Source organism: Bombina bombina, chromosome 1 (genome assembly GCF_027579735.1).
Source record: "Bombina bombina isolate aBomBom1 chromosome 1, aBomBom1.pri, whole genome shotgun sequence".
Lineage (NCBI taxonomy): Eukaryota > Metazoa > Chordata > Amphibia > Anura > Bombinatoridae > Bombina > Bombina bombina.
In genome coordinates, this window is record NC_069499.1 from 13,365,266 (window position 1) to 13,509,444 (window position 144,179).

The 144,179-nt window shown below is 42.8% G+C and overlaps 1 protein-coding gene across 1 annotated transcript; it reads left to right on the plus strand.

Annotated features, from left to right (window-relative positions):
* The first annotated feature begins 12,136 nt into the window (after positions 1 to 12,136).
* DLST (dihydrolipoamide S-succinyltransferase) lies at positions 12,137 to 66,779 on the plus strand. The gene is made up of 15 exons (XM_053697198.1): positions 12,137 to 12,262; positions 16,192 to 16,219; positions 16,289 to 16,334; positions 19,241 to 19,296; positions 19,379 to 19,453; positions 19,876 to 19,931; positions 20,032 to 20,143; positions 20,272 to 20,424; positions 20,647 to 20,723; positions 21,110 to 21,207; positions 50,455 to 50,585; positions 54,593 to 54,666; positions 55,419 to 55,502; positions 55,932 to 56,099; positions 66,241 to 66,779. The coding sequence occupies exons 1-15, from the start codon at positions 12,206 to 12,208 to the stop codon at positions 66,373 to 66,375; spliced, it is 1,350 nt and encodes a 449-aa protein (XP_053553173.1). The 5' UTR covers positions 12,137 to 12,205; the 3' UTR covers positions 66,376 to 66,779.
* Positions 66,780 to 144,179: the final 77,400 nt, after the last annotated feature.

Genomic DNA, 144,179 nt, shown 5'->3' on the forward strand with positions numbered 1-144,179 from the left:
GAGATAGAGATATATATATATATATATAGATAGAGATAGATATATATATATATATATATAGAGAGAGATAGAGATAGAGATAGATATATATATATATATATATATATATATATATATATATATATATATATATATATATAGAGAGAGAGATATATATATATATATATATATATATATATATATATATATATATATATATATATATATATATAGAGAGAGAGAGAGAGAGAGAGAGAGAGAGAGAGAGAGAGAGATAGAGATAGAGATAGAGAGATAGAGATATATATATATATATATATATATATATATATATATATATATATATATATAGAGAGAGAGAGAGATAGAGAGAGATAGAGATAGAGAGATATATATATATATATATAGAGATATATATATATATATATATATATATATAGAGAGAGAGAGAGAGAGAGATAGAGAGAGAGATATATAGAGAGAGAGAGAGATAGAGAGAGAGAGAGATATATAGAGAGAGAGATATATATATATATATATATATATATATATATATATATATATATATATATATATATATAGAGAGAGAGAGAGATAGCAAGAGGGATAGAGAGAGCGAGATGGCCAGAGCCATAGAGAGATAGCCATAGCCATAGAGAGCAAGAGAGATTGAAAGAGAGAGAGCTAGCGAGAGCGAGAGAGATCGAGAGCGAGCAATAGTAAGAGAGGCAGAGCAAGAGAGCAAGAGTGAGAGATAAAAAAGAGAGAGAGAGCAAGAGAGAGAGAGCAAGAGAGCGAGAGAAAGAGAGCGAGGGAGAGAGAGAGAGGGAGAGAGAGAGAGTGCGAGAGCAAGCGCGATAGTGAGAGCGATAGTGAGAGCGATAGTAGATCACATATAAAATTAGCTATTATATAATCAAATACATTATTTTTTAATATATATTTTTTTTTTTATATAAGTTTTTGTACTCTTTTAGAACATATATTTTTAAATACAGGTGGCCCTCGTTTTACAACGTTTCAATTTACACCGTTTCCGAATAACAAACTTTTTTTCAAGTCATGTGTTTGCAGAAAAATGCAAATGAAGTCTGTGTTGTGTTATTATTTTATTAGGTTTATAATGCTGTTTAGCAAATGTTTTTGTTAATTTAACTTAGTTTAATTATAAATTATGTCTTGTTTGATTATTTTATTAGGTTTATAATGCAGTTTAGCATTTAAAGTCTTAATTTCAAAGCTTTAAAAACAATGTATTAGGTGTTACTTATGACACTTTTGAGAGGGGCCTGGAACCTATCTCCATCACTTCCCATTGACTTACATTATAAACTGGGTTTCATTTTACAACGGTTTCGATTTACTACCATTCATTCTGGAACCTAACCCTGGCGTAAAGTGAGTTCTATCTGTATATTATAAATTCACTACTGTGACCTAGCTATTTCAAATTTACTTTAAAACCCATTTGCCTATTATCATTTGCTCAATTTTTATGGTATTTTTACTTTTACAATACTATATTCTTCAACTTCCAATTATTGATTTATATATTTATCTAAAAATTATTTTAAAAAAAAATTTGTGTGCCTATGATAAGATGCATATTGTTGTGCATCTATATGTAAGATCTAGCTCACAGTAGTGACCTTCTTCTATAAAGCAATAAAGATATCAAATTTGAATAATTTTTAAATGTTAGGAGTCATTTATAGTCGAATTTAATAATTTAAAAAGTTCAAATGACACATAATGTGAGACTGTGATAAGAGGCATTTTCTTTTGCGTATAATTTATGTTAGCTTACGTAGATAGCTGAACGTACATAGCAGATTAAATTAGGTGCTAATTAATTGAATAAAGTATATTTTTACATTGATCATTCTTAGTTTTAACTGTTATCTACCTGTTTTTTTAAAAAAATATTTGTCTAGGGAGCAGAGATTACCTACTTTGAGCTATATCTTTAAAATGTACTGCAAACACATATGCCTATTAGCATTGAATAATTTTTGTTGTGTTATTGATGCTTTTAAAATACTATATTCTACAATAGCCGATTATTGATTTATACAATCTTATCAAATGCATCAACAAACTAAATTTTGAGACTATGATAAGAGACATATGCTTGTGCCTCAATTTTTATGCGATAGCTCACAGTAGTGAACTTCTGCTCAAAACAAAGAAAGTATACTAACAATCTAAAAATTTAAAATTGAAGACTCATAAATAAAAAATACTTTTTTGAAATCAACCATATCAGCAACTGTGAGTAGATTATAAGATGAAAATGAGTGTGCAGCACATTTTGAATAAATAGCACACAGCTGCTCAATTATACTCCTTATAAAATTAAACTTATAATAAATATATAAAGTATATATTTAGATAATTAGTTATCAGTTCATTTTGTTTAAAAATTTAATAAACATCTCATTTTATGTGTCTCAGATAGATCTTTATAATTTGAGTCAAACACATGTCTCTTATCATTGGCTCACATTAGTGGTTCATGATTTAAAAATAATACAGTCTTCTATTTGATAATCTTCGTTTATAAAATTGATTTCAAGGTTCTAATAAGACAAAATATGAGCCTATTATAAGGGGCATATGGGTGCGCATCAGATTTTGAAGAGAGAGCTCACAATAGTGAACGTATGCCCCACAGCAATAAAGTATTCTAACTGTATAAAATTTTATAAACAAAGAGTCATTACAAGTAGAATACCCATTTTTTAATTCAACAATAACCTTACTTTTGAGCATATGATAAGCAGCATGTGTGTATAACACATTTATAAAAGCTATTGCAAAATATTTTAATTAGAATAATAATGAAAATAGAGGAGTAATAAATTAGCTAAAAAAAATAATTGAAAATAATTTTTTAAAATACATATATAGCAGTCAATAAACTCAAAATAAAATCACATACAATTGATAAGAGTGATGTGTGTGCATCACTCTTGTCATGAGCTAGCTCACACTAGTGTACTTCATCTCTCTAGAGAAAATAGATGGCGAGTAAAATTATAATACACCTAAATAAAATGCAAAGTTTTCAAAATTCATAAACATTGTCTACCAATTATTATATACTAGCATTTAAAAGTGTAAATTAATGATATTATATGCAAAAGATTATCAACTATAGTGGTCCATCTGAAAAAAGTTATTAGAAATGTAATAATGTATTATCATTTTCAATAATTGATTATAAGTTCTTGATTAAAAAAAATAAATAAAAGATTTATATTTGTTTGCAGACACAAACCCACGTAAGGTGTGAATAGTGACAAGCAAAAAAGCGAAGTGCTGACTTTGTTTTACAAACAATTGTAGCCAAAGTAAATTAATTATATCAATTAGTAATAGACAACAATTGCTAGACTAATAGAAATAGATAGGAATACATATTTTAAACAACGCTTACTCAATAAATTAGATTCATATACTCAAAACTTGTTTATAAATAATTATAATCACAAACGTTGGTTAAAAATAGATATGTGATTATTATTAAATTAATTTCTACATGACTGAAGAAAAAAAAATAAAAAAAATAATTCAGAATATAAAGTTGGCAAAAAATACTAAAAATAAAAAGTTTATCAGTACTTATTTTTGTGGTATTATACAGTTGAAATCTGTTGGTCAGTTCAAAAGCGCTATTTCAATTATATTACCATTTCAAACAGTTTGCGGCGCAGCATTGATACTTACTTGCAGGTCCTGTGAAATACACTGAGGTTGTGAATGTGGGCTTTATATGCACATGCTTAGAGCGTGTGCGCGCATCGCTTAGAAATACAGCTCAAGTGGTTATACGCATGCGCATATAAAAGACGCATGCGCAGAGATTTAAAATGACGTTATGAAAAGGGGGCTGGACGCCACGGGGTACGCCACATTATTAGTTTAGGGAAATGTCAATCAATGTTAAGAAAGCGGAACAAAATGGCGGGCGGAGGGAGAAATCGAGAGTTTGGGAGTTATATAGGTATATAAATAGGTATTATATGACGTTTGCAGTAAATTCATGAATTAAAGTTATGCTATTTTTTTATGATGAAACGGTTGTGAATGTCGAGTATCGGTGAGTTTACATGCACTTGAACCTATTAGCTGGCTCCAAATGGTACTTAAGGACCATTGGAGCAAGTGACTGCAGCTACGATTACGGCCTGTGGAGCCGAAACGCGTCAGCAAGCAGTCCTTGGGGTGGAACAAACCCCTTACACTTGTCCTAGAAAGTATTGTCCATTTATGAACTTTTAAGTTTTCTTCAAATAAATCTTTCTTAACACGCCAGATCGACTGCCGGTGCATCCTTTATCCCTTTTTGCATATAGAGTGGTATCCAAGTTATCAATAGTTTAATTAAGTTGTTTGGTGTAGTCTAGGTACTTCTGTGTTGTAAATTAACAATGGTCTTATTAATGTCAATTAAGATCAAGTCCCTTTCCTCTTTTTTGTACTTTAATAACTGTTTCATTAATATTATGGAGCAGTTAGTTAAACTCTCATTCTATTCCTCCATACATTTCAGATTATTAAATGCAAATTAAGGAAATTTTTTCATACGAAACCCCTTGGGACCTTATTTTCAAAAGTATAAAGTTCCAAAAATTCTATATCCCACCATAAATTGGTTTCTTTAACCCCTTAATGACCACAGCACTTTTCCATTTTCTGTCCGTTTGGGACCAAGGCTATTTTTACATTTCTGCTGTGTTTGTGTTTAGCTGTAATTTTCCTCTTACTCATTTACTGTACCCACACATATTATATACCGTTTTTCTCGCCATTAAATGGACTTTCTAAAGATACCATTATTTTCATCATATCTTATAATTTACTATAAAAAAATTTATAAAATATGAGGAAAAAATTGAAAAAAACACACTTTTTCTAACTATGACCCCCAAAATCTGTTACACATCTACAACTACCAAAAAACACCCATGCTAAATAGTTTCTAAATTTTGTCCTGAGTTTAGAAATACCCAATGTTTACATCTTCTTTGCTTTTTTTGTAACTTATAGGGCCATAAATACACTTTGCTATTTCCAAACCATTATTTTTCAAAATTAGCGCTAGTTACATTAGAACACTAATATCTTTCAGGAATCTCTGAATATCCATTGACATGTATATATATTTTTTTAGTAGACATCCCAAAGTATTCATCTAGGCCCATTTTGGTATATTTCATGCCACTATTTCACCGCCAAATGCGATTAAATACAAAAAATCGTTCACTTTTTTACTAATTTTTTCACAAACTTTTAGTTTCTCACTGAAATTATTTACAGACAGCTTGTGCAATTATGGTTTAAATGGTTGTAAATTCTTCTCTGGGATCCCCTTTGTTCAGAAATAGCAGACATATATGGCTTTGGCGTTGCTTTTTAGTAATTAGAAGGCTGCTAAATGCCACTGCGCACTACACGTGTATTATGCCCAGCAGTGAAGGGGTTAATTATGGAGCATGTAGGGAGCTTTTAGGGATAATTTTAGCTTTAGTGTAGTGTAGTAGACAACCCCAAGTATTGATCTAGGCCAATTTTGGTATATTTCATGCCACCATTTCACCGCCAAATGCGATCAAATTAAAAAAAACGTTAAATTTTTCACAATTTTAGGTTTCTCACTGAAATAATTTACAAACAGCTTGCGCAATTATGGCACAAATGGTTGTAAATGCTTCTCTGGGATCCCCTTTGTTCAGAAATAGCAGACATATATGGCTTTGGCGTTGCTTTTTGGTAATTAGAAGGCCGCCAAATGCCGCTGCATTTCACACGTGTATTATGGCTAGCAGTGAAGGGGTTAATTATGTAGCTTGTAGGGAGCTTGCAGGGTTAATTTTAGCTTTAGTGTAGAGCTCAGCCTCCCACCTGAAACATGAGACGCCCTGATCCCTCCCAAACAGCTCTCTTCCCTCCCCCACCCCACAATTGTCCCCGCCATCTTAAGTACTGGCAGAAACTCTGCCAGTACTAAAATAAAAGCTATATTTGGGCTTTTTGTGTGTGTTTTTTTTTTATAGCATATTTACATATGCTGCTGTGTAGGATCCCCCCTTAGCTCCCAGCCTCACTGATCCCCCACCAAACAGCTCTCTAACCCTCCCCCTCTGCCTTAATGGGCGCCATCTTGGGTACTGGCTGTCTGCCAGTACCCAGTTTAGTAAAAAAATGTGCCTTTTTTTTTTTTTTAAATGACCTTTTCTGTAGTGTAGCTTCCCCCCCCCCCCCCCAAGATCAACCCCCCACCCCTTCCAGGTCCCTTAGCTGTTTATTTACAGCTTTAAAAACTTTTTTTTTTTTAACTTTTCCCAGTTTATTTTTCTGTAGTGCAGCGGTTCCCTCCCGCCCCGTGCACGCGCCTGCCCGCCGCCCCGTGCACGCGCATGCTCCCATGCGCGCTCCCGCCCGCCCCGCCCCCGCCCCCCTCCACTCCATTCGGCACATCGATGGCCGCCTTGCCACCTCCCAGACTTGCTCCCACCCACCAACGATACCGGCCACCGATGTCCGGTGCAGAGAGGGCCACAGAGTGGCTCTCTCTGCATCGGATGGCCAAGGGGGGTTATTGCAGGATGCCTCGATATCGAGGCATCACTGCAATAACCGGAAAGCAGCTGGAAGCGTGCAGGATCGCTTCCAGCTGCTTTCCAGACCAAGGACGTACGCCACACGTCCTCGGTCATTAACTGTATTTTTTTTGAGGACGTGTGGCGTACGTCATTGGTCATTAAGGGGTTAAACCTGAGTTGTTCCAAGTTAGAAAAAAACATTAGTGATATCATCCTCCTTATTTGAATATAAATATATGATGTATTCACCTTTGCACATACCAACGGCTCTTCCTATTGGTCTTTATATTCTTGGCATTATTAATTTCTTGTGGCCTTGATATGATCTTTTTTAACAATTGATTGGCTGTTGGTCTATATAAAGGTATTGTTGCACTTTGAGTTCTCAGCCTCTGATGAAGTGCATGTGCGCATGCGCGAAACGTGTCAGGTGTCATCCTGGTTATCTACCTTGTACCTGGCAACGTTGCTGAATAAACACTAGCCTACCAAGTTTTGAGCCTCTTGTCTCTGCTTTTTCCTCCTTGGGATACAGTGTATTGCATTTAGCGGATGGGATACCGCTCTTGGCAGACTGAGGACTCGGCCCTTGCCCGCTTATTAAAGGTGCTCTTTGACTCGGCTTCCGTAGTGACCTCATCATCATCACCAGTAGTGCCGTCGCTCTGACGTCAGAGCGTTTTGGATACCACGTGCAGACGGTTGTGCCAGTAGCCTGTGGCCATTACCTGCCGACGGGACCGGGGGTTTGTTCGCCTAACGGGACACGCCGGTGGATGTTGACCGCAGCAGCTGTGTATACAGACCGTTTTGGTTTGGAGGTCCACGACTGGATACATCTCTTTATCAGGAACCAGCACCTTTTCCTTAAGCGGTGATAAGCTAAGTACTCACTTATTTATCCTATATTACCTTTTGGGTGACTCTTTGGACTGAGTTTCTTTATTTGGAAGATAAGTTGAACAGTACCATTACTTTACTGATGCTATCCAGCCCCACATCTACATCAAAAGGACTTTCCTTTTATACCTAGGAGGGCATAACTACATGAAGTATACAGACTAACTCACTCCGGGAGTCTCCATTATTGTTTTGGCACAAGCTGTGCTTCTGGAACGCTTAGCTTTTCTAAATTGTTGTCATCTATTTTATACTGTTACTATCCAGATCTGTGTGTTACTAATATATATACACACAAACACACACACACACATATATATATATAATGCAGCATGTGATTGGTTTAGGTTTGCGGGCAGCATGTGCTTGGTAAGGTTAGGGAGCAGCATGTGATTGGTTGAGGTTAGTGAGCAGCATGTGATTGGTTTAGGCTAGCAAGCAGTGTGTGTTTGGTAAGGTTAGCGAGCAGCATGTGATTGGTAAGGTTAGGGAGCAGCATGTGATTGGTTGAGGTTAGTGAGCAGCATGTGATTGGTTTAGGCTAGCAAGCAGTGTGTGTTTGGTAAGGTTAGCGATCAGCATGTGATTGGTTGAGGTTAGCGAGCAGCATGTGATTGGTTGATGTTAGCAAGCAGCATGTGATTGGTTTAGGTTAGCAAGCAGCATGTGCTTAGTTTAGGTTAGCAAGCAGCATGTGATTGTTTTAGGTTAGCGAGCAGCATGTGTTTGGTAAGGTTAGCGAGCAGTATGTGATTGGTTGAGATTAGGGAACAACATATGATTGGTTGAGGTTAGCGATCATGTGTTAGGTTGAGGTTAGTGAGGAGCATGTGATAGGTTAAGGTTAGCGATCATGTGTTAGGTTGAGGTTAGTGAGGAGTATATGATTGGCTGAGGTTAGCAAGCAGCATATGATTGATAAGGTTAGCGAGCAGCATATGGTTGGTAAGGTTAGAGAGCAGCATGTGGTTGGTAAGGTTAGCGAGCAGCATGTGATTGGTAAGGTTAGCGAGCAGCATGTGATTGTTAAGGTTAGCGAGCAGCATGTGATTGTTAAGGTTAGCGAGCAGTATGTGATTGGTTGAGGTAAGGGAACAACATGTGATTGGCTGAGGTTAGCGAGCAGCATGTGATTGGTGGAGGTTAGCAAGCAGCATGTGATTGGTTGAGGTTAGCGAGCAGCATGTGATTGGTGGAGGTTAGCAAACAGCATGTGATTGGTGGAGGTTAGCAAGCAGCATGTGATTGGTAAGGTTAGCGAGCAGCATGTGATTGTTAAGGTTAGCGAGCAGCATGTGATTGTTAAGGTTAGCGAGCAGTATGTGATTGGTTGAGGTAAGGGAACAACATGTGATTGGCTGAGGTTAGCGAGCAGCATGTGATTGGTGGAGGTTAGCAAGCAGCATGTGATTGGTTGAGGTTAGCGAGCAGCATGTGATTGGTGGAGGTTAGCAAACAGCATGTGATTGGTGGAGGTTAGCAAGCAGCATGTGATTGGTAAGGTTAGCGAGCAGCATGTGATTGTTAAGGTTAGCGAGCAGTATGTGATTGGTTGAGGTAAGGGAACAACATGTGATTGGCTGAGGTTAGCGAGCAGCATGTGATTGGTGGAGGTTAGCAAGCAGCATGTGATTGGTTGAGGTTAGCGAGCAGCATGTGATTGGTTGAGGTTAGCGAGCAGCATGTGTTTGGTAAGGTTAACGAGCAGCATGTGGTTGGTAAGGTTAGCGAGCAGCATATGATTGGTAAGGTTAGCAAGCAGCATGTAATTGGTAAGGTTAGCGAGCAGTATGTGATTGTTTGAGATAAGGGAACAACATGTGATTGGCTGAGGTTAGCGAACAGCATGTGATTGGTTGAGGTTAGCGAGCAGTGTGTGATTGGTTGAGGTTAGCGAGCAGCATGTGTTTGGTAAGGTTAGCGAGCAGCATGTGATTGGTGGAGGTTACCGAGCAGCATGTGATTGGTTGAGGTTAGCGAGCAGTATGTGATTGGTTTAGGTTAGGGAACAACATGTGATTGGCTGAGGTTAGCGAGCAGCATGTGATTGGTTGAGATTAGGGAACAACGTGATTGGCTGAGGTTAGCGAGCAGTATGTGATTGGTTGAGGTTAGTGAGCAGCATGTGATAGGTTGAGGTTAGCGAGCAGTATGTTATTGGTTGAGATTAACGAGCAGTATGTGATTGGCTGAGGTTAGCGAGCAGTATGTTATTGGTTGAGGTTAGCGAGCAGTATGTTATTGGTTGAGGTTAGTGAGCAGTATGTGATTGGTTGAGGTTAGTGAGCAGCATGTGATAGGCTGAGGTTAGCGAGCAGCATGTTATTGGTTGAGATTAACGAGCAGTATGTGATTGGCTGAGGTTAGCGAGTAGCATGTGATTGGTGGAGGTTAGCGAGCAGTATGAGGTTAGCGAGCAGCATGTGATTGGCTGAGTTTAGCAAGCAGCATGTGATTGGCTGAGGTTAGCAAGCAGCATGTGATAGGCTGAGGTTAGCGAGCAGCATGTGATAGGCTGAGGTTAGCGAGCAGCATGTGATAGGCTGAGGTTAGCGAGCAGCATGTAATTGGCTGAGGTTAGCGAGCAGCATGTGATAGGCTGAAGTTAGCGAGCAGCATGTGATAGGCTGAGGTTAGCGAGCAGCATGTGATAGGCTGAGTTTAGCAAGCAGCATGTGATTGGCTGAGGTTAGCAAGCAGCATGTGATAGGCTGAGGTTAGCGAGCAGCATGTGATAGGCTGAGGTTAGCGAGCAGCATGTGATAGGTTGAGGTTAGCGAGCAGCATGTAATTGGCTGAGGTTAGCGAGCAGCATGTGATAGGCTGAGGTTAGCGAGCAGCATGTGATAGGCTGAGGTTAGCGAGCAGCATGTGATAGGCTGAGGTTAGCGAGCAGCATGTGATAGGCTGAGTTTAGCGAGCAGCATGTGATTGGCTGAGGTTAGCGAGCAGCATGTGATAGGCTGAGGTTAGCGAGCAGCATGTGATAGGCTGAGGTTAGCGAGCAGCATGTGATAGGTTGAGGTTAGCGAGCAGTATGTTATTGGTTGAGGTTAGCGAGCAGTATGTTATTGGTTGAGGTTAGTGAGCAGTATGTGATTGGTTGAGGTTAGTGAGCAGCATGTGATAGGCTGAGGTTAGCGAGCAGCATGTTATTGGTTGAGATTAACGAGCAGTATGTGATTGGCTGAGGTTAGCGAGTAGCATGTGATTGGTGGAGGTTAGCGAGCAGTATGAGGTTAGCGAGCAGCATGTGATTGGCTGAGTTTAGCAAGCAGCATGTGATTGGCTGAGGTTAGCAAGCAGCATGTGATAGGCTGAGGTTAGCGAGCAGCATGTGATAGGCTGAGGTTAGCGAGCAGCATGTGATAGGCTGAGGTTAGCGAGCAGCATGTAATTGGCTGAGGTTAGCGAGCAGCATGTGATAGGCTGAAGTTAGCGAGCAGCATGTGATAGGCTGAGGTTAGCGAGCAGCATGTGATAGGCTGAGTTTAGCAAGCAGCATGTGATTGGCTGAGGTTAGCAAGCAGCATGTGATAGGCTGAGGTTAGCGAGCAGCATGTGATAGGCTGAGGTTAGCGAGCAGCATGTGATAGGTTGAGGTTAGCGAGCAGCATGTAATTGGCTGAGGTTAGCGAGCAGCATGTGATAGGCTGAGGTTAGCGAGCAGCATGTGATAGGCTGAGGTTAGCGAGCAGCATGTGATAGGCTGAGGTTAGCGAGCAGCATGTGATAGGCTGAGTTTAGCGAGCAGCATGTGATTGGCTGAGGTTAGCGAGCAGCATGTGATAGGCTGAGGTTAGCGAGCAGCATGTGATAGGCTGAGGTTAGCGAGCAGCATGTGATAGGTTGAGGTTAGCGAGCAGCATGTGATAGGTTGAGGTTAGCGAGCAGCATGTAATTGGCTGAGGTTAGCGAGCAGCATGTGATAGGCTGAGGTTAGCGAGCAGCATGTGATAGGCTGAGGTTAGCGAGCAGCATGTGATAGGCTGAGGTTAGCGAGCAGCATGTGATAGGCTGAGGTTAGTGAGCAGCATGTGATAGGCTGAGGTTATCGAGCAGCATGTGATAGGCTGAGGTTAGCAAGCAGCATGTGATAGGCTGAGGTTAGTGAGCAGCATGTGATTGGCTGAGTTTAGCGAGCAGCATGTGATAGGCTGAGGTTAGCGAGCAGCATGTGATAGGCTGAGGTTAGCGAGCAGCATGCGATAGGCTGAGGTTATCGAGCAGCATGCGATAGGCTGAGGTTATCGAGCAGCATGTGATAGGCTGAGGTTAGCGAGCAGCATGCGATAGGCTGAGGTTAGCGAGCAGCATGCGATAGGCTGAGGTTATCGAGCAGCATGTGATAGGCTGAGGTTAGCGAGCAGCATGTGATAGGCTGAGGTTAGCAAGCAGCATGTGATAGGCTGAGGTTAGCGAGCAGCATGTGATTGGCTGAGGTTAGCGAGCAGCATGTGATAGGCTGAGGTTAGCAAGCAGCATGTGATAGGCTGAGGTTAGTGAGCAGCATGTGATAGGCTGAGGTTAGCAAGCAGCATGTGATAGGATAAAGGGGGATTTCCCTGTGTCACTAGTGCTGCAGGTTGTGCTCCCCCCTTTACATAGTGGTACATCCCGCTCCCCCCTTGCCAGTGGTACACACCCACCGGAAGTGACGCGCGTTCTGGAGGTCATTGCGCGGCCTGGTTTCCGGTGTGTCCTTGAGCTGTCCTGCAATGTTATCCCGCTGCCTAGTCCGGGTCCTGCGCCGACCTCTGAGCGCTGTACAACGGGTGAGGGGCAGCCTGATGGGCAGGGAGGGAAGAAAGAGCTGGTGTGTAGCGGAGAGTGTACTCAGTGCCTATCATATGCCACATACCCAGTAGGATTTGTGCTGTCAGCACTAATGTGTAACTGCTGGGAGAGAGCGACAGGGTGATTAGTGACTGAGAGAGGGACAGGGTGATTAGTGACTGAGAGAGGGACAGGGTGATTAGTGACTGAGAGAGGGACAGGGTGATTAGTGACAGAGAGAGGGACAGGGTGATTAGTGACAGAGAGAGGGACAGGGTGATTAGTGACTGAGAGAGGGACAGGGTGATTAGTGACTGAGAGAGGGACAGGGTGATTAGTGACAGAGAGAGGGACAGGGTGATTAGTGACAGAGAGAGGGACAGGGTGATTAGTGACAGAGAGAGGGACAGGGTGATTAGTGACTGAGAGAGGGACAGGGTGACTAGTGACTGAGAGAGGGACAGGGTGACTAGTGACTGAGAGAGGGACAGGGTGATTAGTGACAGAGAGAGGGACAGGGTGATTAGTGACTGAGAGAGGGACAGGGTGATTAGTGACAGAGAGAGGGACAGGGTGATTAGTGACTGAGAGAGGGACAGGGTGATTAGTGACTGAGAGAGCGACAGGGTGATTAGTGACTGAGAGAGGGACAGGGTGATTAGTGACTGAGAGAGGGACAGGGTGACTAGTGACTGAGAGAGGGACAGGAGTGACTAGTGACTGAGAGAGGGACAGGGTGATTAGTGACTGAGAGAGGGACAGGGTGATTAGTGACAGAGAGAGGGACAGGGTGATTAGTGACAGAGAGAGGGACAGGGTGATTAGTGACAGAGAGAGGGACAGGGTGATTAGTGACTGAGAGAGGGACAGGGCGACTAGTGACAGAGAGAGGGACAGGGTGATTAGTGACAGAGAGAGGGACAGGGTGATTAGTGACAGAGAGAGGGACAGGGTGATTAGTGACAGAGAGAGGGACAGGGTGATTAGTGACTGAGAGAGGGACAGGGCGACTAGTGACAGAGAGAGGGACAGGAGTGACTAGTGACTGAGAGAGGGACAGGGTGATTAGTGACAGAGAGAGGGACAGTGTGACTAGTGACTGAGAGAGGGACAGGGTGACTAGTGACTGAGAGAGGGACAGGAGTGACTAGTGACTGAGAGAGGGACAGGGTGACTAGTGACTGAGAGAGGGACAGGGTGACTAGTGACTGAGAGAGGGACAGTGTGACTAGTGACTGAGAGAGGGACAGTGTGACTAGTGACTGAGAGAGGGACAGGAGTGACTAGTGACTGAGAGAGGGACAGGAGTGACTAGTGACTGAGAGAGGGACAGGGTGACTAGTGACTGAGAGAGGGACAGGGTGATTAGTGACTGAGAGAGGGACAGGAGTGACTAGTGACTGAGAGAGGGACAGGAGTGACTAGTGACTGAGAGAGGGACAGGAGTGACTAGTGACTGAGAGAGGGACAGGAGTGACTAGTGACTGAGAGAGGGACAGGAGTGACTAGTGACTGAGAGAGGGACAGGAGTGACTAGTGACTGAGAGAGGGACAGGAGTGACTAGTGACTGAGAGAGGGACAGGGTGACTAGTGACTGAGAGAGGGACAGGGTGATTAGTGACTGAGAGAGGGACAGGAGTGACTAGTGACTGAGAGAGGGACAGGGTGACTAGTGACTGAGAGAGGGACAGGAGTGACTAGTGACTGAGAGAGGGACAGGGTGACTAGTGACTGAGAGAGGGACAGGGTGATTAGTGACTGAGAGAGGGACAGGAGTGACTAGTGACTGAGAGAGGGACAGGGTGACTAGTGACTGAGAGAGGGACAGGAGTGACTAGTGACTGAGAGAGGGACAGGAGTGACTAGTGACTGAGAGAGGGACAGGGTGACTAGTGACTGAGAGAGGGACAGGGTGATTAGTGACTGAGAGAGGGACAGGAGTGACTAGTGACTGAGAGAGGGACAGGGTGACTAGTGACTGAGAGAGGGACAGGGTGATTAGTGACTGAGAGAGGGACAGGAGTGACTAGTGACTGAGAGAGGGACAGGAGTGACTAGTGACAGAGAGAGGGACAGGAGTGACTAGTGACTGAGAGAGGGACAGGGTGATTAGTGACAGAGAGAGGGACAGGGTGATTAGTGACTGAGAGAGGGACAGGAGTGACTAGTGACTGAGAGAGGGACAGGAGTGACTAGTGACTGAGAGAGGGACAGGAGTGACTAGTGACTGAGAGAGGGACAGGGTGATTAGTGACTGAGAGAGGGACAGGGTGATTAGTGACTGAGAGAGGGACAGGGTGATTAGTGACTGAGAGAGGGACAGGAGTGACTAGTGACTGAGAGAGGGACAGGAGTGACTAGTGACTGAGAGAGGGACAGGGTGATTAGTGACTGAGAGAGGGACAGGGTGATTAGTGACTGAGAGAGGGACAGGGCGACTAGCGACTGAGAGAGGGACAGGGCGACTAGTGACTGAGAGAGGGACAGTGTGACTAGTGACTGAGAGAGGGACAGGGCGACTAGTGACTGAGAGAGGGACAGGGCGACTAGTGACTGAGAGAGGGACAGGGTGATTAGTGACTGAGAGAGGGACAGGGTGATTAGTGACTGAGAGAGGGACAGGAGTGACTAGTGACTGAGAGAGGGACAGGGCGACTAGTGACTGAGAGAGGGACAGGGTGACTAGTGACTGAGAGAGGGACAGGGTGATTAGTGACAGAGAGAGGGACAGGGTGATTAGTGACTGAGAGAGGGACAGGGTGATTAGTGACTGAGAGAGGGACAGGGCGACTAGTGACTGAGAGAGGGACAGGAGTGATTAGTGACAGAGAGAGGGACAGGAGTGACTAGTGACTGAGAGAGGGACAGGGCGACTAGTGACTGAGAGAGGGACAGGGCGACTAGTGACTGAGAGAGGGACAGGGTGACTAGTGACTGAGAGAGGGACAGGGTGACTAGTGACTGAGAGAGGGACAGGGTGATTAGTGACAGAGAGAGGGACAGGAGTGACTAGTGACTGAGAGAGGGACACGGCGACTAGTGACTGAGAGAGGGACAGGGTGACTAGTGACTGAGAGAGGGACAGTGTGACTAGTGACAGAGAGAGGGACAGGAGTGACTAGTGACTGAGAGGGACAGGGTGATTAGTGACTGAGAGAGGGACAGGGTGACTAGTGACTGAGAGAGGGACAGTGTGACTAGTGACAGAGAGAGGGACAGGAGTGACTAGTGACTGAGAGAGGGACAGGGTGATTAGTGACTGAGAGAGGGACAGGGTGATTAGTGACTGAGAGAGGGACAGGGTGACTAGTGACAGAGAGGGACAGGAGTGACTAGCGACTGAGAGAGGGACAGGAGTGACTAGCGACTGAGAGAGGGACAGGGCGACTAGCGACTGAGAGAGGGACAGGAGTGACTAGTGACTGAGAGAGGGACAGGAGTGACTAGTGACTGAGAGAGGGACAGGGTGACTAGTGACTGAGAGAGGGACAGGAGTGACTAGTGACTGAGAGAGGGACAGGGCGACTAGTGACTGAGAGAGGGACAGGGCGACTAGCGACTGAGAGAGGGACAGGGCGACTAGCGAGCAGGTGACTGAGAGATGAGAGAGGGGAGTCTTAACAAGAAGGGAGATAAATGGGAAGGGGACACGGGGGAAACAGGAAATATTAGTGGAGAGAAACTGAAGTGGCTTTCATCAAGTGATGAGTCAGTACAGAGGTGAGTTAGGATGAGGGGGTAGTGGGAGATATTGGGTAAAGTTGGGTAGGGAACTAAGTGGGAAACAGGGAGAGAGTGACATTAATTTAATTACTCCCGCAGTCCCATAGTGTAGGGGAGACAGTGAGGCTGGGGAGTGTATTGCTGGTATAAAGTCATTGTATCTTAGCTTTTTGCTGTATAACTGACTCTCTGTTTCTCTTGCAGGGGGAGTTTCAGCGGCGCCCTCTAGTGGGTGAGTAATTTTTGCTGTGTTTGTCTTTGGTGTTAAATAACTAGGAGACATTTATTGTTTGTATTACAGGAATATCTGGGTGCCCTGTGAGTATGGGAAAAGACACAAATCGCTGGTGAGTAACTGCAGGGGTGTGATGTGCAGGGCAGTGAGTATTTGTGTAGCAGTGATGTGCAGGGGTGGTGCTAGTGAGGCAATGAAGTGCAGGGGTGTGATGTGCAGGGGTGGTGCTAGTGAGGCCATGAAGTGCAGGGGTGTGATGTGCAGGGCAGTGAGTATTTGTGTAGCAGTGATGTGCAGGGGTGGTGCTAGTGAGGCCATGAAGTGCAGGGGTGTGATGTGCAGGGCAGTGAGTATTTGTGTAGCAGTGATGTGCAGGGGTGGTGCTAGTGAGGCAATGAAGTGCAGGGGTGTGATGTGCAGGGGTGGTGCTAGTGAGGCCATGAAGTGCAGGGGTGTGATGTGCAGGGGTGGTGCTAGTGAGGCCATGAAGTGCAGGGGTGTGATGTGCAGGGCAGTGAGTATTTGTGTAGCAGTGATGTGCAGGGGTGGTGCTAGTGAGGCCATGAAGTGCAGGGGTGTGATGTGCAGGGCAGTGAGTATTTGTGTAGCAGTGATGTGCAGGGCAGTGAGTATTTGTGTAGCAGTGATGTGCAGGGCAGTGAGTATTTGTGTAGCAGTGATGTGCAGGGCAGTGAGTATTTGTGTAGCAGTGATGTGCAGGGCAGTGAGTATTTGTGTAGCAGTGATGTGCAGGGCAGTGAGTATTTGTGTAGCAGTGATGTGCAGGGGTGGTGCTTGTGAGGCCATGAAGTGCAGGGGTGTGATGTGCAGGGCAGTGAGTATTTGTGTAGCAGTGATGTGCAGGGCAGTGAGTATTTGTGTAGCAGTGATGTGCAGGGGTGGTGCTAGTGAGGCCATGAAGTGCAGGGGTGTGATGTGCAGGGCAGTGAGTATTTGTGTAGCAGTGATGTGCAGGGGTGGTGCTAGTGAGGCAATGAAGTGCAGGGGTGTGATGTGCAGGGGTGGTGCTAGTGAGGCCATGAAGTGCAGGGGTGTGATGTGCAGGGGTGGTGCTAGTGAGGCCATGAAGAGCATGGGGGGTGGGGGGGGGGAATGTTTTTGTAGTAATGATGTGTGTGGGTGGTGAGGCCGTGAAGTGCAGGGGGGGGGGGGTAATGTTTTGGTAGTGAGGCCAGGGAATGTAGGCTGTAGGCATGCAATAACAGGGAGGAGGTTGACTGTCTATTGACATAAGTATAACGTCTATAAAAACCCCATAGATGGAATTAATACAGTCTTATGTCAGCTGGCGCTATAGATTATTGGGTAATATAACCCAACAGCAATAATATATGATGGGGGTGCTCACTATCCAGGTAATAACTAAGGTAGCATAAGGAGAGAAAATAGGATCGTTCCAGAGCACTGAAATAAAGCTATAATGGAAGCACACGACAGAAGAGGCTGACGAGTTTAATAAATATAATTAAGAGAGAGAAGGAACTACCAGTGCAGCTGTGTATAAAACTTAGATTAAAATATTGAATAGGGAAGGAGCCAGCATACCCAGGTAACAAGCATTAATAAGTAATATTATCTGATTTGAAAAGATATATTATACTCAGTATTATATAATTGCACAGAAACTGTGTATGAGCTCCGTAAGGGGTGCAACTGGAGGAAAACCCTCCTATTCATCAAATACTGAGAAAATACAATAGGGGTCAATGGTAATAAAACAGACACATAGGTGATAACAGCAGATAAACTCAGGCAGGTGTGCACCAAAAAAGGCTCACGGATTGCACGGAAAAGACTAAAAAAACATGACTAATAGGGACTAAAGAATATATATTCACAGTATATGTGGCATATACCTCTTATATGTTTTGTTCAGATCACCTAACCTTATATCACCTTAGTATCAAATGAAAATTGAAAATATTCATTATCCATGTTAGGAATAATATCCTGTTAAATGTTCACACAATAAGACTGTATAAGCCATACATAATTTCCAGTAGAATGGTTAGATGATGCGTGTATATATATATATATATACACACAATCAGGGCTATGGTTAGAAATGTATCCATTATAAACCATAGTATGCCCCAATCCCTTGCAATATTGGGAAGTGGAAAGGATTTTGCCCTCTTTCTTAAAGGATACTAAGCATCTTCTGGTTATGCTTAAAAGAATAAACTGGGAAGCAGGTTTTTCCTGGATGACGATTGATGTTGTAAGTTTATATTCAAGCATACCATTGGATAAAGGTATGGTGGCTATTGCATTTTTCCTTGATACTTATACAGGCTATACCAGTACACATAAAAGTATTATCCTAAGAGTCTTGTACTTCTACTTCTCCTTTGGTGGCAATTTCTATCTCCAGAAGAGAGGAACAGCGATGGGGGCAACGTTTGCCCCAGCCTTTGCAAATTTATACATGGGGTGGTGGGAGCTATCCCATGTATATGGAGAGAATTGCCGCCATATGGGAAGAGTTGTGATGTACAAGAGGTACATAGATGATCTCCTTTTTATTTGAGTGCTCGGGAACTATCTTATTTTCTCTCCTTATGTTGCCCGAGTGAGTATTGAGGCTGTAAGGTAGTTGTGAAGAGTGTATGGGTGCAGGGCTGGGGGATACGAGCAGTAAGGGCAGGAAGTGTGGGCAGTGAGGCTGAGGGACAGGGTGAACTTAAATGCAAAGGTGAGGTGCTTGTGTGGTATGCATCGAAGGCAGGAACAGTGGGGTAGGTTGGTGTGTGGCCTGAGTGGCTGGTAGGTGCGAGGTAGGTTGGTATATGGCCTTGGAGGTGTGGGGTAAGTGGCCTGAGTGGCTGGGAGGTGTTTGTGTAGATTGAGGTACAGGGTAGGTTGTCATGTGGCCTGAGTGGCTGAGAGGTGCGGGGTAGCTTAGCGTGTTGCCTGATGATGTGTACATGGAGCAGGTTAATGTAAAATATTATTTTGTCATGTAGCTTTAATCTCTCTTTATGATTTCTTTATAAGCACATCTGCTTCTGTCCTGAGTAACGTCCGATTCTACAGAACCTCTGCAGTGTGCAGTACGTATGTCTGGGGCTGTGCGGGGGGGGGGGTGCGCACACAGTGAGTCTTAGTCCTCTTATCTATTGCCTGTTCTTTCAGGGCAAGATGTGGTGACCGTCAATACCCCGGCATTTGCAGAATCTGTCACAGAAGGTGATGTCAGGTGGGAGAAAGGTGAGCAGTGGTTTTGGTTTTAGGAAGACATAAACTTTTTTTTTATTGTACTCTGTTTGAATCATGAAAGAAGAAATTTGATGTTTTACTTAAACTTGTTAAAGTGATATGAAGAGTTTGTATTAAGCACTATAAGGTGACAGACTATGGTTATTCCGTCCTTATACTTGTGCGGAACACTCTGTAGGTACTTACTGAGCTGCAGTCTCAGGGAACCGCTCCGCCTTCCGTTCGGGAAAGACTGGTTAGACCGGCTAACACTCAGCAATTAATACTCTGTGCTAACATTTGCAGCACAGATGTTCTGTTGAGCCTCTTGTTCCTCTTTGCACACATAGAGCTGCTTGTGGTATCCCAGGAGCTGCTGCACCACCGGCACATACGGCGCTCTCGCTATAACATTTTCATTTTGTGTCTTGTAGCTGTCGGCGACACAGTGTCTGAAGATCAAGTCGTATGTGAGATTGAGACTGATAAGGTCGGTTTGATGTCATTGTGGTCAGTGGTGTCTGTTTCTTGCAGCTTGCTCTGGCTTCTTGGAGTATTTGAATTTTTATATTTTGTGCTCTTCTCTTCAGACCTCAGTGCAGGTCCCGGCTCCCTCTGCTGGGGTAATAGAGGCGCTTCTGGTTCCTGATGGGGGGAAGGTGGAGGGCGGCACACCACTGTTTGTTCTTCGGAAGTCAGGAGGTAAGGTGCTGAGGAGGGCTGGTGGCAGATGGTTAATTCGCATGTTGGACTTGAAACCATCAGCTGAAGGGAGGGGGATGTTGTTGGGATAAATGGATCTTAATTTGCTGTGTTTCATGTTTCCTCAGCTGTTCCCACAAAGGCTAAACCTACTGAAACCACTCCACCCCCTGCGGTGAAGCCCCCAGCTGCTCCCACATCTGACCAGGTTGCTGGACCCATTCCCACCACACTACCACCAGTGCCCCCAGTATCTGCTCAGCCATTGGAAACCAAACCTGGTGAGCGCTGGGAAAGCTTTTGGGGGGGCATTTGCTTTTTGTCAAAGATAAATAGCAGAAGCACCTAAGTCACTGAATAGTCTGATACATTTTGTGTATGAGGTACAAATAGTTATGGCAGTATGGGGTAGTAATACTGTGCATATAATTGTCATTGGTGATGTTTGGTACAGTAATACCATTAGTTGGCACAGTCTAATTTGTTTCTTTTTCTTATCGCAGTGTCTGCATTGAAGCCATCACCCGCTGCCCCAGTTTCTGAGAGCCCAAGTGCTGCTGGCTCCCGATCAGAGCAAAGAGTCAGTGTTACCCTTCCGACACCCCATGTCAATATCTGCTTCTATCTGGCTTTGCTCTTGTAACCATTGTCAATCCTCTGTTTAAAAACTGTGATGTTACCCCTTTATGAACTCCCCCCCCCCCCATTTTTGTCAGAAGTAGTTTCAGGTGGCTGGGAGCATGCAGCCTCACCTTAGGGAAGGTTCTGGTAACTGCAGGCCAGTAAGTATATGAGGATTCACCAGTGACAGAATATGATGTGATTGAGTTAATATTTTCTGTTTAAAGAGAGGCTTGCCCTTCCCTGCTGTCTATCTTGTTCTGCCCTATGTCTCCTAAGTTTGGTTGTTTTAATATTCTGTCTTTGTTCCCCTCAAAAAATGTCTGACCCCTTCCCATCCCCTAGGTGAAGATTAATCGAATGCGGCAGAGAATTGCACAGCGTCTGAAGGAAGCCCAGAACACCTGCGCAATGCTTACAACATTCAATGAAGTTGACATGAGGTTAGCATGTAGAGTTCACAATATGGCTGTAAATAGGACAAATGGTGCATGTGCACTTACCATATGGGGAGGACGGAGAGGGTGTGCACTTACTGTAATGGGAGGACGGTGAGGGTGCACTTATTGTAGGGGGTAGAACGGAAGCGAGTGTGTGCACTTATTGTAGGGAGGGAGAACGGTGGGTGCTGTGCACTTATTCTAGTGGGGAAAATGGAGGGGTGTGTACACTTACTGGAGGGGGGTTCACTTACTGGAGAAGGGAGGGGGGTGTTCACTTACTGTAGGGGGAGGACGAAGGGGGGAGCATAGGGTTTGTTGGTGCGTGTATGGGGAGAATCTGGGTGACTGGGTGCGTATGGAATGGGTGGAGATGCAGGTCTGTATGAGAACGGGGAACTACCCTTGTTTGGAGATCTTAGAGTAGTGTTAAATAACCACCTTGAAGCGACTGGTCTCCCCTCACAGGATTAAACAACTGTTTTGGGCTCAACAGCAAAATAGGAGCTTAAAGGGACATAAAACACTAAATACATTTTATAAGTATAGTAATTCCCCACCTCCCTCTCGTCATGGGTACTGCCATGTTGTAATCTAGCTGTTGCCAACTTAGATGCACGTGTGTAGCTCCTCCCTCTAGTCATGGGTACCGCCATTTTTTAATCTAGTTGTCTCTACTCACCAGTGCTGACCTGTATGCACGTGTGTAGCTCCTCCCTCTCGTCATGGGTACTGCCATGTTGTAATCTAGCTGTCGTCAACTTAGATGCACGTGTGCAGCTCCTCCCTCTACTCATGGGTACCGCCATTTTGTAATCTAGCGGTCTCTACTCACCAGTGCTGACCTGTATGCATGTGTGTAGCTCCTCCTTCTAGTCATGGGTACCGTCATGTTGTAATCTAGCTGTCGCTGACCTGTATGCACGTGTGTAGCTCCTCCCTCTAGTCATGGGTACCGCCGTGTTGTAATCTAGCTGTCGCTGACCTGTATGCACGTGTGTATCTCCTCCCTCTAGTCATGGGTACCGCTGTGTTCTAATCTAGCTGTCGCTGACCTGTATGCACGTGTGTAGCTCCTCCCTCTAGTCATGGGTACCGCCGTGTTGTAATCTAGCAGTTGCTGACCTGTATGCACGTGTGTAGCGCCTCCCTCTAGTCATGGGTACCGCCGTGTTGTAATCTAGTGGTCGCCGACCTGTATGCACGTGTGTAGCTCCTCCCTCTAGTCATGGGTACCGCCGTGTTGTAATCTAGCTGTCGCTGACCTGTATGCACGTGTGTAGCTCCTTCCTCTAGTCATGGGTACCGCCGTGTTGTAATCTAGCAGTTGCTGACCTGTATGCACGTGTGTAGCTCCTTCCTCTAGTCATGGGTACCGCCGTGTTGTAATCTAGCAGTTGCTGACCTGTATGCACGTGTGTAGCGCCTCCCTCTAGTCATGGGTACCGCCGTGTTGTAATCTAGCTGTCGCTGACCTGTATGCAAGTGTGTAGCTCCTCCCTCTAGTCATGGGTACCGCCCTGTTCTAATCTAGCTGTCGCTGACCTGTATGCACGGGTGTAACTCCTCCCTCTAGTCATTGGTACCGCCCTGTTCTAATCTAGCTGTCGCTGACCTGTATGCACGTGTGTAACTCCTCCCTCTAGTCATGGGTACCGCCCTGTTCTAATCTAGCTGTCGCTGACCTGTATGCACGTGTGTAACTCCTCCCTCTAGTCATGGGTACCGCCCTGTTCTAATCTAGCTGTCGCTGACCTGTATGCACGTGTGTAGCGCCTCCCTCTAGTCATGGGTACCGCCCTGTTCTAATCTAGCTGTCGCTGACCTGTATGCACGTGTGTAACTCCTCCCTCTAGTCATGGGTACCGCCGTGTTCTAATCTAGCTGTCACTGACCTGTATGCACGTGTGTAACTCCTCCCTCTAGTCATGGGTACCGCCGTGTTCTAATCTAGCTGTCACTGACCTGTATGCACGTGTGTAACTCCTCCCTCTAGTCATAAGTACCGCCGTGTTCTAATCTAGCTGTCACTGACCTGTATGCACGTGTGTAACTCCTCCCTCTAGTCATAAGTACCGCCGTGTTCTAATCTAGCTGTCACTGACCTGTATGCACATGTGTAACTCCTCCCTCTAGTCATGGGTACCGCCGTGTTCTAATCTAGCTGTCACTGACCTGTATGCACGTGTGTAACTCCTCCCTCTAGTCATGGGTACCGCCCTGTTCTAATCTAGCTGTCGCTGACCTGTATGCACGTGTGTAACTCCTCCCTCTAGTCATGGGTACCGCCCTGTTCTAATCTAGCTGTCACTGACCTGTATGCACGTGTGTAACTCCTCCCTCTAGTCATGGGTACCGCCGTGTTGTAATCTAGCTGTCGCTGACCTGTATGCACGTGTGTAACTCCTCCCTCTAGTCATGGGTACCGCCGTGTTGTAATCTAGCTGTCGCTGACCTGTATGCACGTGTGTAACTCCTCCCTCTAGTCATGGGTACCGCCGTGTTGTAATCTAGCTGTCGCTGACCTGTATGCACGTGTGTAACTCCTCCCTCTAGTCATAAGTACCGCCCTGTTCTAATCTAGCTGTCACTGACCTGTATGCACGTGTGTAACTCCTCCTTCTAGTCATGGGTACCGCCCTGTTCTAATCTAGCTGTCACTGACCTGTATGCACGTGTGTAACTCCTCCCTCTAGTCATAAATACCGCCGTGTTCTAATCTAGCTGTCACTGACCTGTATGCACGTGTGTAACTCCTCCTTCTAGTCATGGGTACCGCCCTGTTCTAATCTAGCTGTCGCTGACCTGTATGCACGTGTGTAACTCCTCCCTCTAGTCATGGGTACCGCCCTGTTCTAATCTAGCTGTCACTGACCTGTATGCACGTGTGTAACTCCTCCCTCTAGTCATAAATACCGCCGTGTTCTAATCTAGCTGTCACTGACCTGTATGCACGTGTGTAACTCCTCCCTCTAGTCATAAATACCGCCCTGTTCTAATCTAGCTGTCACTGACCTGTATGCACGTGTGTAACTCCTCCCTCTAGTCATAAGTACCGCCGTGTTGTAATCTAGCTGTCACTGACCTGTATGCACATGTGTAGCTCCTCCCTCTAGTCATAAGTACCGCCGTGTTCTAATCTAGCTGTCACTGACCTGTATGCACGTGTGTAACTCCTCCCTCTAGTCATAAGTACCGCCGTGTTCTAATCTAGCTGTCACTGACCTGTATGCACATGTGTAACTCCTCCCTCTAGTCATAAGTACCGCCGTGTTGTAATCTAGCTGTCACTGACCTGTATGCACATGTGTAGCTCCTCCCTCTAGTCATAAGTACCGCCGTGTTCTAATCTAGCTGTCACTGACCTGTATGCACGTGTGTAACTCCTCCCTCTAGTCATGGGTACCACCGTGTTGTAATCTAGCTGTCACTGACCTGTATGCACGTGTGTAGCGCCTCCCTCTAGTCATGGGTACCGCCCTGTTCTAATCTAGCTGTCGCTGACCTGTATGCACGTGTGTAGCTCCTCCCTCTAGTCATGGGTACCGCCCTGTTCTAATCTAGCTGTCGCTGACCTGTATGCACGTGTGTAGCTCCTCCCTCTAGTCATGGGTACCGCCCTGTTCTAATCTAGCTGTCACTGACCTGTATGCACATGTGTAGCTCCTCCCTCTAGTCATAAGTACCGCCGTGTTCTAATCTAGCTGTTGCTGACCTGTATGCACGTGTGTAACTCCTCCCTCTAGTCATGGGTACCGCCGTGTTCTAATCTAGCTGTCGCTGACCTGTATGCACGTGTGTAACTCCTCCCTCTAGTCATGGGTACCGCCCTGTTCTAATCTAGCTGTCGCTGACCTGTATGCACGTGTATAACTCCTCCCTCTAGTCATGGGTACCGCCGTGTTCTAATCTAGCTGTCGCTGACCTGTATGCACGTGTGTAACTCCTCCCTCTAGTCATGGGTACCGCCCTGTTCTAATCTAGCTGTCGCTGACCTGTATGCACGTGTGTAACTCCTCCCTCTAGTCATGGGTACCGCCCTGTTCTAATCTAGCTGTCACTGACCTGTATGCACATGTGTAGCTCCTCCCTCTAGTCATAAGTACCGCCCTGTTCTAATCTAGCTGTCACTGACCTGTATGCACGTGTGTAACTCCTCCTTCTAGTCATGGGTACCGCCCTGTTCTAATCTAGCTGTCGCTGACCTGTATGCACGTGTGTAACTCCTCCCTCTAGTCATGGGTACCGCCCTGTTCTAATCTAGCTGTCACTGACCTGTATGCACATGTGTAGCTCCTCCCTCTAGTCATAAGTACCGCCCTGTTCTAATCTAGCTGTCGCTGACCTGTATTCACGTGTGTAACTCCTCCCTCTAGTCATAAGTACCGCCCTGTTCTAATCTAGCTGTCACTGACCTGTATGCGCATGTATAGCTCCTCCCTCTAGTCATGGGTACCGCCCTGTTCTAATCTAGCTGTCACTGACCTGTATGCACGTGTGTAACTCCTCCTTCTAGTCATAAGTACCGCCGTGTTCTAATCTAGCTGTCGCTGACCTGTATGCACATGTGTAGCTCCTCCCTCTAGTCATGGGTACCGCCCTGTTCTAATCTAGCTGTCACTGACCTGTATGCACGTGTGTAACTCCTCCCTCTAGTCATAAGTACCGCCGTGTTGTTTCTCTGACCTCCAGTAAAACCCTAGATTTCAAAATGGCAGCACCCATTATGAGAGTTATGTGCATGAATTGTATTTAGTTTTTAATACCCAGTTAGAAGAGAAGCACAAGTGTAACCACTGTAGTAATCCGCGTACCTCTGCTCGCTAGTGTGTGATCTTATTGCAGTGAAATACCGCATGCTCCTCAGGCATAAAGAGAACCTACCACAGCCGCTGCAGGATTATGATCTCAGCTACTTTTTAATAAGTTTTTTTTTATGCTTCAAGTTGGAAATTTGATCTCAGTATAGAAGATCATTTTTATTATTTTGCTAACGTTTCCTATCATTGTGGAGGATTCTGGGCTGTGACCCTATAGTACTACAACATGTAGTGACATAAACTGACAGGACATACTAGATACATAATAATGTAGTTAAAGGAACAAGGGGAAATGTTCTTATTTGTGTTAGGTTTTCATTACTGCGAATGGTAACGGATTAGTTTGTTTCTAAAAACGACATAATACATCTCATAACTGAAGTTATGCATTAACACCTTCAATACCACCATCGAGTTGGTGTTTAAAGTGAATGTAAATTTGGATGCTAAAGTGCCCGGTCTTTAAAAATTCTATTAAAAACAGGGGCACTATAATTCATCAAAATTTACATTTCACTCCTGTTGTGAAAAAAAAACAACTTACCTTTTTTAAACTTGACAGCCGCCCCAGCCTCCTCCACCCGTTGCAAAGCCTCTTCCTGGGTCTAACATGAGGAATCCGGCTTCCTCCAATCACGGCATTGAATCAGACACTGATTCCCTTGGGGGGGAAAGCTGTGATTGGAGATTGACCTCTCCATCATTTCTGACATCAGAAATGGCTTGCAACGACCGGAGGAAGCTGGAGCTGCTGTCAAGTTTAAAAGGTAAGTTTTTTTTTTTTTTTTTTTTTTTCTCTCACAACAGGAGTGAAATGTAATTTGATGAATTAAAGTGCCCCTGTTTTTAATCAAACTTTTTAAAACCGGGCTTTTTAGCATCAAAATTGACATTCACTTTAAACTCTCTACCATTTCTATACACAGAAGTTGTTATATCCCCAATGTGTTGTACAGAATGCAGTTCTGGAGCAGTGTGCACACACATTTGGCTTCACTCGTTCCATAGGTGTCGGCTACAGCTGTGCTATATACATAGAGCTGTGCATGTATTACAATAGAGGTCTTTCACATGGGAGCGAAGTGTGTGCACAGGTGCAATATAAAGCTAAGCACACCAAACGGGCAATGCTGATAAGGGAGGGCAGATCAAGGTGCAGCATTCAGAAGTAAGCATTTCTCACTAGCTGCATGAGTCATAATCATTAACTGCCGTTAGTTATTGGTAGAGTTTGCGGAAGCATAAACCTAAAACTAAGTACTCTCACTTAAAGGGACACTGAACCCAAATTTCTTTCATGTAATTGGCAAGAGTCCATGAGCTAGTGACGTATGGGATATACAATCCTACCAGGAGGGGCAAAGTTTCCCAAACCTCAAAATGCCTATAAATACACCCCTCACCACACCCACAATTCAGTTTTACAAACTTTGCCTCCTATGGAGGTGGTGAAGTAAGTTTGTGCTAAGATTACTACGTTGATAATGCGCTTCTCAGCTTTTTGAAGCCCGGTTCCTCTCAGAGTACAGCGAATGTCAGAGGGATGTGAAGGGAGTATCACCTATTGAATGCAATGGTTTTCCTCACGGGAGATCTATTTCATAGGTTCTCTGTTATCGGTCATAGAGATTCATCTCCTACCTCCCTTATTCAGATCGACGATATACTCTCCTATACCATTACCTCTACTAATAACTGTTTTAGTACTGGTTTGGCTATCTGCTATATGTGGATGGGTGTCTTTGGGTAAGTAGGTTTTTATTATTTAAGACACCTCAGCTATGGTTTGGCACTTTATGCATTTATATAAAGTTCTAAATATATGTATTGTACTTATATTTGCCATGAGTCAGGTTCATGTATTTCCTTTTGCAGATTGTCAGTTTCATATTTGGGGAAAGTACATTTTAAGAATTTTTTTTTCTTACCTGGGGTTTTGTCTTTTTTCAATTGACTACATTTTCAAATTGCGGGCTGGATTAGGCTCGTGGGTGCGCCAAATGCTACACTTTATTGCGTCATTCTTGGCGCGAGAATTTTTTGGCGCGAAAGGCACGTCCGTTGACGCAAGTTCGTCATTTCCGGCGTCATAGTTGACGCCGATTTCTTCACACAGGGTGCGTCAGTGACGCGTGTGTGTCATTTCTGGACATGGTTGGCGGCAAAAAAATTCAGTTATGTTGTGCGTCATACTTGGCGCCAAATTTTTTTCATTATTTTTATTTATTTTGCTATTTGTCTCTTGCCTTTTTCTTTGTCAGAGGGCTATGCTATTTGCATTTTTTCTTATTCCTGAAACTGTCATATAAGGAAATTGATCATTTTGCTTTATATGTTTTTTTTTCTTTTCTTTTGTCTCAATCTGATCCTGTCTCAGAAGTATCTGTTGAAACTTTGCTGCCTGACATCGGTTCTACCAAAGCTAAGTGCATTTGTTGTAAAAATGTGGAGATTATATCTCCAAATGTCATTTGTCAAACTTTTACAGACAGATGTGTCCATCAGTAATAGTACATTGCCAGTTGCAGTTCCTTCAACTTCTAATGTACATGATATACCTTTGAATTTTAAAGAATTTGTTACTGATTCTATTCAGTAGGCTTTGTCTGCATTTCCGCCTTCTAATAAACGTAAACGGTCTTTTAAAACTTCTTATAAAGTTGATGAAATTTCAAATGACTGACAACATAATGAATTATCCTCCTCTGATGAGGATCTATCTGATTCAGAAGATCCTTCCCCAGATATTGACACTGACAAAGGTACTTATTTAAAATGGAGTATATTCGTTCTTTGTTAAAAGAAGTGTTAATTACTTTTAATATCAAGAGCACTAACTTCCTCAATATCCAAACTAGTAAATGTTTAAATTCTGTTTTTAAACCTCCTTTGGTTACTCCAGAGGTTTTCCCTATTCCTGATGCTATTTCTGGTATGATTTCTAAGGAATGGAATAAGCCGGGTACTCCTTTTAATCCTCCAAGGTTTACAAAATTGTATCCTTTTACCAGCTATTTCAGTAGAGTTTTGGGAAAAGATCCCCAAAGTGGATGGGGCTATTTCTACTCTTGCTAAACGTACTACTATTCCTATGGAAGATAGTACTTCTTTTAAAGATCCTTTAGATAGGAAACTTGAATCTTATCTAAGGAAAGCCTATTTATATTCAGGTCATCTTCTTAGGCCTGCGATTTCTTTGGCTGATGTTGCAGCTGCATCAACTTTTTGGTTGGAGAATTTAGCGCAACAAGAATTGGATTCTGACTTATTGTGGTATTCTGAGCTTTGTATTTCAGTAAACAAGCATTTGCACATTTGTTATAAAGGTTAGCCCTAAAATTAGGGCTTGTTGCTCTTTTTTGTAGTAATCAGAAAACAACTTCTATGTAGCCTGATTAAACAATATGAGACATTTAATATATGATGAATTTATATATTAACTACTGACTTAGGTGTTAATAAACATAAGGATTTATTAATATAATACATATCTTATGTTAGATATATATATATATATATATATATATATATAAACGGAGGCCACAGATGAAAAAGAAATACTGACACGCTCAGAATCAGAAATGGTAGAAACAAATTGATCCTTTTTACTTCACGCAATCACACACAGCCTAAAATATTTACAAGTTCAGACATTCCACAGACACACAATGTTTGTTTATATTGGATGTTGCTGGTAATAGGATTTGCCCAATAATTCAGTATGGTGACAAAAAACAAGCAGGTATGAAGTTTAAAGGCTTTAGCTTTGTTCGTGTACGTTACCACCTTGAGGACCGTGGTTATTCTGTTACCGCATTGGAAGATCCGTGTCTGGGACAGGCAGCGTGTGTGAATGCGGCTTACTTCCGGGTAGCGGTAAAAAAGTAGATCCGGCCGTTGAATGATCCAGACTCGGTAATGACAAAGTAGCGATAATATCATAAGAGATTCAATATGAAGCAAAAGTAAATATAGTAAATTACTTTGCACAGGATACAAGCAATAGGAGACCTGAAATAAGGAATGCTACAACAGAGTAGGTATGACTTCAATAATCAGGCAGTAAATGAGTGTTACAGGTAGTCCTTAAATAGGGTGGAGACCAAATAGGAGGGGTTAGAGTTAAAGGTATACCACACTTATCTAGCATTGTTTGCTTACTGCAATATGCTAATCATTTTATTTGTGATGCTATTTTTTATATTATCAAAATTGATGTTAGATCCATCTCTTTAGCTATTTTAGCTAGAAGAGCTTTGTGGCTTAAATCTTGGAATGCTGATATGACATCTAAGTCTAGAATTCTATCTCTTTCTTTCCAAGGTAATAATTTATTTGGTTTTCTATTATTTCAACTGTTACTGGGGGGAAGGGAGTTTTTTTTTTGCCTCAGGATAAAAAAACCTAAGGGTAAATCTAGGGCTTCTAATCGTTTTCTTTCCTTTCGTCAAAATAAGGAACAAAAACCTAATCCTTCCCCCAAAGAATCTGTTTCCAATTGGAAGCCTTCCTCAAATTGGAATAAATCCAAGCCTTTTAAGAAACCAGTCAGCCCCTAAGTCCGCATGAAGGTGCGGCCCTCATTCCAGCACAGCTAGTAGGGGGCAGATTAAAGTGAAGATAAAGTTGCCAGGTTGTCGATCTGCAATAACTTTCTTTGTCCCAAAACAATATGACTTTAATTCATCATTTTTTTTAAATATAAGTGTAAACAAATTTATACCCGTTATTAATCAATTTATGAAGGTCCGCAAATTCAACCCGTTATAACTTTTTTTTTTTCTGTGTTGATCACGTTTTCAGAGGATCCAATTGAAAATCTGGCCGTTAGGCGGCCGTCACTATAACGTCATCACCAGCTTGTTGGCCTGCGCATGCGCTATTCTTTTTTACCTTATTGAGAAATCCATGCTCGCTCCCGTTTCTCGCATGCGTTTTAGTTTACTTTACGAATACCCCTAATATGCCATCAGCTACCGGACGGCTCAGATACTGACAAGTGCAGTAGAGAGCCGATTTGCGCATGCGCATTTTAACTGAGACTCGTGAATGCGCTTTTGAGATACGTATAGAGCGGGTGGGACCGCTCTATACGTCACAGCACAGAAAACCAGGAAAGAAAAGGTTGGGTGGAGTTAGCATCAAAACTATAGGGTAATATATATATATAGGGTAATATATATAGGGTAATATATATATATATATAAGTCTGAAATTTTAACTTTTTTATTGAAATAAACTTAGCGATTAGCTAATTGTAATATTAATTGTAATATTAAGTTATGCATTGATGTGTTCACAATGAAGAAACTTTACCTTCACTTTAAGGTTTTTTAAGGATGTTTGGATAAATTCTGTCCAAAATCAATGGATTCAGAGCATTGTCTCTCAGGGGTACTGAATAGGATTCAGAGTAAGACCTCCTGTGAGAAGATATTTTCTCTCACGCATCCCAGTAAATCCAGTAAAGGCTCAGGCTTTTCTGAAGTGTGTTTCAGACCTGGAGGTTTCAGGGGTAATCATGCCAGTTCCTCTTCAGGAACAAGGTCTGGAGTTTTATTCAAATCTATTCATTGTCACAAAGAGAGAAAATTTATTCAGACCAGTCCTGGATCTGAAAATTTGGAATCGTTATGTAAGAGTACCAACTTTCAAGATGGTGACTATAAGGACTATTCTGCCTTTTGTTCAGCAAAGACGACATATGTCTACAATAGACTTGCAGGATGCATATCTTCATATTCAGATTCATCCAGATCACTATCAGTTCCTGAGATTCTCTTTTCTAGACAAGCATTACCAATTTGTTGCTCTTCCATTTGGCCTAGCAACAGCTCCAAGAATCTTTTCAAAGGTTCTCTGTGCCCTACTCTCTGTAATCAGAGAACAGGGTATTGCAGTGTTTCCTTATTTGGACGATATCTTGGTACTAGCTCAGTCTTTGCGTTCTGCAGAATCTTATACGAATCAACTAGTGTTGTTTCTTCAAAAACATGGTTGGAGGATCAATTTACTAAAAAGTTTGATTTCTCAGACAAGGGTTTCTTCAGGATGGTTTGGATAAGGGTTTGTCTGCAAGTTCCTTGAAGGGACAAATCTCTGCTCTTTCTGTTTTATTTTGCAGAAAGATTGCTAATCTTCCTGATATTCACTGTTTTGTACAGGCTTTAGTTCGTATTAAACCTGTCATTAAATAAATTTCTCCTCTTTGGAGACTTAATTTGATTTTGAAGACTTTACAGGCTCCTCCGTTTGAACCCATGCATTCTTTGGACATTAAACTACTTTCTTGGAAAGTGTTGTTTCTTTTGGCCATCTCTTCTGCTAGAAGATTTTCTGAGTTATCTCTCTTGTGAATCTCCTTTTCTGATTTTTCATCAGGATAAGGCGGTTTTGTGGACTTCATTTAAATTTTTACCTAAGGTTGTGAATTCTAACATTAGTAGAGAAATTGTTGTCCCTTCCTTGTGTCCTAATCCTAAGAATTCTTTGGAAAGATCCTTACGTTCTTTGGATGTTGTAAGAGCTTTGAAATATTATGTTAAATCTACTAAAGATTTCAGGAAGACTTCTAGTCTATTTGTTATATTTTCTGGTCCTAGGAAAGGTCAGAAGGCCTTTGCTATTTCATTGGCTTCTTGGTTAAAGCTTTTGATTCATCAAGCTTATTTGGAGTCGGGTCAGGCCCCGCCTCAGAGAATTACAGCTCATTCTATTAGATCAGTCTCCACTTTGTGGGCTTTTAAGAATGAAGCTTCAGTTGATCAGATTTGCAAAGCGGCAACTTGGTCCTCTTTGCATACATTTACTAAATGCTACCATTTTGATGTATTTGCTTCTTCAGAAGCAGTTTTTGGTAGAAAATTTCTTCAGGCAGCTGTTTCAGTTTGATTCTTCTGCTGATGTTTTAAGTTTTTCTTTTCATTATGAGAATAACTTATATTTTGGGTTGTGGATTACTTTTTCAGCGGAAAATGGCTGTTATTTATTTTTATCCCTCCCTCTCTAGTGACTCTTGCATGGAGTTCCACATCTTTGGTATTTCTAAACCATACGTCACTAACTCATGTACTCTTGCCAATTACATGAAAGGAAACATAATTTATGTAAGAACTTACCTGATAAATTCATTTCTTTCATATTGGCAAGAGTCCATGAGGCCCACCCTTTTTATGGTAATTATTAGGGATGCACCGAATTTTCGGCCGCAGAAAGTTTCGGCCGAAAATTGCATTTTTGGCTATTTTGGTTTTCGTTTTTTTTTGCCTGTTAGTTTCGGTAAAATTATTGTGTAGCATATTTCAAATTTGATGCTAGCCTAGAGCTGCTGTTTAAGTTTATTACTTCACTTACTGTTCTGCATATAATGAGTTTTTATTTGGATAATTGGTAAAAAAAAACTGTTAAATATGATTGTTACATAGAACTAAATGAAGAATAATACAGTATATTGATATTTATAATTGTTTTAAGTAGGGATGCACCAAAATTTTGGACGCAAAAACATTTTGGTCGAAAATGGCATTATTTTTTGCCTGGTTTTTTTTTTCTTGGCAAAATTATTGTGTAGCATATTATTGTTTTTAAGATATTTTTGTCCAATTTTAGTGTATTACTTTCAATAAAAGTGTGGGCTTTTTTTATTGGCTCTAATTATGCAAAAAAACCCTAAAAAAAACTAATTTGAAAAAATACATTTTCGGTATCGGTTTCGGTTTTCGGCCAAGTGCCTCCCGGAGATTCGGTTTCGGTCCAGAATTTCCATTTCGGTGCATCACTAGTAATTATGATTTTTTTGTATAAAGCACAATTATTTCCAAATTTCTTTGATGCTTTTTACTTCTTTCTTTATCACCCCACTTCTTGGCTATGCGTTAAACTGATTTGTGGGTGTGGTGAGGGGTGTATTTATAGGCATTTTGAGGTTTGGGAAACTTTGCCTCTTCTGGTAGGATTGTATCTCCCATACGTCACTAGCTCATGGACTCTTGCCAATATGAAAGAAATAAATTTATCAGGTAAGTTCTTAGATAAATTATGTTTTTATTGTTTCGTGATTCAGATAGAGCCGCAATTTTAAGCAACTTTCTAATTTACTCCTATTATCAAATTTCTTCATTCTCTTGGTATCCTTATTTGAAAAGCAAGAATGCAAGTTTAGATGCCGGCCCATTTTTGGTGAACAACCTGGGTTGTTCTTGCTGATTGGTGGATTAATTTAAACGACCAATAAACAAGTGCGGTCCAGGGTCGGAACCAAAAAATTGCTTAGATGCCTTCTTTTTCAAATAAAGATAGCAAGAGAATGAAGACAAATTAATAGGAGTAAATTAGAAAGTTGCTTAAAATTGCTGCTCTGTCTGAATCACAAACAAAATAATTTGGGTTCAGTGTCCCTTTAACTATATGTGAAATCTTAAACTGGTTTATGGCACTAAATCCCTGTGGTTTTGGCTTTGGATACAAAGCATACTTAGAAGTGATGGTCCCATATTACCCAGCGACTAATGGGCAAGCACAAGGTTTCTTACATATGAGTTAATGTATATAGGAATCTTAAGTTGTAAAGGTATATTCATATAGAATCTTAAGTTGTAAAGGTATCTTCATATAGAAACAGATGTGAGCTTAAGATATTGCTTACTGACCAGATGTGCATTTATAATGAGCATAGTGTGTGCTGTGCCCGGCTCTTCGGTGTAAGTGATGGTTAGTGGTATACAGGGAAACCACAGATAGCATGGGAGGGAGATGGCGCAGAGTGTGTGCTGTGCACGGCTCTTCGGTGTAAGTGATGGTTAGTGGTATACAGGGAAACCACAGATAGCATGGGAGGGAGATGGCGCAGAGTGTGTGCTGTGCACGGCTCTTCGGTGTAAGTGATGGTTAGTGGTATACAGGGAAACCACAGATAGCATGGGAGGGAGATGGCGCAGAGTGTGTGTTGTGCCTGGCTCTTCGGTGTAAGTGATGGTTAGTGGTATACAGGGAAACCACAGATAGCATGGGAGAGATGGCGCAGAGTGTGTGTTGTGCCTGGCTCTTCGGTGTAAGTGATGGTTAGTGGTATACAGGGAAACCAGAGATAGCATGGGAGGGAGATGGCGCAGAGTGTGTGTTGTGCCCGGCTCTTCGGTGTAAGTGATGGTTAGTGGTATACAGGGAAACCACAGATAGCATGGGAGAGATGGCGCAGAGTGTGTGCTGTGCACGGCTCTTCGGTGTAAGTGATGGTTAGTGGTATACAGGGAAACCACAGATAGCATGGGAGGGAGATGGCGCAGAGTGTGTGCTGTGCCCGGCTCTTCGGTGTAAGTGATGGTTAGTGGTATACAGGGAAACCACAGATAGCATGGGAGGGAGATGGCGCAGAGTGTGTGTTGTGCCCGGCTCTTCGGTGTAAGTGATGGTTAGTGATATACAGGGAAACCACAGATAGCATGGGAGGGAGATGGCGCAGAGTGTGTGTTGTGCCCGGCTCTTCGGTGTAAGTGATGGTTAGTGGTATACAGGGAAACCACAGATAGCATGGGAAGGAGATGGCGCAGAGTGTGTGTTGTGCCCGGCTCTTCGGTGTAAGTGATGGTTAGTGATATACAGGGAAACCACAGATAGCATGGGAGGGAGATGGCGCAGAGTGTGTGTTGTGCCCGGCTCTTCGGTGTAAGTGATGGTTAGTGGTATACAGGGAAACCACAGATAGCATGGGAGGGAGATGGCGCAGAGTGTGTGCTGTGCCCGGCTCTTCGGTGTAAGTGATGGTTAGTGGTATACAGGGAAACCACAGATAGCATGGGAAGGAGATGGCGCAGAGTGTGTGTTGTGCCCGGCTCTTCGGTGTAAGTGATGGTTAGTGGTATACAGGGAAACCACAGATAGCATGGGAGGGAGATGGCGCAGAGTGTGTGTTGTGCCCGGCTCTTCGGTGTAAGTGATGGTTAGTGGTATACAGGGAAACCACAGATAGCATGGGAGGGAGATGGCGCAGAGTGTGTGTTGTGCCCGGCTCTTCGGTGTAAGTGATGGTTAGTGGTATACAGGGAAACAACAGATAGCATGGGAGAGATGGTGCAGAGTGTGTGTTGTGCCTGGCTCTTCGGTGTAAGTGATGGTTAGTGGTATACAGGGAAACCAGAGATAGCATGGGAGGGAGATGGCGCAGAGTGTGTGTTGTGCACGGCTCTTCGGTGTAAGTGATGGTTAGTGGTATACAGGGAAACCACAGATAGCATGGGAGGGAGATGGCGCAGAGTGTGTGTTGTGCCCGGCTCTTCGGTGTAAGTGATGGTTAGTGGTATACAGGGAAACCACAGATAGCATGGGAGGGAGATGGCGCAGAGTGTGTGCTGTGCCTGGCTCTTCGGTGTAAGTGATGGTTAGTGGTATACAGGGAAACCAGAGATAGCATGGGAGGGAGATGGCGCAGAGTGTGTGCTGTGCACGGCTCTTCGGTGTAAGTGATGGTTAGTGGTATACAGGGAAACCACAGATAGCATGGGAGGGAGATGGCGCAGAGTGTGTGTTGTGCCCGGCTCTTCGGTGTAAGTGATGGTTAGTGGTATACAGGGAAACCACAGATAGCATGGGAGGGAGATGGCGCAGAGTGTGTGTTGTGCCCGGCTCTTCGGTGTAAGTGATGGTTAGTGGTATACAGGGAAACCAGAGATAGCATGGGAAGGAGATGGCGCAGAGTGTGTGTTGTGCCCGGCTCTTCGGTGTAAGTGATGGTTAGTGGTATACAGGGAAACCACAGATAGCATGGGAGGGAGATGGCGCAGAGTGTGTGCTGTGCCCGGCTCTTCGGTGTAAGTGATGGTTAGTGGTATACAGGGAAACCACAGATAGCATGGGAGAGATGGCGCAGAGTGTGTGCTGTGCACGGCTCTTCGGTGTAAGTGATGGTTAGTGGTATACAGGGAAACCACAGATAGCATGGGAGGGAGATGGCGCAGAGTGTGTGTTGTGCCCGGCTCTTCAGTGTAAGTAATGGTTAGTGGTATACAGGGAAACCACAAATAGCATGGGAGAGATGGCGCAGAGTGTGTGTTGTGCACGGCTCTTCGGTGTAAGTGATGGTTAGTGGTATACAGGGAAACCACAGATAGCATGGGAGAGATGGCGCAGAGTGTGTGTTGTGCCCGGCTCTTCGGTGTAAGTGATGGTTAGTGGTATACAGGGAAACCACAGATAGCATGGGAGGGAGATGGCGCAGAGTGTGTGCTGTGCCCGGCTCTTCGGTGTAAGTAATGGTTAGTGGTATACAGGGAAACCACAGATAGCATGGGAGGGAGATGGCGCAGAGTGTGTGTTGTGCCTGGCTCTTCGGTGTAAGTGATGGTTAGTGGTATACAGGGAAACCACAGATAGCATGGGAGGGAGATGGCGCAGAGTGTGTGTTGTGCACGGCTCTTCGGTGTAAGTGATGGTTAGTGGTATACAGGGAAACCACAGATAGCATGGGAGGGAGATGGCGCAGAGTGTGTGCTGTGCCTGGCTCTTCGGTGTAAGTGATGGTTAGTGGTATACAGGGAAACCACAGATAGCATGGGAGGGAGATGGCGCAGAGTGTGTGTTGTGCCCGGCTCTTCGGTGTAAGTGATGGTTAGTGATATACAGGGAAACCACAGATAGCATGGGAGAGATGGCGCAGAGTGTGTGTTGTGCCTGGCTCTTCGGTGTAAGTGATGGTTAGTGGTATACAGGGAAACCACAGATAGCATGGGAGCGATGGCGCAGAGTGTGTGTTGTGCCCGGCTCTTCGGTGTAAGTGATGGTTAGTGGTATACAGGGAAACCACAGATAGCATGGGAGGGAGATGGCGCAGAGTGTGTGTTGTGCACGGCTCTTCGGTGTAAGTGATGGTTAGTGGTATACAGGGAAACCACAGATAGCATGGGAGGGAGATGGCGCAGAGTGTGTGCTGTGCACGGCTCTTCGGTGTAAGTGATGGTTAGTGGTATACAGGGAAACCACAGATAGCATGGGAGGGAGATGGCGCAGAGTGTGTGTTGTGCACGGCTCTTCGGTGTAAGTGATGGTTAGTGGTATACAGGGAAACCACAGATAGCATGGGAGGGAGATGGCGCAGAGTGTGTGCTGTGCACGGCTCTTCGGTGTAAGTGATGGTTAGTGGTATACAGGGAAACCACAGATAGCATGGGAGGGAGATGGCGCAGAGTGTGTGTTGTGCACGGCTCTTCGGTGTAAGTGATGGTTAGTGGTATACAGGGAAACCACAGATAGCATGGGAGGGAGATGGCGCAGAGTGTGTGTTGTGCCCGGCTCTTCGGTGTAAGTGATGGTTAGTGATATACAGGGAAACCACAGATAGCATGGGAGGGAGATGGCGCAGAGTGTGTGTTGTGCACGGCTCTTCGGTGTAAGTGATGGTTAGTGGTATACAGGGAAACAACAGATAGCATGGGAGAGATGGCGCAGAGTGTGTGCTGTGCACGGCTCTTCGGTGTAAGTGATGGTTAGTGGTATACAGGGAAACCACAGATAGCATGGGAGGGAGATGGCGCAGAGTGTGTGTTGTGCCCGGCTCTTCGGTGTAAGTGATGGTTAGTGATATACAGGGAAACCACAGATAGCATGGGAGGGAGATGGCGCAGAGTGTGTGCTGTGCACGGCTCTTCGGTGTAAGTGATGGTTAGTGATATACAGGGAAACCACAGATAGCATGGGAGGGAGATGGCGCAGAGTGTGTGTTGTGCACGGCTCTTCTGTGTAAGTGATGGTTAGTGGTATACAGGGAAACCACAGATAGCATGGGAGGGAGATGGCGCAGAGTGTGTGTTGTGCCCGGCTCTTCGGTGTAAGTGATGGTTAGTGATATACAGGGAAACCACAGATAGCATGGGAGGGAGATGGCGCAGAGTGTGTGTTGTGCACGGCTCTTCTGTGTAAGTGATGGTTAGTGGTATACAGGGAAACCACAGATAGCATGGGAGGGAGATGGCGCAGAGTGTGTGCTGTGCCTGGCTCTTCGGTGTAAGTGATGGTTAGTGGTATACAGGGAAACCAGAGATAGCATGGGAGGGAGATGGCGCAGAGTGTGTGTTGTGCACGGCACTTCGGTGTAAGTGATGGTTAGTGGTATACAGGGAAACCACAGATAGCATGGGAGGGAGATGGCGCAGAGTGTGTGTTGTGCACGGCTCTTCGGTGTAAGTGATGGTTAGTGGTATACAGGGAAACCACAGATAGCATGGGAGGGAGATGGCGCAGAGTGTGTGCTGTGCCTGGCTCTTCGGTGTAAGTGATGGTTAGTGGTATACAGGGAAACCACAGATAGCATGGGAGGGAGATGGCGCAGAGTGTGTGTTGTGCACGGCACTTCGGTGTAAGTGATGGTTAGTGGTATACAGGGAAACCACAGATAGCATGGGAGGGAGATGGCGCAGAGTGTGTGTTGTGCACGGCTCTTCGGTGTAAGTGATGGTTAGTGGTATACAGGGAAACCACAGATAGCATGGGAGGGAGATGGCGCAGAGTGTGTGCTGTGCCCGGCTCTTTGGTGTAAGTAATGGTTAGTGGTATACAGGGAAACAACAGATAGCATGGGAGAGATGGCGCAGAGTGTGTGCTGTGCACGGCTCTTCGGTGTAAGTGATGGTTAGTGGTATACAGGGAAACCACAGATAGCATGGGAGGGAGATGGCGCAGAGTGTGTGTTGTGCACGGCTCTTCGGTGTAAGTGATGGTTAGTGGTATACAGGGAAACCAGAGATAGCATGGGAGGGAGATGGCGCAGAGTGTGTGTTGTGCACGGCTCTTCGGTGTAAGTGATGGTTAGTGGTATACAGGGAAACCAGAGATAGCATGGGAAGGAGATGGCGCAGAGTGTGTGTTGTGCCCGGCTCTTCGGTGTAAGTGATGGTTAGTGGTATACAGGGAAACCACAGATAGCATGGGAGGGAGATGGCGCAGAGTGTGTGTTGTGCCCGGCTCTTCGGTGTAAGTGATGGTTAGTGGTATACAGGGAAACCACAGATAGCATGGGAGGGAGATGGCGCAGAGTGTGTGTTGTGCACGGCTCTTCGGTGTAAGTGATGGTTAGTGGTATACAGGGAAACCACAGATAGCATGGGAGGGAGATGGCGCAGAGTGTGTGTTGTGCCCGGCTCTTCGGTGTAAGTGATGGTTAGTGGTATACAGGGAAACCAGAGATAGCATGGGAGGGAGATGGCGCAGAGTGTGTGTTGTGCACGGCTCTTCGGTGTAAGTGATGGTTAGTGGTATACAGGGAAACCACAGATAGCATGGGAGGGAGATGGCGCAGAGTGTGTGTTGTGCCCGGCTCTTCGGTGTAAGTGATGGTTAGTGGTATACAGGGAAACCACAGATAGCATGGGAGGGAGATGGCGCAGAGTGTGTGTTGTGCCTGGCTCTTCGGTGTAAGTGATGGTTAGTGGTATACAGGGAAACCACAGATAGCATGGGAGAGATGGCGCAGAGTGTGTGCTGTGCACGGCTCTTCGGTGTAAGTGATGGTTAGTGGTATACAGGGAAACCAGAGATAGCATGGGAGGGAGATGGCGCAGAGTGTGTGTTGTGCCTGGCTCTTCGGTGTAAGTGATGGTTAGTGGTATACAGGGAAACCACAGATAGCATGGGAGGGAGATGGCGCAGAGTGTGTGTTGTGCACGGCTCTTCGGTGTAAGTAATGGTTAGTGGTATACAGGGAAACCACAGATAGCATGGGAGAGATGGCGCAGAGTGTGTGTTGTGCCCGGCTCTTCGGTGTAAGTGATGGTTAGTGATATACAGGGAAACCACAGATAGCATGGGAGGGAGATGGCGCAGAGTGTGTGTTGTGCACGGCTCTTCGGTGTAAGTGATGGTTAGTGGTATACAGGGAAACCACAGATAGCATGGGAGGGAGATGGCGCAGAGTGTGTGTTGTGCACGGCTCTTCGGTGTAAGTGATGGTTAGTGGTATACAGGGAAACCACAGATAGCATGGGAGGGAGATGGCGCAGAGTGTGTGTTGTGCACGGCTCTTCGGTGTAAGTGATGGTTAGTGGTATACAGGGAAACCACAGATAGCATGGGAGAGATGGCGCAGAGTGTGTGTTGTGCCCGGCTCTTCGGTGTAAGTGATGGTTAGTGATATACAGGGAAACCACAGATAGCATGGGAGGGAGATGGCGCAGAGTGTGTGCTGTGCCCGGCTCTTCGGTGTAAGTGATGGTTAGTGGTATACAGGGAAACCACAGATAGCATGGGAGAGATGGCGCAGAGTGTGTGCTGTGCACGGCTCTTCGGTGTAAGTGATGGTTAGTGGTATACAGGGAAACCACAGATAGCATGGGAGGGAGATGGCGCAGAGTGTGTGTTGTGCACGGCTCTTCGGTGTAAGTGATGGTTAGTGGTATACAGGGAAACCACAGATAGCATGGGAGGGAGATGGCGCAGAGTGTGTGCTGTGCCTGGCTCTTCGGTGTAAGTGATGGTTAGTGGTATACAGGGAAACCACAGATAGCATGGGAGAGATGGCGCAGAGTGTGTGTTGTGCCCGGCTCTTCGGTGTAAGTGATGGTTAGTGGTATACAGGGAAACCACAGATAGCATGGGAGGGAGATGGCGCAGAGTGTGTGCTGTGCACGGGTCTTCGGTGTAAGTGATGGTTAGTGGTATACAGGGAAACCACAGATAGCATGGGAGGGAGATGGCGCAGAGTGTGTGCTGTGCCTGGCTCTTCGGTGTAAGTGATGGTTAGTGGTATACAGGGAAACCACAGATAGCATGGGAGGGAGATGGCGCAGAGTGTGTGCTGTGCCCGGCTCTTCGGTGTAAGTGATGGTTAGTGGTATACAGGGAAACCACAGATAGCATGGGAGGGAGATGGCGCAGAGTGTGTGTTGTGCCCGGCTCTTCAGTGTAAGTAATGGTTAGTGGTATACAGGGAAACCACAAATAGCATGGGAGAGATGGCGCAGAGTGTGTGTTGTGCACGGCTCTTCGGTGTAAGTGATGGTTAGTGGTATACAGGGAAACCACAGATAGCATGGGAGGGAGATGGCGCAGAGTGTGTGTTGTGCACGGGTCTTCGGTGTAAGTGATGGTTAGTGATATACAGGGAAACCACAGATAGCATGGGAAGGAGATGGCGCAGAGTGTGTGCTGTGCACGGCTCTTCGGTGTAAGTGATGGTTAGTGATATACAGGGAAACCACAGATAGCATGGGAGGGAGATGGCGCAGAGTGTGTGCTGTGCCTGGCTCTTCGGTGTAAGTGATGGTTAGTGATATACAGGGAAACCACAGATAGCATGGGAGAGATGGCGCAGAGTGTGTGTTGTGCCTGGCTCTTCGGTGTAAGTGATGGTTAGTGGTATACAGGGAAACCACAGATAGCATGGGAGGGAGATGGCGCAGAGTGTGTGCTGTGCCCGGCTCTTCGGTGTAAGTGATGGTTAGTGGTATACAGGGAAACCACAGATAGCATGGGAGAGATGGCGCAGAGTGTGTGTTGTGCCTGGCTCTTCGGTGTAAGTGATGGTTAGTGGTATACAGGGAAACCACAGATAGCATGGGAGCGATGGCGCAGAGTGTGTGCTGTGCCCGGCTCTTCGGTGTAAGTGATGGTTAGTGGTATACAGGGAAACCACAGATAGCATGGGAGGGAGATGGCGCAGAGTGTGTGTTGTGCCCGGCTCTTCGGTGTAAGTGATGGTTAGTGATATACAGGGAAACCACAGATAGCATGGGAGGGAGATGGCGCAGAGTGTGTGTTGTGCACGGCACTTCGGTGTAAGTGATGGTTAGTGGTATACAGGGAAACCACAGATAGCATGGGAGGGAGATGGCGCAGAGTGTGTGCTGTGCCTGGCTCTTCGGTGTAAGTGATGGTTAGTGGTATACAGGGAAACCAGAGATAGCATGGGAGGGAGATGGCGCAGAGTGTGTGTTGTGCCCGGCTCTTCGGTGTAAGTGATGGTTAGTGGTATACAGGGAAACCACAGCATGGGAGGGAGATGGCGCAGAGTGTGTGTTGTGCACGGCTCTTCGGTGTAAGTGATGGTTAGTGGTATACAGGGAAACCAGAGATAGCATGGGAGGGAGATGGCGCAGAGTGTGTGTTGTGCCCGGCTCTTCGGTGTAAGTGATGGTTAGTGGTATACAGGGAAACCAGAGATAGCATGGGAGGGAGATGGCGCAGAGTGTGTGTTGTGCACGGCTCTTCGGTGTAAGTGATGGTTAGTGGTATACAGGGAAACCACAGATAGCATGGGAGGGAGATGGCGCAGAGTGTGTGTTGTGCACGGGCTCTTCGGTGTAAGTGATGGTTAGTGGTATACAGGGAAACCACAGATAGCATGGGAGGGAGATGGCGCAGAGTGTGTGTTGTGCACGGCTCTTCGGTGTAAGTGATGGTTAGTGGTATACAGGGAAACCACAGATAGCATGGGAGGGAGATGGCGCAGAGTGTGTGTTGTGCACGGCACTTCGGTGTAAGTGATGGTTAGTGGTATACAGGGAAACCAGAGATAGCATGGGAAGGAGATGGCGCAGAGTGTGTGTTGTGCCTGGCTCTTCGGTGTAAGTGATGGTTAGTGATATACAGGGAAACCACAGATAGCATGGAGAGATGGCGCAGAGTGTGTGTTGTGCCCGGCTCTTCGGTGTAAGTGATGGTTAGTGGTATACAGGGAAACCACAGATAGCATGGGAGAGATGGCGCAGAGTGTGTGCTGTGCACGGCTCTTCGGTGTAAGTGATGGTTAGTGGTATACAGGGAAACCACAGATAGCATGGGAGTGGAGATGGCGCAGAGTGTGTGTTGTGCACGGCTCTTCGGTGTAAGTGATGGTTAGTGGTATACAGGGAAACAACAGATAGCATGGGAGAGATGGCGCAGAGTGTGTGCTGTGCACGGGTCTTCGGTGTAAGTGATGGTTAGTGGTATACAGGGAAACCACAGATAGCATGGGAGGGAGATGGCGCAGAGTGTGTGTTGTGCACGGCTCTTCGGTGTAAGTGATGGTTAGTGGTATACAGGGAAACCACAGATAGCATGGGAGGGAGATGGCGCAGAGTGTGTGTTGTGCCCGGCTCTTCGGTGTAAGTGATGGTTAGTGGTATACAGGGAAACCACAGATAGCATGGGAGGGAGATGGCGCAGAGTGTGTGTTGTGCCCGGCTCTTCGGTGTAAGTGATGGTTAGTGGTATACAGGGAAACCACAGATAGCATGGGAGGGAGATGGCGCAGAGTGTGTGTTGTGCCCGGCTCTTCGGTGTAAGTGATGGTTAGTGGTATACAGGGAAACCACAGATAGCATGGGAGAGATGGCGCAGAGTGTGTGTTGTGCACGGCTCTTCGGTGTAAGTGATGGTTAGTGGTATACAGGGAAACCACAGATAGCATGGGAGGGAGATGGCGCAGAGTGTGTGTTGTGCCCGGCTCTTCGGTGTAAGTGATGGTTAGTGGTATACAGGGAAACCACAGATAGCATGGGAGAGATGGCGCAGAGTGTGTGCTGTGCCCGGCTCTTCGGTGTAAGTGATGGTTAGTGGTATACAGGGAAACCAGAGATAGCATGGGAAGGAGATGGCGCAGAGTGTGTGTTGTGCCTGGCTCTTCGGTGTAAGTGATGGTTAGTGATATACAGGGAAACCACAGATAGCATGGGAGAGATGGCGCAGAGTGTGTGTTGTGCCCGGCTCTTCGGTGTAAGTGATGGTTAGTGGTATACAGGGAAACCACAGATAGCATGGGAGGGAGATGGCGCAGAGTGTGTGTTGTGCCCGGCTCTTCGGTGTAAGTGATGGTTAGTGGTATACAGGGAAACCACAGATAGCATGGGAGGGAGATGGCGCAGAGTGTGTGTTGTGCACGGCTCTTCGGTGTAAGTGATGGTTAGTGGTATACAGGGAAACCACAGATAGCATGGGAGGGAGATGGCGCAGAGTGTGTGTTGTGCCCGGCTCTTCGGTGTAAGTGATGGTTAGTGGTATACAGGGAAACCACAGATAGCATGGGAGGAGATGGCGCAGAGTGTGTGTTGTGCACGGCTCTTCGGTGTAAGTGATGGTTAGTGGTATACAGGGAAACCACAGATAGCATGGGAGGGAGATGGCGCAGAGTGTGTGTTGTGCACGGCTCTTCGGTGTAAGTGATGGTTAGTGGTATACAGGGAAACCACAGATAGCATGGGAGGGAGATGGCGCAGAGTGTGTGTTGTGCCCGGCTCTTCGGTGTAAGTGATGGTTAGTGGTATACAGGGAAACCACAGATAGCATGGGAGAGATGGCGCAGAGTGTGTGCTGTGCCCGGCTCTTCGGTGTAAGCGATGGTTAGTGGTATACAGGGAAACCACAGATAGCATGGGAGGGAGATGGCGCAGAGTGTGTGCTGTGCCCGGCTCTTCGGTGTAAGTGATGGTTAGTGGTATACAGGGAAACCACAGATAGCATGGGAGGGAGATGGCGCAGAGTGTGTGTTGTGCCCGGCTCTTCGGTGTAAGTGATGGTTAGTGGTATACAGGGAAACCACAGATAGCATGGGAGGGAGATGGCGCAGAGTGTGTGCTGTGCCTGGCTCTTCGGTGTAAGTGATGGTTAGTGGTATACAGGGAAACCACAGATAGCATGGGAGGGAGATGGCGCAGAGTGTGTGCTGTGCACGGCTCTTCGGTGTAAGTGATGGTTAGTGGTATACAGGGAAACCACAGATAGCATGGGAGGGAGATGGCGCAGAGTGTGTGCTGTGCACGGCTCTTCGGTGTAAGTGATGGTTAGTGGTTATACAGGGAAACAACAGATAGCATGGGAGAGATGGCGCAGAGTGTGTGCTGTGCACGGGTCTTCGGTGTAAGTGATGGTTAGTGGTATACAGGGAAACCACAGATAGCATGGGAGAGATGGCGCAGAGTGTGTGTTGTGCACGGCTCTTCGGTGTAAGTGATGGTTAGTGGTATACAGGGAAACCACAGATAGCATGGGAGGGAGATGGCGCAGAGTGTGTGTTGTGCCCGGCTCTTCGGTGTAAGTGATGGTTAGTGGTATACAGGGAAACCACAGATAGCATGGGAGAGATGGCGCAGAGTGTGTGTTGTGCACGGCTCTTCGGTGTAAGTGATGGTTAGTGGTATACAGGGAAACCAGAGATAGCATGGGAGGGAGATGGCGCAGAGTGTGTGCTGTGCCTGGCTCTTCGGTGTAAGTGATGGTTAGTGGTATACAGGGAAACCACAGATAGCATGGGAAGGAGATGGCGCAGAGTGTGTGTTGTGCCCGGCTCTTCGGTGTAAGTGATGGTTAGTGGTATACAGGGAAACCACAGATAGCATGGGAGGGAGATGGCGCAGAGTGTGTGTTGTGTCCGGCTCTTCGGTGTAAGTGATGGTTAGTGGTATACAGGGAAACCACAGATAGCATGGGAGAGATGGCGCAGAGTGTGTGTTGTGCCCGGCTCTTCGGTGTAAGTGATGGTTAGTGGTATACAGGGAAACCAGAGATAGCATGGGAGGGAGATGGCGCAGAGTGTGTGTTGTGCCCGGCTCTTCGGTGTAAGTGATGGTTAGTGGTATACAGGGAAACCACAGATAGCATGGGAGAGATGGCGCAGAGTGTGTGTTGTGCCCGGCTCTTCGGTGTAAGTGATGGTTAGTGGTATACAGGGAAACCACAGATAGCATGGGAGGGAGATGGCGCAGAGTGTGTGTTGTGCACGGCTCTTCGGTGTAAGTGATGGTTAGTGGTATACAGGGAAACCACAGATAGCATGGGAGGGAGATGGCGCAGAGTGTGTGTTGTGCCCGGCTCTTCGGTGTAAGTGATGGTTAGTGGTATACAGGGAAACCACAGATAGCATGGGAGAGATGGCGCAGAGTGTGTGTTGTGCACGGCTCTTCGGTGTAAGTGATGGTTAGTGGTATACAGGGAAACCACAGATAGCATGGGAGGGAGATGGCGCAGAGTGTGTGTTGTGCACGGCTCTTCGGTGTAAGTGATGGTTAGTGGTATACAGGGAAACCACAGATAGCATGGGAGGGAGATGGCGCAGAGTGTGTGTTGTGCCCGGCTCTTCGGTGTAAGTGATGGTTAGTGGTATACAGGGAAACCACAGATAGCATGGGAGGGAGATGGCGCAGAGTGTGTGTTGTGCACGGCTCTTCGGTGTAAGTGATGGTTAGTGGTATACAGGGAAACCACAGATAGCATGGGAGGGAGATGGCGCAGAGTGTGTGCTGTGCACGGCTCTTCGGTGTAAGTGATGGTTAGTGGTATACAGGGAAACCACAGATAGCATGGGAGGGAGATGGCGCAGAGTGTGTGTTGTGCCCGGCTCTTCGGTGTAAGTGATGGTTAGTGGTATACAGGGAAACCACAGATAGCATGGGAGGGAGATGGCGCAGAGTGTGTGTTGTGCACGGCTCTTCGGTGTAAGTGATGGTTAGTGATATACAGGGAAACCACAGATAGCATGGGAGAGATGGCGCAGAGTGTGTGTTGTGCACGGCTCTTCGGTGTAAGTGATGGTTAGTGGTATACAGGGAAACAACAGATAGCATGGGAGAGATGGCGCAGAGTGTGTGCTGTGCCCGGCTCTTCGGTGTAAGTGATGGTTAGTGGTATACAGGGAAACCACAGATAGCATGGGAGGGAGATGGCGCAGAGTGTGTGTTGTGCCCGGCTCTTCGGTGTAAGTGATGGTTAGTGGTATACAGGGAAACCACAGATAGCATGGGAGGGAGATGGCGCAGAGTGTGTGCTGTGCCTGGCTCTTCGGTGTAAGTGATGGTTAGTGGTATACAGGGAAACCACAGATAGCATGGGAGGGAGATGGCGCAGAGTGTGTGCTGTGCACGGCTCTTCGGTGTAAGTGATGGTTAGTGGTATACAGGGAAACCACAGATAGCATGGGAGGGAGATGGCGCAGAGTGTGTGCTGTGCACGGCTCTTCGGTGTAAGTGATGGTTAGTGGTATACAGGGAAACAACAGATAGCATGGGAGAGATGGCGCAGAGTGTGTGCTGTGCACGGGTCTTCGGTGTAAGTGATGGTTAGTGGTATACAGGGAAACCACAGATAGCATGGGAGAGATGGCGCAGAGTGTGTGTTGTGCACGGCTCTTCGGTGTAAGTGATGGTTAGTGGTATACAGGGAAACCACAGATAGCATGGGAGAGATGGCGCAGAGTGTGTGTTGTGCCTGGCTCTTCGGTGTAAGTGATGGTTAGTGGTATACAGGGAAACCACAGATAGCATGGGAGGGAGATGGCGCAGAGTGTGTGTTGTGCCCGGCTCTTCGGTGTAAGTGATGGTTAGTGGTATACAGGGAAACCACAGATAGCATGGGAGAGATGGCGCAGAGTGTGTGTTGTGCACGGCTCTTCGGTGTAAGTGATGGTTAGTGGTATACAGGGAAACCAGAGATAGCATGGGAGGGAGATGGCGCAGAGTGTGTGCTGTGCCTGGCTCTTCGGTGTAAGTGATGGTTAGTGGTATACAGGGAAACCACAGATAGCATGGGAAGGAGATGGCGCAGAGTGTGTGCTGTGCACGGCTCTTCGGTGTAAGTGATGGTTAGTGGTATACAGGGAAACCAGAGATAGCATGGGAGGGAGATGGCGCAGAGTGTGTGTTGTGCACGGCTCTTCGGTGTAAGTGATGGTTAGTGGTATACAGGGAAACCACAGATAGCATGGGAGGGAGATGGCGCAGAGTGTGTGCTGTGCCCGGCTCTTCGGTGTAAGTGATGGTTAGTGGTATACAGGGAAACCACAGATAGCATGGTAGAGATGGCGCAGAGTGTGTGCTGTGCACGGCTCTTCGGTGTAAGTGATGGTTAGTGGTATACAGGGAAACCACAGATAGCATGGGAAGGAGATGGCGCAGAGTGTGTGCTGTGCACGGCTCTTCGGTGTAAGTGATGGTTAGTGGTATACAGGGAAACCACAGATAGCATGGGAGGGAGATGGCGCAGAGTGTGTGCTGTGCCTGGCTCTTCGGTGTAAGTGATGGTTAGTGGTATACAGGGAAACCACAGATAGCATGGGAGGGAGATGGCGCAGAGTGTGTGTTGTGCACGGCTCTTCGGTGTAAGTGATGGTTAGTGGTATACAGGGAAACCAGAGATAGCATGGGAGAGATGGCGCAGAGTGTGTGTTGTGCACGGCTCTTCGGTGTAAGTGATGGTTAGTGGTATACAGGGAAACCAGAGATAGCATGGGAGGGAGATGGCGCAGAGTGTGTGCTGTGCCTGGCTCTTCGGTGTAAGTGATGGTTAGTGGTATACAGGGAAACCAGAGATAGCATGGGAGGGAGATGGCGCAGAGTGTGTGCTGTGCACGGCTCTTCGGTGTAAGTGAAGTTTTTTTTTTTTTTAAATTTTATTGAAATTCAAAGAAATACAATGTTGAGATGCATAGATTATTTTATTAGAGGCTGGCATTTGTGAACATTAGTGGGACTGGGGAAGTTGTAGACACACAATTTTTTTGCCCCTTGAGCCAGTGCTGCAATTTCAACAAATAGTTTTCCCGGCTGCTTTTGCTTGTTTGTACTTTGCTTCTCCCCTGCCCAATTTTGCTATGAATTTTGTGGGCATGCCGTGGGGCTTGCAAAGTTGCGCTGCTAGCCTAAACCTGCCTGCCTATCTGTGCCCACTGCTCAGTGACATGTGGAGCAGTGGAGTCACTCGCTGCTGTGCTGTCTCTCTAAACGGGAACTGGCAAATCATGAGGGGATGTCTGGCACCTGACCGCATGACTGTTTGACACCGTCTTTAAAGTGAAGGAGCCACGTATGATGCCCACCAGACCATTACGGTTACGGTACACTAAGTGCACACTGAACAGGTAGGAGGACGGGCGGGGGTTTGGGGGTGGGCAGAGTGCAGAGGTGATTGGCCATAAGAAGCGGTAGGCACGCGGCCCGTGGCTGTGCACTGACAGATTTGGAACAGAGTCAGAGAGCAGAATTTTCATAGTTTGCGCCTAAACCTTTTCTTTTGTGATTTATTTTTAGAGTGCTCTGTTTATCTTTCATTTGATGCTCTGCTGAGCCAGGGAGCAGCTCTAGGCATGCGCTTTATAATTAATGCAGTGCAGTTTACATATTTTGTATGTGTGTGTCTGAGTTTTTGTGTGTGTGTGTGTGTCTCAGTGTTTTTGTGTGTGTGTCTGAGTGTGTTTCCGAGTGTTTGTGTGTGCATCTGAGTATGTTTTTAAGTGTGTCTGAGTGTTTGTATGTGTGCGTGCCTGTGTTTTTGTGTGTGCCTGCTTTCTGGGGGGGGGGGTGACACCATAACTTACCGCACCGGGTGACACCAACCCTAGTGACGCCACTGGGCATTACAAGGTGAAGGGCAGGGAGCAGAGAGGGCATGTACTGTGACAAGAGACAGCAGAATGCATGTGTGTGGCAGGAGAGTTCAGAGCATGTTCACACGTACAGATTTATAAACTGTCATCTTGTAGTAACATCCAGGATTTGCGCTCTGTGCATAAAGACGCCTTCCTGAAGAAGCACGCACTGAAGCTTGGGTTCATGTCTGCGTTTGTGAAAGCTGCAGCCTTCGCTCTGCAAGATCAACCAGTTGTCAACGCTGGTGAGAAGTGTTCATATGCATGTATGGTTCTAGGCATGCATGTCTGCGTGCAATATGTACAGTTGTACACATGCGCTCCCACATACTGTACATGCACACCTACACTCCGTACGCGTGCCCACATCATATATATGTATAGTTCTACACATGCGCTCCCACATACTGTACATGCACACCTACACTCCATACGCGTGCCCACATCATATATATGTATAGTTCTACACATGCGCTCCCACATTCTGTACATGCACACCTACACTCTGTACGCCTGCCCACATCATATATATGTATAGTTCTACACATGCGCTCCCACATACTGTACGTGCACACCTACACTCCATACGCGTGCCCACATCATATATATGTATAGTTCTACACATGCGCTCCCACGTACTGTACGTGCACACCTACACTCCGTACGCGTGCCCACATCATATATATGTATAGTTCTACACATGCGCTCTCACGTACTGTACGTGCACACCTACACTCCATACGCGTGCCCACATCATATATATGTATAGTTCTACACATGCGCTCCCACATACTGTACGTGCACACCTACACTCCATACGCGTGCCCACATCATATATATGTATAGTTCTACACATGCGCTCTCACGTACTGTACGTGCACACCTAGACTCCGTTCGCGTTCCCACATCATATATATGTATAGTTCTACACATGCGCTCCCACGTACTGTACATGCACACCTACACTCCGTACGCGTGCCCACATCATATATATGTATAGTTCTACACATGCGCTCCCACATACTGTACATGCACACCTACACTCCATACGCGTGCCCACATCATATATATGTATAGTTCTACACATGCGCTCCCACATTCTGTACATGCACACCTACACTCTGTACGCCTGCCCACATCATATATATGTATAGTTCTACACATGCGCTCCCACATACTGTACGTGCACACCTACACTCCATACGCGTGCCCACATCATATATATGTATAGTTCTACACATGCGCTCCCACGTACTGTACGTGCACACCTACACTCCGTACGCGTGCCCACATCATATATATGTATAGTTCTACACATGCGCTCCCACGTACTGTACATGCACACCTACACTCCATACGCGTGCCCACATCATATATATGTATAGTTCTACACATGCGCTCCCACATACTGTACGTGCACACCTACACTCCATACGCGTGCCCACATCATATATATGTATAGTTCTACACATGCGCTCCCACGTACTGTACATGCACACCTAGACTCCGTACGCGTGCCCACATCATATATATGTATAGTTCTACACATGCGCTCCCACATACTGTACATGCACACCTACACTCCGTACGCGTGCCCACATTATATATATATATATATATATATATATATATGTATAGTTCTACACATGCACTCCCACATACTGTACATGCACACCTACACTCCGTACGCGTGCCCACATTATATATATATATATATATATATATATATATATGTATAGTTCTACACATGCGCTCCCACATACTGTACATGCACACCTACACTCCGTACGCGTGCCCACGTCATATATATGTATAGTTCTACACATGCGCTCCCACATACTGTACATGCACACCTACACTCCGTACGCGTGCCCACATCATATATGTATAGTTTTACACATGCGCTCCCACATACTGTACATGCACACCTACACTCCGTACGCGTGCCCACATCATATATGTATAGTTTTACACATGCGCTCCCACATACTGTACATGCACACCTACACTCCGTACGCGTGCCCACGTCATATATATGTATAGTTTTACACATGCGCTCCCACATACTGTACGTGCACACCTACACTCCATACGCCTGCCCACATCATATATATATATATAGTTCTACACATGCGCTCCCACATACTGTACGTGCACACCTACACTCCGTACGCCTGCCCACATCATATATATGTATAGTTCTACACATGCGCTCCCACATACTGTACGTGCACACCTACACTCCATACGCCTGCCCACATCATATATATATATAGTTCTACACATGCGCTCCCACATACTGTACGTGCACACCTACACTCCGTACGCCTGCCCACATTATATATGTACAGGGAGTGCAGAATTATTAGGCAAGTTGTATTTTTGAGGATTAATTTTATTATTGAACAACAACCATGTTCTCAATGAACCCAAAAAACTCATTAATATCAAAGCTGAATAGTTTTGGAAGTAGTTTTTAGTTTGTTTTTAGTTATAGCTATTTTAGGGGGATATCTGTGTGTGCAGGTGACTATTACTGTGCATAATTATTAGGCAACTTAACAAAAAACAAATATATACCCATTTCAATTATTTATTTTTACCAGTGAAACCAATATAACATCTCAACATTCACAAATATACATTTCTGACATTCAAAAACAAAACAAAAACAAATCAGTGACCAATATAGCCACCTTTCTTTGCAAGGACACTCAAAAGCCTGCCATCCATGGATTCTGTCAGTGTTTTAATCTGTTCACCATCAACATTGCGTGCAGCAGCAACCACAGCCTCCCAGACACTGTTCAGAGAGGTGTACTGTTTTCCCTCCTTGTAAATCTCACATTTGATGATGGACCACAGGTTCTCAATGGGGTTCAGATCAGGTGAACAAGGAGGCCATGTCATTAGATTTTCTTCTTTTATACCCTTTCTTGCCAGCCACGCTGTGGAGTATTTGGACGCGTGTGATGGAGCATTGCCCTGCATGAAAATCATGTTTTTCTTGAAAGATGCAGACTTCTTCCTGTACCACTGCTTGAAGAAGGTGTCTTCCAAAAACTGGCAGTAGGACTGGGAGTTGAGCTTGACTCCATCCTCAACCCGAAAAGGCCCCACAAGCTCATCTTTGATGATACCAGCCCAAACCAGTACTCCACCTCCACCTTGCTGGCGTCTGAGTCGGACTGGAGCTCTCTGCCCTTTACCAATCCAGCCACGGGCCCATCCATCTGGCCCATCAAGACTCACTCTCATTTCATCAGTCCATAAAACCTTAGAAAAATCAGTCTTGAGATATTTCTTGGCCCAGTCTTGACGTTTCAGCTTGTGTGTCTTGTTCAGTGGTGGTCGTCTTTCAGCCTTTCTTACCTTGGCCATGTCTCTGAGTATTGCACACCTTGTGCTTTTGGGCACTCCAGTGATGTTGCAGCTCTGAAATATGGCCAAACTGGTGGCAAGTGGCATCTTGGCAGCTGCACGCTTGACTTTTCTCAGTTCATGGGCAGTTATTTTGCGCCTTGGTTTTTCCACACGCTTCTTGCGACCCTGTTGACTATTTTGAATGAAACGCTTGATTGTTCGATGATCACGCTTCAGAAGCTTTGCAATTTTAAGAGTGCTGCATCCCTCTGCAAGATATCTCACTATTTTTGACTTTTCTGAGCCTGTCAAGTCCTTCTTTTGACCCATTTTGCCAAAGGAAAGGAAGTTGCCTAATAATTATGCACACCTGATATAGGGTGTTGATGTCATTAGACCACACCCCTTCTCATTACAGAGATGCACATCACCTAATATGCTAAATTGGTAGTAAGCTTTCAAGCCTATACAGCTTGGAGTAAGACAACATGCATAAAGAGGATGATGTGGTCAAAATACGCATTTGCCTAATAATTCTGCACTCCCTGTATAGTTCTACACATGCGCTCCCACATACTGTACGTGCACACCTACACTCCATACGCGTGCCCACATACTGAACCTGGGGTCTTATGGGTGCGCATTCGCATACCATGCGCAGGATCCTCTGCATACACACCTATTCTATACAAGAATGTCCTCAGCTAATATGTATAGTTCTACATGTGGCCTGCCACATATTTGTACACACACACTGCACATGCCCACATATAATATGTATGATTGTACATGTGCACTGCCACATACTGTACACACTACACATGCACTACATTGTGCACGTACTATACTGCACTCTTCACCTAACAGGATGTCACTTATTGTTTTGTAGTTATTGATGATACAACCAAGGAGATTGTTTACCGGGACTATATTGATATCAGCGTGGCTGTGTCAACCCCCAGGGTGAGTATCTGTGCTCTTGTCCTTAAAGGGACACTGTAACCAAAAAATTTCTTTCGTGATTCAGATTGAGCATGAAATTTTAAGCAACTTTCTAATTTACTTCTATTATAAAATTTTCTTCATTCTCTTGGTATCTTTATTTGAAATGCAAGAATGTAAGTTTAGATGCCGGCCCATTTTTGGTGAACAACCTGGGTTGTCCTTGCTGATTGGTGGATACATTCATCCACCAATAAAAAAGTGCTGTCCAGAGTACTGAACCCAAAAAAGCTTAGATGCCTTCTTTTTCAAATAAAGATAGCAAGATAACAAAGTAAAATTGATAATAGGAGTAAATTAGAAAGTTGCTTAAAATTGCATGCTCTTTCTGAATTACAAAAGAAAAAATTTGGGCTCAGTGTCCCTTTAAGGCCTCTAAAGCCACAACTAAAGTTACATGACTCAGATAAAGCAGCAATTCTTCTAATTTCAAACCGTGCACATTCTTTATATATGCACGGAGGCTCCAGCCCCTACTGAGCATGTGCAAATGTGCACAGTATATATACCTATATGCATTCTTTCATTGGCTGATGGCTGTCACATGATACAGGGGGACGCAAAACTGGATTATCTTTGCTAAAAAATATTCTGCTCATTTCAAATTGTATTGTCTTTTTATTTTGTGTTTGTCAGTTATTCATATCTTCTGTATTTAGTTTGTGTCCTGGTTCTTGTTTGGTTAAAGATTGATTTATCTCACCGCCTCCCAGGGTCTCGTGGTCCCAGTGCTGAGAAATGTTGAGAAGATGAACTTTGCAGATATTGAGAGGACAATCAGTGAGCTGGGGGAGAAGGTAAATTCTAACGCAAAAACCTCAACACAAACTAGCACACACGTGCTTATATTTGTTATAATATATAGATCTCTATGTCCTAGCTCTCACCGCTCCTTAGCTCAATATGCCCAGGTGCTTACACCCATATCCACAGGACTTCCAAATGATCAGTTTATTAAATGTTTCCAATAAAAAGGTTATACATATATACAGGGCTTGAAATTTCCAGTGGTCCCGGATGACATTGCAGCAGACGAATTAGAAATTTGACTTTTTCTATCTTCAACACTGAGTGGACCAGTAACTTTTTTTTCACTTTGGCTAGAACCTTTTAACCTCTGACTAGTGATATTTTTCCACCCCTGCATATATACATACACATATGCGCACACGTGTGCACTGAATACCACTCATTCACAATATTTACTCATTTTTATACTTTTCCAGGCCCGTAAAAATGAACTGGCCATAGAAGATATGGATGGAGGAACATTCACTATTAGTAACGGAGGGGTGTTTGGCTCCTTATTTGGCACACCTATCATTAACCCGCCTCAGTCTGCCATCCTGGGCATGCATGGCATATTTGAGCGTCCAGTTGCTGTTGCTGGCAAGGTAATGTATGTGTGTGTGTATCCCATGAGTTTCTCTGAGGTGACTTGCTTTGCTTTTGATAGCTGACTGAAACCCTCCTGAAATTGTTTCAAATCTATATTCTGCATTGAACTGGCACAGGATTGTGGTTTAGCCAGTCCAGTTGTGTCCTTTGGGTACACTGTAGTATTCCTGTGGTGTTTAGATGCTCCTATCATGTCACAATCACTGGGTGAAAGAGATACTGTGCGGAGGTGATGTGTGATGGTTATGTCTGATTGGGAGGGAAATCTACACAATGTAACCCACAAGAGACACGGCCCCAGGTACTGAGATTCTGCTATTGGACATAAGATTTTAAATATACACTTCTATTAGCTGCGGTGCCTGTAACAGAATCGTAAAGGCGCAGAATAACGATGCACTCCAAGGCGTGCACAAAATGTAAACACATGCTTTTATTAGAATCAGTAAAAACAATATACATGCGCGCGTTTATTAGAATCGGTAAAAACAATAAACATGCGTGCGTTTTATTAGAATCAGTAAAAACAATATACATGCGTGCGTTTTATTAGCATCAGTAAAAACAATATACATGCGTGCGTTTTATTAGAATCCGTAAAAACAATATACATGCGTGCGTTTTATTAGAATCAGTAAAAACAATATACATGCGTGCGTTTATTAGCATCAGTAAAAGCAATATACATGCGTGCGTTTTATTAGAATCAGTAAAAACAATATACATGCGTGCGTTTATTAGCATCAGTAAAAGCAATATACATGCGTGCGTTTTATTAGAATCCGTAAAAACAATATACATGCGTGCGTTTTATTAGAATCAGTAAAAACAATATACATGCGTGCGTTTTATTAGAATCGGTAAAAACAATATACATGCGTGCGTTTTATTAGAATCAGTAAAAACAATATACATGCGTGCGTTTTATTAGAATCCGTAAAAACAATATACATGCGTGCGTTTTATTAGAATCCGTAAAAACAATATACATGCGTGCGTTTATTAGCATCAGTAAAAGCAATATACATGCGTGCGTTTTATTAGAATCCGTAAAAACAATATACATGCGTGCGTTTTATTAGAATCAGTAAAAACAATATACATGCGTGCGTTTTATTAGAATCGGTAAAAACAATATACATGCGTGCGTTTTATTAGAATCAGTAAAAACAATATACATGCGTGCGTTTATTAGAATCAGTAAAAACAATATACATGCGTGCGTTTATTAGAATCAGTAAAAACAATATACATGCGTGCGTTTATTAGAATCCGTAAAAACAATATACATGCGTGCGTTTATTAGAATCGGTAAAAACAATATACATGCGTGCGTTTATTAGAATCGGTAAAAACAATATACATGCGTGCGTTTATTAGAATCGGTAAAAACAATATACATGCGTGCGTTTATTAGAATCAGTAAAAACAATATACATGCGTGCGTTTATTAGAATCGGTAAAAACAATATACATGCGTGCGTTTATTAGAATCGGTAAAAACAATATACATGCGTGCGTTTATTAGATCAGTTAAAACAATATACATGCGTGCGTTTATTAGAATCGGTAAAAACAATATACATGCGTGCGTTTATTAGAATCGGTAAAAACAATATACATGCGTGCGTTTATTAGAATCAGTAAAAACAATATACATGCGTGCGTTTATTAGAATCGGTAAAAACAATATACATGCGTGCGTTTATTAGAATCGGTAAAAACAATATACATGCGTGCGTTTATTAGCATCAGTAAAAACAATATACATGCGTGCGTTTATTAGAATCGGTAAAAATAATATACATGCGTGCGTTTATTAGCATCAGTAAAAACAATATACATGCGTGCGTTTATTAGATCAGTTAAAAACAATATACATGCGTGCGTTTATTAGAATCGGTAAAAACAATATACATGCGTGCGTTTATTAGAATCGGTAAAAATAATATACATGCGTGCGTTTATTAGAATCGGTAAAAACAATATACATGCGTGCGTTTATTAGAATCAGTAAAAACAATATACATGCGTGCGTTTATTAGAATCAGTAAAAACAATATACATGCGTGCGTTTATTAGAATCAGTAAAAACAATATACATGCGTGCGTTTATTAGAATCGGTAAAAACAATATACATGCGTGCGTTTATTAGATCAGTTAAAAACAATATACATGCGTGCGTTTATTAGATCAGTTAAAAACAATATACATGCGTGCGTTTATTAGAATCAGTAAAAACAATATACATGCGTGCGTTTATTAGAATCAGTAAAAACAATATACATGCGTGCGTTTATTAGAATCGGTAAAAACAATATACATGCGTGCGTTTATTAGCATCAGTAAAAGCAATATACATGCGTGCGTTTATTAGAATCGGTAAAAACAATATACATGCGTGCGTTTATTAGAATCAGTAAAAACAATATACATGCGTGCGTTTATTAGATCAGTTAAAAACAATATACATGCGTGCGTTTATTAGAATCGGTAAAAACAATATACATGCGTGCGTTTATTAGAATCAGTAAAAACAATATACATGCGTGCGTTTATTAGAATCAGTAAAAACAATATACATGCGTGCGTTTATTAGAATCAGTAAAAACAATATACATGCGTGCGTTTATTAGAATCGGTAAAAACAATATACATGCGTGCGTTTATTAGATCAGTTAAAAACAATATACATGCGTGCGTTTATTAGCATCAGTAAAAGCAATATACATGCGTGCGTTTATTAGAATCGGTAAAAACAATATACATGCGTGCGTTTATTAGAATCGGTAAAAACAATATACATGCGTGCGTTTATTAGAATCAGTAAAAGCAATATACATGCGTGCGTTTATTAGAATCGGTAAAAACAATATACATGCGTGCGTTTATTAGAATCGGTAAAAACAATATACATGCGTGCGTTTATTAGAATCGGTAAAAACAATATACATGCGTGCGTTTATTAGAATCAGTAAAAACAATATACATGCGTGCGTTTATTAGAATCAGTAAAAGCAATATACATGCGTGCGTTTATTAGATCAGTTAAAATCAATATACATGCGTGCGTTTATTAGAATCAGTAAAAACAATATACATGCGTGCGTTTATTAGAATCAGTAAAAGCAATATACATGCGTGCGTTTATTAGAATCGGTAAAAACAATATACATGCGTGCGTTTATTAGAATCGGTAAAAACAATATACATGCGTGCGTTTATTAGAATCAGTAAAAACAATATACATGCGTGCGTTTATTAGATCAGTTAAAAACAATATACATGCGTGCGTTTATTAGAATCGGTAAAAACAATATACATGCGTGCGTTTATTAGAATCAGTAAAAACAATATACATGCGTGCGTTTATTAGAATCGGTAAAAACAATATACATGCGTGCGTTTATTAGCATCGGTAAAAACAATATACATGCGTGCGTTTATTAGAATCGGTAAAAACAATATACATGCGTGCGTTTATTAGAATCGGTAAAAACAATATACATGCGTGCGTTTATTAGCATCGGTAAAAACAATATACATGCGTGCGTTTATTAGATCAGTTAAAAACAATATACATGAGTGCGTTTATTAGATCAGTTAAAAACAATATACATGCGTGCGTTTATTAGATCAGTTAAAAACAATATACATGTGTGCGTTTATTAGATCAGTTAAAAACAATATACATGCGTGCGTTTATTAGAATCGGTAAAAACAATATACATGCGTGTGTTTATTAGATCAGTTAAAAACAATATACATGCGTGCGTTTATTAGAATCGGTAAAAACAATATACATGCGTGCGTTTATTAGAATCAGTAAAAACAATATACATGCGTGCGTTTATTAGAATCGGTAAAAACAATATACATGTGTGCGTTTATTAGATCAGTTAAAAACAATATACATGCGTGCGTTTATTAGATCAGTTAAAAACAATATACATGCGTGCGTTTATTAGATCAGTTAAAAACAATATACATGCGTGCGTTTATTAGAATCGGTAAAAACAATATACATGCGTGCGTTTATTAGAATCGGTAAAAACAATATACATGTGTGCGTTTATTAGAATCGGTAAAAACAATATACATGTGTGCGTTTATTAGAATCGGTAAAAACAATATACATGCGTGCGTTTATTAGAATCGGTAAAAACAATATACATGCGTGCGTTTATTAGAATCGGTAAAAACAATATACATGTGTGCGTTTATTAGAATCGGTAAAAACAATATACATGCGTGCGTTTATTAGAATCGGTAAAAACAATATACATGCGTGCGTTTATTAGAATCGGTAAAAACAATATACATGTGTGCGTTTATTAGAATCGGTAAAAACAATATACATGCGTGCGTTTATTAGAATCGGTAAAAACAATATACAGTGGATATAAAAAGTCTACACACCCCTGTTAAAATGTCAGGTTTCTGTGATGTAAAAAAAATGAGACAAAGATAAATCATTTCAGAACTTTTCCCACCTTTAATGTGACATAAACTGTACAACTCAATAGAAAAACAAACAAACTTCTAGGTGGAGGGAAGTAAAAATAAAAAACTAAAATAATAAAACAATGTGGTTGCATAACTGGGGATGTAGCTGTGTTTAGAATTAAACAATCACATACAAAATCATGTTAAATAGGAGTCAGTACACACCTCTCATTTAAAGTGCCTCTGATTAACCCCAAATAAAGTTCAGCTGTTCTAGTCGGTCTTTCCTGACATTTTGTTAGTCGCATCCTACAGCAAAAGCCACGGTCCGCAGAGAGCTTCTAAAGCATCAGAGGGATCTCATTGTTAAAAGGTATCAGTCAGGAGAAGGGTACAAGAGAATTTCCAAGGCATTAGATATACCATGAAACACATTGAAGACCGTCATCATCAAATGGAGAACATATGGCACAACAATGACATTACCAAGAACTGGATGTCCCTCCAAAATTGATAAAAAGTTGAGAAGAAAACTGGTCTGGGAGGCTGCCAAGAGGCCTACAGCACCATTAAAGGAGCTGCAGGAATATCTGGCAAGTACTGGCTGTGTGGTGCGTGTGACAACAATCGCCCGTATTCTTCATATGTCTGGGCTATGACGGAAGCCTTTTCTTACAAAAAAAACATCCAAGCCCGGCTCAATTTTGCAAAAACACATCTGAAGTTTCCCAAAAGCATCTGAAGTTTCCCAAAAGCATCTGAAGTTTCCCAAAAGCATCTGAAGTTTCCCAAAAGCATCTGAAGTTTCCCAAAAGCATCTGAAGTTTCCCAAAAGCATCTGAAGTTTCCCAAAAGCATCTGAAGTTTCCCAAAAGCAAGTTGCAAAAGGTGTTCTGGTCAGATGAAACCAAAGTTGAACTTTTTGGCCATTATTCCAAAAGATATGTTTGGTGCAAAAACAACACTGCATATCACCAAAAGAACGCCCACAGTGAAGCATGGCGGTGTCAGCATCATGCTTTGGGGCTGATTTTCTTCAGCTGGAACTGGGACCTTAGTTAAAGGGACAGTAAACCTAAAAAATAATGTTATATAATTCTGCACATAGTGACATTATTTTACTGCTATAGTTATAAAACCCTTTTTTCCCTTTTAATATTTAAAAAACATGCCGCTTTTACAGACCCGCTCTCTGCTGAGCGGGTCTGTTTTTTTTAGTCAGCGCATCGGGCCAGCTGTATAGTCACAGCCCGGCCCGACCGCGCCATAAGATTAAGTGCAGCTCGCTCCTGTGACTATACAGCTGGCCCGATGCGCTGACTAAAAAAAACAGACCCGCTCAGCAGAGAGCGGGTCTGTAAAAGCGGCATGTTTTTTAAATATTAAAAGGGAAAAAAGGGTTTTATAACTATAGCAGTAAAATAATGTTACTATGTGCAGAATTATATAACATTATTTTTTAGGTTTACTGTCCCTTTAAGCTAGAGGGAATAATGAACAGTTCCAAATACCAGACAATATTGGCACAAAACCTTCAGGCTTCTGCTAGAAAGCTGAACATGAAGAGGAACTTCATATTTCCGCATGACAACGACCCAAAGCAAACATCCAAATCAACAAAGCAATGGCTTCACCAGAAGAAGATTAAAGTTTTGGGATGGCCCAGCCAGAGCCCAGACCTGAATCCAATTCAAAATCTGTGGGGTGATCTGAAGAGGGCTGTGCACAGGAGATGCCCTCACATTTTGACAGGTTTAGAGTGTTTTTGCAAAGAAGAGTGGGCAAATCTTGCCAAGTCAAAATGTGCCATGCTGAAAAACTCATACCCAAAAAGACTGAGTGCTGTAAAAAAATCAAAAGGTGCTTCAACAAAGTATTAGTTTAAGGGTGTGCACACTTATGCAACCGTATTATTTTATTTTTTTATTTTTATTTCCCTTTACCTAAAAGATTTCAGTTTGTTTTTCTATTGAGTTGTACAGTTTATAGGTCACATTAAAGGTCACATTAAAGGTCACATTAAAGGTCACATTAAAGGTCACATTAAAGGTCACATTAAAGGTCACATTAAAGGTCACATTAAAGGCCACATTAAAGGTCACATTAAAGGCCACATTAAAGGTCACATTAAAGGTCACATTAAAGGTCACATTAAAGGTCACATTAAAGGTCACATTAAAGGTCACATTAAAGGCCACATTAAAGGTCACATTAAAGGCCACATTAAAGGGGGAAAAAGTTCTGAAATTATTTATCTTTGTCTCATTTTTTTACATCACAGAATCCTGACATTTTAATAGGGGTGTGTAGACTTTTTATATCCACTGTACATGCGTGTGTTTATTAGAATCGGTATAAGCAGTACACATGCGTGTGTTTATTAGATCAGTATAAGCAGTACACATGCGTGTGTTTATTAGAATCGGTATAAGCAGTGTACATGCGTGTGTTTATTAGAATCGGTATAAGCAGTGTACATGCGTGTGTTTATTAGTATCAGTATAAGCAGTACACATGCGTGTGTTTATTAGATCAGTATAAGCAGTACACATGCGTGTGTTTATTAGTATCAGTATAAGCAGTGTACATGCGTGTGTTTATTAGATCATTATAAGCAGTACACATGCGTGTGTTTATTAGATCATTATAAGCAGTACACATGCGTGTGTTTATTAGATCAGTATAAGCAGTACACATGCGTGTGTTTATTAGAATTGGTATAAGCAGTGTACATGCGTGTGTTTATTAGTATCAGTATAAGCAGTACACATGCGTGTGTTTATTAGATCAGTATAAGCAGTACACATGCGTGTGTTTATTAGATCAGTATAAGCAGTACACATGCGTGTGTTTATTAGATCAGTATAAGCAGTACACATGCGTGTGTTTATTAGATCAGTATAAGCAGTACACATGCGTGTGTTTATTAGATCAGTATAAGCAGTACACATGCGTGTGTTTATTAGAATCGGTATAAGCAGTGTACATGCGTGTGTTTATTAGTATCAGTATAAGCAGTACACATGCGTGTGTTTATTAGATCAGTATAAGCAGTACACATGCGTGTGTTTATTAGAATCGGTATAAGCAGTGTACATGCGTGTGTTTATTAGTATCAGTATAAGCAGTACACATGCGTGTGTTTATTAGATCAGTATAAGCAGTACACATGCGTGTGTTTATTAGATCAGTATAAGCAGTACACATGCGTGTGTTTATTAGAATTGGTATAAGCAGTACACATGCGTGTGTTTATTAGATCAGTATAAGCAGTACACATGCGTGTGTTTATTAGATCAGTATAAGCAGTACACATGCGTGTGTTTATTAGATCAGTATAAGCAGTACACATGCGTGTGTTTATTAGATCAGTATAAGCAGTACACATGCGTGTGTTTATTAGATCAGTATAAGCAGTACACATGCGTGTGTTTATTAGATCATTGTTTATTAGATCAGTATAAGCAGTACACATGCGTGTGTTTATTAGTATCAGTATAAGCAGTACACATGCGTGTGTTTATTAGATCATTATAAGCAGTACACATGCGTGTGTTTATTAGATCATTGTTTATTAGATCAGTATAAGCAGTACACATGCGTGTGTTTATTAGTATCAGTATAAGCAGTACACATGCGTGTGTTTATTAGATCAGTATAAGCAGTACACATGCGTGTGTTTATTAGTATCAGTATAAGCAGTACACATGCGTGTGTTTATTAGATCAGTATAAGCAGTACACATGCGTGTGTTTATTAGTATCAGTATAAGCAGTACACATGCGTGTGTTTATTAGTATCAGTATAAGCAGTACACATGCGTGTGTTTATTAGTATCAGTATAAGCAGTACACATGCGTGTGTTTATTAGATCATTATAAGCAGTACACATGCGTGTGTTTATTAGATCAGTATAAGCAGTACACATGCGTGTGTTTATTAGATCATTATAAGCAGTACACATGCGTGTGTTTATTAGATCAGTATAAGCAGTACACATGCGTGTGTTTATTAGATCAGTATAAGCAGTACACATGCGTGTGTTTATTAGATCATTATAAGCAGTACACATGCGTGTGTTTATTAGATCAGTATAAGCAGTACACATGCGTGTGTTTATTAGATCATTATAAGCAGTACACATGCGTTTGTTTATTAGATCAGTATAAGCAGTACACATGCGTGTGTTTATTAGTATCAGTATAAGCAGTACACATGCGTGTGTTTATTAGATCATTGTAAGCAGTACACATGCGTGTGTTTATTAGATCATTATAAGCAGTACACATGCGTGTGTTTATTAGATCATTATAAGCAGTACACATGCGTGTGTTTATTAGATCAGTATAAGCAGTACACATGCGTGTGTTTATTAGATCAGTATAAGCAGTACACATGCGTGTGTTTATTAGATCAGTATAAGCAGTACACATGCGTGTGTTTATTAGATCATTGTAAGCAGTACACATGCGTGTGTTTATTAGATCATTGTAAGCAGTACACATGCGTGTGTTTATTAGATCATTGTAAGCAGTACACATGCGTGTGTTTATTAGAATCATTGTAAGCAGTACACATGCGTGTGTTTATTAGATCATTGTAAGCAGTACACATGCGTGTGTTTATTAGATCATTGTAAGCAGTACACATGCGTGTGTTTATTAGATCATTGTAAGCAGTACACATGCGTGTGTTTATTAGATCATTGTAAGCAGTACACATGCGTGTGTTTATTAGATCATTGTTTATTAGATCAGTATAAGCAGTACACATGCGTGTGTTTATTAGATCAGTATAAGCAGTACACATGCGTGTGTTTATTAGATCATTATAAGCAGTACACATGCGTGTGTTTATTAGATCAGTATAAGCAGTACACATGCGTGTGTTTATTAGATCAGTATAAGCAGTACACATGCGTGTGTTTATTAGTATCAGTATAAGCAGTACACATGCGTGTGTTTATTAGATCAGTATAAGCAGTACACATGCGTGTGTTTATTAGATCATTATAAGCAGTACACATGCGTGTGTTTATTAGATCAGTATAAGCAGTACACATGCGTGTGTTTATTAGAATCATTATAAGCAGTACACATGCGTGTGTTTATTAGAATCATTATAAGCAGTACACATGCGTGTGTTTATTAGATCATTGTAAGCAGTACACATGCGTGTGTTTATTAGATCATTGTTTATTAGATCAGTATAAGCAGTACACATGCGTGTGTTTATTAGATCAGTATAAGCAGTACACATGCGTGTGTTTATTAGATCATTATAAGCAGTGCACATGCGTGTTTTTACATTTTTTGCACACTTTGGAGTGCATTGTTATTCTGCTCCTGTTTGCCATTGGGGAACTTTGATGTTGCTCACATTTCATATATTAAGAGAGATGTCTGGCTGAGTGCTGCTGTCTTGTGTCACTATGGATCCTGTGTAACTTTTGTGTGTTCAGATGCCATCTCTATTTTGTGTGCGTGCCATGCTTGTCTGTTTTGTAAATTTTCATTAAATTATGTTGCATAGGAAAACCAGAAATGCTGTAGGCGAGACTGGATATGGTACTTTCACCTTGTGAGCTAATATAGACGTGGGGTTGCTGAACCACCAACAAATAAACATATTCATGGTCAATAGCTTTAGATTAATTTGCTTCTTCCCTCTCACGGGCTTTGTTTCTGCAGGTGGAGGTCCGTCCCATGATGTATGTGGCTCTCACGTATGATCACCGCTTAATCGATGGTAGAGAAGCTGTTCTTTTCCTGCGCAAGATAAAGTCTGTGGTGGAGGATCCACGTGTCCTATTACTGGATCTCTAAAGGACAAGTCCCATGATGTTTTTTCTTCATTATAATCCCTTTTTAATCAGCTTCTGGATTACGTTTTGGAGGCTTCTCATGACTCGGGGACTTGGTTGTCCTTGCAGGGGCAAAGCATGACTCTGTGGTGCTGAGGGAGGGGAGCCCTGCAGTGGACCCGGACTCTCTATTCTGATAACCTGTCTCTTTGCAAGGGCCACAAAAGAAATACTCTGCTCCTTTCAGCACAGCCTGTGCCCATGGGTTATAGACGTCATTACTAGCACCTTGATATTTACAAAGCAAAATACCATATTTAAAGACCTTTATGATTTTAAAATATTAAATGCTGTTGAAGTCACCAGTTCTGGGAGCTGGGTCTACTTGCCACGTGGTAGGTTTGCATTAAATTACCACTCACTGGAGTACAATGTGTGTTATTTTTACACCAATTATTGCATTTTATGGCTGAGGTTTTGAGCTGACGCATGCAAAGAGCGTATTTTATAAAGTAGCAGCTTGAGCTATTAGTCTGATCAAATCTTTTACATTTGCTTACAATACGTGATCCGTTTCTCATATCTGACCCTCCTGCTGAATTAAAGATACCTAGTAAATCCACTGTTGCATAAACTCACCTTACATCCTTAGGCAATTTTATCACCACATTAAAGGAAATTGTAAGAGCTACCAAAATCACTGAATATGACATTTGCAGTTAAACCTCATGGATCCCCTTGTTGCAGCCCTGTGTTTGGTTTTAGTAGTCACATATGAAAGAGCAAGAAGAGGGCTTAGAGATATAAAACGTTTTTGACAAATTGTCTACTTGTTGCTCCAAGGCTGCTATAGTTAGTTTGTGGTAACAGTTCTGTAACATGCTCCTTTGTTACTCCCACTGCTGTCCTTGAAGTCTAGTGGTAAGGGTGTGTGTCCCTGTGTCCTTTAACAAACTATCACACTGTGACATGCAGAAGAAACTCATGTGCTGTAGGGATTACAAGTTGCCTCACGTGATAGCGTTACCTACAACTCACCCCTTGAGGCATCTGCCAGGTGTAGGGTGTGAGCGGCATTGTGTTAATTCAGCACATGAAGGGGCCATCTCTAAGCCAGTATTTGTTTAAGCTTCATCAGACGGGTGCTGCGTAGTGTAACAAGCTCAGGAGAGAGCGTAAAGAAGCAAATGGTAACAGTGAGTGCTCAGCAGTTGGAGGTTTGTCCTCTTTCTCACTGTTGCCGTTACTGTGTCTCATGGGTTTTACACACTGTGCAGCAGTTTGGGCTGTATATTGCTTAGAGGGGGAAAAAGACCATTATTTGTTTTGGTACAAAAATAGTAATTATCGGTTATTTGTAGAGGGCCAACAGATTCTACAGATCTATAAACATAGGCGGTAGACAAGATAACATTTTATAGGGATCAGATGGGTAGAGGGCCCTGCCGAGAGTCGCACTGTTGTAGTCCGCTCTTATGAAGATGATCTGCAAACAGTTGGGCTCTTAGGCTTACATGCTAAGGGGGTTCATGGTGGATAGTAATTAAGGAGAGGAACTGGTATTAGGAAAGGTTAGGGGAGGTTGCATGCATCCCTGAACAGTAGAGTCCTTTAGGGAGCGCTTGTAGCTTTCAAAACTAGGGGAGAGTCTTGTTGGAGCGAGGCAGAGAGTTCCACAAAATGGGAGCCAGTCTGGAGAAGTCCTGTAAAGAAGAATGTGAGGAGGTAACAAGAAAATGAGAAGAGTAGGAGGTCATGAGCAGAGCGAAGGGGACGGGAGGGAGAGTATCTATCTGGAGACTAGGTCTGAGATATAGGGGGGAGCAGTGCATTTGAGGGCCTTGTATGTCAAGAATTTTGTGTTTAATTCTGGAGGTAAGTGGAAGTCAGTGAAGGGATTGGCAGAGAGGTTCAGCAGACAAAGCGTGACGTGTAAGGAAGATGAGTCTGGCAGAGGCATTCATTATGGATTGTAAAGGAACTAGGCGGCAGCTAGGGAGACCAGAGAAGACGGAGTTGCAGTAGTCAAGGCGGAAAAGGATGAGAGAGTGGATTAAAATCTTAGTTGTGTCTTGTGTAAGGAAAAGTCTAATTTTAGAGATGTTTTTAGTTGAAATAATTTTTGATAACACCTCTCCACATATGACAATCTTATTTTTGTAAATATACATCTTGTTGAATTATCCCCCACCCAGGGAATTTCTCCTGATAATAAAACTACCGAGTCCATGTAGACTTTCTCAAATGTATCGTCTCGTCGATTCAAAAGTATTTCTTTCTGCTGTAGACTACTAACCCTTGGTGTCTTATCCATTCATATTGTATCACATGGAGAAAAAGTGTCATTATTTTATTGAGCTGTCTTTGCTGGTGTCAATTACCATCTGAAAGATGTTTTTAATATATTCTCCTTTAAATCTGCACTAATAAGACCTTTACTGGAATAATGTAGCATCCCATTCCAGTTGTCTATCTCAAATTCTCTCCCAGTGTCTGTTTCCCATTTTAACATAAATGGGGGTTTGGATTTAGCTCTAGTCTCTTGAATGGAAATATACATTTGTGATACAGCTTTCTGAGGTCTTTGGGATGCAGTGCATAAACGTTCCAGAGTTGTTTGACATTCGTGTGAACCCTTTGTTCCCAGATATGTACGTATAGCCAAGGCGGTTTGTAGGTAAAGGAACCAGTATGTTTGCATGGGATATAGTTTTTGTTGAAGTTGTGTAAAGGTTAGTATTTGATGAGGGATCCTCGCATGTTTATCTCTCAAAAATCTGTGTATGTCTAGCTGAAGATTATCCAAGTCTGTAAAGTTAATCTTTATTGGCAGGACTCTGAACAGATACAAGATCCTAGGCAAAATTGACATTTTTATAGAGGACAATCTCCCATACCAAGAAAACCCAATTTTCCTCCATTTCCCTAGATCTGATCTTATTGTTTTAAATAAGGGGATGTAGTTAGCTGCATATAGTTTTGAGGAATGATTTGTCAACTTTATTCCCAAATATTTTAGTCCTCCTTATATTTTAGTCAAAATTTGCCTCAATTAGTTTAGTAGTATGTTTAGGAATCGCTATTGGGAGAGCTTCACATTTTTCAACATTTACTTTTATATCCAGAGATCTCTGAGAACAATTGTAAAGCTTGATATACATTAGGAAGTGACAGTAGTGGCTTTGTAATAGTTTTATGGGTCATTTTTCCTACTTCTAACCCCCATATGTCTAGTGAATTACGTATGTATGCTGCCAGCAGTTCTATGCATAGCGCAAAAATTAAGGGGCGAGAGAGGGCATCCCTGTCTAGTACCGTTAAGAATGCGTATATTTTCCGATTGGTGTCCAATGGCTCTGACTTGAGCAGTGGGTGTTGAATATAAATTTTTAATGGCTTCTAGAAATCGACCTTCAAATCCCACTACATGCATTAATGAAAGCATATACCTCCCAATCAACTCTATCAAATGCCTTCTCCACATCCAAACATAGGATCAGAGAATGCATTCCCTGGTCATGAAGAAAATCTATTACCGAGACCATCCTGCGAATGTTATCAGGGGCCTCTCTGTCTTTGATAAATCCTACTTGATAAGAGTGTATAATAGTGGGCAGGACATGCTTTAATCTTTTGAGGTCCTGGTTGATAAGGGAGAATGGCCTGTAGCTAGCACAGAGGGTAGGATTGTTCCCTTGTTTCAAAATCACCACTATCTTAGCTTGAAGGAGATCCAACGGGATTTCCTTTCCGTCCATAACATGGTTTGCAAACGCCACTAAATGAGGGACCAATATATCTTTAAAAGCTTTATAATATTCCCCTGGGAACCCATCCAGCCCCGGGGCCTTACCCGGTTTGAGGTTTTTAATAGCCTCTAGTACCTCCACACGAGTGATCTTAGCATTTTTTCTCGATCCTCTCTTGATATAGCTTTCAAATTTGATTTTTTTTTTTTTAAAAGTGAGTTAAATGTTATTTCTTTTACAAGATACGAGTCCACGGATTTCATCCTTACTTATGGGATATTGCCTCCTGGTCAGCAGGAGGAGGCAAAGAGGACCACAACAGAGCTGTATATATAGCTCCACCCTTCCCTCCCACTCCAGTCATTCTCTTTGCCTGTGTTAGTGATAGGAAGAGGTAAAGTGAGGTGTTAGTTTAGATTCTTCAATCAAGAGTTTATTATTTTTAAATGGTACCAGTGTGTGCTATTTTTCTCAGGGCTAGAGCTGCAGGCTTTTCAGCAATGGAGACTGGGGAGATTTTCACTCTGTCTGCGACTTCCATACCATTTGCTGCCCTGCTGATGGTCTTAGCAGATATTATCTAAGACCCTGTTTGTTCCACAGATTTGCTGGAGGTGATTAAAAGAACATCTTCATTGTGTGGGACAAGTTCATACTGTGATCAGCATTAAGGTATGTACAGTCGTTTTGCTTCTGGGAGAGACTGAGTAGCTCAGAACAGACTGGCACTTATTCCCTATCCCAAGAAGGGGGTATCAGTTTGCACAGGGATAATTGTGTGCATGGGTCTACCCTGTTTATTCAACAAACTAGGCTATACTATACAGTGGCAGAAGTTTATATAAGACAATTGACCAGTTACAGTGCTAAATGCTATTAGTTACTGTTCATATAATCCATAGATCCATGTGATATCTTAAAAATACTTTAAAAATGCAAGGTTAAAAACAAATGTAAAAACACATATCAAAGTTTTGACTAAATACAGTTTGTCTTATCCTGTACAGAAATTGTCTGTTATGTATCTCTCAAACTAACAAGTCTCAGTCCAAAATGTTTGTAGAGTTCAGTGTGTAAATCCTCACAAATGTGATAAAAGTTCTGCTTAATGGTGCAAGGGTATTTTAAAGGTAATATTCCAAAACCCTGTGAAGTACCCAAATCCAAATAACAAGGAAAAAATATAAAAATATAAAAAAAAACTCCAATAATTGTGGTAAGTGAAAAAAATGTTGTGTTCTCAAAAATAAAATATAAAAAATGTGCGTTTTGAAAAATGTGAAAAAATCATAAATAGCTTTCTGGTGCTCCTTAGTTCTATTAGAATAATAGCTATTTCTGATTTTTTTTCACTTTTTCTATTTTTATTTTTTTTTATTTTTGAAAACACAACAATTTTTTCACTTACCACAATTATTGGAGTTTTTTATTATATTTTTTCCCTGTTATTTGGATTTGGGTACTTCACAGGATTTTGGAATATTACCTTTAACATACCCTTGCACCATTAAGCAGAACTTTTATCACATTTGTGAGGATTTACACACTGAACTCTACAAACATTTTGGACTGAGACTTATTAGTTTGAGAGATACATAACAGACAATTTCTGTACAGGATAAGACAAACTGTATTTAGTCAAAACTTTGATATGTGTTTTTACATTTGTTTTTAATCTTGCATTTTTAATGTATTTTTAAGATATCACATGGATCCATGAATGATTATATGAACAGTGACTAATAGCATTTAGCACTGTAACTGGTCAATTGTTATTGTTTTTGATTGCACTGTATAATGTTTTAATATACTCATAGATACTTTTAACTGAATCCTTTGCCCACTTTGAGGCGCTTCTTAGATCATACACATTCTACATATTATCTTATTCAGGATATACTAGGTATCCTGACTCTAAGGCGCTATAAGGACCTTTTTTGGGAGGGCGCTGTGAGACACCAATTTTCAAGAAGTTTATATAAGGCCTCATGAGTATTAGCCGGCGGATACACATGGCTTGACGCTAGAACATTGTGGCTGATAACTGATGAGCTAATGGCAGGACAAGGTTATGTTGTCTGCTCGAGGGGGCACATTGGTGGTCACGGTATGCTTTATTTAAGTTGTGTGGAGGTAATTTGATTACCGACATGTTTATTCCCATGCGGTCTCTTTTTCCGGAGTTAGTTTCCGCCTACGATGGGTGGGGCTTAGCGTTTCGCATTCTTAGCGCACAGTTGATATCCGGATTCTGACGATGCGGCAGCTTGTCTAGAGAGACTGGTGTGGCCTAAGTCAGCTTGTGTTTGTGGTTTCACAAGCTGTCTTAGACATGCCGTTCTCGGAGTAGTTGAGTGACTCGTGGGGACAGGTAGGCGCCGCAGCAGAGCTGTGGCGAGGTGCAAGTGATAAATTGTGTCCCTAAGACGTTATGCACTGTTAGAGTGTACTCTTATTGGGGTGATTTGGTGAAAGTCACTATAGTGATTCCCTGTTATTACATTGCTTATTGCGGAGCAGTAAAAAACTATACAGTTTAATTTTTAAAGATACAGTACACTCGTTTTTTTTTCAAAGTTCTTGTTTTTATTTTTTAATTACAGTACCACGACCAATATTGCTATTGCTTGTTTTGTTGTCATGGCAGACCTTCAGGAAAGTACATGTTCTATGTGTTTAGATGCCAATGTGGAATCCCCTATTCCTTTTTGTCCATCATGTACTGAGAGGGCTTTACAGTTTAAAGAACAAATTTTCTTTAATGCAAGTATATCTAAGGATGCTTCTCAGACTGATGAGACTCAGGGTATGCCACAACTTTCTCCCCAAGCGTTACAGCTTTTAACGCCTGCTCAGGTGACGCCGTGTTCTTCAACTGCGTCCGCTTCATTTACCCTGCAAGATATGGATGCAGTTATGTCATCCACTCTTTCAGAAGTTTTATCTAAGTTGCCAGCTTTACAAGGCAAACGTAGTAGGACAGAGACCTATGTGGTTCCTACAACTTCTGATGCTTTGATGGCATTCTCTGATGTACCCTCCCAGGGCTCTGAATTGGGAAGTAGGGAGGCCCTGTCTGAGTGGGAACAGTCTGACTCAGGAAGTGCATTGCCCCTGACAGATTCAGACGTCATGTCCTTCAGGTTTAAACTTGAACACCTCCGTCTTTTGATACGAGAGGTTTTGGTGACTCTGGACGACTGGACTCTATTGTGGTCCCACCAGAGAAATTGAGTAAGATGGACAGATCCTTAGAGGTTCCTTCTTATTCCGATGTTTTTCCGGTTCCTAAGAGAATTTCGGAAATTATTGCAAGGGAATGGGAATGGCCGGGTATCCCGTTCTCCCCTTCCCTTATTTTTTAAAAAATATACCCTATAGCTGACACCATTCGGGATTCTTGGCAGACGGTCCCTAAGGTGGAGGGAGCTATCTATACTCTGGCTAAGCGTATGACTATCCCTATCGAGGACAGTTGTGCTTTCAAAGACCCTATGGATAAGAAGTTGGAGGGTCTTCTCAAAAAAACTCTATGTTCATCAAGGGTTCTTATTGCAACCGGCGGCCTGCATTGTAACAGTCACGACTGCGGCTGCTTTTTGGTTTAACGCTCTAGAAGAGTCTCTTAGGACTGAGACTTCTTTGGAGGAAATACAAGATAGAATTAAGGCCCTTAAGCTGGCTAATTCTTTTATTACGGATGCTTCCTTTCAGATCACCAAATTGGCGGCTAAGAGTTCGGGATTCTCCATCTTAGCACGAAGAGCCTTATGGTTGAAATCTTGGTCTGCGGATGTGTCCTCTAAATCCAAGCTTTTGGCTATTCCTTTAAAGGGAAAGACCCTATTCGGGCCTGACTTGAAAGAAATCATTTCTGACATTACGGGAGGAAAGGGTCACCACCTCCCTCAAGATAAGACATCTAAGCAAAGGGGACAGAGTAATTTTCGTTCCTTTCGAAATTTCAAGGGAGTCTCCTCTTCCACTAAACAGGAAGGGAATTATTCACAAGCCAAGCCCACCTGGAGACCCAACCAGGCTTGGAACAAGGGTAAACAACCCAAGAAGCCTGCTGCTGCTACTAACAAGACAGCATGAAGGGGCGGCCCCCGATCCGGGACCCGATCTAGTAGGGGGCAGACTTTCTCTCTTTGCCCAGACTTGGATAAGAGACGTTCAGGATCCCTAGAAACTAGAAATCGTGTCTCAAGGGTATCAGTTGGAGTTAAAAAATTCCTTCCCCATAGGAAGGTTTCTTTCACGGTTATCTGTAGACCAGATAAAAAGAGAGGCGTTCTTACGATGTGTAAGAGATCTCTCCTTCATGGGAGTAATATGTCCCGTTCCAATACAGGGACAATGGTTTTATTCAAATCTCTTTGTAGTTCCCAAAAAGAGGGAACGTTCCGACCTATTTTAGACCTCAAGAGTCTAAACAAATTTCTCAGAGTTCCATCCTTCAAGATGGAAATGATTCGTACCATTCTTCCATTGATCCAGGAGGGTCAATTTATGACTACCGTGGATCTAAAGGATGCATATCTTCATGTTCCTATCCACAGAGATCATCACAAGCTCCTGAGGTTTGCCTTTCTGGACAAACATTTTCAGTTTGTGGCTCTTCCTTTCGGTCTGGCCATGGCACCCCGAATTTTCACAAAGGTTCTGGGGTCTCTGCTGGCGGTTCTAAGACCGCGGGGCATTGCGGTGGCGCCTTATCTAGACTATTCTGATTCAGACGTCGTCTTATCAGCTAGCAAAGTCTCATACCGACATTGTGCTGTCCTTTCTGAGGAAAAGAGTTCGCTAGTTCCACAGACAAGGGTTCCTTTCTTGGGAACTCTAATTGAATCTCTACCCATGAAGATCTTTCTCATGGAGGTCAGAAAGTTAAAGATTCTGAATACATGCAGATCCCTTCAGTCCAATCCTCGGCCATCAGTGGCTCAGTGCATGGAGGGAATTGGATTGATGGTAGCGGCAATGGACATTGTTCCGTTTGCTCGTTTTCATCTCAGACCTCTGCAACTGAGCATGCTCAGACAGTAGAATGGAGATTACACAAATTTGTCTCCTCAAACAAATCTGGATCAGGAGACAAGGGACTCTCTTCTATGGTGGTTGTCGCTGGATCATCAATCCCAGGGGACATGCTTCCGCAGACTATCATGGGTGATAGTGACAACGGACGCCAGCCTGATAGGATGGGGAGCAGTCTGGAACTCCCTGAGGCTCAGAGTGTATGGTCTCAATTGGAGTCTCTACTTCCCATCAACATCCTAGAGTTGCGAGCAATTTCAACACGCTTCAGGCTTGGCCTCAGTTGGCTTCGGCCAAGTTCATCAGATTCCAGTCGGACAACATTACGACTGTTGCTTACATTAATCATCAGGGAGGAACATGGAGTTCCTTAGCGATGACAGAAGTAGCTAAGATAATTCAGTGGGTGGAGGCTCACTTTTGTTATCTGTCGGCAATTCCACATTCCAGGAGTGGAAAACTGGGAAGCGGATTTTCTGAGCAGACAGACTTTTCATCCGGGGGAATGGGAACTCCATCCGGAGGTATTTGACAATCTGATTCTCAGATGGGGCAGGCCGGAATTGGATCTTATGGCATCTTGTCAGAATGCAAAGCTTCCGAGATACGGGTCCAGATCCAGAGATCCCCAGGTCGAACTGATATATGCCTTGGCAGTGCCTTGGTCGTTCAACCTAGCTTATGTGTTCCCTCCATTTGCTCTCCTTCCCCGGGTGATTGCTCGAGTCAAACAGGAGAGGGCTTCAGTGATCCTCATTGCTCCCGCGTGGCCTTGCAGGACTTGGTATGCCGATCTGGTGGAAATGTCATGTCAACCACCATGGAAACTTCCATTGAGGGAAGACCACCTCATTCAGGGACCCTTCCATCATCCAAATCTAATTTCTCTGCAGCTAACTGCTTGGAGATTGAACGCTTGATTTTATCTAAGCGAGGGTTCTCTGATTCGGTCATTGATACATTGATTCAGGCACGTAAGCCTGTTACTAGAAAGATTTACCATAAGATATGGCGTAAATATCTTTCTTGTGCAAATCCATGGGCTACTCATGGAGTAGGGTTAGGATTGGAGAAAGGGTTGTCAGCAAGTTCCTTAAAGGGACAGAATTCTGCTTTTGTCTATTTGCTACACAAGCGTCTGGCATATGTTCAATCTTTTTGTCAGACTCTGAATAGAATCAGGTCTGTGTTTAGACCTATTTCTCCTCCTTGGAGTTTGAATTAGTTTTTTTTTTTTTTTTTTAACTTTTATTTATAACCAATAAGGGGTGCAAAGTTACAAGTTGCCTTTCCAGCCCACCTCGCAGGGTGAGCCAAGAAGGCAGGTAAGACAATACAAGCAGCTGCGATTTCATACAATAACATACATGTAACTTCGAGAATTTTCAGTAGGCAAACCATTGCTCTAATAGATATGGATTTGCACCAGCACATTGGGGGTTTTTAACATTATTAACAAACAAACATATATAGAACAGGGGAGACAGAGAGGGGGAAGGAAGGGGGGGGGGAAACAGGGAAATGGACAGGTAGAATGGAAAGGGGTGGGGGGAACAAACATAAAAACAGGGGAGACAGAAGGAGGCGAGGAAGGGGAAGCCAGGGGAGAGGGAGGGATAGAGTGGTGAGGGATGGGAGGGGACATAACAAGTGTATATAGACCAACAAATACCATTTCTGCATGTTCCCCAGAAAAATCTATGAGTTAGTGCGTTATTAGTACAATACAATATGCGGCCAGAAATAGCGTTGGGTCACTTAAATTAGTAGAGAGTTTTCAAATTTCTATCAGAAATACTGTGATCAACCTTTACAAAATACTTATATACATTGCTGGAACTGAACTAGACATAACAAACTAAACACCATTGTCCCCATATATCTGAGAGTGAGGGCACTGGTACTGTGGCGGAATAAGATCATAGCTGCGCAATTCGTAGTCGGGTATAAGTGGTATGGTCAAGAGAATATATTGCTCAGCACAGTAAGACTGCTGTATATTTTGTAGTTTGGTCTAGACTAGCCCGTAGTAGTAAGGGGTGGATAACGGCTGGATCTCTGTGTTCTCAATAAGAGCATGCAATATGGAAGAGTGCTGACAGTTTACTAAAAGGTTGCTTACAGAGGGATCCACTGACCTTTTGCTTTAAGTTATGCTAGTGTCTAGTCAAACAAGTATAAGGTTGGACTCTATATGCTGTCAGAAGCATGTTACTTATAGAATGACACATAAGTGATCTGGGTAGTCTCATCCCGACTGCCAAAAACTCGCTGGTAAAAGCAACCTTGAGGGGGTGCTAATGTTAATTTCCAGAGTTTAATACGTACACTTTGCACACAAAAAAAGGAAAGTCAGAATGAGGTAGGTCTATGTATGAGTTACCCCAAGAATCTAAGCTAAGTAAGCCTGTATAACCCATTAGGGTCTATCTAACAAGGCAATAAAGAGCGGGGAAGGCACCTCAGTAACTGCTAAGTTACGTAGCTCAATAATTCAATCAAGACTCCCCTGATAAGAAAATGTGTGCAGTTACCTAGTCGCTGCCAGAAAGCAGGAATGGTGTATGTGAGTGTCCAGATCTTACAGGCTGATGTGACATATACAGACAAGCATAGAGGCAACAGTTTTGCCGGGACATTCTAAGAGTTGGCAGATGTAGTTTAAAGGCTATTCCTCATAAAAGCACAATGATCATAATGCTACCTGTTAAAAATATATTCATTAAAGGTTTAACCCGAAAGAGTAATAGGATATAAAAACATGATAGCTATAGGGATAAGCAGAACTGACTCTGAACCTACTACACTGAGCTAATTGACAGTGAAAACTCTTTATCTGTATGACTTTGAATGTATGGATATACTTGCATGAGAATATTTTTGGCAAGCCTGAGAATAGTAAGCTTAGTTGGATCCCTAAGGAGGCAGACGGAATGCAATCATTTATAGGTGCGATGTTTCAGGTCTGGGAAACCTCTGTGGGGATTAATACAATTAAATGTAATTCTACTTTAAGTTCTGAAAGCAATAAGCTTCCAACTTAGTCTGTTCCTCAGCATGTCAATGAGCAGATATAAACAAAACGGCATCATTACATTTGAATATCCCTTTTACTGTGTACCCACAGTCCATGCCAATGTCATCATAACCCCGTACGGGTCTAGCATTTAATCTTAATGAACATTATAGGAAAACAAAACAAAAACAAATGATCAAAGAGAACAATAAACCCCAACTTACTTTGTTGATAAGCATCATTAACGTTGCTAGCTGTGTGCTTGAGCGAGCTATAAATATAAATATGGTGTAGGGAAATAAACACAGTAAAGAAACATAGCATGATACTTAGAGGCCAAGTTAAGTCTGACTGCACTCAGAAAGAAACCCCCATATGTCTCCGAACAGCACATCCAGGTATGTTTTCATAAATCTACAGATCAGCCGATTCCTATGGCGCAGTGGGGTTTTAGTGCTCTCTCCCCTTAAAGCTGTCATATTAACAGGAAAATTATTGTGGAGGGCATGCTCAGTTTATTGAATAAAGTTCTGAATCCATTTCCCTCATCTGTAATCAATCCGGAAAACAGGGAAGGCTGTGGTCCCGCAATAAACGAGGGCTAAATGCATAGATTACCCGATTCCAACAACGGACTAGAGCTAGACAGTCACAGCCGTGTGCATAGTAAAAGGCCGATCCATGTCAGGTCCACTAGTGCACCAGGTAGGCATGTCAGGGGTTCTGTGGGTAAAATGACTATAATGACTCACTCTGTAATCTAGGTACCCCATCGGGTGCAGCAGAGACAATGTCTGTGGTCCCGCCTCCAGAACTTTATGCGGCCACAAATTCATGTTGTAGATACTTGCTTTGGGCTCCGTCGCTACCGTGGTCTCTCTCCCCCTGCGAAGATTCTGAGGGCTACATAGTGAGCATCTGTTTTCGGATGCAATGTAGGAATTAGCTTTTGTCGTCTGAGAGACAAGGTTGTATGTGAGTATCTTTGCCGTAAGGTTGTTTCTGCACATCTGACTACTGCTCACAAGTCCAAGCAGAAAGCATCAGAGCGATCCAGTTTAGGCAGAAGTACCGATTTCAACTCAGCCAAGACAAGGGAGTGAGTGCAGCGATCTGTGTTGATAGGGAGCTCCTTCCCATTTTTGCCAGTTAGGAGTGGATATGAAAATGTGGCGTTGGTATTCCCACCAACGGCCAAACGGCTTTTTTTTCCTTCTCGGCAGCCAAGGGGTGGTATGCCTTGATCCCAATGAGTTCCCGGACACCTTTATTGTCAAGGGAGAAGGAGGATGGCAAGATCTATAGCCACTTAACTCCCAGCTAAACGGAGCTTTAGGAGTCTGTGGCCATCTTGGATTGCCGCCCACCGGAAGTCAATCTTGAATTTAGTTCTTAATGTTCTTCAAGGGGTTCCGTTTGAACCTATGCATTCCATAGATATTAAGTTATCTTGGAAAGTTTTATTTTTGGTTGCTATTTCTTCTGTTTGCAGAGTTTCTGAGCTTTCAGCATTACAATCTGATTCTCCTTATCTTATTTTTCATTCTGATAAGGTGGTGTTTCGTACCAAACCTGTGTTCCTTCCTAAGGTTGTTTCTAATAAGAATATTAATCAGGAAATTGTTGTTCCTCTCCTTGTTTCCAAATCCTTCTTTAAGAAGGAGCGTCTGTTACATAATTTGGACGTGGTCCGTGCCTTGAAGTTCTACTTACAGACGACTAAGGATTTTCGTCAATCATCTTCCTTGTTTGTTGTTTTTTCGGGAAACGCAGGGGTCAGAAAGCTACGGCTACCTCTCTTTCTTTTTGGCTGAAGAGTATCATCCGTTTTGCATATGAGACTGCTGGACAGCAGCCTCCTGAACGAATTACGGCTCATTCCACTAGGGCTGTGGCTTCCTCATGGGCATTTAAAAAATGATGCTTCTGTTGAAACAGATTTGCAAAGCTGCAACCTGGTCGTCTCTTCATACTTTTTCCAATTCTACAAATTCAATACTTTTGCCTCATCTGAGGCTGTTTTTGGGAGGAAAGTTCTTCAAGCAGTGGTGCCTTCCGTTTAGGTTCCATGTCTTGTCCCTCCCGTTTCATCCGTGTACTATAGCTTTGGTATTGTATCCCACAAGTAAGGATGAAATCCGTGGGACTCATCGTATCTTGTAAAAGAAAAGCAAATTATATCTTTCCTGATAAATTTGTTTCTTTTACGATACGATGAGTCCCACTGCCCACCCTGTTTTTTCTACGACAGGTCTTTAATTTGTTAAACTGCAGTCAGCTGTTGCTATAAGGGAACTAACTTTCATTTTTAATGATTGCATTTTTAGCCGCATGGGTGCTTACGTTACGCCCACGATGGGCGGAGTTTCGATACATGCTTTTAGGTGCTCACCATTGCTTGTGTATGAAACTTCTCGCGGTTCCGATTTGTCTACGTCCACGATGGGCGGAGCTTTGTTACCCGCCATTGGTGCGCGCGCTATTGTTCTCTCCATCGGAACGCCAGAGAAATACAGCTGAGAGGTCTATGCGCTGTTCAGAGAGCCTTGAGGGGAATTCGACGATTTATCTGTCATGTTAGACAGAGAGACATCGCCAGCATGTTATATATACTATATTTGTCACAGGGGTCCCAATACTAATGGAGACTTAATGATGTACACGTTGCTGCTTTAACTGTTTCTATTCATTATCACAGGTGGCAGTGCGCAACTATTCATAGTTCTGTTGCTTATATAGTATGAAAAGAAGCAACAGTACCATTTTTATTCTGTTCCCCGTGTCTCAGAGTAATCCACTTTCAGAGGGGGATTCTGTAGGCTTGCATACCTTACACACGAACGGTGGAGTTTATAATAAAACTAAACAAGCACTAAGTTTTCAGTCTCTTGCAGATCAATCTTACTGGACAGTGGGTTGCATGCAAGACCAAATGTGCATAGCAAACATGAAAATTATATGCAAGAAGAGACTATTTAAAGGTATACTAGGTCTCTTCTGTTCAGTGATAGTTACTTTTCTTTGAGGCATTTTAGCTGTTTAATGTATGAAGGCAGCTTGTGCTTAGATTGGAACAAGTACAACACACTAGCATAAATTTCAGAGTACGGTATCCGCTGTTCAATGAACGGCTGACAGCAATATAGTGACACATAAGTACACAAGGAAGAGTTGCCTTTGCCCTTAAAAAGACAGTATTATGTGAAAACTGTTTATATCAATAAGTGACAGTTTATCCTTATATAGGCTGTGCTGTTGGCTTGACTATGGTCATTCTAGCCGCAATTATCCTGTAGGGTCCCACATTTTATATGACCCACATGCAGCATCTTTTCACCACTTTTATACTCGCTATTGTGGGTCTAGGTTTTCTTTTTATGGCCGCATGCAGTGCTCTGCGGTTCTGTTCTGATTTTATATGGAATTGTGGCACGTGGACATTGCTTGTTCTTCACGATGTGTGTGGACCAGCCTTGTTAACTCTTTAATTGGATTGTTTTCTGCACGACAGAAATAAGAAGATATAAAATAATAAAATAAAAAAGGAAAAGACTGCGTTTTCCATTTTTTCTAAGTCCCTTTCCTTTTGAAGATATACAATTGGGGAGTATGTGGACGATGGTCATGTTACCCACTTTCCTACAGTACCCATGACATATTAGGGACCACATGGTATACTTTTGTGGTCTAATTTGGGGACTCAGCAAACTGGAAAGTTTGCATGTTCAATCTCACATGCTGCAACAGTGTCGTTTTCTCCTGTCCCCTCATGTATCCTGTGTTTTTTTGAGGGAGGGCTCCGATTTTTTTCTAGTATGCTTATTTTTCAGGGAATATTCCCTTCTCAGCTAAGGAGTCTGGATAGTCATTCCTGGGGTAGAATGGCATCAGCTGGGCTACGAGACTTGCTACTTCCTATTCTTTCCATGATTCCAAAGGGTCGTACTCCAAGTTTTCAACCACTTTCAGCTGTGTCACCGTTGCTAAAGCGCGGCAATTTGACTGCTTGTACTTTATAGTAAGAAAGTCCTATGGTTAAATCCAGTATGGCTTAGCACTTATGAGTTTGCTAAATTCGACTTTCTGCAGATCTCTAAATTTTGATGCATTTCGAATTTTAAGGGAACCGACTCCTTACCTCTTCTTCTATACTGGAAGAAATCTATTTATAAGCCAAATCTCCCTGGAGGCCTAACCGGTGTTGACTCGAAGGTAAATAATCCAAGACCACTGTTGGTCCAAAGTCTACATGACGTGTTGGCCCCTGATCCGGGACCGGATCTTGTAGGGGGCAGACTGTCTTTCTTCATCCGGATTTGGATGAGAGATGTTCCGGATTCCTTGGGTATTAGAGAGAGTGTCTCAGGGGATACAATCTGGAATTCGGAAATTCTTCCCCTAGAGGAAGTATTTTATTCTTTCTTGATTATCTGTAGTCCTGATACCAAGAGAGGTGTTCCTTACGCTGTGTAAGAGACCTATCCATTCTTGGGAGTAATTTGTCCCATTCCAATTCAGGATCAGAGACTGGTGTTTTAGTCGAGTCCTATCTTGGATCTCATGAGTATAAACAAGTTTCTCAGATTTCTATCTTTCAAGAGGGAAACTATTTGTACTTTTTTTCCATTGATCCAGGAGGGTCAATTAGGACTACTGTGTATTTAAGAATGGCATATCTTCATGTTCCTATCCACAGAGATCATCTCAAGTTTCTGAGGTTTGTCTTTATGGACAGACATTTCAGTTTGTGGCTCTACTTTTCGATTTGACCACGGTGCCCAGAATTTCACAAGGTTTCTGGGGGTCTCTGCTGGCGGTTTTCAGACTGCGGGTGTGGTGCCTTATCTCGACGATATTCTGATCCAGGTGTCTTCTTATCAGCTAACGACATTGTCTTGTCCTTTCTAAGGACTCACGGGTGGATGGTGACTCTGTAAAGGAGTTAATTAGTTCCACAGACAAGGGTTCCTTTCTTGGGAACTCTAATCAACTTCTTATCCATGGGGATTTTTTTTGACGGAAGTCAGAAAGTTACACATCATTCCGTTTGTTCGCTTTCATATCAATCCTCTGCAACTGAGCATACTCAGGCAGTGGAATGGAGTTTGCGCAAATTTGTTTCCTCAAATGAACCTAGAATTGAGAGCTATATTCTATGCGCTTCAGGCTTGGCCTTAGTGGGCTTCGGCCTAATTCATCAGATTTTAGTCGGACAATGTTTCGGCTGTAGTTTCATCAACATCAGGGAGGAACTAGGAGTTCCTTAGTGATGACAGAAGTAGTCAAAATAATTCCAGTGGGCGGATGCTCACTTTTGTTATCTGTCGTCGATCCCACATCCCAGGGGTGGAAATCTGGGAAGCGGATTTCTGAACAGACAGTTTTTCGGCCGGGAACCTGATTCTCAGATGGGGCAGGCCGGAGTTGGATCTTATGGGCAATCTCGTTGGAATGTCAAGTTTCTGAGATGCGGGTCCAGGTCTAGGGATCCCCAGGCCGAGCTGATAGATGCCTTGGCAGTGCCTTGGTTTTTCAGTCTAGCTTATATGTTCCCTCCATTTGTTCTCCTTCCCTGGGTGATTGCTCGAGTCAAACAGGAGAGGGCATCTGTGATCTTCATCGCTCCTGCGTGGCCTTGCAGAACTTGGTATGCTGATTTGGTGGGACAGGTCATCCTAGCCACCATGGGAAGTTTCCACTGAGAAAAGGTATTCCCTTTCAGGAACCCTTCCATCATCTGAATCTAGTTTCTTTGCAGCTGTCTGCTTGGAGATTGTGCGCTTGATTTATCTAAGCGAGGGTTTTTCTGATTCGGTCATTTGATTCGTTGGTCACATTTACCATAAGATATGGCGTGGAATATCTTTATTGGTGCGAATCCAAGGGCTACTCATGGAGTAGGGTTAGGATTCCCAGGATTTTTTCTTTTCTCCAAGAAGGATTGGAGGAAAGGGTTGTCAGCAAGGGACAGATTTCTGCTTTGTCTGTTTTACTTCTCAGCGTCTGCAGATGTTCCAGATGTTCAATCCTTTTGTCAGGCACTGACTAGAATCAGGCCTGTGTTTAGAACAATTGCTCCTCCTTGGAGTTTGAAATTAGTTCTTAATGTTCTTCAAGGGGTTCCGTTTGAACCTATGCATTCCATAGATATTAATTTATTATCTTGGAAAGTTTTAGTTTTGATTGCTAATTTCTTCTGCTCGCAGAGTTTCTGAGTTTTCGGCATTACAATGTGATTCTCCTTATCTTATTTTCCATACAGATAAGGTAGTGTTGCGTACCAAACCTGGTTTTCTTACTAAAGGTTGTTTCAAATAGAATATTAATCAGGAAATTGTTGTTCTTTCCTTGTGTCCTACTCCTTCTTCTAAGAGGAGCGACTGTTACATAATTTGGACGTTGGTCCGTGCCTTTGACATTTTACTTACAGGCAACTAGGAGTTTCGTCAATCTTCTTCCCTATTTGTTGTTTTTTTCTGGGATGCGTAGGGGGTCAGAAAGCTACGGCTACCTCTCTTTCTTTTTGGCTGAAGAGTATCATCCTTTTGCATATGAGACTGCTGGAACAGCAGCCTCTTGAACGGTTTACGGCTCATTTCACTAGGGCTGTGGCTTCCTCATGGGCGTTTAAACGTGTTGCTTCTGGTTGAACAGATTTGCAAGACTGCAACTTGGTTGTCTCTTTACACTTTTTCAAAATTTTACAAAATTGATACTTTTGCCTCGTCAGAGGCTGTTTTTGGGAGAAAGGTTCTTCAAGCAGTGGTGCCTTCCATTTAGGTTCCTGTCTTGTCTCTCCCTTTCATCCATGGCATATAGCTTTGGTATTGTATCCCATAAGTAAGGATGAAATCCGTGGACTTCGTCATATCTTGTAAAAGAAAAGGAAATTTATGCTTACCTGATAAATTTGTTTTTTACGATATAACTAGTCCACGCCCACCCAGTCATTTTCTAAGACATGTCTTTATTTTTGTTAAACTTCAGTCACCTCTGCGCCTTGGCTTTTCCTTTCTCTTCCTAACTTCGGTCGAATGACTGGAGGGGGAGGGAAGGGAGGAGCTATATATACAGCTCTGCTGTGTTGCTCTTTGCCTCCTCCTGCTGACCAGGAGGCGATATTCCATAAGTAAGGATGAAATCCGGGGACTCGTCATATTGTAAAAGAAACAAATTTATCAGGTAAGCATAAATTTCCTTTTTCCACATTAGCCAAGCAAACTACTATTCCCATTGAGGATAGTTGGGCCTTTTAAAGACCCCATGGACAAGAAGTTGGAGGGTCTACTTAAAAAGATTTATGTTCACCAAGGTCTGCTATTGCTGCCAGCTGCGTGCATTGCTACTGTCACTAGTGTGGCAGCTTATTTGTTTGATGCTCTGTCTGAGTCTCTCAAGTCTGAGGACTTCCTTAGAGGAGATCCTAGATAGGATTAAAGCTCTGGTTTAGCTAATGCTTTTATTACGACGCTTCCCTGCAAATTACTAAATTGGCAGCCAAGAGTTTGGGGTTCTCCATCATAGGTCCGCAGAGCCTTATGGTTAAAACCTTGGTCTGCGGACGTATCGTCTAGCTTCTAGCGATTCCTTAAAAGGGGAAGACCTTGTTTGGACCTGGCCTGACAGAAATTATCTCTGATATCATGGGAGGTAAGGGTCCTCTCCTTCCTCAGGATAAGAGAAACAAACAGAAAGGATGACAGAGTAATTTTCGTTCCTTTCGAAATTTCAAGGGAAATTCTTTCTCTTCCTCCTCTAAACCAGAACAATCTAAGCCTACTTGGAGACCCAACCAGTGTTGGAACAAGAGTAAATAATCCAAAAAGCCTGCTGTTGAATCCAAGACAGCATGAAGGGCATGCCCCCGATCCGGGACCGGATCTGTAAGGGGGCAGACTGTCCTCCTTCGTTCAGGCTTGGATTCGAGACGTTCAGGATCCCTGGGCTATAGAAATAGTGTCTCAGGGATACAAACTGGAGTTGAAAAATTTTCCTCCCCGAGGAAGATTTCTTCTTTCAAGATTATCTGCAAACCAGATAAAAAGAGAGTCGTTCTTACATTGTGTAAGAGACTTCTCCCTGGGAGTAATTATTCCTGTATAGGAACACGGGCAGGGTTTTTTATTCAAATCTGTTTGTAGTTCCCAAAAAGGAGGGGACCTTCAGACCTATCTTAGACCTCAAGAGTCTAAACAAGCTTCTGCAGACTCGCCAGAAACACGGGGCCTCAAGCTCCGTATGGAGCTTGATAGATAGCCCATATTTCTGACTAATTGCTGAAAGGGAAGAGTTCCGTCACTTACCCACTCTGTCAAGATTATTTGTTTAGCTAACAGAACTGTGGTTATAAAGGTGTTTTATTTCTCCGCATAGGTGTGTCCGGTCCACGGCGTCATCCTTACTTGTGGGATATTCTCCTCCCCAACAGGAAATGGCAAAGAGCCCAGCAAAGCTGGTCACATGATCCCTCCTAGGCTCCGCCTACCCCAGTCATTCTCTTTGCCGTTGTACAGGCAACATCTCCACGGAGATGGCTTAGAGTTTTTTAGTGTTTAACTGTAGTTTTTATTATTCAATCAAGAGTTTGTTATTTTAAAATAGTGCTGGTATGTACTATTTACTCAGAAACAGAAAAGAGATGAAGATTTCTGTTTGTATGAGGAAATGATTTTAGCACCGTAACTAAAATCCATGGCTGTTCACACAGGACTGTTGAGAGCAATAACTTCAGTTGGGGGAACAGTGTGCTGTCTCTTACTGCTTGAGGTATGGACACATTCTAACAAGACGATGTAATGCTGGAAGCTGTCCATTTTCTCCTATGGGATCCGTAAGCCATGTTTATTAAGATAGTAAATAAGGGGCTTCACAAGGGCTTATTAAGACTGTAGACTTTTTCTGGGCTAAATCGATTCATTATTAACACACATATTTAGCCTTGAGGAATCATTATTCTGGGTATTTTGATATGATTATATCGGCAGGCACTGGTTTTGACACCTTATTCTTTAGGGGCTTTCCCTAATCATAGTCAGAGCCTCATTTCGCGCCGGTATGGCGCACTTGTTTTTGAGGACAGCATGGCATGCAGCTGCATGTGTGTGGAGCTCTGATACATAGAAAAGTCTTTCTGAAGGCATCATTTGGTATCGTATTCCCCTTTGGGCTTGGTTGGGTCTCAGCAAAGCAGATTCCAGGGACTGTAAAGGGGTTAAATATAAAAACGGCTCCGTGTTCCGTTATTTTAAGGGTTAAAGCTTCCAAATTTGGTGTGCAATACTTTTAAGGCTTAAGACACTGTGGTGAAATTTTGGTGAATTTTTGAACAATTCCTTCATACTTTTTTCGCAATTGCAGTAATAAAAGTGTGTTAGTTTAAAATTTAAAGTGACAGTAACGGTTTTATTTTAAAACGTTTTTTGTGCTTTGTTATCAAGTTTATGCCTGTTTAACATGTCTGAACTACCAGATAGATTGTGTTCTGACTGTGGGGAAACCAAGGTTCCTTCTCATTTAACTATATGTATTTTATGTCATAAAAATTTTTAGTAAAAATGATGCCCAAGATGATTCCTCAGAGTGAGGGGAGTAAGCATGGTACTGCATCATCCCCTCCTTCGTCTACACCAGTCTTGCCCATACAGGAGGCCCCTAGTACATCTAGTGCGCCAATACTCCTTACTATGCAACATTTAACGGCTGTAATGGATAATTCTATCAAAAACATTTAGCCAATATGCCCACTTATCAGCGAAAGCGCGACTCGCTCTGTTTTTAGAAAATTCTGTAGAGCATTGAGAACGCTGATGATATGGTATCTGAAGGGCCCCTACACCAGTCTGAGGGGGCCAGGGAGTTTTGTCTGAGGAGAAATTTCAGATTCAGGAAACATTTCTCAACAAGCTGAACCTAATGTGATTACTTTTAAATTTAGAGGTTGGAACATCTCCGCGCTCTGCTTAAGGAGGTGTTATCCAATTTGGATGATTGTGGATTATCTTGTTCAGTTCCTGAACCGACTATTGTTAAATGGAAAAGTTCTTAGAGGTCCCCGTGGCCCACCCCGACAGCTTTTCCTATATCCAAGCGGGTGGCGTACATTGTTAGTAAAGAATGGGACAGGCCCGGTATACCTTTAGTACCCTCCCCCCATATTTATAAAATTGTTTTTCCTATAGTCGACCCCCAGGAAAGGACTGATGGCAGGACAGTCCCCAAGGTCGAGGGGGCGGTTTCTACTCTACACAAGCGCGCCACTTATACACATAGAAGATAGTTGTGCTTTCCAAGATCCTATGGATAAAAAATTAGAAGGTCTGCTAAAGATGTTTGTTCAGCAAGGTTTCCCTTCTACAACCAATTGCATGCATTGTCCCTGTCAACCTGCAGCCGCGTGTTTCTAGTTTGATGAGCTAGGGAGAAGGGCGATTATTAGTAATTCTTCTTCTTAATGAGGAGATGAAGGAACAGAATTCGTGCTCTTAAATTGGCTAATTCTTTCACCCTAGACGCCACCCTTGGCAATTGGCTAGGTTAGCGGCGAAAAAATTCTGGGGTTTGCTATTGTGGCGCAGAGCGCTTTGGTTAAAATCTAGGGCGAGCGGATGCGTCTTCCAAGAACAAATTGCTTGACATTCCTTTCAAGGGGAAAACACTCTTTGGCCCTGACTTGAAAGAGATTATCTCTGATATCACTGGGGGGCAAGGGGCCACGCCCTTCCTCAGGATAGGTCCTTTTCAAGACCAAAAATAAACCTAAGTTTCGTCCCTTTCGCAGAAACGGATCAGCCCCAAGGGCTACGTCCTCTAAGCAGGAAGGTAATACTTCTCAAGCCAATCCAGCCCTGGAGACCTATGCAAGGCTGGAACAAAGGAAAGCAGGCCAGGGAAAACTGCCACTGCTTACCAAGACAGCATTGAAATGCGGGCCCCCGATCCGGGACCGGATCTGGTGGGGGGCAGACTCTCTCTCTTCGCCTCAGGCTGGGGCAAGAGATGTTCTGGTTCCTTGGGCGCTAGAAATAGTCTCCCAAGGTTATTCTCTGGAGTTCAAGGGGCTTCCTCCAAGGGGGGAGGTTCCACAGGTCTCAGTTGTCTTCAGACCACATAAGAAGACAGGCATTCTACATTGGGTAGAAGACCTGCTAAAAATGGGAGTGATTCATCCTGTTCCATTAGGAGAACAAGGGATGGGGTTCTACTCCAATCTGTTCATAGTTCCCAAAAAAGAGGGAACGTTCAGACCAATCTTAGATCTCAAGTATCTTGAACAAGTTTCTCAAGGTTCCATCGTTCAAGATGGAAACCATTCGAACACTTCTTCCTTCCATCCAGGAAGGTCAATCATGACCATAGGTGGATTTCAAGGATGCGTTCTACATATTCCTATCCACAAGGAACATCATCGGTTCCTAAGGTTGCATTCCTGGACAAGCATTTCCAGTTCGTGGCGTTTTCTTTCGGATTAGCCACTGCTCCTTAGGATTTTCTCATAGGTACTAGGGTCCCTTCTGGCGGTGCTAAGACCAAGGGGCATTGCTGTAGTACCTTACTTGGGACGACATTCTGATTCGAGCGACGTCCTGCTTTCCGTCAGGTAAAGGCTCCAACACGGGACATTGTCCTGGCCTTTCTCAGATCTCACGGATTGAAAGGTGAACGTGAAAAGAGTTCTCTATCTCCGTCAACGAGGGTTCCCTTCTTGGGAACTATAATAGACTCCTTAGAAATGAGGATTTTCTGACAGAAGCCAGAAAAACAAAACTTCTAGACTCTTGTCGGATACTTCATTCCGTTCCTCTTCCTTCCATAGCGCAGTGCATGGAAGTGATAGGGTTTGATGGTAGCGCAATGGACATAGTTCCTTTGTGCGCATTCATCTAAGGACCATTACAACTGTTCATGCTCAGTCAGTGGAATGGGGACTATTCAGGACTTGTCTCCGAAGATACCAAGGATCAACGAGGGACCAGAGACTCATTCCGTGGTGCTGTCCCTGGACAAGCCTGTCACGAGGGATGACCTTCCGTCAGACCAGAGTGGGTCATTGTCACGACGGCGAACGCCATTCTGATGGGCTGGGGCGCGGTCTGGGGATCCTGAAAGCTCAGGGTCTTTGGTCTCGGGTAGAATCTCTTTCTACCGATAAATATTCTGGAACTGAGAGCGATATTCAATGCTCTCAAAGCTTGGCCTCAGCTAGCGAGGGCCAAGTTCATACATCACCATCAGGGGGGTAACAAGGAGTTCCCTAGCGATGGAAGAAGTGAGCCAAAATCATTCTATGGCGGAGTCTCACTCCTGCCACCTGTCTGCTATCCACATCCCAGGGAGTGGAAAATGGGAAGGCGGATTTTCTGAGCTCGTCAGACATTGCATCCGGGGGAGTGGGAACTCCTTCCGGAAATCTTTGCCCAAGCCCCACTCAACCGTGGGGCATTCCAGACATGATCTGATGGCCTCGTCGTCAGAACTTCAGAGTACCTTACTACGGGTACAGATCCAGGATCCAAAGGCGGCTCTAGTGGATGCACTAGTAGCACCTTGGACCTTCAAACTAGCTTATGTGTTTCCCCGCCGTTTCCTCTCATCCCCCAGGCTGGTAGCCAGGATCAATCAGGAGGGGCGACGGTGATTTTGATTGCTCCTGCGTGGCCACGCAGGAACTTGTATGCAGAACTGGTGAATATGTCTTCGGCTCCACCATGGAAGCTACCTTTGAGACGAGACCTTCTTGTTCTAGGTCCGTTCGACCCACTCCAGCTGACTGCTTGGAGATTGAACGCTTGATCTTATCAAAGCGGAGGGTTCTCAGATTTCTGTTATTAGTACTCTGGTTTCAGGCCTGGAAAGCCTGTAACCAGAAAAATTACCACATAATTTGGTAATATCTGTTGGTGTGAATCTGCAGGATTCCCGTGGACAAGGTTAAGGATTCCTAAGAGTCTATCCTTCCTTCGAGAAGGATTGGAAAAAGGATTATCTGCAAGTTCCTTGATGGGACAGATTTCTGCCTTGTCTGTGTACTTCACAAAAAGCTGGCAGCTGTGCCAGATGTTCTAGGCCTTTGTTCAGGTCTCGGTTAGAATCAAGCTGTTTACAAAATTTTGACTTCCTCTTGGAGTCTCAACCTAGTTCTTTCAGTTCTCAGGGGGTTCCGTTTGAACCCTTACATTCCGTTGATATTAAGTTATTATCTTGGAAAGTTTTGTTTTTGGTTGCAATTTCTTCTGCTAGAAGAGTTTCAGGAATTTATCTGCTCAGCAGTGTCTTCTCCTTATCTGGTGTTCCATGCAGATAAGGTGGTTTTTTTGCGTACTAAACCTGGTTTTCTTCCAAAAGTTGTTTCTAACAAAAACATTAACCAGAGATAGTTGTGCCTTCTTTGTGTCCTAATCCAGTTTCAAAGGAAGGAACGTTTGTTGCACAACTTGGATGTAGTTTCGTGCTCTCAAATGTTTTACTTAGCAGCTACTAAGGATTCCAGACGAAACTTTGTCTTTGTTGTTTATTCTGGTAAACGGAGAGGTCAAAAAGCAACTTCTACCTCTCTCTCCTTCTGGATTAAAAGCATTATCCGATTGGCTTATGAGACTGCCGGACGGCAGCCTCCTGAAAGAATCACAGCTCACTCCACTAGGGCTGTGGTCTTCCACATGGGCTCTCAAGAACGAGGCATCTGTTGATCAGATATGTAAGGCAGCGACTTGGTCTATCACTGCACACTTTTTCTAAATTTTACAAATTTGATACTTTTGCTTCTTCTGAGGCTATTTTTGGGAGAAAGGTTTGCAAGCCGTGGTGCCTTCCATTTAGGTGACCTGATTTGCTCCCCCCTTCATCCGTGTCCTAAAGCTTTGGTATTGGTTCCCACAAGTAAGGATGACGCCGTGGGACCTGACACACCTATGTTGGAGAAACAGAATTTTAGTTTACCTGATAAATTACTTTCTCCAACGGTGGTGTCGGTCCACGGCCCCGCCCCTGGTTTTTTTTAATCAGGTCTGATATTTATTTTCTTTAACTACAGTCACACGGTAACATATGGTTTCTCCTATGCAAATATTCCTCCTTATACGTCGGTCGAATGACTGGGGTAGGCGGAGCCTAGGAGGGATCATGTGACCAGCTTTGCTGGGCTCTTTGCCATTTCCTGTTGGGGAGGAGAATATCCCACAAGTAAGGATGACGCCGTGGACCGGACACACCGTTGGAGAAAGTAATTTATCAGGTAAACATAAATTCTGTTTTTAATGTCCTATCTTTCGGTATTAAAAATATCACGTGGTGTGCTGTGAGGGGCACCTGTTCCTTAGTTAGTTTAGTTAGCCAATAAGAAATTCTATGCCAAAGTCTTTGCAATTTAGGGCAATCCCATAACAAATGAATCCAGTCTGGAGAGTTGTATCTACACTTAATGAAAATGTTTTCAGCCCCTGGAATCCATTTAGCGCGCAGACTAGGTGTGATAGAAGATTGGTGCAAGAATTTCATGTGCGATTCCCTCAGATTCGCAGAAATTGTACAAGTGTGTGCCTTCCTAAAACTTGCAGTGATGAGGGCAGAATCTACCATTAAGTCTTTGTGGTGTGACCACTTCGACAGAATCCCTCTCATAGCGGGGACCTCAAAGTGTCGAAGAATAAAAATCACACAATTAAAGTACTCAATATAGAAATCAGACCCAAAACGGTGGATCATGAACATATAAATATATGCAAAAAGCACACAATGTCCACAACAATCAAAGAATGGAAGTGTAGGCAGCTCTCTGTCATAGGACGGTCATCCTGAAGAAACGTGGTCTAAAAAGAGAAGAGGAACAGAGGCGCCAAGCATGGCCTAATATCGTCAGGGCACCAGACAACATAAGACCAACAAGATGAAAAAATAGTCACAAGTGGGGCACACCTTTATGGTGCTATTGTAGCAGACTGGAACTATAAACGTGGTCCAGCTCACGTCACAACCAGCTAGAGAACCAAATCCAGATAGTCCTTAGGAAGGCCTGCTAGGAGAATCCTGGAGATGGAAAAAGGCACAAAAACATAGCCCAGTACCGTTTGAGGCAGGAGAATAGAATTATAAAAGTTACATAAAACGTTTGTTTATCATATGTGTGCAATATATAAAGAAGAAGCAAATATTGACTGATGAAATGCTATATTAGTGTGCCTATATAAGCACTCGTGTAGGAAAATTCATTAATAGGAGACTGTGTTATTCAATGGATCCTTTTGTATTGACCAAAACTGTGTTCGTGTTTTTTTGGGGATATTATATATCGTGTGTCTGAATTCATTATCAGAAATAACATATTAGTGAAGGGAAATGGTGTCATACCATAGTTGTGATAATTCATTCTGTGAGTGAGATATATTCACATAGCTATGAATAAATTTATGTTATGTTATATCACATTTGCTTCTTCTTTATATATTGCACACATCATATGATTAACAAAAGTTTTATGTCTAGATTATCATTTATATGGTTTATGATCACAGTCGACGTTTCAAATTATACATAGATAAAGTAAATGACGATTACAACTTTAGCAATAGGCTATCTAACTTGACCCCGCCCTCTACCAAATGCTCCACTCTAGGATAGGTGCAGGGCGAGGTACGGTCCATCTACCACTGGTCTCTTTATTGTAATATGTTCCTATGGGATAGACAAGAAAGTACTTGACGTCACACGCACTCCCCTGTAGACACGCCAGAGGGGACGTAGGCACACGTAGCATCTGACGAATAGGTGTAGCTTTAGGCCAGGCAAGTGGGCGGAACCCACGGACCTAACTATGAGAGAGAAAAAAGAAATAACGCTAGTCCGGTCATTTTAGGGTAAGCTGTCTCCCTTATAAATAAAAAACAAATATAGTGATTAATGTGACTGAATTTGAAACTAGTGAGTATATGTGAGAAATTATAACGATTTCAAACAGATGAAATTAGGACCGGTATAGACACTTTGAGATTACGGATTAGCTAAAAAGCTAATGTTTTACACTATCAAGGTTAACATCTTATTATTACAAGGGATATATATGTTTGCAGTTTTTAAGATCTTTTTATATCTGGTGAACACAAGCACAGGTAACATAAATCAAATGCTTTTAGGGATCCAGTATGGAGAGAGAGAATTGATCTTTTGAAACAAAAAATCATCATGATATTTATACACATTATTACATTTCTGGCTTAATCTGTTGCACTCTATATGAAAATGTATCTGTATATATTATGATATAAATTTAGATGGTTAATATTTTTTTTAGAAATGTATGTTAACTTTTAATGATTTGAATGTTACACATGACTAATGCTGTCAAATGTTTTTAACCCTGCCTGCTTAGTGTTTGTGTTTATAGAGGTTGCTATACCAACTGATTACCTACACAGGTGTTAACACTTTAATGATTAATTAATTGCTCCTTAGGACCAAGCCCCTTTTTTGGTTTTATCCTTTATATGTAGCAAGTGTTTGTAACATTGTTTTATAGCCTGATGAAACAGCCCTGGAGTGGCTGAGAAACGCGTTGCTTGTTTTTAAATAAAGAACTTTTTATCATACACTTGCTACTAATCTTTCCCAATCTGTGGGGGCGGATCTTTTTTTGGTTGCTGTTTTTTTCATTTGCTGGATTTTCACATTCTGATTGGGATCCTCTTCATCCTGCTGGCTGGAATCCACAGTCCACTGGGCGACTGAGAGGTCCCAGTAACGTTGATACTGCACCTGGGGGTGCTTCGCCTCTTGTAAGTGTAACTTTTATAATTCTATTCTCCTGGCTCAAACGGTACTGGGCTATGTTTTTGTGCCTTTTTCCATCTCCAGGATTCTCCTAGCAGGCCTTCCTAAGGACTATCTGGATTCGGTTCTCTAGCTGGTTGTGACGTGAGCTGGACCACGTTTATAGTTCCAGTCTGCTACAATAGCACCATAAGGGTGCGCCCCACTTGTGAGTATTTTTTCATCTTGTTGGTCTTGTGTTGTCTGGTGCCCTGACGATATTAGGCCATGCTTGGCGCCTCTGTTCCTCTTCTCTTTTTAGACCACGTTTCTTCACGATGACCGTCCTATGACAGAGAGCTGCCTACACTTCCATTCTTTGATTGTTGTGGACATTGTGTGCTTTTTGCATATATTTATATGTTCATGATCCACCGTTTTGGGTCTGATTTCTATATTGAGTACTTTAATTGTGTAATTTTTACCTATTCCAGCTATACCTATTGTATTTATCTTGCTGCAGGTGTTATACTCTAGTTAGCGCCCCCTATAGAGCGTGGTGTGTACTGTGTGTGCACACCAATCTCTTTATATTCAGAAGAATAAGGTCATATGTATATGACAGTCTATATGACCCTTGTTTTGCTAGTGTGCAAAGTTTATCGAGATTAGACGGGTCTTTGGATAACAATCCCTCTGATATTAACTTAAATATATAGTGTCTGCACTGGAAATATGCGAACCTATGCGTGGATGGGAGACCGTAAAGGTTCTGCAATTCTTGAAAAGATACTATTTCTAGAGTTAATGGGTTGAGGAGTTGGATAAGTTTAGTGAGTTGTTTTTGTTGCCATGTTCTAAATATCTCTTTTGTGTAACTGGGTAAGAAGTACAAATTGTCTTGAATTGGTAGATATTTACTCGCCGTTTTCCGCACACCCCAAAGTTTACAATTCTTGGTCCATGCCCTCAAGGGATCTTTGAACAATAGATGGTTTTTTATGTATGGGGTTAATGATTTGAAGTCTGTATGAGGTAAAAAAGCTAGATGTATTGGTTTGATGAGGTTAGCCTCTAGGTCAGGAATAGTGTAGTGGTTGTTTCCCACTAGCCAATCTAGCGTAATTTTAGACAAGGCGGCCTAGTTGTACCACAAAATGTTTGGAAGGCGAAGCCCACCCCCACCCAGTGGCATTGACAAGTGAGTTTTACCTATCCTGTGTTTTTCCCTTGCCATATGAAATGCCCAATTGAGGCCTGTAGTGAGTTGGTATCTTGTTGAGTAAGGAGAAGGGGTAACATCTGTAATGGGTAGTGGAGTTTTGGTAGAACGACCATCTTAAAAAAGTTGACCCTGCCAGAAATGGAGAGGGGATGCCCCGCCCAACTCAATAACGTTTTTTTTTATATTTGCGATAGTTCCACTAAGATTGAGAAGGTCTAAATGTAGTTGTATACCCAAGTATTTAAAAAACCTTCTGTAATTTTAAGACCTGTATCTGTCAATGTGGTGTTATGTGAGTTCTGCAACCAGGTTACCTTGGATTTGTCAATGTTGATCTTATAGCCATAAAAGGTGCCAAAGTTGGTGACTATCTTCAAAAGCAGATGTAAATTAGTGTTGGGGTTACCTACGAATAATAGCAGGTCATCCACATATAACAACAGATGCTGCTTATGGCCAAGGTGATCAAGTCCCTCGCAATGTTGCCGGATATTCGATGCCAAAGGCTCTATAGCCAAGTCGAATAGCAGAGGGGAGAGAGGGCAAACCTGTCTAGTACCCCTCTGCAACTCAAATAAAGGAGAATGCCCTCCATTGACTATTAGAGATGCTTTAGGGGCGTTGTACAATCTTTGAAGGAAATCAGAGAAACTACCGGTGATGCCAAATTCTGCTAGCGAAGAATGTAAGTGGTCCCACTCTATCCTCAAATCCCTTTTCCTCATCTTGTGCCAAAAGACAAGCATCCTGTAATGGAAAGGGGGTTTGTGAGTGTGCGTTTTACCAATAATGAACTGTGACCGCACGTGATTTTCTGATGTTGACAACTGAGGATCTACCCTTTAAAAAACCAGTTTGGTCTGCGTGAACTATGGAAGGCAGAGCGTTCGCCAACCTATCCGCCAGGATTTTAGTTTATAGTCCCTATTTAGTAGTGAAATTGGGCGATATGAAGACGTTTGAGTGGGATCTCTATCAGGCTTGAGTAAAAGGCAAATATTGGCCTCTGTGAATCTATTGTCCAGCTAATGCTTTTATTACGGACGCTTCCCTGCAAATTACTAAATTGGCAGCCAAGAGTTTGGGGTTCTCCATCATAGCCCGCAGAGCCTTATGGTTAAAACCTTGGTCTGCGGACGTATCGTCTAAGCTTCTAGCGATTCCTTAAAAGGGGAAGACCTTGTTTATACCTGGCCTGACAGAAATTATCTCTGATATCATGGGAGGTAAGGGTCCTCTCCTTCCTCAGGATAAGAGAAACAAACAGAAAGGATGACAGAGTAATTTTCGTTCCTTTCGAAATTTCAAGGGAAATTCTTTCTCTTCCTCCTCTAAACCAGAACAATCTAAGCCTACTTGGAGACCCAACCAGTGTTGGAACAAGAGTAAATAATCCAAAAAGCCTGCTGTTGAATCCAAGACAGCATGAAGGGCATGCCCCCGATCCGGGACCGGATCTGGTAGGGGGCAGACTGTCCTCCTTCGTTCAGGCTTGGATTCGAGACGTTCAGGATCCCTGGGTTATAGAAATAGTGTCTCAGGGATACAAACTGGAGTTGAAAAATTTTCCTCCCCGAGGAAGATTTCTTCTTTCAAGATTATCTGCAAACCAGATAAAAAGAGAGTCGTTCTTACATTGTGTAAGAGACCTCTCCTCCCTGGGAGTAATTATTCCCATTCCTGTATAGGAACACGGGCAAGGTTTTTATTCAAATCTGTTTGTAGTTCCCAAAAAGTAGTGAAATTGGGCGATATGAAGACGTTTGAGTGGGATCTCTATCAGGCTTGAGTAAAAGGCAAATATTGGCCTCTGTGAATCTATTGTCCATCCATTCAGTGCCTTCTAGGTAAGCAGAGTATAGGGAAGACAAAGTTGGGGCAACCTCCTCACCCAATAGCTTAAAATATTCTAAAGGCAGTCCATGGGGACCTGCAGGTTTCTCTAGTTTACTATTTCGTATGGCTTTAATTACCTCCTGTGTCTGTATAGGTGCATTGAGGAGTGTTTTTTGCTCGTCAGTGAGAGTGGGAAGTTGTATTGCGCTCCAGAAGCGGTGCTTTGCCTCTAGGTTAATAGTTTGGCTGGTATATAAAGAAGAGTAATATTTTACAAATTCTGCCATGATTTTTTTTGTGTCTGAAGTTAGATGAGACTGGGAATTGATGGCAAAATATGGGATTTAGGGCTATAAGATTTGACTAGTTTTGCCAGTAATTTACCGGATTTGTTGCCATGCCTGTAATAACGGCCTTGTCTGTGTATGTTAAATTTCTCTTGTTGAACCAAAAATGTGTCCCTGGTTTGTTTAAGGTCATAATAGGTTTTTTTAGATGAGGGTGTGGGGTGGGAGTGATAATTATTGTAAGCTTCTGTAAGTTTTGCAAGAAGATCATTATCCACATTTTTAATGTGTTTATTATGGTGTGCAGTAAAGGAGTGTCCTCTCATCACTTCCTTAGAGGCATGCCAGAATAGGTCCGGAGTAGCTTTGTGTGTGACATTGTCCGATGCGTAATGCGTCTATGAGGTCTTTAAGTGTTGGTCGAAATTTGTATTGCTATAAAGATAAGAGGGAAATCTCCATGTTTTTTTTTGAGGGTTTGGTGGGTTGCAGCATTAGGATGATCGGGGCGTGGTCTGAGATTGTGATTTGTTCTATGTTTGTGGAGTGAATCTGGGGTGGTATCACGGGGGAGGTTAAGAAATAATCAATTCTTGACATGGTGTGGTGTGTTTTTGATAAACAATTAAAATCCCTCTTATCTGGATTTCTTGCTCTCCATACATCTAACAGATTCAAAGAGACTTTAAAGGAATTGATCAAAGTCACTTCCCTTTTGTATCTAGCTATGTGTTTCCTTGAGGTTCTCGAAATGGCGGGGTGTTTAAACCTGTCCAGGGGAAGAGCTTGAACTTGGTTAAAATCTCCCCCCCCATAATTATGGGAGCGTTGTGGGTGGCCAATTTTGCGAATAGATTTGTTCAGAAGATAGAGCTGTACTCGTTGGGGCCATAAACGTTACATATGGTGTATATAAAAGTGTTAACATGAAGAAGGGCAACGATATATCTGCCTTTCTGGTCTATCTCAATCTGTGAAAAGGAAGCCGCAAGGCCCCTTCTCACTAAAATGGCAACCCCCCTTTTTCTACCCTGAGTTAGGGAGTATAATATCTGACCCACCCAGCGGATTTTCAATTTCTCATGTTCCTCTGCTGATAATTTAGTTTCCTGGAGCAGGTGTCAGTCTGTATGTAAGGAATTTAAATGTTGTAAGATTATGCTTCTCTTCCCAGGCGATAAAATGCTGCCTACATTCCAAGAAGTTATCTAAATAGGAAGGGCCATGAGGATAACCTTTAGGGTTATGGAGCATGAGTAGTCGGAGGAGGGAAACTGTCACGCTCGGCTGCTGGGAAGCTCTGCAGTCCTCTCTGTGTGCTTGATTGACAGGTGTCTGAGCCACCCCTTCCTGATGATGTAACAACCAGGCTCTTTATTTCGGGCTTCCTTTTTCTCCAGTGCCCGTTTGTTTGTTTAACTTTGTGGCTTATTTTAGGAATTCGCTGTGGAATCTCTCTAACTGCTGCTTTTCTGTTGCCAATCTCTTCAAGGACTTACTATGCTGGATTAACCTTCGACCTCCTGATTACCTGTCTCCAAACAATGCAAGTACTGTTTGTTTTGTGAAACTTTCAAACTGCCTGTTTACCTGCTGCAAACCCTGCAAATTCTGACTACTCTGTGTATTGTCAAACTATTCAAATACTGTTATTTCTGTGAAACCTTCAATCTGCATGTTTACCTGTTTCCAAACTCTGCAAATACAATTATTCAGTGTAAACCTTCAAACTGCTTGATATCCTGTTTCCAATCTCAACAAGTACTGATTAATCTGTGTTAACCTTCAAACTACCAGATTACCTGTTGCTATCTCTGCAAGTTCTGACAACACAGTGTTAACCCTCAAACTGCCTGATTACCTGTTGCATACTCTGCAAAGACTGTCTACACACTGTTAACCCTCAAACTGCCTGATTACCTGTTGCATACTCTGCAAAGACTGTCTTCACAGTGTTAACCCTCAAACTGCCTGATTACCTGTTGCATACTCTGCAAAGACTGCCTACACAGTATTAACCCTCAAACTGCCTGATAACAAATTACCTACTCCTGCATTATTAACTGTTTCCTGTTTTACCCTTCTTCTGTCTATAAGTGGACTATGCCTGCTCTCCTGATTCTGTGGAATACATTTCCTGAAACCAGTTCCTTATTCAGAAGTCTATCTGGCTGATATCTTGAATTACTTTGGCACAGGCTAACCCTGCTCCATATCGTGAGTACTTTGTTTTTTGGAGGTTGTCGTGGGGTCACGTCCTGGATTAAACTCAGAGTGCAAGGGTGTTGTTTAAGTTCGCCCTAGCATTTGGGTCTTCTTCTGGACATTTCCTAACCTGACAGTACAAACGGGCCATAATATGGACCCTGATGAGTTATCCAGGGCTGTGGCTCTACAAGGGCAACTTCTAGGAAATCATTCTGCTCATTTGCAATCTTTGGATTCCAAGCTTGACCAGATTACTGCTCTGCTACATAACCTCTCCGCTCCTTCTCAAGCTACGGCGACTCCTGCTGCCACTGCTACTAGCACCAATTCTGTCTTTAATCCACCTCAAACTGTTGGACAGAATATACCACGAATCCCACTTCCAGATAAATATGACGGTAATTCTGAAGAATGCCGTGGATTCCTTAATCAGTGTCGTTTACACTTCAGAAAAATCCAAGTTTTTTCCAATTCTACTTCCAAAATCACCTTTATTATTTCCCTCATGAAGGGTAAGGCTCTAGCCTGGGTGTCCCCTCTTTTAGAGAAGAATGATCCATTTCTACAGGATGTGGATTTATTTGTGTCCATTTTTTCTTCTGTTTTTGATAAGCCTGGGAGGTCTGCAGCTGCTGAGGCAGGATTGTTGGATCTGAGACAGGGATCCCTTTCGGCAGCTCAATATGCTATTGAATTCAGGACTTTAGCCGCAGAAACTGGAGCCTTACGGGCAGCCTTTCGCAAAGGACTTTGCGAACGCCTTAAGGATGAACTTGTATTTCGGGAACTCCCCGATTCATTGGAGGGTCTTATCAATTTATGTATTACTCTTGACGCCCGGCATTCTGAACGTCTTCAGGAGAGAGATAGGAATTGGAGATCCTTTGTTAAATCTTCTTTTCATCCTCCTATTCGAACCTCAAGTCTTTCTAATAATAATTCCCAATCTCCTGAGTCTGTGGAACCCATGGACATAGGAGCTATTAAATTGTCAGAAGCTGAACGCCATAGAAGGCGTACTCTTGGGTTATGTCTGTATTGTGGTACCAAAGGACATTTACTGAAGGACTGTCCTATCCGGCCAGTAAAAGCCAAGGCTTAACTTTTGATAGAGGGACAGAGTTAAGCCAGAATCCCATGTCTTCCCTCAATTCTAAACTTTTTGTTCCTGTAACTATCTCTTTTGGAAACACCAAGTTTCAAGCTCAAGCTCTCATCGATTCTGGAGCTGCTGGAGTATTCATTGATTCAAACTTTGCTGACTCTCTCAGGATTCCTCTTCAAGCCAAGAAACAGTTAATTAAGGTAAATACTGTCAGTGGACAGCCTCTAGGTACTGGTATCATACAACATTCTACCATTCCTCTTCTTTTGACTGTGGGCATACTTCATTCTGAAATTATTCGTTTTGATGTCATCTCTTCTCCCCACATACCATTGATTCTGGGGTTACCTTGGTTGCAACTTCATGATCCAGTTTTCTCATGGTCTAAAGGAGATCTTATTTCCTGGGGAACTACCTGTTTCAAACATTGCCTGCAAAATCCCTCTAAACCATTTTGTCCTGTCGTAGCTATGGTGGAAGTTCCTGAATCATTGCCTAATTACTATCATGCCTTTTGTGATGTGTTTTCTAAAAAAGAGGCTGAGACGTTACCTCCACACCGTATATTTGACTGTCCTATCGAATTGTATTCAGGGGCTCCTCTACCTAAGGGAAAGACTTATCCCCTCTCTCGTCAAGAAAATGTCTCTCTTGAGGAATACGTAAATGACAACTTAGCCAGAGGATTTATTCGTCCTTCCTCTTCACCTGTTGCTGCAGGTTTTTTCTTCATTGGGAAAAAAGATGGAGGTCTTCGTCCCTGTATTGATTATCGAGCTTTGAATCAGATTACGGTCAAAAACAGCTATCCTTTGCCGCTCATTTCTGAGTTATTCGATCGTCTTCAAGGTGCTTCTATTTTTTCCAAGTTAGATCTCCGTGGGGCCTACAATCTGGTCAGAATCCGTAAAGGAGACGAATGGAAGACGGCATTTAACACTAGATTTGGTCACTACGAGTATCTAGTAATGCCATTCGGATTGTGCAATGCACCAGCAGTATTTCAGCACTTTTTTAACGAGATCTTCAGAGATTATCTAAATCAATTTGTTATCATTTACCTCAATGACATTCTGATCTATTCGAAAACATTACAGGAACATGTACATCATGTAAGACTGGTACTTCAGAGGTTACGAGACAATTCCCTGTTCGCTAAATTGGAGAAATGCTCTTTTCATCAGAGTTCCATCCCCTTTTTGGGGTATATCATTTCTGAATCAGGTTTTGAGATGGATCCTGCTAAACTGTCGGCTATCAAGGACTGGCCCAGACCAACTACTCTCAAATCCCTGCAGAGATTTCTTGGCTTTGCCAATTACTATAAAAAGTTTATAAAGAACTTTGCTGACATCACGTCTCCACTCACTTCTCTTACTAAGAAAGGGCAAAATTGTAAGAACTGGTCCTCTTCGGCAGTACAGGCTTTTGAAACGCTAAAATCAGCATTTTCTTCTGCACCTCTTCTCAGTCATCCAATTCCTGATCTCCAGTTTATTTTGGAGGTTGACGCTTCCTCTATTGCAGCTGAAGCTGTTCTCTCCCAACGTGATCCGACTACCAGCAAGATACATCCTGTGGCGTTCTTTTCGAAAAAATTCAATCCTGCCGAGTTAAATTATGATGTGGGCAATAAGGAGCTTTTGGCTATAAAATTAGCTTTGGATGAATGGAGGCATTGGTTAGAGGGTACCAGTCAACCTTTTTCATTCTGACAGATCACAAGAATCTTTTATACCTCCAAACAGCTACATGTCTCAATCCTCGTCAGGCTCGGTGGGCCTTGTTCTTCTCCAGGTTTAATTTTGTACTTTCCTATGTTCCTAGTTCAAAAAATTCCAAGGCAGATGCTTTATCTAGGCAGTTCCAATCTTCTGAACCTTCTCCATTGGATTCAGAACCTATACTACGTCCAGTCAAAGTTTTGTCTCAAGTATCCTCTTTTCCAATACAGGCTTTACATGCTGCTCAAGTCCGGGTACCATCTTCTTGCAAACTACCTTCTGGTATCCTGTATGTACCCAAAGGGTTACGTCTTAAGCTTCTACGTTGGGCTCATGACAACATTCCAGCAGGTCATCCTGGAATAACCAATACATTGTGGAAACTGAAGCAGCATGTTTGGTGGTCCACTATGAGGAGGGATGTTAAGGATTATATTGCTGCTTGTAGTTCTTGTGCTTCGAACAAACAATCTTCTCATGGACCGCTTGGTCTATTACACCCTCTTTCTATTCCTCATTGCCCTTGGTCTCACTTATCCATGGACTTTGTTACAGATCTTCCTGTTTCTGCTGGAAATACGACCATTTGGGTAGTGGTGGATCGGTTCTCCAAGTCTGCTCACTTCATACCTCTTCCAGGCTTGCCTTCAGCTCAAAGACTTTCTGAACTCTTTGTTCTACATATATCTCGTTTACATGGTTTTCCCACTGACATAGTCTCAGATCGTGGAGTCCAATTTGTTTCCAAATTTTGGAGGTCTTTTTGTAAGCACTTCGGAATCAACATATCACTTTCTACTGCACACCATCCTCAATCCAACGGACAGACTGAGCATGTAAATCAAGCCTTGGAATCTTTTCTTAGACATTATGTAGACCATCACCACTCCAACTGGTCTCAGTTATTGCCTTTGGCGGAATTAGCTCACAACTCACGTTATAACGCCTCATTACAGACCTCTCCCTTTAAGGCAGCTTATGGATTTGAACCTAGAACCTTTCCTATGATTACCAATTCTACTGAAGTCCCTGGAGCAGATCGTATAGTGAAAAATCTCAGTAATCACTGGCAACTCCTTCCTCAAAATCTACTCTCTTCTTCCTTAAGACATAAGAAATATGCTGATCGCAGACTATTTTTATCCACCAGATTCATACGTCTAAAACAACCTTGTACCAAGTTGGGTCCTAAGTACATTGGACCTTTTTGAATTGTTTCCAGAGTTTGTTCTTCTGCATACCGCCTGGTCTTACCCAAGACTCTCAAGATCCATCCAGTGTTTCATGTCTCCCTAATCAAGCCAGTCATCTACAATCGGTACTCTATCAAGAGTAAATCACCTCCTCCACTTTCCGTAGAGGGAACTTCTGAGTTTGAAGTCAGCCAGATTCTCGATTCCAAGCTACGGGGCAATCGGCTGTACTACCTGGTCCATTGGAAGGGTTATCCTATCTCTGAACGATCTTGGGAACCGGCCTCTCATGTTTATGCTCCAGCTCTTGTCAAGTCTTTTCACAATAAATACCCTGCCAGGCCCGGTCGGGACCCCCGGAGGGGTCCCTGAGGAGGGGGCACTGTCACGCTCGGCTGCTGGGAAGCTCTGCAGTCCTCTCTGTGTGCTTGATTGACAGGTGTCTGAGCCACCCCTTCCTGATGATGTCACAACCAGGCTTTTTATTCCGGGCTTCCTGTTTCTCCAGTGCCTGTTTGTTTGTTTAACTTTGTGGCTTCTTTGTCGCTGTGGAATCTCTCTAACTGCTGCTTTTCTGTTGCCAATCTCTTTAAGGATTTACTATGCTGGATTAACCTTCAACCTCCTGATTACCTGTCTCCAAACAATGCAAGTACTGTTTGTTTTGTGAAACTTTCAAACTGCCTGTTTACCTGCTGCAAACCCTGCAAATTCTGACTACTCTGTGTATTGCCAAACTATTCAAATACTGTTATTTCTGTGAAACCTTCAATCTGCATGTTTACCTGTTTCCAAACTCTGCAAATACAATTATTCAGTGTAAACCTTCAAACTGCTTGATATCCTGTTTCCAATCTCAACAAGTACTGATTAATCTGTGTTAACCTTCAAACTACCAGATTACCTGTTGCTATCTCTGCAAGTTCTGACAACACAGTGTTAACCTTCAAACTACCTGATTACATGTTGTTAACTCTGCAAGTTCTGACTACACAGTGTTAACCCTCAAACTGCCTGATTACCTGTTGCATATTCTGCAAAGACTGTCTACACAGTGTTAACCCTCAAACTGCCTGATTACCTGTTGCATACTCTGCAAAGACTGTCTTCACAGTGTTAACCCTCAAACTGCCTGATTACTTGTTGCATACTCTGCAAAGACTGCCTACACAGTGTTAACCCTCAAACTGCCTGATAACAAATTACCTACTCCTGCATTATTAACTGTTTCCTGTTTTACCCTTCTTCTGTCTATAAGTGGACTATCCCTGCTCTCCTGATTCTGTGGAAGACATTTCCTGAAACCAGTTCCTTTTTCAGAAGTCTATCTGGCTGATATCTTGAATTACTTTGGCACAGGCTAACCCTGCTCCATATCGTGAGTACATTGTTTTTTTGGAAGTTGTCGTGGGGTCACGTCCTGGATTAAACTCAGAGTGCAAGGGTGTTGTTTAAGTTCTCCCTAGCATTTGGGTCTTCTTCTGGACATTTACTAACCTGACAGAAACTCACCCTATCCTAACATTTGGTGTGAAAGATGTGTCCACGGGTGCAGGGGAACTTAACGGGTGTATGGGGTATGTACTATGACTGACTCACTGTCAGATGAGAGAGCAGGATGACCTTCAAAAAGACATGGCCCGAAGGAGGAGAAACCAGAGGCACTTGTGCATTCACATGGTAGAAGCTAGGAAGGAAATAGACTGGAGTTTGAGGTAAAAAAAACAACAATTCCCAAAATGCAATAACACCTGTAACACAGAATAGCATCAACAGAGCAATATAAGAATAGCAAAATGAGTTAGGAAGGAACCCCTGTTTAAAAAAATTGCACATCATAATATGGACCGTATAAATGACATAGAGGGATGTGGCTGTGGAGAGGGGGGGCGGGCGTGTAAAAAGGAAACTTATTCTAAGTAATGGAAACGGGTATACCATAAGTGCCGTGATAGGGAAAAGGAACGGCATGTCGTATATGGAATGGCTAGTTGTAATATGGAGTAGATAGCGACATGCTATAGATTCACTGATGCCAGGAGATTTGAGAAATACGTTTGGGAGAAAGAGTGGACTCCAAGAGATCAGCGCTCCAAACTTGTGAGCAATATAAATATGTAAGTTAGCTAGAACAATAAATAAACAAAATAACATGAAGAAATTCAGGACTGTATGCCCTGCGCAGCAAAGATCAATTATTAAGGCAAGAAAAAGTGCAATGCAACACCCATAAGTACAAGGGTAGCAACTTAGTAATTTTGGATAACATACTGGACCTGCCGCACACAAAGTGCACTCAAGCCCAGGTTAAAAAAATAAAGCCAATATCTGTGACCTGAGAGTATTTTGGTGTTGCAGTACATTAACTCATGGTTTAAACAGTATATTACCGTGAGGAAAACAAGAAACAAAGGTATTAACCCCTGTAAATAGAAAACAGCATGCATTTTAGAACACAACATAGGCTATGAGTGAAGATACAAATACTTAGTAGCGGCCCATCAGCCATTGTCCTGTCTCCTTTCTGCCGCCAGGTAGGCCTGCGCTGCTGCAGGCGTATGAAAGATCTTGGGTCCCGAAGTGGTCTAGAGTTTCAGTTTAGTGGGAAACATAAGGGCAAACTGACGACACTGCTCATGGAGTTTAGAGCAAAGTGATGCAAAGTCTTTGCGTCTTCTAGTTACTTCTACAGAAAAGTCCTGAAACAGCAGGAGACGGTGTTCCTCATATTTGATTTCTTTCGCAGATCTGTAAGCTCTTAGTATGGCTAATTTGTCCTGAAAATTCAGGCATTTAAAGATGACTTGACGTGGCCTTTCCCTTGAATTTTCCAGGTGTTCGGACCTATGCGGTGTGATCTCTCAATGTCCAGTGGCAGATAGTCTTGAGACATTCCAAGAAGTTTAGGAAGGGTGGAGGCAGCAAAGTCGAGCAGATCTTTATCTTTGATAGATTCTGGAACTCCCATGATATGTAGGTTGTTCCGTCTACTACGGTTTTCTAAGTCCTCCACTTTGTCTTGTAAATGCTGGTTCTGCTTTAGGAGGTTTTTAAAGGATTTTTCAGATTCTTGTTGCCTATCTTTAACTCCTGAAATTATTTGCTCTGCGGCGGAGAGTCGTGTAGAAAACATCCTCACATCACTGGTCAATGTAGCTACCCAGCCTGTAAAGTGTTCATTTTTGTCAAGAAAAACGCTTTTGAGTTCCTGCAGTAAGGGGGTATGATCTCCTGAAGAACTTCCCTCATTTTCTATTAGTGGGGCATTTGTATGAACATCTATGGTGTGTTTTTGCTTCTTTTCTTGCATTTTTTATCTTCTGCTCATGGTGTCTTTTGTAGGCGGGGGCAGCCTGTGAAAATATTCATCCACTTTCATAGAACAAGAGATATGGAATGCAACAGCTGTAGTAATGTATATAGGCCACTAGACAGAGCTGTTGCTTTGCTCAGGAGACTGAATTTACTGGGAGTAAAAAGAAACAGATCTAGTATGTGCACAAACAGAGAAAATGCAGTCATATGTACAAACTGTAATCACAATACTTTTCACAACTCAATAAACTGGAGATATGCAGATATCTGTTAAACTGGGGTTAAATAGTGTCAGTCCCACCAACAGATATATAAGCAACACGTTTATATGGAGGAGGATGCAAACGGTATGTACTGCTCTGGTAAACTGTAAATTTATGTGAGGCTTATGCTTTCCCCAGAAAGAATAAATGCAAGTGTGTCCCTGTGTCAGTGAGCTGCAGTGATACTTTGAGGGGTTAGGTCGATTGCTGTACTCACATTGAAGTTGCTATGCAGCTGTGGGGTACTGAATGAAGGGACTGTGTCCCAAGATGGCGGCTCCGTGCACCAGTGCCTTTACTTCTAAAAGGCCACTACCAATGCCCAGCGTGAGAGGCCTGAAGGCAAGGACAGAACTCCTCACCAGAAACAGCTATGATGCTGCGTAGATGGAACCTCAGCCGAGGCACAAGCTGTGAGGAGGAACTCCGGAGCCGCTACCCAAAATGGCGTCTGTTTGCGCTTCTTCACCTTCCCTTCCGAGGACCAGGATCGTCACTGTTGTCCTGTGTGCTGAAAATTCAGCCAGGAGTTGCTTGTGGCATTGTAGACCGCTACTCTGGCAAGAAGAAGGCACGGGGACGACAGGTAAAGCAGTACTAACAGGTTTTCTGTTGAGCTAGTTGAGGAGCTCCGTTTTGCTGCTGCTTCCCCGTCGCCCCACCGTAGCATCGGCCATTCATCTTTTAATGTCCGTGTTGAGTCCTCTTGCATTAGTCGAGATCAAACCAATGTCATTATATTTGATGTGTGTGTATTTCATCGTTCCAGTATTACCAGATTCCCATCCCTGGCTCTGTGGGAGTACTATATAACAATATAATGGATACCCTCTGTCCTGGAGAGTTGTGTAGCTATTATCATCCTGCCTCTGGTCTCTGTGACCTGCTATAAATATAGTGTGCCCTTGATTGACCAATAGGTCATGCATTGTTCGTGAGTTAAGTGAGTTACTCCTACCGGTGTGAGCTAGAATAATAAACATTATAATAAACAACATAATATAACAAATCAACTTTCCAATAAACATGGATCAAAAGAAATACAATGTATCTTGTAAGTGCAGTCCTAACAGACTTCAGAACAGTTTTAATCAATCGCTAATTGTTGGACTTTAGGTTGTCACACATAAGGAGTACCTTAATATTGTCCCTTCCCATTTGAAAACCTGCAGAGTCAGGCACATCTCAGACTTCTCATTGTAGAGTGAAAGTTCTCTTAGGAGTCGCTTGTTCCATCTCAATGTACCTCAAGTTTTAGTTTTCTTCTTGGTGACTCTTGTCCATTTTGATGTTTGAGGTCTAGGTCGGGGTTGAGATGGGCCCGAGGGGTGTGGTGTATCTTCTGTTGCAGACATATCTGGTGACTCCAGGTCAAGAAATTTGCAGATGTCAGGGATCTCCTCCCTAGCTCTGATAGTGACTGATTTTCCATTCTTCATGAAATGTAGTGCAAAAGGGAAACCCCACCTGTATGGGATGTGGTGTTTTCTTAATAATAGGGTAAGTGGCCGCAATGCGTTTCTTCTTTGCAGGGTTTTAATACAGAGGTCCTGGAAAAACTGGACAACGTTACCCTGAAACTTAAACGTGGGGTTTTGTCTAGCTGCTTGCAGAATCTTTTCTTTGTCAGGGAATCTGAGCATTTTAATGATGACATCCCTTGGCAGTTGATCTTGTTTAGGTTTAGCTCTAAGAGCTCTGTGAGCTCTCTCTAGTGGGTAGTCTACCTCATTCGATTCTCCCAATATAGCATGAAATAATTGTTGGAGATAAGAAGGGAGATCTTCAGTGGAAATCGTCTCAGGGATTCCTTTGAGTCTGATATTTGATCTTCTGCTTCTATTTTCCATATCCTCCAGTTTATCCTCCAAATCCAGTATTGTTTGTTGTTGATTTGATAGGGTTTATGATATCATAGTAACCTCTTCGCCCATTTCATCAGTGGTGGTTTCTAAAGTATCAACACGATTTCCCAGTTCTGAGATCTCATTTTTTTGTCGGTTACATTATTAGTTATTGTTGACTGAAAACTGTCCATTTTTTCCCATAATTTTTCAAGGTTAGATGCTATATCTTGTTTAGAGACTAAGGCTTGGAGGTCGGCCTTAGTCACAGGGGTTAAATCTTCTAAGCCTGTTAAGAGTTCATTTTCGGATTCATCTCAATTGCAGATGAACCTTGGAACTTATTTGATTTAGGCATTTTGAAGAATGTGTCCATGGACATAGGATTAGCTCCTTTATCAGCTTTGTTATTTTTCCTAGTAGACATATTGATTGTCAGGGTTGATAGGTTGCGACTCCAATATAGTAAGTATTATGCAACCCGTTTAGATAAATGCAGAGCTAAAAGGCAATGCCTACAGCCTATATGAAGTTATGAGATAGCGTATTCCCCTATCCTCTGTTTGTTACTTATATTTTCCTGGCCATACCCCCTCTATTTTGTACCCGCACGGCTTTCTCACTCTATGCCAGTGATTTTTAACCTTTTTTTTTGCCGTGGCACACTTTTTTACATTAATAAATCCTGTGGCACACCACCATCCCAAAATTTTAAAAAAATCACACATTGTAGCCTAATACAGCATATATATATATATATATACATATACACACATACTGTATGTATTGTGCTGTTATGCCATGCCTCCTACAAACTACCCCTGCACTGGGAGTAAAAAACAAGCAAAGTTTAAAAAATATGTCACACTATTGTCAGTCTGCCGTGGCACACTAGTGTGCCACGGCACACTGGTTGAAAAACACTGCTCTATGCAACTATGCTCGCCTTCCATTTTGGTTATGAAGTTGCTTGTCAAGGATTGGTGTCTTTTGTAGACATTATCTGTCCTCCTTAATTTAAAATGGCGGCGCTGTAGTGGGACTTTAATGTCAGCTTCTTTTCCTGTCTGTCAGATTGCACAGAACTGCATATTTAGATACTCATCTTGAGTCCCATTATAACATCTTACCCCAATCTGGGTGTGTATTCATAAAACTGCTTATCATGTATGGGCTTTTATTGCTTGGTTCTGGACTGTCACCTCTCCCTAGGGCAGGTGTCCTCACTGGATGGAGAAAGGAGGAGGATATGACCTGCTGACACCAAGTTCAGCAGGAAATGAGGGGGATAGTGACTAGTCCCCTAGCTCTTTGTTGTAATATATCAACTATAGCAAAAGGTTCAGATTATTCCTTTATTTTGCTTTTGTGGGAGCATAAACCCCTTGTGAGTAGGTACTCTGCCTATGTTTATGGCCTAATAGCTAGAGGCTTGCCAGTTATGCCCCTCACTTGAATAAGCCTGTTATATTCACCTTCACATGTGTTAATAGTAGTACTGCATACAGGTCAGACCCCTATGTTTATAAATATTTGGGCTTTATACTTCTCATCTGTGAGAGCCACCATGTCTTACGGTTTAGGTTTGCTCCATGTGGGAGGTTACGCCTATGACATGCAGCAGCTTCTAGTATAGTGTGCAGGTGGGTGTCTTACTTGGATTTCTTACCCCCTCTCCTCTGCCCACTGTTTGGCTATTAGCAAAGATGTGATCCCACTATAGAGGATAGTGTGGATGTGCACCTGCTTTCCTCTGCTGATTCTTCAGGCCTCAAGATGGAGGAGCCTCTGACTGCTGGATGCGCTGCGTTGTTGCGAATCTTGTCACTGCTCTCTGCACCTCCAAATCGAGTCGTCAATTGTCAGAGTGCTGATCACTTGCAGAAGGACCCTTCCGAGCACATCTGTAACCTCTCCGCTCTACTGGATCTCTCACTCCCGTATCAGCTGTCCACTGCACCGGAGTTGTATGTTAGGTCTACGTGAGTTTTTGCCTGTTTTTCTCAGTAGCTCAGGGGATCCCCTAGAACAAAGTTTGCTAATTTTCAGACTCTATATACTGTGTTTATATTAGTTACGGAGCTCCTCAAAACTGCGTCTTCTTCCAACATTAGCTAGCTCCGCCCCCTTTAGAGATGTTTTTAAGGTGGAAGCGGCAGGATTTAGCCAAGGACTGAATGTGAGGAGTGAAAGAGAGATCTGAGTCAAATGGGACCCCAAGACATCAGGCATGTGGGGTAGGGGTAATGATGGTGTTGTTGACAGTTATAGAGAGATGGGGTGGAGATTTTAGAAGGAGGGAAAATAAGGAGCTCAGTTTTGGAGAGATTTAGCTTAAGGTAGTGAGAGGACATCTAGGAAGAGATGTGAGAAAGACAGTTAGTGACCCGGGTTATCAAGGAAGGAGATAGGTCTGGTGCAGAGAGGTAGATTTGAGTGTTCGTTGGCATACAAATGATATTGAAACCGTAGGACTTTATTAAGGAACCTAATTATGATGTGTAGTTTGAGAAGAGAAGGGGACCGAGGACAGAGCCTTGCGGTACCCCAACAGAAAGTGGTGACGGGGCAGAGGAAAGGTACGGTTAGACAGGAAGAGAACCACGAGAGGGCTGTGTCAAAAATGCCGAAGGATTGGAGGGTTTAGAGCAAAAGAGGGTGGTCAACAGTATCAAAGGCTGCAGACAGATCAAGGAGGATAAGCAGAGAGAAGTGGCCTTTCAATTTTGCTGTAAGTCATTGGTAACTATAACGATTGCTGTATCTGTGGAGTGAAGGGGCAGAATGCAGATTGCAGTGGGTCAAGGAGGGAGTTTAATCCAAGGAAATGGGATAGGCGTGCATAAGGTAGTTTTTCGAGAAGCTTTGATGCAAGAGGGAGTAGGGAAATAGGGCGGTAGTTCGATGGTGAAGTTGGATCGAGAGAAGGTTTTTTGAGGATAGGTGTGACCAGTGCATGTTTTAGAGATAAGGGAAATATACCGGTGTTGAGGGAGAGGTTGAAAATGTGTGTAAGTATAAGGATAAGGTTAGAAGAGAGGGAGGGGAGTAGCTGTGAGGGGATGGGATCGAGGGAACGGGTAGTGAGGTGAGAGCACAGTATAAGTGCAGAAACTTCTTCCTCAGTAACAGGGATGAAAGAGCTAAATATATGGCTATGTGGGTTTTGGTTGAGTGCAAGCTTTTGAGGGGGTGAGAGACTGGAAGTATGTTGGGAGCTGATTTGATTTCTAATGGAATTGATTTTGTTATTGAAGTGGCTGGCAAAATCTTGAGCTTACCCGAGATTTTCTCCAGTGCCGCTCAGCACAACGGGAACATCTGCTTAGGTATTGTGTCAGAGGAGTATGCCAGGGCTGAGGGTGAGTGTGTGATTTCCAGGCTATGGTAGGAGGGGCCAGATTGTCAAGGACCGATGTAAGGGTGGAATTATACTGGCAGATAGATTGGTCAGGGCAGGAAAAGGAGGAGATGGATGAGAGGAGATGTTAGAGAGAAATAGTGAGCTGTTGCTGATCTAATGACAATGCGTCTATGAAGTTTGGTGTGAGGGGTAGAAGAAAGGAGTGTTGTAAGGAGGGATGAGATGTTGCAAGTGAGGAGATGATTGTCAGAAAGAAGAAAAGGGGAGTTTGTGAAGTATGAAATAGTGCATCGATATCTAAGGATCAGGTCAAGGGAGTGACCATCTTTGTGGGTAGGAGAGTCAGTCCATTGTGACAGACCGAAAGAGGAAGTGAGTTGCAGAAGTTGTTTTGCAGAGGAGGCAGTCGGATTGTTAAGATGGATGTTGAAGTTGCCAAGAATGAGGGAAGGGGTGTCTGAGGAAAGGAAATAAGGTAGCCAGGCAGCAAAGTCATCTAGAAATTGAGTTGAGGAGCCAATGGGGGAGGTATATGACTGCAACACGTATAGAGAGGGGTGAGAATAAGCAAATCATGTGGGTTTCGAATGAGGAAAATGTGAGGGAAGAGATTGGTTGTATTTGTTGAAAGGTGCAATGGGAGGAAAGTAAAATACCTACACCACCTCCTTGTCTATTACCAGACCTAGGAGTGTGGCTGAAGTGGATACCCCCATGTGACAGTGCAGCAGTGGATGCTGTGTCTAAAGGAGAGAACCACGTTTCTGTGAGAGCCAGTAGGTTTAGGGAGTGGGAGATATAGAGGTCATGGATAGAAGTGAGCTTGTTGCAAACAGAGTGAGAGTTCCAGAGTGCACAAGTGAAGGGGGTGGAGGCTTTAAAAGCAAGAGGAATGAGATTAAGGTTATCAGAGTTTTGTTTTCTTAGTCTATGGATCGGTACACATGGATGTGCATGGCTAGGAAGTTGTTGGGGACCAGGATTAGGGGTGATGTCACCAGCAGCTAGTATGAGCAAGAGGGAGAGTGACATAAGATGAGATGAAGACTTGCAGTAATGAGGCTGTTTTAGGGATGAGGTGCAGGGGGGAGAGAGGGAGTCTAGGCATGTGGGAAGTTCATGAGTACAAAAGTAAAGTGAGTTTAAGAGAGATGGGCTAATGAACAGTGCAGGTGGTGAGGGGGAAGGAGTAATAGAATAAAGTAGTTTGTTATAGAGACAAGAGGTAGCAAAAAGGAATATGAGGATATTGAGCATTTTTATAAGAATGGCATCTAATTAAACACATAAAACACAGAATTACAGCAACACTTGCATGAGGAAACAATGAGATACATAAAACCCAATATTACAAAAGTATTTGCCTTATGTCTTGTCCCTTGTCTAATCCTTGTATAATTCTTATCTTAGTGCCTCTCTTATAAAATGTGAACATATGCTGTTGTGACAATGCACACGGCCCAGGCAATGTGCCCCAGTGCAATGCACAGCCAAAGCTAGAGTTAAGTATATAGGCAGGGCAATCAGTTGGGTCCACTAAATTAAGTGATTGCTAAGTCAAAGACAGTTTAAAAGACCAATTGAAAAGTTAGATTCAGCTAAGGTCTGGGTGAGATAAGTTAAGATAAACAAGACAGTAAAATTTGGAGGAGGTTGAAGCTATAAATAATTACAAATACTGTCCTTTAGAGTGTTGCAGTCACAGTCAGGACCTTCAGTTTAGACTTTCCTCAGGGGCACTTGAGTGACTTGTATAGTTGAGTTGTTGCCCTCAGCCTCCAGAGCCTCAGACCACAAACATCTCCGGTTCACAAGCAAACCTCCAAGGAGATCGCTAACCTAGTGCCTTTGAGATAAGTGCAACAACTGTTGTGTTAATCAAAATTACTGCAGAGTTTTATTCTGAATAAACCAAGTGTTTTATGGTTTATATTTACACTATGTTGTCTGTTTCCTCTGACATTTGCTTTTGCATTAGAGATCCCTAATGCCTTACACTGAACAAAGCAAAGACAATCAGACTATAGTATATAACCAAAGGACATATAGCTCAGCATGCTAATACACTGTGGCTGAGCTCTGTAGCCCCCCAAGGGTTGCAGGTTTGATCCCCGGCATGGTACACTCAGCCTTTCATCCTTCCAAGGTTGATAAAATGAGCAGCACCTTGAGACCCTTACGGGTGATTAGCCGCGCTTTACAAGTACCCAATACATACAAAGGATATACTTTCTGCCTGTTCTAAGGCGTCTTACTTTCCTACTTACTGTAGGATTTTGAGATAATCTTCAATATGATACCTGGATTTGTCTTTTGGGTATTTTTGATGGATAGAAGGGGGTCTATTTACCGTATGCAGTAGCCATAAAGAGTTAATCAGATCTCAGAAAGTGGCTGACAGAATTAATATTCTGTATGCTGCTTGCAGAAAGTCATATTTATTGCCTTACTTTTATTTATGGAACTAGCAACAGGGGTTAATCACTACTGTTTATGTAGCTCAGTAAGGGGTTAATGAACCGCTATGTATGGCATTGACATACTTAGTCAATGCTGTATAAGTCTCACACAGCAGAGAATAGTCACTGAATTACTAGTTAAACACGGCTAGATTACGAGATTTGCGTTATGAGGGGTGCGGTGTTAACTTGCACGTTATTGTTACTGCTCACTTACCTACAGCGCTGGTATTACAGGATTTTATAAACCCTGCGTTATTAGGCAAGAAGTGAGCGTAGAGCAAAATTGTGCTCCATACCGCACTCCAATACCAGCGCTGCTTAAGTCAGTGGTGAGCTGGTTGTACGTGCTCGTGCACGATTTCCCCATAGACATCAATAGGTAGAGCCGGCTAACACCTGCAATAAAGCAGCGTAACACTCCGTAACGCAGCCCCATTGATTCCAATGGGGAAACTAAATTTATGTTTACACCTAACACCCTAACATGAACCCCGAGTCTAAACACTCCTAATATTACACTTATTAACCCCTAATTTGCCGCCCCCGACATCACTAACACCTACATTATATTTATTAACCCCTAATCTGCCGTTCCGGACATCGCCGCCACTATAATAAACATATTAACCCCTAAACCGCTGCACTCCCGCATCTCAAACTCTATTTAAGTATTATTAACCCCTAATCTGCCACCCCTAACATCGCCGCCACCTACCTACATTTATTAACCCCTAATCTGTCACCCCTAACATTGCCGCCACGTACCTACATTAATTAACCACTATTCTGCCGTCCCCAACGTCGCCGCCACTATACTAAAGTTGTTAACCCCTAAACCTAAGTCTAACCCTAACACCCACTAACTTAAATATAATTAAAATAAATCTAAAGAAAACCTACTATTAACCTTTTAAAGCCGTTATGCCGTTCTATTCCGTAATAATTACACTGGGCTTTAAAGCCGTTATGACGGAATAGAACGTCATAGCTAACGGCTGTCCTGAAGCCTTCTGTGCTTTCAGGATTTGATCACAGTCTGGAGGGCGTTCCTAGGGTTGTAGGGACACCCCCCAGACGTGATTCAATAATTGAAATCTCGCAATCGTGTGCACGATCGCGTGGTTTCAATTTGTCTACATCGGAACAGTTGTTCTGATGTAGGCACTTTACAGGGAGTGCAGAATTATTAGGCAAGTTGTATTTTTGAGGATTAATTTTATTATTGAACAACAACCATGTTCTCAATGAACCCAAAAAACTCATTAATATCAAAGCTGAATAGTTTTGGAAGTAGTTTTTAGTTTGTTTTTAGTTATAGCTATTTTAGGGGGATATCTGTGTGTGCAGGTGACTATTACTGTGCATAATTATTAGGCAACTTAACAAAAAACAAATATATACCCATTTCAATTATTTATTTTTACCAGTGAAACCAAAATAACATCTCAACATTCACAAATATACATTTCTGACATTCAAAAACAAAACAAAAACAAATCAGTGACCAATATAGCCACCTTTCTTTGCAAGGACACTCAAAAGCCTGCCATCCATGGATTCTGTCAGTGTTTTTTTTTTTTTTTTTTTTTTTGTTTTTTTTTTATATATAATTTTTATTGAGGTTGTGCGAAAACAATACAACTTATAATAAACAACATATCATGAAAGCAAACATACATATTACATTTCAAAAATGCCGACTTCCATATAGACAGGAGGATAAAATTCCCAACAAAAATATATCTAATGAAAAAAACTGGAACCTCTTTTTCTCTATTTTACATAGATTAAAACTAGCAGTTTGAATGGTCACATTTGGGTTTATAAGCTTATGTAAATAGTATGATGAAATATATAAGTAGAATTATACTAGTAACTCGAGCAATCCTGCGGCACTAAATATGATAGCCAAGGTCAACATCACACAGAACCACAGGGGTTATTAATAGAAAACAGTAATTAGGTTGCGGCATAGGTTAGATGAGCCGCGTAGTTAGACCTCCCAAACCAGGAGGTACATTGTTATGGGGGGGGGGGGGAGGGAGGTGGTAAGTTGAATTTTTAAATGTTAGGTACCAGCTATAGACAGGTATGGTGAACCTGCGCTATATAAATATATTAGATTAGGTGAATATCTATTTGTGTAGAGCTGAAATATGTGGAGTAAGGGATATCGAGCCTATACCATGCGTTGGGAGCCAAAAACAGGCTATAGTAGAGCAAAGCATTACATTTGTGTGGGTAAGACCTAATTAGGTATGGGATTTACAGAAAACTAGGGTCATGCAGCTCCAGTATAAAATATATGGGGGAAAGATTGTGCATCTATATACTAGTGCAGGTCCAGTCTGCGTCAGAAGGCAAGCCCTCCCGGAGCAGCTAGGATCCGCACATACGATACAAGTTGGTAATTAGTATGGTTATAGCACTCCTGTATGGATGTCCATACATAATCCATGTTTTAGGTCACCCGTGATTACCATGCCTGTACAACAAGTGTGAACATAAGACTGGAAACATTACAAAAGTTTTAACAAAAAGCAAGAAATAAAAGCCTTACTGATAAACATTGATCTGCATTATAATATAGAACCATGCCTGTTATTATGCTTCTGAGCTATAAGTGTGTAAAGTACAGGCACCACGCCGCCACGGCCGCTGGCAGCAAGGCGTCAAGTCTAGAAACTACATTCAAACTCTAGGTATATGCATATAGAATAACACCTACAGACATGAAATTATTATATGATGAGATGTTTAGATTCTACCAAGTAAATAGTGAAGAGTTATATTACTAAAATCTCAAACACTTTCATCTTATACATGTAAATCAGCGTATATAGTTAGAACAATGCAAGGGATAACCAATCCTGTTAACAAAAATTGTGGGATATAAGATAATTAAATATTATAGGTGCTCCGGCAAATCTGTAGGAAGCCCACACATATCATATGGTTTGCCATCCCATGTATTTCTAAAGCATTCAACTAAGTAGTATAACGAGGTGTAGCATAGCCATATCATACAGTAAGGACAAGGATATATAAATAAACTGCTAGGTAGTATGTGCATGTTTAAATGCGATAGAGATTAAAAACAAGCAGGCAAAGTAAAACAGCACACATTATACTAAATAAATCTTAGTCTGATAAGAAGAATGCACGTTATCAGTCCCAATACTACCAAACGAGGGAGCGGGGTCATCTTTTGCAGGATGCTTTAGCAGAGGCTCAGTTCAAAAAGGTAGTAGCATACTGTTATTTGTCCATATCAACTTTGAGGTGATAGGTGGGTTGTTCTATGTCTATTAAGTTTATTATCTAGGTAGAAACCAGTATTTTCCTGTAAAAGACTGTCCGGGCTGCAAACTTTAACCAACACCACTTCTGCGGCGCTGATTTAGGCTGGGAGGCATAAGAGGGGAGAATCCTCGCTGTACAGATTGATCTAGCAGGCCGATGAGGAAATAAACAGATGGACCCCAACCTGTGATCATTCTTATTAGGGCGCTTCCAGCAGTAGGGGTTTTGTGCAAGTACGTAGTACTGACTGAGTCCTGGCTAAACACGTTGCGTGTCCTTTTCACTTCGGAGCCTGGATTCTGCAACCCCTTTATCAATGACTTGCCTCCTATTACACCAGGCAGCGGCGTCTCAGGCCCAAGCGTCACACACCTTGCTCTGCTAGGGCACTTTCGATCTCTCTTTCGCTGCGAGCGAGGGGTCTTACAAGGTGAGAGCAGAGTTGCAGGGCGAAAACGCCATTTTGATTTTGTGCCATACTTCACCTCGCCTACAATTGCGGGACAGGCAGTCTTCCTCTCACGATCTCCACGTGTGGGAATCCGTGGCGCTTTTAGCGGTGTGAAGACTGGTATGTTTGTTGGGAGATCGAGTGTCTCAGTATCCTCTCTCTGTATTTGAATCAGGTTACCAGGCTTGTATTGTACTGCCAATGCCAGTACCCTTTGGATACACGCCTTCAGATCGGTAAAGTGCTGGGTTATGAGTGCCTGGGACCTCTGCTCCCAACGATCTAGTGCCTCCATGTTAGCCAGTCAGGAAAGGTCCTTTTATAGATATAATGAGCTCCCAAATATAGGTTTTATCAAAGCGAAATATAAATTTGGAGAAGAGCCCTAGAGATGCACGTCCGCTCAGACCGGCTGTTGGCTCCGCCCCACGGATTCTGTCAGTGTTTTGATCTGTTCACCATCAACATTGCGTGCAGCAGCAACCACAGCCTCCCAGACACTGTTCAGAGAGGTGTACTGTTTTCCCTCCTTGTAAATCTCACATTTGATGATGGACCACAGGTTCTCAATGGGGTTCAGATCAGGTGAACAAGGAGGCCATGTCATTAGATTTTCTTCTTTTATACCCTTTCTTGCCAGCCACGCTGTGGAGTACTTGGACGCGTGTGATGGAGCATTGTCCTGCATGAAAATCATGTTTTTCTTGAAGGATGCAGACTTTTCCTGTACCACTGCTTGAAGAAGGTGTCTTCCAGAAACTGGCAGTAGGACTGGGAGTTGAGCTTGACTCCATCCTCAACCCGAAAAGGCCCCACAAGCTCATCTTTGATGATACCAGCCCAAACCAGTACTCCACCTCCACCTTGCTGGCGTCTAAGTCGGACTGGAGCTCTCTGCCCTTTACCAATCCAGCCACGGGCCCATCCATCTGGCCCATCAAGACTCACTCTCATTTCATCAGTCCATAAAACCTAGAAAAATCAGTCTTGAGATATTTCTTGGCCCAGTCTTGACGTTTCAGCTTGTGTGTCTTGTTCAGTGGTGGTCGTCTTTCAGCCTTTCTTACCTTGGCCATGTCTCTGAGTATTGCACACCTTGTGCTTTTGGGCACTCCAGTGATGTTGCAGCTCTGAAATATGGCCAAACTAGTGGCAAGTGGCATCTTGGCAGCTGCACGCTTGACTTTTCTCAGTTCATGGGCAGTTATTTTGCGCCTTGGTTTTTCCACACGCTTCTTGCGACCCTGTTGACTATTTTGAATGAAACGCTTGATTGTTCGATGATCACGCTTCAGAAGCTTTGCAATTTTAAGAGTGCTGCATCCCTCTGCAAGATATCTCACTATTTTTTACTTTTCTGAGCCTGTCAAGTCCTTCTTTTGAACCATTTTGCCAAAGGAAAGGAAGTTGCCTAATAATTATGCACACCTGATATAGGGTGTTGATGTCATTAGACCACACCCCTTCTCATTACAGAGATGCACATCACCTAATATGCTTAATTAGTAGTAGGCTTTCGAGCCTATACAGCTTGGACTAAGACAACATGCATAAAGAGGATGATGTGGTCAAAATACTCATTTGCCTAATAATTCTGCACTCCCTGTAGACCTGACACGAAAGTGTTAATAACTAAATAATTCCTATTTAAAACTAAATACTTACCTATAAAATAAACCCTAAACTATCTAAAATATAACTAATAGTTACATTGTATCTAGCTTAGGGTTTATTTTTATTTTACAGGCAAGTTTGTATTTATTTTAACTAGGTAGAATAGTTACTAAATAGTTATTAACTATTTGCTAACTACCTAGCTAAAATAAATACAAATTTACCTGTAAAATAAAACCTAACCTGTCTTACACTAACACCTAACCTTACACTACAATTAAATAAATTAAATACAAATACCTACATTACAAAAACAAACCGTAAATTACACAAAATAAAAAACAAATTACAAGATATTTAAACTAATTACACCTAATCTAATAGCCCTATCAAAAAAAAAAAAACCCCTAGCCTAAACTACCAAGAGCCCTTAAAAGGGCCTTTTGCGGGGCATTGCCCCAAAGAAATCAGTTCTTTTACCTGTAAAAAAAAATACAAACAACCCCCAACAGTAAAACCCACTACCCACACAACCAAGACCTCAAATAAAACACTAGCTAAAGAAACCTAAGCTCCCCATTGCCCTGACTTTAGAATGCGTTACAAATCTTGCGGGATAGGCTGTACCGTTCACTTTTTGGCCTCCAAAAAAAAGCTTGTAATATCGGCGCTATGGAAGACCCATTAAAAAAGACTTTACGAAAATTGCGTAAGTTAATTTGCGCTACGGCCAAAAAAGTGTGCGGGACAGCTGTACCTACAAGACTCGTAATAACAGCAGTAGTGAAAAAGCAGCATTATGAGCCTTAACGCTGCTTTTTTACTCATAACGCAAAATTTGTAATCTAGCCGATAGAAACATTTGACACATTTGACACTAGTATATTAATAAAAGGCTAAAGGCAATAGGTCACTCTGTGCCTAGGGCAGCATAAAAACTAAATCTCTCACTGGTGGAGACCATAAACTGGCATGTGTGCAAGCACAGGTTACTCTTGTCCGGTATGTTTGAGGGGCCTATGGCCTACAAGTAGGTGTGCAAACATTGGTGTTGCCATGATGTAATCTAGTTGTCACTACATTTCTGTGATGTATTTGCACGTATGCTGTAACGCTCCTTCAGATACCTGCATTGTAACTTAGGTTCCATAATGGCAGCACCCATGATTAGCCGGAGGTGCATGGAATATATAAAAAAATAAGCACCATTTTTCAAAAAGGTCTCCGTACACAAAAATAAAGCATTAAACCTGTCATTTTGTTTGTATGTAAACTTGGTGAAATTCATGTTCCTACCCTATACATAGACAATAAACTCCTGTCTCCTTGGGGTGTAAAATATGAGCCACACTGTAGCATTGCCCTATACACAGACAATCTCAGTATAACTGCAGTATGTATTCCTGGTCTCCTGTCCCTCTAGGGGTGATGCGGGACTCATTGTATCATTGCCCTATACACAAACAATCTCAGGATAACTGTTGTATGTATTCCTGGTCTCCTGTCCCTCTAGGGGTGATGTGGGACTCATTGTATCATTGCCCTATACACAAACAATCTCAGTATAACTGCAGTATGTATTCCTGGTCTCCTGTCCCTCTAGGGGTGATGTGGGACTCATTGTATCATTGCCCTATACACAAACAATCTCAGGATAACTGTAGTATGTATTCCTGGTCTCCTGTCCCTCTAGGGGTGATGTGGGACTCGTATCATTGCCCTATACACAAACAATCTCAGGATAACTGTAGTATGTACTCCTGGTCTCCTGTCCCTCTAGGTGTGATGTGGGACTCATTGTATCATTGCCCTATACACAAACAATCTCAGGATAACTGTAGTATGTATTCCTGGTCTCCTGTCCCTCTAGGGGTGATATGGGACTCGTATCATTGCCCTATACACAAACAATCTCAGGATAACTGTAGTATGTACTCCTGGTCTCCTGTCCCTCTAGGTGTGATGTGGGACTCATTGTATCATTGCCCTATACACAAACAATCTCAGGATAACTGTAGTATGTATTCCTGGTCTCCTGTCCCTCTAGGGGTGATGTGGGACTCGTATCATTGCCCTATACACAAACAATCTCAGGATAACTGTAGTATGTACTCCTGGTCTCCTGTCCCTCTAGGGGTGATGTGGGACTCATTGTATCATTGCCCTATACACAAACAATCTCAGGATAACTGTAGTATGTATGCCTGGTCTCCTGTCCCTCTAGGGGTGATGTGGGACTCATTGTATCATTGCTCTATACACAAACAATCTCAGTATAACTGCAGTATGTATTTCTGGTCTCCTGTCCCTCTAGAGTTGATGTGGGACTCACTGTAGCATTGCCCTATACACAGACACTCAGTATAACTTAAGTATCCACTCATTTCCCTCTGGGAGTGACATGAGACTCACTGTAGCATTGCCCAATAAATGCAGTAGGTATTTCTGGTCTCCTGTCCCTCTAGATGTGATGTGGGACTCATTGTATCATTGCTCTATACACAAACAATCTCAGGATAACTGTAGTATGTATTCCTGGTCTCTTGTCCCTCTAGGGGTGATGTGGTACTCATTGTATCATTGCCCTATACACAGACACTCTCAGTATAACTTCAGTATGCACTCCTTTCCCTCTGGGAGTGACATGAGACTCATTGTAGCATTGCTCAATAACTGCAGTATGTATTTCTGGTCTCCTGTCCCTCTAGAAGTGATGTGGGACTCACTGTAGCATTGCCCTATACACAGACACTCTCAGTATAACTTCAGTATCCACTCCTTTTCCTCTGGGAGTGACATGAGACTCACTGTAGCATTGCCCAATAACTGTAGTATGCATTCCTGGTCTCCTGTCCCTCTAGGTGTGATGTGGTACTCACTGTAGCATTGCCCTATACACAAACAATCTCAGGATAACTGTAGTATGTATTCCTGGTCTCCTGTCCCTCTAGTGATGATGTGGTACTCACTGTAGCATTACCCTATACACAGACACTCTCAGTATAACTTCAGTATCCACTCCTTTTCCTCTGGGAGTGACATGAGACTCACTGTAGCATTGCCCAATAACTGCAGTATGCATTCCTGGTCTTCTGTCCCTCTAGAGGAGATGTGGGACTCACTGTAGCAGGGCCGGCTCAAGACATTGTGCTGCCTGGGTCCGAGATTACAATGACTCCCCCTAATAATATTATTGATTAGCATATCAACCTACTAGCCTGGCCACTGACATTACTAAGCTTGCCTACCTGCATGCAACCAATGCTTATACACAATTTCAGCATAAGTGGGAAAGGATTTAGGGGGTTGATTCTGTGTCTTTCTGCATTCCTGCACGGAGACAGAAGACAGGGGTTTGACAGTGACTGACTTAGTCAATAAAGTGCTGCCCCTTGTCAAGTGCTGCCTGGGTCCCTTGGACCCACTTGGTCCCATGGTTGAGCCGGCCCTGCACTGTAGCATTGCCCTATACACAGACAATCTCAGGATAACTGCAGTATGCACTCCTGGTCTCCTGTCCCTCTGGGGGTGACATATGAGACTTACTGTAGCATTGCCCTATACACAGGCAATCTCAGTATAACTGCAGTATGTTTGGTAGGTTTAGACTGTCTAGCTGGTGGGGAATCTAGCACACCTGAAGTAAACTTTATCCCAAAGTTTAAAGAGTTATAGTTAGTTGTAGTAGGTGGCGCAAAACAAGTTGCTATTCCCAATGTGTCTTACTGTAAATATGTGTGATAATATGTGGGCTCAATATATGTTAATGTTTTGATGAGTCCTAATTTTATATTCTCTTTTGGAAAAAAATGGATGTCGAAACTATTTAAGAAATAAATATGATCCTACTACAACTAACTATAACTGCAGTATGTACTCCTGGTCTCCTGTCCCTCTGGGAGTGACATGTGAGACTCGCTGTAGCATTGCCCTATACACAGACAATCTCAGGATAACTGAAGTATTCACACCTGGTTTCCTGTCCCTCTGGGGGTGACATGTGAGACTCACTGTAGCATTGCCCTATACACAGACAATCTCAGGATAACTGAAGTATTCACACCTGGTCTCCTGTCCCTCTGGGGGTGACATGTGAGACTCACTGTAGCATTGCCCTATATAGAGACAATCTCAGGATAACTACAGTATGTACTCCTGGTCTCCTGTCCCTATGGGTGTGACATGTGAGACTCACTGTAGCATTGCTCTATACACAGACAATCTCAGGATACTGCAGTATGCACTCCTGTTCTCCTGTCCCTCTGGGTGTGACATATGAGACATACTGAAGCATTGCCCTATACACAGACAATCTCAGGATACTGCAGAATGCACTCCTGGTCTCTTGTCCCTGTGGGTTGACATGTGAGACTCACTGTAGCATTACCCTATACACAGACAATCTCAGTATAACTGCAGTATGCACTCCTGGTCTACTGTCTCTCTGGGGATGGGGACATGTGAGACTCACTGTAGCATTGCCCTGTACACAGACAATCTCAGTATAACTGCAGTATGTACTCCTGGTCTCCTGTATCTCTGGGGGTGACATGTGAGACTCACTGTAGCATTGCCTTATACACAGACAGTCTCAGGATACTGCAGTATGCTCTCCTGGTCTCCTGTCCCTCTGGTGGTGACATGTGAGGCACACTGTAGCACTGTCCTATACACAGACAATCTCAGTATACTGAAGTATGTACTCCTGGTCTCCTGTCCCTCTGGGGTGACATGTGAGACTTACTGTCGCATTGCCTTATACACAGACAATCTCAGTATAACTGCAGTATGTACTCCTGGTCTCCTGTCCCTCTGGGGATGACATGTGAGACTCACTGTAGCATTGCCTTATACACAGACAATCTCAGTATAACTGCAGTATGCACTCCTGGTCTCCTGTCACTCTGGGGGTGACATGTGAGATTCACTGTAGCATTGCCTTATACACAGACAGTCTCAGGATACTGCAGTATGCTCTCCTGGTCTCCTGTCCCTTTGGTGGTGACATGTGAGGCGCACTGTAGCATTGCCCTATACACAGAATATCTCAGTATAACTGCAGTATGTACTCCTGGTCTCTTGTCCCTCTCTGGACAACTGTGATATGGAACTCATGGTCTCCTGTAGATATATGCAATTAGTTTCGGGCGAATTTCGTTTTTGGCTGATTCAGAGATTCGGATCAATCAGAATTTCTGAATCGGCACCATAAAGAAAATCCCGAAAACTAATAAATTAGTTTCCGAATTTTTAGATCCATTCTTATTCATTCTAATCTAAACCGCTGTCCCCCCACATCGCCAACACTAAATAAACCTATTAACTCCTGAACTGCCGTCCCCCCACATCGCAAACAACTAAAGTATTAACACCTAAACCGCTGTCCCCCCACATCGCCAACACTAAATAAACCTGTTAACCCCTAAACCGCAGTCCCTCCACATCGCAAACACCTAATTAAAGTATTAACCCCTAAACTGCCACCCCCCACATCGCAAACACCTAGTTAAAGTATTAACCTCTAAACCGCTGTCCCTCCACATCACAAACAACTAATTAAAGTATTAACACCTAAATCGCTGTCCCCCCACATCGCCAATACTAAATAAACCTATTAACCCCTAAACCGCCGTCCCTCCACATCGCAAACAACTAATTAAAGTATTAACACCTAAAACGCCGGTCCACCACATCGCCAACACTAAATAAACCTATTAACCCCTAAACCGCCATCCCCCCACGTCGCCGACACTAAATAAACCTATTAACCCCTAAACCGCCGTCCCTCCACATTGCAAACAACTAATTAAAGTATTAACCTCTAAACCGCTGTCCCTTCACATTGCAAACAACTAATTAAAGTATTAACACCTAAACTGCCGGTCCACCACATCGCCAACACTAAATAAACCTATTAACCCCTAAACCGCCATCCCCCCACATCGCCAACACTAAATAAACCTATTAACCTCTAAACCGCCGTCCCTCCACATCGCAAACAACTAATTTAAGTATTAACCCCTAAACCGCCGTCCCTCCACATCGCAAACAACTAATTAAAGTATTAACACCTAAACCGCCGGTCCAACACATCGCCAACACTAAATAAACCTATTAACCCCTAAACCGCCATCCCCCCACATCGCCAACACTAAATAAACCTATTAACCCCTAAACCACAGTCCCCACACATCGCCAGCACTAAATAAAGCTATTAACCCCTAAACCACCGTCCCGCCACATCGCAATCACTAATAAAATTTATTAACATCTAATCCGCCATCCCCTCTCACATCGCAAACACCTAATTAAAGTATTAACACCTAAACCACCATCCCCCAAATCACCAACACTAAATAAACCTATTAACCCCTAAACTGCTGTCCCTCCACATTGCAAACAACTAATTAAAGTACTAACACCTAAACCGCCGTCCCTCCACATCGCAAACACCTAATTAAAGTATTAACCCCTAAACTGCCACCCCCCCACATTGCAAACACCTAGTTAAAGTATTAACCTCTAAACCGCTGTCCCTCCACATCGCAAACAACTAATTAAAGTATTAACACCTAAATCGCTGTCCCCCCACATCGCCAATACTAAATAAACCTATTAACCCCTAAACCGCCGTCCCTCCACATTGCAAACAACTAATTAAAGTATTAACACCTAAACCGCCGGTCCACCACATCGCCAACACTAAATAAACCTATTAACCCCTAAACCGCCACCCCCCCACGTCGCCGACACTAAATAAACCTATTAACACCTAAACCGCCGTCCCTCCACATTGCAAACAACTAATTAAAGTATTAACCCCTAAACCGCCGTCCCTCCACATCGCAAATAACTAATTAAAGTATTAACACCTAAACCGCCGGTCCAACACATCGCCAACACTAAATAAACCTATTAACCCCTAAACCGCCATCCCCCCACATCGCCAACACTAAATAAACCTATTAACCCCTAAACCACAGTCCCCACACATTGCCAGCACTAAATAAAGCTATTAACCCCTAAACCGCCGTCCCGCCACATCGCAATCACTAATAAAATTTATTAACATCTAATCCGCCATCCCCTCTCACATCGCAAACACCTAATTAAAGTATTAACACCTAAACCACCGTCCCCCAAATCACCAACACTAAATAAACCTATTAACCCCTAAACTGCTGTCCCTCCCCATTGCAAACAACTAATTAAAGTACTAACACCTAAACCGCCGTCTCACCACGTCGCCAACACTAAATAAACCTATTAACCCCTAAACCGCTATCCCCCGACATCGCCAACACTAAATAAACCTATTAACCCCTAAACCGCCACCCCCACCCCCACCCCCACATAGCCAACACTAAATAAACCTATTAACCCCTAAACCGCATCCCCCACATTGCCAACACTAAATAAACCTATTAACCCCTAAACCGCCATCCTCCCATATCGTGACTCCCTAAATAAAACTATTAACCCCTAAACTGCCATCCCCCCACCTCGCAAACACTAAATAAACCTATTAATCTCTAAACTGCCGTCCCCCCACACTGCAACTACATAAATTAAACTATTAACCCCTAAACCTAACACCCCTAATGTTAACATTATTAAAATACTATACACCTAAATTAAAGTTACAATTACTAACTACCTAGTTAAAATAAATACAAACTTGGGGGCGGAGCCTAGCCACGCTGGTAGATGGCTGCACACTAAACGAGCTCTGTAGTCCCCAGTGTTTTCACAATAAGATCTACGCACTTAATAGCTACTAAACATTTAAAATTTAAAGTGGGAGACTTGCAGAGAAGGCACTGACAATATTGCCCAAAACAAAATTGAGATAACACCATAACCGAGTCTGACAAGCGCCAAAGAGCGACTGCCATACTTTACTCTATAGGCCAGCCCGGAGGAAGAGTGAAAAAAGGACGCTGGTGCAAGCGACTACTGGGTTAGCACTATCTACTTTGCCTTGGGACCCAAGAGCCTCACAAAGCATGTCAGGACTGCCCGCAACAACAGAGGAGTCACCGCCTGCCTGCAGCAGCTGATTCAAGGGCCCAGCATCGCACAAGGCCGCAACTTGTGGCAGCCACAGCAGAGATACACCACATAGGTGAGTGGGTGACGGGCCGCAACTTACCACTATCGTGGGCTGGTGTTCCGATCTCCTGCTTGAGCCGCTGGTTGAGTCTGTGACGCCGCCGCTAATCTGCAGAGGCTGATTTGACTGGCCCCTAGGCTGGAACCTGGAGACACCTGCATCGGAGCTTCATTGCGCTGGTGCCAGACAGAAAGCCAGTACCGCCCCTGCTCCGTAGCGGACCGACTAGGGCATAAACTTGCTCTCCGTCTCAGAGACCTTCACGGAGCCTGATTGGCCTTAGGGCCTTAAAACAAAAGTGTGGAATCCATTGCTTCTTTGCAGGAGGCCTAGTCTCGCTGCACGTGGGCAACAACGCACTTGGCGACATGGGGTATAAGCATAGGATCCATAAGGCATAATCCAGCATCATAAAGGTACGAGATTTGCACATTGTATGGGACTAAAAGGCAATAAATCAGGAGGCTTATCACAATAAATAGCATAGTAGCACCAAGCATAACCCATCCAACTGAACAAATAGACGGCACTTTCTCACATGCTCTGATTAATCCGGTGCACAAAAAGGGACTATAACCACACAGGCAGCTTTCCTATAACATTAGCAGTAGTAGGGCTGTAGCAAGTAACTGTACCCTCACCCAACTACCAACAAGAATATAGGAGTAACTAAAAGGCTACCCCCTAAGCAGAGGGCCACAATCGCTTCCACAAATCGTATGTGCTATAATGCCAATTAAAAGAACCCCAAGACCTTCCAGAAGTGTACAATCCTCATATATGGATAGCTACCTCATCACATCAGAACCCACTCCCAGCACTGTTAGAGACCTACAGGACACCCGCAAGCAATTAACTACAGCCCAGATACACAACATCGAGCCAACTCAGCATAACTATGTCACCAAAGAAGATCTCAAACATCTGTCCTCTAAAAAAGACATTAGAGAAGCTATGCTGGATGTTAAATCCATGTTTGGTGAACTCAAGAAAGATATAACTGTGGTTGATAAAAGGGTCACGCAAATGGAGGAAAAACAAGAGAGCTTATGCTCAGATCTTTTTTTTTTTTTAATTACATTTTTATTGTGCATCCAGCGTACAGAAAGATACTGCAATAACATCCATTGTTCAAATACATGAATCTAAAATACAGTTGTCACATATATTATTACAACAGAGTGAACCAATGGAGATCATACATTAGATGCCTTTCCTTACGTGGTTATACATATAACAATATAACAGAGAAGAACATCAATAAAAACAAACGAAAATAAAGAAAAACTTACACAAAAAGAAAAACTGCTGGTTAGCTCTCAGGGGTTAATTGTCCTACTATCTGACCCTTGGAACATAAATTTCTGTCTCACATACTCGTCCCACATCAACTGTATCTGGACATACATATTTATACATTTGATCTTAATGTAGTGGTACTCCTCCAGTCTTACAATATCACTACATTTGTGAACCCACTGCGCTATGGTAGGAACCTCTCGTGACTTCCACTTCTGTGCCATTAAGATTTTCATACCACTGCTCAGGATGTGTAGCATCTTTCTTTGTGCTGTTGTGAACCTGTTAGGTGTGCAGAGGAAAAGCCATAACTTGGGGTCTGTTGGTAGTGCTCTACCCAGTACCTTGGAGACTTCTGCTGCTATCTTTTCCCATACTGGGGCTATATTGGTGCAAGACCACCATATGTGCGACATGGTCCCCTTGTCTAGACCACAGCGCCAACATGCTGTACTTTGTGTGTTGAAGAGTTTATGTACCCTGATAGGGGTCATGTACCATCTATGTAATAATTGTTGGGATATTATGTAGGATGGTGTTGATCTCCCTATAGCTGATGTCAATACCTAGTTCCGCATTCCATCCCTCCAGATAGTAGGGTATATGTCCCGGGGGTTGTATTTGTAGTAATTTATATATTAGAGATAGTGAGTGGTTTATTGGTTTCGCTGAGGAGCACATTATCTCAAATTGTGTCTTGGGTCTAATCAGATTTTTCCTTTCCCCATGTTTAAAGATGAACGAAGTGCATTGATGGTGGAACAGCCAGTTTTTAAAGATCAAAAGACCCCCTTCCATCAATTCCCCTCTTGTGTGCATTCTAGTCTCACTCCCCAACTGGAACACCTGTAACGTTCTATTTGTCATGTCCGAGGCGTGAAATGATAAGCCCACCCCCGGGGCAAACTCTTTATTTTCCAGCAATGGTGTCAGGGGGGAGTTGATAGAAGAGATGTGTGGGAACTTCATTAGTACCCTGTCCCAGATCCTGAAAGTCTCAGTACACGTCAAGTTAAATTTATTATCCCTGATCCGCCCCCCTGGGGTAAGCCAACACTGAGCCCCTAGGTGTTTTATATTTGCAACTTCGTGTTCGATTTGGACCCACCTTTTATTTTGGAAGTTATATGACCAATCTAAAATCCTCTGTAGGTGGATGGCATATCTGTATTTGACTAGGTCTGGTACCCCGAGTCCCCCGCTCAGAAGTGGTGTACACATAATATTTTATATATTTATCCTGCCATTTGAAGGGGCAAATTTGTTTCAGCTGTATAAGTTGTGCTTGGGGTAGAGAGATATTAAGTATCTCTGATTTTGACTGATTGATCAAGAAGTTTGACGCAGACTGGAATTCTCTCAGGTGATGCATTATTAAAGGTATCGAGTCAATTGGGTTTGTGAGGGTGAATAATATGTCATCCGCATATAGCATAATTTTATAATCAGACTCTCTAATTCTAACTCCTTCAATACAGTATTTGTGTCACTTCTAATTTTTACCGCTAAGGCTTCTACTACACAGGCGAATAGCAGTGGAGACAGGGGGCACCCCTGTCTCGTACCATTACTTATCTGGAAGGGCTTGGACAATATGCCGTTCACTCGAACCTGTGCGGTGGGGGAGTGATACAAGGTCATAATATTTGCTATAAATGAGGTCCCCATACCAAACTTTCCCAGGACTGCCTCTAGGAATCTCCACCGGACGCGGTCGAAAGCTTTCTCCGCGTCCGTGGAGATCAGAACCAGTTGGACGCCCCCTGACACCGCGTGATCTATCAAATCCACTGCCCTCACTGTATTGTCTCTTGCCTCTCTGTTTATCACAAATCCTACCTGGTCCTTATCAATTATCCGGGGTATAACGGAGTTTAATCTATTGGATCTTGATATCATTGTTGAGTAGCGAGATAGGTCTGAAGTTCTCTACTCTATCTGTTTTTTTACCTGGCTTAGGCAGTACAACTATGTGCGCTTTCAATGATTCAGCTAGGGGGGGGGGGGTTATTTTCTGCTATATGCTGGAACAAATTAAGCAAGTGTGGGGTGAGGGTGTCTATGTATTTTTTATAGTAGTATATTGTGAAACCGTCTGGGCCTGGTGCTTTCTCATTTGGGAAATCTTTGATAGTTTTCTTTATTTCATTTATCGTGAAGGGTTCATTTAAGTGTGCCCTGTCTTCCTCCTCTATTTCTGGCAGGTTTAAGCTATCTAAAAATGTGTCTATTCCATCTAGGGAGAGTTCCTGCAGGTTGTATAATTTCTCATAGTATGTGCGGAACGCCTCAGCAATTTTTTCGGAGGATGTATGTTCTTTCCCATTGGTGTCATTAATTTTTAAAATATGTGTCTTGTTTATTCTACGCCTCAGTTTCCTCGCAAATAGTTTGCTCCATTTATTATTCCCTTCATAATTCTGCTGTTTAAGCTTGAGAGCTATAGTCTTGCACTCTTTATCAATTATACCATGTAGCTTGTTCTTACATTCCACTAAGAGTTCTAATATTTTAGCGTCCCCTGGGTTTTTTTTATGTTCTTTTTCTAAGTCTTCTATCTTATATAATATCGAATCATAATAGGTTCTCTGCTGCCTTAGTTGATGTGCCCTCACGCTCATGAGCTCTCCTCTCATAACTGCTTTGTGCGCCTCCCAGCAGTACCTAGTGTCTACTTCGCTATTTGAGTTAGTCTGGAAGTAACAGTTTAGTGCCTTCTCTATTCTCTCCGAATATATCGGATCATCTAATATTCTGTTGTCTAGTTTCCATAAATATTCAGTTCTATCCCTAGTGTCCCACCTCAAACTACAACTCACCGCTGAGTGGTCTGTCCACGACACTGGGAGGATCTGGCAGCTTCTAACTAGCGCTAAACTAGTGACATCTGTGAGGATATAGTCGATCCTCGAAAATCTAGCGTGAGGGTGGGAGTAGAATGTATAGTCTCTCTTGGTCCTATGTAAAATCCTCCATGTATCGTGCAATGTAAGCTCTCTGAGACATGACTTGAGTTTGGAAATAATTGCGTGTGTAGTGGATGAAGTGCCCGTGGAGTTGTCTATTGTGGGATCTAGTGTGCAATTTAGATCGCCGCATACTATCAAGGAGCCCTTAACGACATCCAATATTGTGTTGGTCAAAGTTTTGAAAACGGCTCCATGTGCTGCGTTCGGGGCATATGCGTTAACCAACGTTATTTGTTTATGACACAATGTGCCCACCAGAATGAGAAATCTGCCCTGTTTGTCTTTTATGACTTTGTGTGCCTGGAATGGTATGCCCCTTTTAAATAATATGCCTACGCCTCCCTTTTTTGTGTTATTGGATGCATAATAAGAGTCCCCAAATTTATATTTGAACGTGCCAGGTTCTCTATTTTGTAGAAAATGCGTCTCCTGTAGGAAGATCACCTCCCCCTTCTTTTTCTTTAAAGTCTCTTATAGCTAAGTTCCTTTTGAACGGACTGTTGAGACCCTTGGCGTTAATTGTGAGGAAGTTTATCCCCCTATATTTGTCTACAATCCCCATAGGTTTGCAAGAGAGCCCCAGCTAGTATGTACATTCACTGCTAAAAATATGTGTGTCGGGTCTAGCCCCCTGAATGTTGTGCCCCCTTTCCCTGTCTGATTTAAAGAAGAGTAGTGTGTCAAACCATACAGCTTTTCATAACATTTTAACATATAAAAACAATCAAACCATGTCACAGTATTATAACATAACTTAACCAAAAAAAAGAGAACCCAAAACAATGAGTAAAAGTCTCATCGTTATTAAATTAAGGGGAATGCATTAACAACATCATTACCCTACTGTAATAATAGAAAGTTCAACCTTGAAGTGGGCGCACAGTCTATAAAGTCCCAAGTTAACTTGCACCCTGTCTTTTCCCAGTATCACCCGGCTGTGTTCAGAGGGGAACAGAGTGGGAAGTACATATATTTATATTTTTAAGTATCAAAACGATCTCACCCATTGTTGATCATCTTCATGTCTCTTGCGTGGTGGAGGCTGATGCCTCCGGAGTGTGTGCTTGCCTTTGTCTGTCTTTTCGTCGTTTGTTAGTGTGTACCACCTGCCAGCATGGTTTTCCATGTAGCTGCCTAGATTCTGTGGTTTCATCATCTGACCTGCTCCCCTGGGCATTAAACTCCGGGGGGATGCTAAAAGTTACATTGAGTCCCTTAGCAAGAGCCTCCATGTCCTGTGGTTCCTTGTAGGTGAAGACGTGCCCCCCATGGGAGGCAATCAAGCTGAAGGGGTAACCCCATTTGTATTTTATCTTCTTTTCTCTGAGTACCCTAGTGATGAAAGCGATCTCTCTCCTTCTTTGCAGGGTATTAGGGCACAGATCCAAGAAGATTTGAAGCTCATGGTCTAGATAAGTGATATCCCTCATTTGACGGGCCAGGGACCAAACTTCCTCTTTATCTTTATATCTAAGAAATCGTAATATCACGTCCCTAGGTGGGGCTTTATCTGGTGGTGGGGGCCTGAGGGCCCTATGGACCCTGTCAAGTTCCACTTCTTCTGCTTGTTGGTCTTTTTTCAAATGGCGAAAGAGTTGTTGTACATATTCCTCCAGCTCCTCATTAGCAACTTTCTCTGGAATCCCACGAATCCGCAGATTATTCCTGCGGTTTCGGTTGTCTAAATCGTCCATTTTGTCTTGAAGAGCCGAGATCCTAGTCTCGGATATATTAGCCTGTGTTGTGAGGGAGCCAGTTATGTTAGACAAGGTGTCTTGTGTCTCCTCCATGTCTTCTACCCTATACCCAATGTCCGAGATTTCTTGTCTTATAGATGTGAGTTCTGATTTTATTAAGCTTTTCAGTGAGTCAAAATCGGACTTAGAGGGCAAATTAGCTTTATCGGCTTTAAGTTGGGTCATCAGATCCAGTGAGGCTGTTTGCTGTTGAACTGTATCTTGTGAGATCGGGGTATGTCCCCCCATGTCCCTCTGCTCCATGCTAGATGTGTCATTAGTGCTAAAGAAATTGCTGACAGATATGGGGAGGGAGGCCTGCTGTTTGTTGTTTTTATCCAACCTGTTGCCCTTTTTAGATGCCATATCTGGGTAATTTTTTATGGATTCGCCTTATGTATTTTTTGTTGTATAAGCGCTTGTCAGCCAGAACAAAGCGAGTTAGGGCAGGAGTAAGAAGATATGAGCTTGCATGCGACAATTACTTGTTCATGTGGTGACCATAATGTGCTGAGGTATAGGTGATATGTTTCCCTCTCTTGTGCTGCCAGCTCCTCAGTTAGTGCATTATGTGTACATCAACTAAGTTAGCACATTGTCTTTTAACTGCCAGGGATCTAGAGTGCTGCTGTCAGACTGTATATCAGTGCCTGAGTGTCCTATGGCTTTTGTAACAGCTTGCAATTCAGTCTGGCGTCTGTGCGGTAGTTATAGCTGCCCCTGCGTGTGCAGCTTTTATCCCCTATGTGGTCAATTTGTCCTTATTTTCCCCCACCGTCTCCTTCCATCGCCACTTGTATGTGGCTTGTCTGTATAGCCTGGGGTGTTTGTTGTAATCCTCCTCTCACCTGCCGCTAGCTATTGCGCTGTTCACTTTTCCCCTCATGTGTCCTGTGGGGCAAGATGGCGCCGAGCTCTGCTCCGTAGTGTGCGCAGTGAGGACTAACGGGCCCGATGAGAGCCGCAGATCACGCCATCAAGCGGTAAATGAGTGCCCGCTGTCTCCACAGTCCCTTGGCAGTCAGTCGGTGGTTTTTCCCAGGTCGAACAACCGGCTTATATGTAGGGCTTGATGCTGTATAGCCCGGAGCACTATGTCTGTGTGGCCATGTTCCGGCACGGCCAGGCTCCGCCCCCCTTATGCTCAGATCTTTAACATCAGTCCAGCTATCTGCAGTCACAAGAGGTGGTAGTACATAATTTGATGGAACGTATAGAGGATTTAGGGAATAGAAGCAGGAGAAATAATCTTCGGTAAACCCTCCTGCTTTACACGCCTATATCCAAGACCTCTTCAGATATATAAAAAAAATGCCGTCAGCAGCAGAGGTGCAAATAGAGTGTGCACATCGAGCCCTGCGGCCTAAACCACCTAATAGAGCACCACCCAGGGACGTCATTATTAAGCTATTGTCTTTTAAGTATAAAGAAGATATCCTCAAACATTCCAGATCTAAGAACCCGCTGGAGTAAAAGGGAATTGACATACAGGTTTTCTCGGACCTCTGCCCAGCTACACTTCAGAAAAGGAGAGACTTGCGGTTCATCACCACCATCCTCAAGGAGCAAAGGATACCGTACCGTTGGGGTTTCCCTCAAGCGTTATAGCCTCTAAAGACAATACCACAGTTATCTTCAGGAGCATTGCTGATTTGCCTGCGTTTTACCAAGCCTCTGCCCCTGCACAAATGGCAGAGCCATCAAGAGATGCACCCGTCCCACAGGAGAATCTACTGGGCTGACAAATGTCTCCAAAGTAAATATATCTAAAGTTAAAAGACTGTGATCTTTTGGTGCTGAGGAGGTTTCTGGCCTCTACAGGCACTCAGGTTGATGGACAGCACGAATACAGGAGACCTGTTCAGAAAAGTTTCAGTTTATTGTTATGGAGTGTTTATCTTTCATGTTGTCGCCTTTCCTTTCTTGTTAATGTAAAATGTATAGCTGTAAATGTACCAAGAGACTAAGAATTCTTCATACTGCAATACAGATAAGTACACTGCGCACAGCTTAGGGAGAGCAACTATGATAAAGCTGTCAACCTAGGATGTGTAGATCTACGTATATTTGTTAAAATGTTTATATAATAATATGTAAAAATTTGGAGATAACTTCCCCTCAAATCTTTTTTTTTTTTTCTATTACATTGTTGGTTTGTGGTTGATTGATTGTAATCTGCACACATTATAAAACTTCTTCCATCCCTACCCGCAGACCCAATTCCCCATTACTGACCTATTCACATCTATTGCTTTAGTACTTGCTAACCATAGATCAACCCTCCAACAACTCACATTTTACTCAGTACCCACTTTAACTCATCATCCATCAGTCCTTTCCCTCTCACCCCCAGCCACCCCTTGCTCCTATACCTTTTTCCTCTCCACCCTTCCTTCTTTTTTCCCCCTTTTTTTCCTACCTCCTACCTCTCCCGTTGAAATGGCCCTTTTACAAAGTCGCATCAAAAATCTTGCAGTGGAGCTTATCACAATAAATGCTAAGGGACTTAACAGTCCCAGGAAACGCTCCATAGCCATAAGAGACATAAAGAGAATGGGTGGGGATATAATTTTCTTGCAGGAGACACACTTCTCCAGATCACACAAACCTAAGTGGTCGAATCGGCATTACCCGGTTGCCTACTTTGCATCGGGTCCCTTTAAGAAAAATGGGGTGGATATACTCTTTAGCGCCAATATGCCATTTAAGCTTACCCAAGCAATGCGAAACCCTGGGGGCAGGTTTCTGATCCTGACCGGCTCACTCTATGGATGACCGATTACTTTTGTCAATGTGTACTTTCCTAACTAGGCACAATTGCCCTTCCTCCAAGATATAACCCATATGATTCTAGAAAACCAGACAGGTTTCCTGTTGTTCGGGGGTGAACTTAATATGCCTTTACATCCTGACCTCGACACATCGAACGGCATCTCCAGCACTCCTCACATAAATAATAAAGTGCATGACAAACACTCTGAAAGTATTGGCCCTACATGATATATGGCGAGTGCTGCATCTCCCTACCAAAGACTTAACTTTCTAATCCCACCCACACAGAAAATACTTACGCATTGATTATTTATTTGCAGACCCAACAGGCCTTTCGATGATCCCAAACAGCAATATCCGTACCATCACATGGTCAGACCATGCACCAGTTAGCTGTTCAATATTATGGCCCAACACCCCAATAACGCCCTATGTGTGGAAGCTAGATGACACACTCCTGAGTAAACCTATGCTGAGAGTAGAGCTATAAAAAACAATTAGAGAGTATTTCACACTTAATACTGATGGAATCATGCACAGTACAACTGTATGGAAAACACACAATAGCGTTCTCAGCGGGGTACTAATAAAACATAAGGCTAACATCACTAGACAAAGGAAAACACAATACAAAGCATTACTAGATCAAGTAGCAAGCACCGTAAGTGCTCACAAGAAGCACCCGACTGATGAGGTCGATTACTTTAGTCAATGTGTACTTTCCTAACAAGGCACAATTGCCCTTCTTCCAAGATATAACTCATAAGATTCTAGAAAACCAGACAGGTGTCCTGTTCTTTAGGGGTGACCTTAATATGCCTTTACATCCTGACCTTGACACATCGAACGGCATCTCCAGCACTCCTCACAAAATAATAAAGTGCATGACAAACACTCTGAAAGAATTGGCCCTACACGATATATGGCGAGTGCTGCATCCCACTACCAAAGACACTTTCTATTCCATTGGGTCAGCTTTAACCAAGCAAGAACAAACCTTATGCACTATCTACAAGAAGAACATCAAAAGAAAGTCTTTATACTCAGGCAGCAATTCTTTGAACAAGGCAACAGAGTGGGTAAACTCCTAGCTCATGCTATAATGCGCAGAAAGCTAAAGTCATACATGTATGAGATGGTGGACAAAAGTGGGACCACCAAGGAGGATGGCATAGCTGTAGCTAATATATTCAGAGACTTTTATGAGTCTCTATATACTCTCCATACCCCTAGGGAGGAGCCCGCCTTTCGGGCTCCCTCACATTCTGCGATTTTGGAATCAAATGTTTCCATGCCCAAGTTATCAAAAGAAGATATAGACTATTTAAAGACCCCTTCACCAATGAGGAAATCCTTGCAGCAATCAAGGACTTACCGTCAGGCAAAAGTCCTGACCCAGATGGCTTTGGAGTAAAATACTACAAAACCTCAGATATACTGCAAATATCTTTAATCAGCTTGCTGACAATCCACTATTACCAGGCACTATGCTTGAAGCCCACATAATGGTGATCCCCAAAATGGACAAACCCCCAGATAAACCTGAAAGCTATCATCCAATATCGTTATTAAACTCAGATGTTAAAATAATAGCTAAGACCCTGGCCAACCAATTAAACAGATTTCTCCCCCAGCTGGTCTCTACGGATCAAGTGGGGTTCATCCCAGCATGTGAAGCATGAGACAACACTCTAAAAGTCCTTCAATTAATGACTCATGCCCATAACCACTCAATCCCCCTGTCATTGGTTTCATCAGACGCGGAAAAGGCATTTGACCAGGTTAATTGGTCATTCATGCGCCACTCTCTATCCAAACTGGGATTCGTCCCTAACTTCACTAATAGAATATTTTCATTATACTCCGCACCTAACGTGAGGGTGAATGGAATACTCTCTCTAAAATTAATAACGGGGCGAGACAGGGTTTCCCCTTATCGCCACTCCTTTTTGCTCTACCTATAGAAGTCTTAGCGAGTAAGATACGCTATAATCCTTGGGTTAGGGGCATTGTAGAGGGCGACAATGGACACAAACTCACAACGTATGTGGATGACATCCTTCTGACATTATCCAACACTATCCCCTCACTTCAGGCAGCGCTGACGGAGTTCACAGAGTATGGTGCTGTCTCGGACTTTCTCCTAAACCCAACAAAAATGGAAATTCTGAATGTCACAGAACCTCCTAAGGTCTGGGACTCCCTTAGGCAGAATTGCTCTATCAAAATAGCATCTCACAAAATATCTAGGAATTACCCTCACTCCTTCAGTGAGGGAGTTAGTAGAACTCAATTACAAGCACTTAAGAGATGATATCCTACGCAATCTTTCTAACTGGAAAAATAAGAGCATCTATTCTACCTAGTTAAAATAAATACAAACTTGCCTGTAAAATAAAAATAAACACTAAGCTAGATACAATGTAACTATTAGTTATATTGTAGGTAGTTTAGGGTTTATTTTACAGGTAAGTATTTAGGAATAGGAATAATTTAGGTAATGATAGGAATTTTTATTTAGATTTCTTTTAATTATATTTAAGTTAGGGGGTGTTAGGGTTAGGGTTAGACTAGGTTTGGGGGTTAATAAATTTAGTATAGTGGCGTCGACGTTGGGGGCAGCAGATTAGGGGTTAATAAATGTAGGTAGGTGGCGATGATGTTAGGGGTGGCAGATTAAGGGTTAATAATATTTAACTAGTGTTTGCGATGCGGGAGTGCGGCGGTTTATGGGTTAATATGTTTATTATAGTGGCGGTGATGTCAGGAGCAGCAGATTAGGGGTTAGTAAATTTATTTTATTGTTTGCTATGCAAGAGGGCCTCGGTTTAGGGGTTAATAGGTAATGGGTGTTAGTGTACTTTTTAACACTTAGTTATGAGTTTTATGCTACAATTTTGTAGTGTAAAACTCATAACTACTGACTTTAGATTGCGTTATGAATCTTGTGGAATAGGCTGTACCGCTCACTTTTTGGCCTAAAAAAAAAGCTTGTAATTAACTGCTAGGATGGGTATAGAATAGTATAATTAAATACCACAGAGAGGATTAGGTTCACCACAATTCATTCAAAAAAACTTAGTACCATCAATACTTCAAATATTGTTCAGAATAATCTAAAATATGATATAATTATAGTAATATAGTTATTAAAATACTATTGGTAGATGTTCACAAATGTGATAACGCAGAATAAAATATATATCAAATCTCTACCCCTATCAAAATTCACTAGGATTTAAAATAGAGAAAAATAATAATGACACTGAAAAGATGATAAAACAGTATAATGTAAAAATGTATTCTAAACAAAAAAATTCCTTCTTATAAATATACAATTAAATCCTCATACAATAAAATCACACAGCGGTGTATCCATTCATACTGGGCTAAACAATAATAAAATCAAAAGTAAATGCTACAAATATGACCACACTTAAAATGCTAGATAATTTGGCTAATAACAAATCGCCTTCCAGTTTAATTTCTCTTCAGATTTTATATTATTATATAAGAATGTCAGAACTTGAAGGGACACAATACTTTGTAGATAAGAAAAGGACAATATATGTATATAAAAGTCTCAGTTGCAACTGTTTGTTTACGGTTAATGTAATAATCGTCCTTCAGCTTTTGTTAGTCACAATTTAGGAGAAATGTTAACAGCAATCCGGAGGGGTGAATGTAATTGTCAAGCGGGTGTTTAAATGACTGTTTTAAGACTTAACATGCCTCCCTCATACCTCAAGTGACTGTATCAAAACACTCCTGTGTAAGTCGCTGTGATGTTCGGAGCTCTGTCGTCAGCAGGTATTATCCTCCAACTTCGGTTCTCTTTCTGGGTGCTAGAAACTGCTACTATGTAGCGACCACATATATTATGTTAAAGCTTCTCAGCGTTGTTTTCCAAATGGATCACATGACCACAGGCAGCCAATCTCCTTCTAGGTATATCCTGCGTCACGTCCCGATCCGCTTCTGTTTTAGGACTCGTCGAAAGAAGTTATTTCTGTGAGCACTCACCTTTCAACTTCTACTGTAGGAATCCAGATAGTCCTTCTTCGATAGTGCTCCTTACAATGTTAGTCAGAGTAAAAAATATATGGCTTTCTCAACATGTTTCGGCTGGGGTGCCTTTATCAAGATGCCATATTTTGTTAAATTGGTGTTTTTATAGCCTGTTTAATCTCCACCTACTATGACCCTTGGATTGTTTCCAGGTTATTAACCTTTCAAGTCTTGGTTAACCCTTCAAGTCCCTTTTAGCCCTTCATGTCCGTGACAATACTTCATTTCATTTCTTATTATTTCATCACATATATAAAAAAAATACATATAGAAACCAGAGTATGATGGAAATGTAATAGTAAAAAACAAAAATCTAATAGTAAAAAACAAAAATCTAATAGTAAAAAACAAAAATAATCATAATCTATCTACCTTGACGAAAATGTATGATATATGCACACATGTGCTTTATCCATAATTAATGTTATTTCTATCCTAATACGTCACTTCTATATTGAAAACATAAAATATCATCCTCACTCTCCATTATTATATCATATATTTCTGAATGACATACGTATCGCTCTCCTTCATTCAGATTAGAACGCTATATGAGACTGCTAGGTGAACATGTATATACAAATGCTGGTTATTAAAACTTCCCCAGTTTAAATGGCCTATTGAATGACTGATGCGGATTGTATATAATGGCTTTATAATTACACAAGTGTGATAAAAGTAAAAAAAAAAAGTGTAGAATATCCTTAGTATATAATGTTTCCTTCTCCCTTCATATACATGAATGTTTATGTTTTACTCTAAACCTATTTTATACTCTATAACCCCCCCTTGTTAGGTGTGTCTGTGATTTTAATCTTCCCATAAATTCATACATGAAATATAAATAAAATATAGAGAAATACTAATAATGAAATATATATAATATAATGATAATAATAAAAAAATATAATAGTGGGAAATAAATAAAAATTAAGTGTATAAAAATAATAGTAATTATTATAATTAATGTAAATGAACCTCATTTATGCATTAACTAATATTAATTCTTAATAAGCCATGTATTTCTATACCTCATTCTAATCTATATTAGACATATAACTGATATCAAATGCTTTCATCTAACTTAATCCCAGGGTAACATCAATAGAATAAAACTTATTCTCTCCCATTCGGGACTGTTGCCCTTTATTTTTCAATCCAAAAGTGATAGAGTTCCATAAGTTCCATAGTTATGTTACTCAATGATATGGTTTAAATCTAATTCACTATTCAAACCTTTAGGATATAATATGTATAAAATGTATAAAGAACTTCAGCCTCTTGTCTTAATAACCTATATTCCATGTTGCCCCCTCTATTATTTTTGACTAATTAATTCCACAGAAGATAAGATCTTTGGGGGTTTTATGCTGTTTCTCATGAAAGTGTTTATATAGTCTTGTATCTGTTTTTCCTAGTTCAATACTTCTAATATGCTCTCTAATTCTATCACGGAGCATTCTGCTCGTCTGTCCCAAATATTGAAAATGACATGAACACTGAAGTAGGTAGATTACATTTGTGTTGGAACATCTTATTGTTTCTCTTATAGAATATTCTTCTTTATTATTTAGTGACTTCACCATTTTCATTTTTTTACTAAAAGCGCATGATTTACATGTATGATAGGGGTAAAACCCCAATATCTTTTCTCCCAATAATCTCCTATCTCTTTCTTTTATTTCTGCTTTATATTCGCTTGGGGAAAGAATGTTCTTAAAATCTCTTGCTTTTCTAAAAATAAATTCAGATTTTTTGCTTATCTTTTGTCCTATTAGCGGATCACTTTTTATTAGATGCTAATGTCGGCCAATAATTTTCTAAATCTGTCTATGTTGAGATGAATAATTAGTTATAAAGGGTACTTTCATATCACTATCTTCTATCCTATTTCTTTTTGACGATTTTTCGTTATTCAAAATTTTTTCTCTATCCATTTGTCTAACTTCTTTTATTGTTTTTTGAATAGTTTCAATACCGTACCCTTTTTGCACAAATCTTTCTTGCAAGATTTCGGGTTGTTTATCAAAATCATTAATATTAGAACAGTTACGTCTAATTCTCAATATTTGCCCTTGTGGAATATTTTGTTTCCACCTTCTATGGTGATTGTTTTTTGTCAGGGTGCCAGGA

What these genes read in the sequence shown, in the direction of transcription:
- DLST (XM_053697198.1), top strand. Translation starts at nt 12,206, where the DNA reads ATGTTATCCCGCTGCCTAGTCCGGGTCCTGCGCCGACCTCTGAGCGCT. An exon ending in TGATGTCAGGTGGGAGAAAG is followed by an intron (nt 19,454 to 19,875) that starts GTGAGCAGTGGT and finishes TGTGTCTTGTAG; the next exon opens with CTGTCGGCGACACAGTGTCT. An exon ending in CAGTTGCTGTTGCTGGCAAG is followed by an intron (nt 56,100 to 66,240) that starts GTAATGTATGTG and finishes TTGTTTCTGCAG; the next exon opens with GTGGAGGTCCGTCCCATGAT.